Source organism: Atractosteus spatula, chromosome 18, assembly GCF_055471065.1.
Source record: "Atractosteus spatula isolate fAtrSpa1 chromosome 18, fAtrSpa1.hap1, whole genome shotgun sequence".
In the NCBI taxonomy this organism is placed as follows: Eukaryota; Metazoa; Chordata; class Actinopteri; order Semionotiformes; family Lepisosteidae; genus Atractosteus; species Atractosteus spatula.
The window spans coordinates 18,985,202-19,108,747 of record NC_142723.1 but is presented as its reverse complement, the minus strand read 5'-3'; the positions used below and the strand labels follow the sequence as shown (position 1 = coordinate 19,108,747).

General features: G+C 41.8%; 6 protein-coding genes across 11 annotated transcripts; 3 read left to right on the top strand and 3 right to left on the bottom strand.

The window, feature by feature from the left end:
• Positions 1-21,580: 21,580 nt before the first annotated feature.
• Positions 21,581-26,704, top strand: snn (stannin). Its single transcript, XM_088936874.1, has 2 exons — positions 21,581-21,965; positions 24,792-26,704. Exon 2 carries the CDS (start codon positions 24,905-24,907, stop codon positions 25,166-25,168), a length of 264 nt encoding a protein of 87 aa, XP_088793000.1. The 5' UTR covers positions 21,581-21,965; positions 24,792-24,904; the 3' UTR covers positions 25,169-26,704.
• A 252-nt stretch (positions 26,705-26,956) lies between these two features.
• txndc11 (thioredoxin domain containing 11) lies at positions 26,957-47,587 on the bottom strand. Its single transcript, XM_088936872.1, has 12 exons — positions 47,251-47,587; positions 45,881-46,097; positions 44,855-44,952; positions 42,919-43,048; positions 41,576-41,669; positions 40,199-40,311; positions 39,144-39,344; positions 35,796-36,549; positions 33,593-33,735; positions 30,205-30,317; positions 29,292-29,372; positions 26,957-27,551 (listed from the first exon to the last, which is right to left on the bottom strand). The coding sequence occupies exons 1-12, from the start codon at positions 47,373-47,375 to the stop codon at positions 27,173-27,175; spliced, it is 2,448 nt and encodes an 815-aa protein (XP_088792998.1). The 5' UTR covers positions 47,376-47,587; the 3' UTR covers positions 26,957-27,172.
• A 1,514-nt stretch (positions 47,588-49,101) lies between these two features.
• Positions 49,102-71,041, bottom strand: zc3h7a (zinc finger CCCH-type containing 7A). 5 transcript variants are annotated; one of them, XR_016094441.1, is made up of 23 exons: positions 70,934-71,037; positions 69,562-69,656; positions 67,715-67,754; positions 65,130-65,327; positions 63,120-63,278; positions 62,757-62,837; positions 62,514-62,567; positions 60,935-60,974; positions 60,495-60,793; positions 58,565-58,793; positions 56,273-56,331; positions 55,943-56,093; positions 55,497-55,658; positions 54,842-55,047; positions 54,450-54,550; positions 53,763-53,944; positions 51,757-51,833; positions 51,538-51,663; positions 51,277-51,382; positions 50,805-50,913; positions 50,490-50,623; positions 50,057-50,220; positions 49,102-49,899 (listed from the first exon to the last, which is right to left on the bottom strand). XR_016094441.1 is itself a non-coding variant. In XM_088936869.1 (23 exons), exons 2-23 carry the CDS (start codon positions 69,627-69,629, stop codon positions 49,710-49,712), a joined length of 2,946 nt encoding a protein of 981 aa, XP_088792995.1. In that variant the 5' UTR covers positions 69,630-69,656; positions 70,934-71,041; the 3' UTR covers positions 49,102-49,709. The 5 variants fall into 5 exon arrangements, 3 of the variants coding, with proteins under 3 accessions (XP_088792995.1, XP_088792996.1, XP_088792997.1); XR_016094440.1 differs by having other exon boundaries at positions 51,355-51,382; XM_088936869.1 differs by having other exon boundaries at positions 51,527-51,663; positions 70,934-71,041.
• Positions 71,042-75,892: 4,851 nt separating this feature from the next.
• On the top strand, positions 75,893-82,526 carry pla2g10 (phospholipase A2 group X). Its single transcript, XM_088936868.1, has 4 exons — positions 75,893-75,980; positions 78,866-79,037; positions 81,592-81,698; positions 82,288-82,526. The coding sequence occupies exons 1-4, from the start codon at positions 75,944-75,946 to the stop codon at positions 82,431-82,433; spliced, it is 462 nt and encodes a 153-aa protein (XP_088792994.1). The 5' UTR covers positions 75,893-75,943; the 3' UTR covers positions 82,434-82,526.
• Positions 82,527-82,996: 470 nt separating this feature from the next.
• LOC148818767 (bifunctional apoptosis regulator-like) lies at positions 82,997-91,792 on the bottom strand. Of its 2 annotated transcripts, none has more exons than XM_088936867.1 (8): positions 91,692-91,792; positions 90,444-90,779; positions 89,884-90,085; positions 89,329-89,498; positions 87,248-87,392; positions 85,352-85,528; positions 84,784-84,983; positions 82,997-84,280 (listed from the first exon to the last, which is right to left on the bottom strand). In XM_088936867.1, the coding sequence occupies exons 2-8, from the start codon at positions 90,713-90,715 to the stop codon at positions 84,097-84,099; spliced, it is 1,350 nt and encodes a 449-aa protein (XP_088792993.1). In that variant the 5' UTR covers positions 90,716-90,779; positions 91,692-91,792; the 3' UTR covers positions 82,997-84,096. The 2 variants fall into 2 exon arrangements, with proteins under 2 accessions (XP_088792993.1, XP_088792992.1); XM_088936866.1 differs by having other exon boundaries at positions 91,356-91,740.
• A 692-nt stretch (positions 91,793-92,484) lies between these two features.
• parn (poly(A)-specific ribonuclease (deadenylation nuclease)) lies at positions 92,485-122,724 on the top strand. The gene is made up of 26 exons (XM_088936385.1): positions 92,485-92,560; positions 92,753-92,830; positions 92,976-93,055; positions 93,343-93,410; positions 93,502-93,583; positions 94,084-94,144; positions 95,218-95,383; positions 96,327-96,392; positions 96,847-96,885; positions 97,165-97,207; positions 98,378-98,458; positions 98,531-98,587; positions 98,759-98,836; positions 99,200-99,243; positions 99,717-99,759; positions 100,838-100,913; positions 101,261-101,371; positions 101,543-101,612; positions 103,170-103,225; positions 103,342-103,428; positions 103,514-103,588; positions 113,103-113,274; positions 115,518-115,687; positions 116,126-116,258; positions 118,300-118,469; positions 121,868-122,724. Exons 1-26 carry the CDS (start codon positions 92,542-92,544, stop codon positions 121,918-121,920), a joined length of 2,178 nt encoding a protein of 725 aa, XP_088792511.1. The 5' UTR covers positions 92,485-92,541; the 3' UTR covers positions 121,921-122,724.
• Positions 122,725-123,546: the final 822 nt, after the last annotated feature.

The window sequence follows — 123,546 nt, the reverse complement described above, 5'->3', positions numbered from 1 at the left end:
GTGCAATAATAGAAATCCTTTACGATGCACGCAAGACTACATTACTGATCACCGGAGTACATTATACAGGCAAATAAAGATAAGGGACGCACAGCTTTCATGTTGTGATATTTAGACATGGTTTGGAGACGTTCCCTCGTGTGTATTTTGAATTATTCAAATGCGAGTCGCTTCAATTTGGAAGCGCATAATTTCAGTGCATGAGCTTACCTGTTATATTGGGCGAGATTTCACACGGATAATCAAACAAGAACGAGTTTGCCCTGGACTCCATTCCACTGCCGAACCTGAAAGTCAGAGCATGAGAACGGACGTATTGTATGGCGATTGTGGTGTTGCTCGACCACATAAATTAGGCGAGAAGTACAATCTGCTTTTACGACATTCGGTCTAATTATTAAATGTTCGATTAGTTCTTATCTTTAGGCTATTTATACATATAATAACGAGCAAGTATAATGATTAAGTCAATGATAAATTATATTTTATATTCGGTTCAGCAGTATTGAGCAGTAAAATAACATCTATTTCTCACCGATAAATGTCAGAATTAGAAACCTTCTTTACACAATTGTGCCGATCAGTTCAGAGTGTTTTAAAAACAGGACAAAACAAAAACAAACATAAGGTTTCTGGGCTGCTTCGAAAAAGACAGTTATCATCTATATTACTTTTAAATCTATGCACACTATGTATCTTTACCGGGTCAATTCAATGTACAATTGTGTAATGATGCCACCTTAACCTTAACCTTCATACAATATTTGTTTGACAGTAGTCATGTTTTTTTCCAGTTATTTAGTTTCCCCAAAGAGGTGCTCCAAAATAGTTTGACAAGATATTGTGAGATTGCAAGAGGGATCTTAAATATCTATTAGTACAAGTGAAACTAAATCTGTTTCCTTGTAGTCTAATAAAGGTTGTAAATTCTTCCATAGTTTCTTAAAAGCATCGCTACCTCTCTAGGGGTAGCCTTGGTTACGAGGTATTGTTATCAGACTTAACACAAACATTATATCTAATCACAAAATCTGCTTAATTAAACGGCTTTTTTAATTCACTGAAACATGACCATTGCTACCAAAGCACATTCTCCACAAACCCACATCCGCGTGGTTCATCATGACGTCCCTTAACTGCGACGGATCCGGATCTGATGCGTGATTTGCGCGACAGCCGGTCCGTCGCTGAGATCGGTCTGGAGCCGCGGCCCAGGATGCTGTGGTTCCGCTCTCTGCTCGTCAAGCACTGCGGACTCCTGAAAAACCGCATTGCAGGGCAGAGAGTTATTGAACTCCAGACGTCGCTGGAGAGTTACTTTACTGGCGAGTCACCTCACGTTGTTGATTAATTCGACCTTATTGTGTTTTCTCTTCTTTAACATTTATATTGCAATAGTAAAAATGCTATTCAGTGCACACAAGAGTACATTACAGATCACCGGGGTACATTATACAGGCCGATAAAGATGAGGTACGCACAGCTTTCATGTTGGGACATTTAGAAATAGTTTGGAGACGTGCCCTCATGTGTTTCAGATGTGACTTCTTTCCATTTGGAAGCGCCTTACTTCTACCAAGGAAAGAAAAGGCTTCGAAAATGAGATCGTAATGAAGAGATAGTAACGATCATTTCAGTGCATGAGCTTACCTGTTATATTAGGCGAGATTTCACACGGATAATCAAACAAGAACGAGTTTGCCCTGGAATCCATTCCACTGCCGAACCTGAAAGTCAGAGCATGACTGCCGTCAGTCCGGATCCAGTGGAAGGCTGATCCACTCCGGGTTTTCCTATGCCGTCAGTCCGGATCCAGTGGAAGGCTGATCCACTCCGGGTTTTCTGCTGCCGTCAGTCCGGATCCAGTGGAAGGCTGATCCACTCCGGGTTTTCCTATGCCGACAGTCCGGATCCAGTGGAAGGCTGATCCACTCCGGGTTTTCTGCTGCCGACAGTCCGGATCCAGTGGAAGGCTGATCCACTCCGGGTTTTCCTATGCCGACAGTCCGGATCCAGTGGAAGGCTGATCCACTCCGGGTTTTCCTATGCCGACAGTCCGGATCCAGTGGAAGGCTGATCCACTGCGGGTTTTCCTATGCCGACAGTCCGGATCCAGTGGAAGGCTGATCCACTCCGGGTTTTCTGCTGCCGACAGTCCGGATCCAGTGGAAGGCTGATCCACTCCGGGTTTTCTGCTGCCGTCAGTCCGCATCCAGTGGAAGGCTGATCCACTCCGGGTTTTCTGCTGCCGTCAATCCGGATCCAGTGGAAGGCTGATCCACTCCGGGTTTTCCTATGCCGACACTCTATACTCTTCTCCAGAAGCTTAAGGAGAAATTATGAAAAAAAGTTTATGAAAACGTTTTATGAAAAGATCACGGCGCTGGGGTCAATGTGGGACGCCGGATCTACGCGGAAGCAGCCGGAAGTCAGAACAACGCGTCACTTTTAAATTGTTTTTTTTTTACATTTTTTAAAGTAAGCATTAACAAGAACAAAGAATACAATACAAATACAAGTACCCGTCTGTCGCTGAGCTCGGTGTGGTTCCGCTCTCTGCTCGTCAAGCACTGCGTTATTAGTGAACTCCAGACACCGCTGGAGAGTGTATTTACCGGCGAGTCGGCTCACGCTGCTGATAAATTCGACCTCATTGTGTTTTCTTCTTTCTTTATCGTGCAATAATAGAAATCCTTTACGATGCACGCAAGACTACATTACTGATCACCGGAGTACATTATACAGGCAAATAAAGATAAGGGACGCACAGCTTTCATGTTGTGATATTTAGACATGGTTTGGAGACGTTCCCTCGTGTGTATTTTGAATTATTCAAATGCGAGTCGCTTCAATTTGGAAGCGCATAATTTCAGTGCATGAGCTTACCTGTTATATTGGGCGAGATTTCACACGGATAATCAAACAAGAACGAGTTTGCCCTGGACTCCATTCCACTGCCGAACCTGAAAGTCAGAGCATGAGAACGGACGTATTGTATGGCGATTGTGGTGTTGCTCGACCACATAAATTAGGCGAGAAGTACAATCTGCTTTTACGACATTCGGTCTAATTATTAAATGTTCGATTAGTTCTTATCTTTAGGCTATTTATACATATAATAACGAGCAAGTGTAATGATTAAGTCAATGATAAATTATATTTTATATTCGGTTCAGCAGTATTGAGCAGTAAAATAACATCTATTTCTCACCAATAAATGTCAGAATTAGAAACCTTCTTTACACAATTGTGCCGATCAGTTCAGAGTGTTTTAAAAACAGGACAAAACAAAAACAAACATAAGGTTTCTGGGCTGCTTCGAAAAAGACAGTTATCATCTATATTACTTTTAAATCTATGCACACTATGTATCTTTACCGGGTCAATTCAATGTACAATTGTGTAATGATGCCACCTTAACCTTAACCTTCATACAATATTTGTTTGACAGTAGTCATGTTTTTTTCCAGTTATTTAGTTTCCCCAAAGAGGTGCTCCAAAATAGTTTGACAAGATATTGTGAGATTGCAAGAGGGATCTTAAATATCTATTAGTACAAGTGAAACTAAATCTGTTTCCTTGTAGTCTAATAAAGGTTGTAAATTCTTCCATAGTTTCTTAAAAGCATCGCTACCTCTCTAGGGGTAGCCTTGGTTACGAGGTATTGTTATCAGACTTAACACAAACATTATATCTAATCACAAAATCTGCTTAATTCTACATTTCGTCATCCACATCAGTTAATTTCTTGACCCCAATTATACTAGTTTAAACCCAGTTTTCAAAGCACGGGTTTATGTCTCAAAGTTATTTCTCTGTATTCTAGATGATGCATCTATGGGGGGTATGTTTATCCGTAAGAGACCACGTGAGAACTTCATGGAAGCTGGCAAGTTTGGGGGGGGGTCCTAGCATCCAAATGACATTCAAGTAAAACTCTATGCCCTCTACTTCCTGAAAGATTAAATTAGGGGAAACATACACCACCTACACTGCTCAATTTTGTAAATAATTCTCTATCGGTATCAATACTAGATGCTCTACAACCTGAAGCATTTAGGCCTCCTTCTGTCTGTGTTTGACAAATAACAACCATGAATAAAGTTTTTTTTTTTATTTTACTAAGGTAGAGAACATCAAATCACAAATCACATTTTTGAAAATCTTAATACCAAGAAATGTAATCGCATCTTTTACATGGTTATTACATGTGGAGCAGACACTTTCCAACAGCCACCAATTCACTTTTCTGATATGTAAAGAAAGACCAGATACAGAGGAAATGACTTGTAAACACACTTAATTGCTTTGTCCACCTCTGTGCGCTTTCTCAGAGAGACAGTTGTATCCTCAGCCAATTGGGAACACCTGTAATCTCTTTATCCTGTACTTGAACACCCTGAAACTATTTGTTGTAGGAGTGTAGGCAGTGGGAAGAGGAATGGGCTCGTGTCGAATTGCCTTACCCATTCCCAATCTGCAGGAGGTCCCACGACGGCAGGTAGCTGCTCCAGTCGCTGGAGCTCAGTTCGCTGTCGAGGGAGGACGAGGGCTCTGGCTCGGGGGAATCACGGCTCCACAGCTCCTACCTGTTGCAGAGTGTTTCTGCCCTCCTGATGGCCTCTGTGTTTTAGAAGGATCTGTCTCTTTTCGCTTGCTTACACCACAGGTTTCATCGACGATAGTGTGCATCCTGGAGCAGTGAGTTATCGGTCTTATTTCTACTGAGAAACAGTTCAAGCCCTCACAAAACAATAACCAGGAGACGGTATATGAAAAAGTATCGTAAGACTTGCAGAGTAGATTTGAATAGACAGTGGACGTCACACTGCGTGCTTGAATATCAGAGATTCAATTCATTCTTTCCTGCAGTTTAACCTCCTGGTTGACATTGTACCGCTGTCACTTCTTCACAAACTCATAACTCGCCGTGTTCAATTTTGTGTTGAGTTACAGGAACCTCAGCATCAGATGAAATACTCTTCAGCGCCCCAGGGAGACTGGAGGACTGGCCAGATTTTCAGCTTTATTACCGGGTCCTTCGGCTCGGGGCTGTTGAGCAAAGTGCTCCCCTCTGCTGGAGAGCCACAGGGGCACTACAGAGCGGCCTCGTCTTCCCTGCTCCTGCCCGTGCTTGTGGTCGGCCAGCGTGACCGCGCGCAAGACAAGGTAGCGCATTCGTGGTGTAAATACAGAATGTTCACTAGCTGACTGAGGAAAGTTACAGAGACGGGAGTATACGTTCTGAAATAATGTGAACCACTGTTACTACACACAGACAGACTACTCAAAAATCACGTGGCTTTTTAAGGTCATTTTGTCTGCCTAAAGTATGTTAGATTTGTCACAGCAAAGAGTTTGAATACTTACAGAATGCAGCAGCTAGAATTGTTACTTGGAGCAGAAAGTATGACCACATAACCCCCATACTTATCTCTCTTCATTGGCTTCCTATCAGGTACAGGGCGGACTTCAAAATCCTTCTACTTACTTACAAGGCTCTCAGAGGTCAGGCACCTCTCCTGCCTCGCAGGGATGCTGCAGAGGAGAAATACTGTACACAGCATGGTTTCAGAGGCCTGTCTGTCATGGGCTGGGCACCATGTGACTTGAATGCTGCATCAGTGCCATGGATGCCAGAGGGGCATCGTGGATACAGCTATCGTTTAGGAGGATTCTGCTGGTCTGCAGAGACCTGCATGGGGTACTGACATACAGACGACGTGATGGATGGATGGATTAATACCCGCATTCATTTATTTTATTTTTTTTAATGATCTAATGTTAGCATGCCCAAAGGGGTTGGGCAGCCAGTTGACCTTTGACCCCTAGAGGATTTTATTCTCCTTACTGAGGAGTCTTTGGTTCCTTTCCTCCATTGTCTTCAGTTCTGTATCCACAAAATGTATATTTACTTGCATTGTTAAGCGCCTTGGGGCAACCTTGTTGTGAAAGGCGCTATATGAAAATAAATTGAATTGAATGACAGAGTCACGGCTTTTCCAGTTTCCTCTCCTATTATCTTCTTTATCTGCACTCTCAAACGCAGTGAAACCTTGAACCTTTCAACGGGACCACTGTCGTTCTACATCAAAATGACTAACTAGGACGGAGACTTGAATGGGATGAAAAAGGAAAAGGCGTTACTTGCAGGAAGAAATTAAACTGTTACACGTGATCACTTGCTAAACAAAGTGATTCATTGGAGTGGAGGCGGTGAAAACTTTGTGAATCAACTTACAAAAGGATACATGTAAGAAACGTAGCTCCCCTTGAAAAATCTATGAGTGTTATGTGGAGGTGATAGTATTGTTCAATTATTGTAATAAAGCTCACTCAATTAAGACCCATGTTGGAAAAGTACCAGAGTATTCTCATCCAAGAGGAAATACTAACAAGTAGGATGTTAAAATGAAAAGCATTAAAAACCGAATGATCTTCAGTAGCTAAATGATTATTGAGCTCTGGGTCACAGTGCTCCTGAAAAAAAATCAAATTTCAGCAGAGACACCCACGGACAGCAGGTGAGCACCAAGCTGAGCCAGTGTATAAGTGTACGAATCACAGTTTCAAGGAGCTTTTTTCAGTTTCGTTCCACTGATCGGCCAACACGGGGGGCACTTCAGTCTCACTCGCCCTATTGCATTAAGAAACTGTACAACATTCTCCAATAAGAACTTGCGACCTCACCTAACGAAAAGCAATTTGCGTAGCAGGGAAAGACTGGACTCCCACTGGGGATTTTTGTTTTTCATCCCGATGGTGATGTGCACTATATAGAACGTTGCTGGACCCATGTGCAATTGGTGTCATTTCTAATCTAGAGGTCGAAGCTGTGAAACTTTCAAAGAGATGGAAGATCTCTTGCGAGACACCGATTCACAGAAGGGGCTAATGAGATCTTTGCTTGAAGTCTCATTGTGCTGCACTATTTCATTTTTCAGGGGGCACGACTCACAGGCATCTAAAATCATTTCAGTGACGGACTAAACAGGCCTCTAGCAAAGACTCGGGAACGGACACAGACCTTATCATCTCTGCTCCCCGGGAAGCGTACAGAGATCACATTAGACGTGTTGCTCAAGCTCTTTATTGTCACGTACAGTAAGCCCAGCAGTCTGGTCAGTGCGGGATGTGTTCTGTCCTGACGGCAGGGTCAGCAGCCAGAGGAGACCTGAAACACAAGACGGAGAGGTAAGACATTGATTCCGACAGAGAGAGCTTTCACACCGGATTACTGACAAGAGGAGCAATAAGAGAAGAGTTATAAAGACACGCCGAAGAGAATATTCTCATCTAAGAGGAAATATCAACAAGTGGGATGTTAAAATGAAAAGCATTAAAAACTGAATGATCTTCAGTAGCGAAATGATTACTGAGCTCTGGGTCACGGTGCTCTTGAAAAAAAATCAAATTTGAGCAGAGACGCCCACGGACAGCAGGTGAGTGAAAGAGTTGTTTATTTTGTTTCCTGTGAATTGTGTAGAATTCACAACGTTTTCCATTTGTACAGGAAAACCACTGAGAGCAGATTCACTTCTTCTGCACTAGAATGAATGATTTCCATCTTCACTCTAGGGTACTGTACTTTATAGCACTGTATTGTATTCTGCATATATGTCTGTTATTTATACATTTTCTTTCTCACTTTGTCTCTCTGTCCATTTGTATCAGTTTTTTGGAGAGCACCATCACACCAACATCACAACAACATTTATTCTACTGCCTTATTAAGCAAATGTCTCTACTGAATTCTTTTTATATATAAAACATATTTTTTGACATGATATACACAAATGGCTAATTATACTTTCCGATTATATTTCCATCTTAGAAATGAAGCATTTCTCTCCTGCAGTTTGAGGGCTGAATCCTCTCTCTCTCTTACACACTTTGTTCACGAATGATTACAAGAGCAAACACATAGACTGACTTCTCACAAAAAAATGTGTCGATGACACAGTCCTGGTCAGCTTACTAAAGGACCCAGAAAATCACCACGGGCCATTCTGAACAGTTTCACGGAATGGTCTGTTGACTTCTCTTTGATGGTTCATGTTACAAGAGCAAAACAATACTCACCGATTTGAGGATAATTGCGCCATCCCTCCAGCCTACTGAAATGAACCGTCAGACTGCAGAAGCTGTCAGTGACTACAGGTCCTTGGGACTGGTCAGAGAAACCTGAGATGAGACAAACGTTGTGAGACCATTTATAAGCTTGTGACCTCAAATTAAACAGAAGTCAGACATTTTCAAAGGGGGCAACACCGCGGCACAGTGGTTAGCATCGCTGCCTCATAGCACCGGGGCCCTGGGTTTGATTCCGGGGGTGCTGTCTGTGTGGAGTCTGCGTGTTTGTTCGCGCTGCAGGGGATACCTCACCCCCACAGGGCACACAGACACAAACTCACACCACAGCCCATTTTTCCACAACACAATCAACCCGCCAGTATCGGTTTGTGTTCAGTGCTGGGGAGGTGCCTTGTCCTTGCAGAACAAAAACAAGGTGATCAGGACTGACGGCAAGATTCAGGTATTCAAGTACCCAGTAAATCCAGGGCTCAAATGGGGGAACTGTTTCACGAGCTACACAATATCCTCACACATGATGACAGAGCCTCGGAAAGCCGTGTGGAGAGTGAGGTGCTCGTACCCAGCCGGAGTTAAAAGACCACGCATTGAGCACTATCGATCTATCCAACCCAGAAAAGCACACATCTCTGTGATACAGAGGCTAAAGCAACATGTGAGTAAAGGATTTTGAATCAGCAATTGTGCTGATGAGCCAGTCAGCAATTTTTCAGAAACAGCAAAAATGTCAGCCTCCAGGAGCTGCAGAAGATTGTGAGATATAAAGGAGTGAAACCAGGGCAGGAGAAACCGATTCCTCGTGCAGGAAGCTGAGGAGAAAGATGCACACCCTGCAGACTGAAAGGAAGACGGCACAAACTATCGGTAATGTCAGCCTCGAAGAAAGTGTAGTGCAGTGTGAGTTGCAACTAAGTTTTTGTTCAATATTTTTTTGGTCTGAAAGAGACTATTTTGATTAGATGCATGCAATACTATTTCTTTCTCATTCTCTGTCTTTTTATGTCTTATTTGGATCACACCATAAAGTTCATAACCCAGCCAGTTGCTTTGGCTCGGAAAGCATCGCTCAGCAGGGACAGCCCTGATCCCCAAACACAGGGCTGCCCTTCCCACTGCCCGTCTGCTCTCTGCCCAGTGGAAGTAGTGCTTCTGCCCCGCAGCTGTGTGAGAGAAGATGAGCTGAGAACACTAACCCACCTCTGGAGAGGGAAGAGTCTCAGCTGGAGGGGAGGAGGAGCTGCCGGGCTGCCGCAGACAAGGCGCCGCTGAAATGATATAGAAATCTTTTAGAATCAAACGTCACCTGGCTCAGTGTTTAAGCTGTAGTACATGATCACATTAGATTATTAAAACATGCAGACTGCCATCTCCATTCTGTACAAACAAAGGGTTTTCCATTGTAGAAAACACCACCGCATATCCAAAGCGGAGTGCACTGGGACTGCAGTCCAGAGAAACCCATCATGTTACAAGAACTGGAGGCCATTTCACACCGAAACTGTAGAATAGGATTCTTTCTGCACACCCAGTACTTGGGGCTGTGTCAGAGGCTCCTCACCGGAAGAGACGTGCATTCCTGTTTGGCTCCTCTGGTTCTGCGATGATTTTAGACGTCGAATCGGGCAGGAGGCAGGCGCTCCTCGGAAGCTCTCGTCCCGTGCTATAACTGGGACCACGCGATGGCACAACTGCTTCCTCCATACAAACAGAAACTTCAAACAACAAAACCCAACAAGAAATCTGTGCACACCTGGACTCCTGCTGCAGCTGAGGAGCTGTCACGCACACACCTCCTGTTGCTCACAGAGAGAAACGGGCCCAGGGTCCCAGCACTGCCACCCACTGCGCCGCGGTCTCTCACCTTTTCACCTCCACATGCAGATCATGACGCGACCGGAGACTCGCCGATTAGATTAAAAAAGCCGGCTGTTTACCTCCTGGAGGTCAGATCGCAACAACGTTTACAGCTCCGTTGCCACGGCAACCACGTTTTATTGACAAAGTAAAATAAACACCGGAGAAAAGTTTGCAAACAAGACGGGAGCTAAGAAACACGAGGACAGTGGGTTTGCTTTATGTGCCGGGTCGATAAACCAGCGCTGCAGACACGTGAAATACAAGAAAACATACACACAAGGGAACACATAAGAGAGACATAGAAATACAAGACACGATAAATACGCTGAAATTGTATGAATATAATTAATTCTAACGTTCAATCAAATCAGCGAAACACGTGGGCAGGGCAGCCCGGTGAACTAGACTACATTACCCACAAGCCATGTGGGCGACAACATTGTGACGTCATCGACTCGCATCTCTTGTATTTTTTATGAGACCAAAAACTACAAGAAAACAACGCAGCAATCGTATTGTCAGGGGTACGTGCAATAATACATGTACATTTTATGGAAAAAAAGATTAAACAAGGTAAATGCAGATAAGGTCCGTCCATGCTTCAACGTTCTTACAACTAGACACAGTACGTCTCATCTATATTGATGATCAATCTCCACATAAGTCTTTTTTTTAAAGAATTTTTTATTAAATGTAAAAAGAATTTACAAATACAAATACAACCAGAGGATCAAAATAGGTACAAGAGAACAAACACAAACAGAAAAATAAACAATTAACCACCAGAGGTAATAAGTAAGTTATATATCATATGTCTTCCGTGCTTTATTATTTCTCACATTTTTAATAGAATTCAAATAGTGTTTCAGCTCCACCTCAAAAGAACTAAAAAGGGGAGTATTATTAGACCATTTGGATTTATGGATGTGAAATTTACCAAGAATGATTAATAAATTGACTATAAATAAATGCTCTTTTTCCAAATTTTCTACTGAACAGTACAATAAAATGTCAAAATCCTTCAATCTAACAAACACCTTTAACTGCCTGCAAACAAAACTCTGTAAATCCGTCCAAAACAGCTCAACAAACCTACACCTAACAAAGAAATGCACCAAAGATTCCTTTTCCCGCAGAACAAGTCTTTCCGATAGCGCTTTGAGACTCACCTCCGTGGACTCGTGTATCTCTGTCGCCACCCAGTGGACATTTCTCGGAAGTGTCACCGCCCGCCGTAATTCAGTAAAGTCCCGGAATTGAAATTGTGATTGGACGAGAGCCGTATCCATCCCGCCTCCTGCCGAAATCTCGGCGCTGAATGGTTCAGAGCCGAGTCACTCAAGGCGAGGGCGGTATTTCCGTGGAAGAACACGGAAGTCCGCGGTGACTGGCTAGGAGCGCTGTCACTCACCCAAAGTAAGAGGAAGTCCCGCCTCTTGCCAGCCAACGGCGGTGATTGGACACGCCGTGCGTCACTCTTATGACGTCCCTTAACTGCGACGGATCCGGATCTGATGCGTGATTTGCGCGACAGCCGGTCCGTCGCTGAGATCGGTCTGGAGCCGCGGCCCAGGATGCTGTGGTTCCGCTCTCTGCTCGTCAAGCACTGCGGACTCCTGGAAAACCGCATTGCAGGGCAGAGAGTTATTGAACTCCAGACGTCGCTGGAGAGTTACTTTACTGGCGAGTCACCTCACGTTGTTGATTAATTCGACCTTATTGTGTTTTCTCTTCTTTAACATTTATATTGCAATAGTAAAAATGCTATTCAGTGCACACCAGAGTACATTACAGATCACCGGGGTACATTATACAGGCCGATAAAGATAAGGTACGCACAGCTTTCATGTTGGGACATTTAGAAATAGTTTGGAGACGTGCCCTCATGTGTTTCAGATGTGACTTCTTTCCATTTGGAAGCGCCTTACTTCTACCAAGGAAAGAAAAGGCTTCGAAAATGAGATCGTAATGAAGAGATAGTAACGATCATTTCAGTGCATGAGCTTACCTGTTATATTAGGCGAGATTTCACACGGATAATCAAACAAGAACGAGTTTGCCCTGGAATCCATTCCACTGCCGAACCTGAAAGTCAGAGCATGACTGCCGTCAGTCCGGATCCAGTGGAAGGCTGATCCACTCCGGGTTTTCCTATGCCGTCAGTCCGGATCCAGTGGAAGGCTGATCCACTCAGGGTTTTCTGCTGCCGTCAGTCCGGATCCAGTGGAAGGCTGATCCACTCCGGGTTTTCCTATGCCGACAGTCCGGATCCAGTGGAAGGCTGATCCACTCCGGGTTTTCTGCTGCCGACAGTCCGGATCCAGTGGAAGGCTGATCCACTCCGGGTTTTCTGCTGCCGACAGTCCGGATCCAGTGGAAGGCTGATCCACTCCGGGTTTTCCTATGCCGACAGTCCGGATCCAGTGGAAGGCTGATCCAATCCGGGTTTTCCTATGCCGACAGTCCGGATCCAGTGGAAGGCTGATCCACTGCGGGTTTTCCTATGCCGACAGTCCGGATCCAGTGGAAGGCTGATCCACTCCGGGTTTTCTGCTGCCGTCAGTCCGCATCCAGTGGAAGGCTGATCCACTCCGGGTTTTCTGCTGCCGACAGTCCGGATCCAGTGGAAGGCTGATCCACTCCGGGTTTTCTGCTGCCGTCAGTCCGGATCCAGTGGAAGGCTGATCCACTCCGGGTTTTCCTATGCCGACACTCTATACTCTTCTCCAGAAGCTTAAGGAGAAATTATGAAAAAAAGTTTATGAAAACGTTTTATGAAAAGATCACGGCGCTGGGGTCAATGTGGGACGCCGGATCTACGCGGAAGCAGCCGGAAGTCAGAACAACGCGTCACTTTTGAATTGTTTTTTTTTTACATTTTTTAAAGTAAGCATTAACAAGAACAAAGAATACAATACAAATACAAGTACCCGTCTGTCGCTGAGCTCGGTGTGGTTCCGCTCTCTGCTCGTCAAGCACTGCGTTATTAGTGAACTCCAGACACCGCTGGAGAGTGTATTTACCGGCGAGTCGGCTCACGCTGCTGATAAATTCGACCTCATTGTGTTTTCTTCTTTCTTTATCGTGCAATAATAGAAATCCTTTACGATGCACGCAAGACTACATTACTGATCACCGGAGTACATTATACAGGCAAATAAAGATAAGGGACGCACAGCTTTCATGTTGTGATATTTAGACATGGTTTGGAGACGTTCCCTCGTGTGTATTTTGAATTATTCAAATGCGAGTCGCTTCAATTTGGAAGCGCATAATTTCAGTGCATGAGCTTACCTGTTATATTGGGCGAGATTTCACACGGATAATCAAACAAGAACGAGTTTGCCCTGGACTCCATTCCACTGCCGAACCTGAAAGTCAGAGCATGAGAACGGACGTATTGTATGGCGATTGTGGTGTTGCTCGACCACATAAATTAGGCGAGAAGTACAATCTGCTTTTACGACATTCGGTCTAATTATTAAATGTTCGATTAGTTCTTATCTTTAGGCTATTTATACATATAATAACGAGCAAGTGTAATGATTAAGTCAATGATAAATTATATTTTATATTCGGTTCAGCAGTATTGAGCAGTAAAATAACATCTATTTCTCACCAATAAATGTCAGAATTAGAAACCTTCTTTACACAATTGTGCCGATCAGTTCAGAGTGTTTTAAAAACAGGACAAAACAAAAACAAACATAAGGTTTCTGGGCTGCTTCGAAAAAGACAGTTATCATCTATATTACTTTTAAATCTATGCACACTATGTATCTTTACCGGGTCAATTCAATGTACAATTGTGTAATGATGCCACCTTAACCTTAACCTTCATACAATATTTGTTTGACAGTAGTCATGTTTTTTTCCAGTTATTTAGTTTCCCCAAAGAGGTGCTCCAAAATAGTTTGACAAGATATTGTGAGATTGCAAGAGGGATCTTAAATATCTATTAGTACAAGTGAAACTAAATCTGTTTCCTTGTAGTCTAATAAAGGTTGTAAATTCTTCCATAGTTTCTTAAAAGCATCGCTACCTCTCTAGGGGTAGCCTTGGTTACGAGGTATTGTTATCAGACTTAACACAAACATTATATCTAATCACAAAATCTGCTTAATTCTACATTTCGTCATCCACATCAGTTAATTTCTTGACCCCAATTATACTAGTTTAAACCCAGTTTTCAAAGCACGGGTTTATGTCTCAAAGTTATTTCTCTGTATTCTAGATGATGCATCTATGGGGGGTATGTTTATCCGTAAGAGACCACGTGAGAACTTCATGGAAGCTGGCAAGTTTGGGGGGGGGGTCCTAGCATCCAAATGACATTCAAGTAAAACTCTATGCCCTCTACTTCCTGAAAGATTAAATTAGGGGAAACATACACCACCTACACTGCTCAATTTTGTAAATAATTCTCTATCGGTATCAATACTAGATGCTCTACAACCTGAAGCATTTAGGCCTCCTTCTGTCTGTGTTTGACAAATAACAACCATGAATAAAGTTTTTTTTTTATTTTACTAAGGTAGAGAACATCAAATCACAAATCACATTTTTGAAAATCTTAATACCAAGAAATGTAATCGCATCTTTTACATGGTTATTACATGTGGAGCAGACACTTTCCAACAGCCACCAATTCACTTTTCTGATATGTAAAGAAAGACCAGATACAGAGGAAATGACTTGTAAACACACTTAATTGCTTTGTCCACCTCTGTGCGCTTTCTCAGAGAGACAGTTGTATCCTCAGCCAATTGGGAACACCTGTAATCTCTTTATCCTGTACTTGAACACCCTGAAACTATTTGTTGTAGGAGTGTAGGCAGTGGGAAGAGGAATGGGCTCGTGTCGAATTGCCTTACCCATTCCCAATCTGCAGGAGGTCCCACGACGGCAGGTAGCTGCTCCAATCGCTGGAGCTCAGTTCGCTGTCGAGGGAGGACGAGGGCTCTGGCTCGGGGGAATCACGGCTCCACAGCTCCTACCTGTTGCAGAGCGTTTCTGCCCTCCTGATGGCCTCTGTGTTTTAGAAGGATCTGTCTCTTTTCGCTTGCTTACACCACAGGTTTCATCGACGATAGCGTGCATCCTGGAGCAGTGAGTTATCGGTCTTATTTCTACTGAGAAACAGTTCAAGCCCTCACAAAACAATAACCAGGAGACGGTATATGAAAAAGTATTGTAAGACTTGCAGAGTAGATTTGAATAGACAGTGGACGTCACACTGCGTGCTTGAATATCAGAGATTCAATTCATTCTTTCCTGCAGGTTAACCTCCTGGTTGACATTGTACCGCTGTCACTTCTTCACAAACTCATAACTCGCCGTGTTCAATTTTGTGTTGATTTACAGGAACCTCAGCATCAGATGAAATACTCTTCAGCGCCCCAGGGAGACTGGAGGACTGGCCAGATTTTCAGCTTTATTACCGGGTCCTTCGGCTCGGGGCTGTTGAGCAAAGTGCTCCCCTCTGCTGGAGAGCCACAGGGGCACTACAGAGCGGCCTCGTCTTCCCTGCTCCTGCCCGTGCTTGTGGTCGGCCAGCGTGACCGCGCGCAAGACAAGGTAGCGCATTCGTGGTGTAAATACAGAATGTTCACTAGCTGACTGAGGAAAGTTACAGAGACGGGAGTATACGTTCTGAAATAATGTGAACCACTGTTACTACACACAGACTACTCAAAAATCACGTGGCTTTTTAAGGTCATTTTGTCTGCCTAAAGTATGTTAGATTTGTCACAGCAAAGAGTTTGAATACTTACAGAATGCAGCAGCTAGAATTGTTACTTGGGAGCAGAAAGTATGACCACATAACCCCCATACTTATCTCTCTTCATTGGCTTCCTATCAGGTACAGGGCAGACTTCAAAATCCTTCTACTTACAAGGCTCAGGCACCTGTCTATCTAATGGAACTTATTAATGTTTACCATATTCGGGATGCCGAGTCAATCTCAGTATTCAAATCCAGACTGAAGACCTATTACTTCAGCCTAGCCTACTCACACCTTACATTATAGCCTGCTGGTGCTGCTGTACATGCCATTGTGTGTCTCTATGTTGGCCATCCAGGTAGATACATCTGTTCTGACCAAACTATCCTATTCTCCTCCCCACATGTCTGGATGGTGCCCAGGCTGGGCACCATGTGAGTTGAATGCTGCATCAGTGCCATGGATCCCAGAGGGGCATCGTGGATACAGCTATCATTTAGGAGGATTCTGCTGGTCTGCAGAGACCTGCATGGGGTACTGACATACAGACGACCTGATGGATGGATGGATTAATACCCGCATTCATTTATTTCTTTTTTTTTTAATGATCTAATGTTGGACCCCAAGAGGTTTTTTTCCATTAGATATTTCCATTGTATGTGTTGCCTTTTGATTCTTTAAATCTCTAATAGAATTTAAATAAAAAAGGAATTCAACTTTAAAAGCATGAATAGATGGAGCAGTTTTAGACCAGTTACATTTGTGGATAAAGTATTTTGCCAAAATAATTAACATTAATAAAAAAACATATCCTTTATCCAAATCATATCTAACAAAATATAAATTAATGTCAAAATCTTTCAATTTAACATTTACCTTTACATGTTGAGCAATAACATTTTGCAGATCTATCCAAAACAGTTTTGTAAATATGCAGTTAACAAACAAATGTAACAAAAATTCCTTCTCATTATTACAAAATACACCTACAGTAAGTCATCTTGTTCATGTTTAAATCTAGAAAGTGTCAATTTAACAGGATAAAATCTGTGAACGATCTTAAATGAAATTTCTTTAACTTTATTTTTAAGACAATATTTACCAGCAATTGACCAAACTAATTTCCCATTTATATTCCTAAACATAGCATTCCAAAAGGAGATACAAGAAGGTATAACATGACTTGCACAAGTTCCTAATATAATTATTATTGCATTTTTTATCTTTTATATCTATTCCATCCAACAATAAATTATCAGAGAAATCAGAAAAAACTCTATTTGCAAGGCCAAGACTACCTCTAAACAGCCTCACCACTTTCATAGGAATTGCATCAAAGACTATGGCATATTCACGGGGAGAGATAGGAATCTTAACTTTTTCCAAAAATTCTGTATATGTGAACAATCTACCCTCTTCTTGTAACGATTGGGCCACAGGCCAGATTTTCTTATCATACCAAGTCGGAAAAAATATGCCTTTATTTTTATACCTTATATCGTTATTATTCCAAATATAATATGTATGTGGTGAAAAGTTATGCTTATACATTAAATTCCAACATAATAAAACTTGTTTATGAAAGTTAGATAAGTTATGAGGAATTCTATTAATATCAAAATGACATTTTAACAGAAATTCGAGATCACCTATATATTTAAAAAACGACTTGGGAATCAAATTCCATATACTATTTTTGTTTATAGTATAATTTCTAATCCAATTGCTTTTAAAGATATTATTAGCAGTATAAAAATAAAAAAGACATTCAAACCACCACAATTCCTAGGTTAAATTAGAAGAGATTTTCTTATATAACGAGGTTTGTTTTTCCAATTGAAGTTATAAAATACTTTATCAAAATCATTAATATACTTAGGGACATCCAAGGAGAGAGAAGCATATACAAAGTGAGAAAGGCCTTCTGCTTTTGATAATAAAACCCGACTTGTCAGAGACAAATCTCTTTGTTTTGTCTAAAATAGTCTAAAATTTAATCTACATCTTTCTTCCTGATCTTTAGAAATTATAATCCCTAAGTAAGTCACCACCTTTTTTACAGGTATATTGTCAGCAATAATTAAATCCGAGTCCTTTAGGGAGCATAATTCACATTTATTAAAATTTAGATATAATCCTGACACCAAAGAAAATGTACCCGTCTTCTATTGCCTTAGCCAATTTTCTACTATCTTTAAGAAATATAGTAGTATCATCTGCAAGCTGACAAATTTTTATTTCTCTACCTGAGTTATTAATACCTTTCATAGCACTATTATTAATATAAAAAGCTAAAGTTTGAGTTACTAATAAAAACAAAATGGAGAAATAGGGCATCCTTGTCTAATACCTCTACCAATATCAAATCTTGGAGAAGTCCCACTGTGTAACTTAACTGAACTATTACAACTATTATAAATAGTTTTAATAACATTCTGAAAATACTGACCAAAACCAAATAATTCCAAATATTAAAACTAAAATTATGTTCTATCGTATCAAAAGCCTTATAAAACTCAAGAAAAAGTATAGAACTGTTGTCTTCTATAAGATCACTATAGTCTATCAAATCCAAGATCAGACGAATATTGTTGCATATGTCTACCTCGGCTACACACGCAACTCCTGCATCGATTGATAAAAACCCCGAATACTCACGCCTTTAGTGTGAGTGTCTCGTCACAGAGCTGCGACGGAGATGACGTATAATTAAAGCGACAGTGCACGAGGCCGTCCGTCTCTGCTGTCGGTGTGGAGCTGCGACCCAGGATACTTTGGTTCCGCCCGTTCCTTGAAAACGGCATTTTTTTATTTCAGGGAAGGGAGTTTATTTTTTTAAACTTCCACCGGCCCTGGAGAGTTTGTCTACTGTCGAGTCAGCTCACGCTGTTGATAAATTCGACCTTATTTAGTTCAGGCACCATCTGTTTTTCTTTTTGAACGTTTTCGTAAGAAACGAGAAAATGTTATGCAATGCTCTCAGAAGTACGTATACGCATCCTGGTACATTATAGAGGCGTGTGTCACAAAAGACTAAACGTGGCCAAGAACTATAAGGAACATACATCTTTCGTGAGATTTAGTAGTATTTCAGAGATATACCCTCACGTTTCTTTTCTATTGCTGTAGTTCTTGCTTTTCATTTTATGCATATAATAAATGAGCACCTATAATGTTTAATTGATAGATAAATGGCATTGAAACCACTCTAAAATATTAAAAAGTAACCTTTATTTAATTTTGAAGATCAACTCCTACTGTTTTAACTGGACATAACAAACGTAACGTTTCTGAGCTGTTTTCAAAAAAGAAACCGTTATCTGCACTTTTAAACCTATGAAAAAATGCAATTCTGTGCAGCCTCTCCTTAAACTTCTTGGTTATTTAATGTTTGTTTCACATCACCCTTGTTTTACCCCATTCCATTCATTTCCCCAAACGAGGTGTTCAAACATCCTTCAGCTGACAAAATAGGTTTTAAGAGGGCCTAAATATTCAGTAGTGCAAAAATAAACTTCATATATTATTTTCTTGTCATTTAATAGATGGTAAATTCCTCCATTGTTTCTGATGGTCTACTGTTACACTCTTAAAAGTGTCAGTACCTCTCTCTGGAGAGCATCTGTTACAATACAGTATTGATTAACCTTAACAGAGTCATTTTATTTGTTCAGAGTGTTAGTGTAGGGATACATTTCACTATCAGACAATGAACCCAGATTATTCCATTTCTAGCCCACATCTCAAAAAGTTTTATTTTTATATTTTCCCCATTTAGTATTCCAGGTGCTGTGTCTATACCCCAGAGAGCATTTTTTGCAGCAGTCACGTAGAATATGCATGAATGATGAAGTTTTTCCATATGTTTGGGATCCGTTACTTTTAAGTTCAAACTATGTCCCCTACTTCTTAAAAGAAGATAACACATACTTTGCTCCCCCCCACCAACACTTCTGTATCAGTTTTACCTCTAAAACTAGAGGTTATAAAATCTGACGCATTTGTGCCTCCTGCAGTGTTCAAGAAATGCTATTTAAGGGGTTTATTCCTCCCATTTTCCTAAAAGTGAAGGTGGCACAACCAAGACAAGTGAGCCAAGAGCTAACCTAGATAAGCCAGGAGATTGAGATGGACGTGGTCTTATTCCACAGCACATCAGAGAGATACACAAGAATCAGTGCATTTGGGTTGCTTTATAAACATACTGTTTTTAAATTCCAGTGTATGAAACGCATCGTATCAAAGCAGCTATATTTCAGAGAAACTCTGACCGTTGAGGAATATTAAACCTTTACTGACCACAGTGGTGTTTGAAGCTCCATTCATGTCTGTCAGGAGCTCGCAGCACCTCAGCTGTAGATATTGGCCCGGAGACAGAGATCTTTCTTGGATTACTTTAAACCTGAAGGGTGATGAACAGAAATGGTTTATATTCAATTGTAACCATCTCTGGAGTGCCAGACTGGATGGCAGTGCTGCCTCGCAGCGCCACGGCCCTGGGTTTGATTCCTGAGGTGCTACCGAGTGTGTGTACACGTTTGTGGACTCCCCACGTCGGCATCTCCCCTCTTCATGAGGGAATCCCAAGTCACTTCCACAAACACCAGCACTCCTGCTGCAGTTTGGCAGAACTGGGGGGGATCATGTTTTGATCTCTCACTATCCCACATCTCAGTCAGGAAAACCTTCACTTATTGCTCCTACACCTACTACAACCCAAGACAGACTGACCAGTGATTTCTAGGCTGCCATGTTATAAAAGTCATAATTACCTCAGGGGTGTGGCTAATTCACCAGGAGCCAATCCCAACTCTCCTCAAGGTGTCCTACCTCAAAACCCCCACTGCTTCTAAAACAACACACACCTGCTTCCAATGACCAAACAAGCATTAGCCAGCTCCCCTATAGATCTGCTCACCCCTAAACATTTGGAGAAGTAATATCCAAGTTACAAACAGGAACAATTATAGAGTACCATGCCACTCCTGTTAATCCACTTCTCAGCGATTGCTTTTTCCAAGTAAAACCAATTCATTAACCCTTTTATTTTTGTCTATAAAATGTGAAATGTGGCTTTAATATAAGAAGTTTCTTTATCCCCTTTGGTCAGTAGTCCTATAAGAACATGTGACAGACCCAAAGTAATCAGACTCTTCTCTGACTCACAGCGATATCCCTAAATTCCCTCTGCACAGGGATGGCTGTACAAAAAGAGAGGCAGGGGCCTGGAACTGCTGTCCACTAGATTATTGCCTTTAGGAATACAGGGGCAGAGAGGCAGCTAGCAGTAGCAGAAAAGGGCACGGAGCGGAGAATCGGGAAGAGGGGAAAGGGGGAGAGAGTCCGGGAGAGGTCAAGTCCTCAGGCTTGTGTTCCTATATTACACGTCCACTGTAATAATGACGTGGATTTCAACACACTTCCAATACATGGAATGTACTACCCATTTTCTGTGTTCATGTAATACTGGCATCAGATCACGGCGCAAAACACTCGTGACCTGCGCGAAGCCCCCGGTTAGGACATTCATGAAACGTTGTTTTGTACTCAGGGTTAAAGATCATCACAGAGCTTTAAAGCCACTCCTCCTGAACGTGCTCTTTTGTTAGTTTCGGGTTCATTCAGTCCACATTAGTCGGGCTTTGTACTTATTTAATTATCATTCAATCGTTCAAAGTAGTTAAATTTGAAAAAATGCGTTACATGCGTCGGGTCGCAAAAGTGTATTGCTTTTAATGAAACACACTGTAAATATCAAGCGGACCATGGAAGCACTTTCATTAAACTCTAATCAGCCCACTTTTAAATTCTAGGCTGAGAAGCTAAAATGGCACTTTTGGGTTTTGCTGTATTTCAGAGAATGATGCCACGATACGTGTGCTCTCGGGGTAGGCGGCGCATCTTGTATCCGGAGCCGCTTTCCGCTGCTACATTTCTCTGCTGACAGCGGCCCCAGACCTTACTGACTGATCTCTTCGCTCAGCGTCTTGCTGCTCGCGGTTTTCTTCCATTCTATTGGCCTGCAGGCTTGCCACTACATCACTGAGCTCATTTCCTGCCTTCTGCAACTGGCCCTGTTGCGTTAATAAGCAGAGGTGCTGCTCGGGCACCGACAGGAAGAGAAGGCAGGCCGGGGTGTTAAACTGCGCTGTCCTTTGGAGTCTGGAACCAAACGATTAATATGGATTATTACCCCAATAGAAGATTCCACGATGCCTCAGATTTCTGCAGTTTGTTTAGATAAGGGATGCCACATAAATAATACATTGTCTTCTGTTCCAAAAGCATGGTGAGCATTTGATTTTTATTACTGCACTGGATTGCTCTTTCGGTTGTCCTGGTCACTGTGCTTTATTCCGTTTCGTCGTACACAATCCTACCCTCAATGAGATGTATGGATTGTAAAATAAATTTCTGTGCCCGTCTCTGTAATCGGTATAATGTATCCATGCAACCATTTTCTTTTTCGGATCCCCGAAAAACAGCTGAAGATGTCTTGTTGAGGGCAAGGAAGAGATCTGTTCGTTCGGTTATAACGCGTGTGGATTTCTAATTTCACATAACATTTTTGTTTTCCATTGTAAATTCATGTCTGAAGGCAGCCGAGCTTGTATCTATAGCTGAAGACTATAGCGGTCAGTGTAGCAAAGGTAAAATACTCTATGAAAGAATATCAAATAGGTTTACTGAGGGATTTACGAGTTAAACATAAAAATAGATGGCCCCTAGTAATCGTGCGGTACAAAGTAATAACTTAGAATTTTGTTTTCTTCATGTATATAAATTAGTCTGATTTTGTTTCCGTAAATGGCTGAACATCAGTGAATGTTCATGTATGTGATATATTAACACCCATGTCAAAGTTGTCTAAATTCCAGTAAGTTTATCAATAAAAAAATAATATTACTTTCAGTATGTATCAGAACGATTTATTGTCTTTAAAATCCATCTTTATTAGCCTGGCCTGAACGCAATGGAAGAAGTGCTGTAGTTATTCGGTTAATGAGACTGAGGCACAGACCGTAAGAGACATTTTTTCGTGTTTGTTGTGTCTTCGCCTTGTGGTTAAAATCATTTATGTGTATTTAAAACATATCTTTAGGAGATACGTCAATAGTACACAAACTAAATTAGGGGCGTTATCCACCACATTGGAGTTTGTATATTTTAAAACTGGCAGGGTGTAACTTTTTTTGCAAGGCAGTCCTGTGACAGTATAGTTTCGATTTAAATATAGCTACCAGCCGTTAGCAGACGGAATTGTTGAGTGATTTTTTTATGTATGTATACGGGACACATTGGGTAAACTGTCTCAGTCATCTTTCAAAATGTAATTAGCCAGTCAATGCAGATATCACAAGTTCAAATTTGATAATTTAGTTTTCATACTGGTCTTGCCCTTGGATTATTCTCTTTTATTATCATCAACATATGTTTTAGCATGGATATTTAAGGATATTTTACGTTGTGCGAAACTACAGTTGCTGACGATTGCTACAACCTGTAATTTTAGGGAATTGTTGGTGTTTCATTTAGGTTTTTCCACTGGTGAACAACTGTGTCTGATACTTTGTGTAAGAGGTCCTTGTGGTGTCAGTGAAGCATGTCTGTAAACAAGAAGGACTGAGTTGGAGTGGACTTCCTGATGTCCTGTAAATTACCTGTTTCCAGCATTCTTGCAAAACATGTTCTGTTGGAGAAAAGGGCGCATTAGGTAACCCCCCCAGAGTTAAAAATAAAAACCGAAAAACAAACATGAAGCATAAGAACCGGAAAACAACAACACAAAATGACTGCACTTGCACCACTAACAATACTTGACAAAACCTTTAAAAATCTTTTCATTTAAAAAAAATGTAACTGCCCATTTTATTTCTTCTTCACTGCAAACAAAGGTCGCCTATTGGTCAGGTATGGACGATTAGAACACACCTCACAGCTAGAAAGAAGAAGCACCACATTTGTATGGAAAATTTTCATGAAATGTTATTTGAGATCACAAGTTCCATTTACGCAGGGTGCAGTAAATACTCAGTTGTATCAACGTACGATACCTTAGCTGTATTTGACAATACAGCTCATCCTGTCTCTTTTGCAATTGTTTTAATTATAATTTGATAATTGCAAACACTAATATTGTTCAGAATCAGAAATGGGAGTATATTTCTGCTTTGGAGTTCAGCACATCATGTAGATTGCAGAGAAACCCGAGTCGGCTGGCTGGAAAGCGACGGAAAACACTGGACTGGCAGCCCGTGAACGAGTTGGAATATTCTCTGTCAACGGGAGTTACGAAAGGGGCAGTTTTAACTATCTCAATTCACAGGATCCCAATTTAATAGTGGGAGTGTACCAATGTGTACAGAAGAAATGTAGAAACAAATGAAGCACATCATAACCTCAGTTTAGATTTTAAGGTGATCTTGTTTTATACAGCTAAACTTGCAGTTTGTTCAGATTTGAACACCGAATGAAAAACGAGTCAGCTAGAACCATCAAAAGTCAGCACTGGCAAGTGCAAGTCAAGTTACAAAGAGCGCATGTAACAGCAGCGTAAAACCACTGAAAAGGTGCAGAATTAAGTGTGAAGAGGTTGCACAGTTGCTCGATAAACCAGAAGAGCACAGAGCACCAACAGTAAGTGACTGTTAGGCCCCTAGGTTAGGTACTGTATGCCCTGAAAAGATGAGTTTTCAGTTTATTCGGGAAGATGGCAAGTGAGTCCGAGATTCAGACTGGCAGGTCGGTCACTCTATTAGGGAGCCTAAGACTTGGATCCTCTCCATAACAGCATTGCCAGCTGGCGTTAGAAACAGGCTGAGGGACACCTGCAAGTTAGCTGCAGCAGTCCTGTAGAATATGCTTGAATCATGAAGTCTTTGTATATGTTGGGGATCTGTTTTAGAACATTGAAAGTTAATAAAGAAATTCCTGTTCACGCTGCAGGTTTGAGATCATGATATTTCCTTGAGGGGAGTTAAAGGAATTCTTTCTGAACAATATTGTTGTAAGATTTAAATGATGTATAATAAAGGAAAAGAAGGCATGGTTTTGTATCGTTTCTATTTTACTGCAGTGCTATGCTGAACTGACGTGGTGTTCTGGTGTGCTTTAGGTCTGCCTGGCGCATCTCTAGCCACTGACAAGAAGTTGTACCTGGGAAAACCTTCGTTTTCAGCTGAGCCTCCAAAAGCCTCCTTCCAGCTGCAGATCAGTCCCTGTCCAGCCATGTCCATCATGGACCACAGCCCCACCACTGGGGTGGTGACAGTCATCGTGATCCTCATCGCCATCGCTGCCCTGGGCGCTCTGATCCTTGGCTGCTGGTGCTACCTGCGCCTGCAGCGCAGCGGCCAGTCCGAAGACGAGGAGAGCATCGTGGGTGAAGGTGAGACGAAGGAGCCCTTTCTTCTGGTGCAGTACTCAGCCAGGGGCCCACGGGTGGAGAAGAAAACCAAGCTCACGCCCAATGGCACTGAAAGTCACAGCTAACTCAACTCCTTCTTCAGAATGCCCTCGTCAAGACCGAAGCTCTTTCTTCTTCCAGGTCACACCAGTCCAATCAATCTAGGTCCATCTGTGAAGATGTGTACTGTGAACAATATTAATAAGCTGGGGTTTTTGTCTGAGATTCTGGCTTTCCCCCTTGTCCAGGATGAATTGACATACTCTCGAGGCACACAGCGCCTCTCAGCTTTGCCGTAAAGAGTGACGTTTTAAGCCAATGCATGCACTGAATGTTTTTTATAATTAACTTTTTTTATTCAACTTTTTTTGTCTAATTTAAATATGTAGCTGAGCCTACCCTTAAATGAAGCTATAACTACTACAGTAATCTCATCCTATGTTATTTAACCTGTAAATTACACATACGCATCAGTACTGACCAGATGAAAGGCCGTGCAGACCTGCCGTGCAACGTCACGTAGCATGTCCAGCTTCACCGTGCACGATGTGCTTCAGAGAGCAGAACAGAACCATGCAGTGGTTCACAAGGCCACCACAGAGGAAGACTGGCACTCACTTCTCAAACAATCTCATACTTGTGGTTTGTGTAGCACAATGTAGGCTAGGGGGTGCCTGTCTGAATTGCACCTTGTTCATTCAGAACATTTTCACTTTTCAAAGAAATGTTTCCGAGAACAGTATTTGAACAAGATAAGTGTTTTCACTCAAGAATAGCTGCTACCTTTTTGTGCGGTTCCATACTTACTGCTAGGATGCTGCCAGCAAAGTCTTGACCCAATGATGGATTTTAAAGGTTTAATTATAACCTCGAAAAATCTGGATGGTCCTCCCCAGTTTATTTTGATGGTGGCTGAGCAGTGTAACAAAGTAATTCCGAAACTGCATTAACTGGAAATGTATAGTTTTATAATGTCATTTCTGCCACTATAATATGTGGAAATGAACAGCACTTTGATTTACTGTCGTTGTTTTACACAATACTTTCACTCCTTTAATTCCCCTGATCCTGATTCAACACCACAGTGTACATGTTCTGTGGTCATGTCCATTCTTTAGATGAACAAAATGCAGAAATAACTTTTTCACGTTACTATGAAATTACAAATTCTGCTCTCAACAGGGAATGTGTCGAGCAAGGGATGAAGAGTAAAGAATGGTACATCTTGTCATTGAATTCACCCACCCCATGTGAGAAGCATTCAGATGACCCTGTATGACTCCTGGCATGACACCAGCAAGTACATCTGAACATTACTGCTGTGCTGTGTTATGCCAATAGGGCTGTTAGGAGCTCCAGGTGTGGTGGTGGTTAAGTTCATGGTACATCACTCACTGAAGTCTGCATGACAGATATATTGTTTTTATGCTGGCAATAACATTTTTTCAGTTGATTAAATCTTGTAGCACCAAAGTTTGCTTTTATGTGCGATATGTAACGTTTTACTGCAAGAAAGTATATGTACAATGTTGATGTGGTCACTGGTATCTGCTGTTTTTCTTGTACCTAGTACAACCTAATAAATTGTTTAGGAATGCTTTCTAGTTGTTCCTGAAACAAAATTGAAAGTTTGTTTTTTCAAGAAAAAATTACAAACTACATTATAAACATTTAAAAAAGGAAAGTTTAGTTTAAGAAACTTTTGATTACTCAACTGGTATAAAACTTTGATCCAAACTGCACCAGCATCCGTTATGTATCAGCTCATTTCCACTGGCATTCCTGGATTAAATAATCCTAACAGGATTAGTAGATCCACCATTTTAAAGCCTAATAAAGACATAACTGTGAAGAAATATAATAAATGCTTCAAATGCAGTGTAAACTAACCAGTTTAATTAGTACAAATGTGCAATATCAAAGTGTAAACAAATGCAGCATTTTTTCTTCATACCTGAATACTTAAATCAGAACACATTAAGTGATTGCTAAGGATTCTTGTAAAAATAGATCATATTAAATATTTCTCAGACATTCAAAAGGGACCATCAAATACTTTCCGAATAGACACGGATCTGGCCAGGGCCTGCTCAGCTCTCGGCCTGGGCGCTGCCCGGCGGTCCGGCGGGGCCGGGCTGCTGGGAGTCTGGAGCCTGCGTCTGCTTGGCGGGAGCCGGCAGGAGGCTCTCGGAGGCGCCAGCCAGGGCCTGCAGTTTCTGCAGGGTGTCCTGCAGCTGCCGGCTCTTCTCCCGGTACAGCCCCTCCAGGGCCCGGGCGCGCGCGTGCCGGGACAGCTGCCGCTTCTCCCGCGCGAGGCGGGCCAGCTGCCGCGCGAGCCGGGCGCGGGCCAGGCGCAGGCGGCCCACTGTCCCCCCTGCCGGACCCCCCGGGCCCGAGTGCCGCAGGACGAAACGCACGAGGTTGGGCAGGGTGAAGGGAAGATCGGGGAATTTCACACTTGCGTGCTTCCTTCAGGAAATAATGAAGAAAGCAGGCGATCAGTGCTCATCGTTTATGAAATGAAACTGTCATGTACTGTTTTTCTTTACTTGAAAGCTTACTTGGTCCAAGCAGCGAGTCAGTCTGGAGAGGGTCGGGTGTTATGTGGATGAGAGCTTGTGTTGGTGCCTCCTCTGACCAGCCCAGAGTGGGTGCTGCTCAGGAGAGGCGGATAGCTAATGATTTACCATCCTGCATCTCAAGGAACTAGCTCACAATCACAAGCAGCGAAAATGTTCATTTTTATGCCTGCAGCATGACCCCACCACTCCAGCAAAAAAACTTAGCCAATTAACTCCAAACTTCACAGATTTGACCAACAGGCTTGACTTATGAAATTACTTTTTGTAAAAATGCAGAAACCTGTGTAATCCCATAGGGTTGCAAGACCTTTGTCAATGACTAGTTCGCAACATTAACTCCTACCAATTCAAAGTTGTTTAGCCACTTAACTCCAAAATGTCAGTGTAGTGATTGCACCATTATCACACAAGCGGTCATTCCTGCAGAGAGCCAGTTCCCTCCTGTCTCAGGCAGCTGCTGTTTGAGCGGCTGTTAAGACACCTGAATCAAAACCTGGCTGACCATGAATAACTGAAGTTGCTTCCAATTTATACCTCAAGTTGTTCAAATACTTTTTCCCATCCACAGTGAATCATCTGGCCAGACAAAGGCTGCCTCTTGTGCAAAATTCTCCTGTTTAAGGAATGTTTGATCATTTAACACCAAACCTGCTGTGTATCATTCCAAGGACAATGCAACAATATGGCAACACAGGGATCTTGCTTCAAATAGGATGGTCAAATGACTGCATAACCCTCATAGAGCAAAAGCAGTTAATGAAAAATGTGGCACGTATCCTGCAGCGATGAAGTCAACACATGACAAAGTGTGGGGAACCTGACTGACACCCCCCCTTTTCTAACCGCTTTCTCCAACACAGGTCAGAACGTATCCCAGCAGGAAATGGGCAGAAGGCATGATCCACCCTGGATGGGACACGAGTCCTTTTCAGGGCACACAGCCAGGCCAGCACGGGAAGAGCATACAAACTCCACCGAGACAGCGCCCCAGGTCTGGTACCGAACCTATGGTCGAGCTCTGCGAGGCAGCGATGCTGACCAATGTCAGTAGTGAAGAAAGGTGACCATTAGAACTTTGTAAGTTGGGCAAATTTAACGTTCTCTTGTTTGTGGACACTGGTCCACATGGATTCTGTTCCACTCCCTTCATAAAGCATACGGAAGTCATGGACTAACGACCTTGAGGTCAGTGCTATCCAAAACGGCAGAAGCTGAAGGGAGGGACGCGTCCATAGTACGGGACTCCGGGCCAGAGTCGGAGAGCCGAGGGCCCCGAGGTAGCCGAGAGCGTAAGAGCTCAGGACGAAACGCCTCGTGTCCCGCCGCAGCACAGAGCACCTCTCAGAGAAGAGCGTCTGCGAGTTGGGAAAGAGTGGGAAAATCCCTCAGGAGGCTGAGATGGTCACGTCACTGACATCAGACACTGAGCACACGCACGCTTTGTGCCCTGAAGTGAAGGCCGAGCCACTTAGCATCACAATATCCAAGAAATAAAAGCTACACTCACTCTTTCAGAATCGTAAGTAGTCTATGTCAAATCTGCTATGTTTAGACACCAGAAGACGGCAAAGCACAAGCACAGCACACTGTGCTACAATTAAATGACCGTGACTAGGTGGATTCTTACCTGTCTCTTGGGAAGAACAGTAGTGCTGGAAATCGGTCTACCATATATTCCCATGGAAGGTCGTTTTTGGCAGCATTAATTCTAAAAAAAGTAAACAAGTACAGACAAGAAGGTTATTATCCCAAAATCCAGTGTTGCCAATTATAATAACGGCTGACTTATCAGGACATGGAAAAAAGGTGCCAGGACAATTCCAAGTCCATCACAAGACACACACACACACACACACACACACACACACACACACACACACTCTCACCAGGGCCAGTCCATCACAGGAGACACACACACACACTCTCACCAGGGCCAGTCCATCACAGGAGAGACACACACACACACTCTCACCAGGGCCAGTCCATCACAGGAGAGACACACACACACTCACCAGGGCCAGTCCATCATAGGAGACACACACACACACACACTCACCAGGGCCAGTCCATCATAGGAGACACACACACACACACACACACACTCACCAGGGCCAGTCCATCACAGGAGACACACACACACACACACACACTCACCAGGGCCAGTCCATCACAGGAGACACACACACACTCTCACCAGGGCCAGTCCATCACAGGAGACACACACACACTCTCACCAGGGCCAGTCCATCACAGGAGAGACACACACACTCTCACCAGGGCCAGTCCATCACAGGAGACACACACACACTCACACCAGGGCCAAAATTCCCCAAAGACCAATGAGGCGGAGGAAACCCACATGGACATGGTGAGAACATGCCAACTCCACGGAGACAGCACCCCAGGTCTGGAATTGCACCCAGCAGCTCCAGCAATGCTGACCAATGTGCCCCTGGGCTGCGGCCCACAAACCTGCTCACTTGCACAATTTAAAAACTTGATTAATCTGAGACAGCGATTGAACGGCCCAAAGCTCTCACCTGCAGACAGCAATCTTCTGATTTCCCTGGAAGAAACGGGCAAGCTGAATAATGACGTGGTTGAGAACAGTGCAAAATCCACACCACTGCGTGTAATAAAACAGCAGTACATCCTGGAAAAAATAAACCAGAAACCACATGTGACAACGAAAAATTCTGCAAAATATCATTGGTTTAATGAGGTTTTGGCTTTAGGGTTTAAGACCCATTCACAATTTTTCATTTAGATGACCACAAAGTCTGCCTGTTTTCATCCCAAATAAATCTGGATTTCAAAGAGCCGTTTAATGTATCTTTAAATTAGTGTTCCTACTTAGAGAGCTCATTTGGAAAGACTGCCAGCAGACACTAGAGTCAAAAAGATCAGGACTCAGAAGCCCTAGTCCAAGAGAAAGTACTTAAGATAATAATAAATATAATCCAAAATTGAATTGTTATTCTGTATGAAACTTGTATTAAAGAAATAGCATCATGAGGTACAGAAAGAAATATAGACCCTTCTCCTCACAATATATAATTTTACATCTATAGAATTGCAAAGTGTAACAAAAAAGCAAAACAAAAGAGCAAAACAGGAGAACAGAACCACTACTACAGGCTTCCTGATTACAGAGATAGCTGTGGGCGTCAGTTGGCAGACATCAGAGATGTTCATAGTAACAATGGTACTAGAGATACTGACTTTCAACCTGCTTATTTTATAAGTAACTGTAAAAGGCAGGCAATTTTTTTCTTAGTTTTAAAGCCAACAACAGAATGCTGATCATGACTTACTGTAGGTCTCCTAGAAACCAGGTAAGCAATACAGTGTACAGATAGTTGTTACACACAGAAGTTTAAAAACAATACTGAGCAAAATCTATATTCATATAGATGTATTTCCATTTTTAAGTCCAATAAAATGGTTTTACAGTAGAACATCATATACAGTATTTAACCCATCTTCAATTTGCAGTCTTCAATAGGTGCGATACAACCAGATCTTAATGATCTGGACAGTGGATCAGTAGTTTTTAGTATTTTGCGTCACTAGGCTTCAAGGTTTGATATTTGGGTGTATAATTTAAAGATACAAACTACATTGTTCATTTTTCCCATATTAGATCTGATTGAAACTGCAGGTATTGACAGAGGAAAACCAACTGTTAACACTGTGACAGACAACACTAATAATTCCTTACTCCTACTCATTCATTAAAGATTCGCCGTCAAAAACAATTGGAAAAAATAAGAATTGCAAGACTCTAAAAGTGATGTAGAATTTAACTGATCTTGCACAGAGGAAAGGAAAATACCAAGAGAGAGTATTGAACAGCCTCCACAAGTCCGAGTAAAGGCACTGCTTCTTTAATAACACGGGTATGGTGCTGCAGTGCAGAGAAATGAATCACTCCTGGCTTGTGAAAAACCATGAACAAGGAGGCTCCTGAGACTGCGGTCACGCCATCATTAGCATTATGTGATTCAATCATCTGCCATCTGAGAACAGTAAGAAGGTACAGGTGTGACAGAGAGAAGATGACAACCCTCTTCGTGCACTCAAATGGCATAAAGCAATCCAAGGGGGCCTAGAGGCCATTTTCCTCATCAACACTTGTACGCTATATAGCACCTTTCCTATATATCTTAATTATTATTAGTGCATAAATTCAGTTTTAAGACTAGATTTAAAAGTGCATACTGAGTTGCAATAGACTGGGAGGTCATTTCACAGCATTAAACCAACAGTCTCTGAAAATAACCTGGACTTCTGATGGGACTCTCTATCTGACAAGCTGCAGGTGAAACACATTCACTCTAACGTACAGTCCCTAAACCAACTCTATTCCAATAATTCCTTTGGGAAAAGCCTCCCCAACGTTTACGCTTTCACAGTCTTGAACCATGTGGGCGGTGAAACCACATGCAGAAAGTTCTGTTGAAAATAATAACAGCCATCAAATTAAGAGTCTTCTTTTTAACAGTGCAAAACAAGTGGCACTGAGAGAGAAAGAGCAAAACAGCTCCATGGCCATTGTAATCGAGGTGTAAATATGTGCTGCACACAATTATATCCTGTATAGTTATTTCAAGTGCACCCCCCATAGCAGGCAGTGTCTTTCAGGTGATGGAAATGATCTTGTCGTTTAATCCAGAAAGAAATCTAAAACCCTGGGCTGGAGCACCACAGCTGGCCATCATTCCAGCTCTAATAGAAATTGTTCGTCCTGGCTATTAACATCATGTTTAATATTCTTGCGTCACTTGTTGCTATATCTTACATCACGCATGCCACTTCCAACAAATTCAGGATATTAATCTTTCTCACCTTTCTTCAAAACGTGCTGACCTTTACTGAGCAGTTTAGTCGCATCCTGATCTGAGTGATTTCAGCTGGTGTATATTAGGACCTTAACTCTCCTGCTTAAAGAGAATGCCAGCCTGTCTCAGTATCACAGATGATAAAGGCTCAACACCTTCACTTTGTAAAAGATCAAACACCTAATTAGGTAAGGCATTAATACTAATATCATTACTGTAAACCAGCTTCAATGTATTCTTAATTCTGGAGTTCATGAGGTTAGTAATGTTTATCATCTCATAAATCCTGCCCAATCTAACTTTCACTGGATCCCTGTGAAATGCAGAATGGATTTCAAGGTTGCCTTGTTCTGGCACTGAGCGATTTAGGGACTTGTTGTGGCAGTACAGTCCAGCTCTAACCCTCCCGATCTGGACTTTCTGTTCAGCACAACGTCTGTGGACCGTTAGATTCTAGAGACACTGCAGCTGTTGATATTTTCAGAACAAAGAGGTATCTTTTCACCTGGGTTTTAATGTTTGACTTAGTAATACTCGGGTTCATTTATTTTGCTTTTGATATGTACAAAGTTGTGCATTTCTTTAAATGCACTTACCATTTTATTGATTTGATGAAGCACGGATATGGTTATAGTTGATACTACATTACCATTCAATCATTTAAGACCTAAAAGTAAATCTAAAACATAAGCTAAAAAACTGAAATCGATCAGAATGAGATACACCTGAAGAAGGCTCCACGGCCAAAACGTTTTCTTTCTCCTTTTTTCAGCATGGAATAAACCTATTACTTGTTCCTTTGCAGCCTACGCGTGCTGACGCAGCTCCCCGCCTGAACTACTATCTCAGAATGGCTGCATTAGGAGACACATGGTCCTCATGCATACTGCACTGCAACACACTCCAGCTCCACCGCGCACAATTAACATGTCCCACTGTCCGTATTACACATGAGGATGTTAAGGCATTGGAAATCAATCTCCACTTCAGATTTATAAAGAACTCCATGTACAGATTTACAAAACAACTTGCTGACTAGCATCCTCCTGGTAGTTCTTTTACTGCAGGATAAAGAATTATAAATTACCTTTTCAGGATCCATTACTTGGCTGTAGAAGCTCTGGGTCGTTACTTCATTAATTAAAGAATTTGAAGATCTTGGTACAGAATCCCCAACCAGATACCTCTTCAATGGACTGTATAGGACGCTGTAGTTTCTTATGAAGTTTTCTGAAATACAAAACAAGCACTTTCAGCTGTTTCACCCTGACAGCTGAGATTCACATTAATCAAAAATATTGCTTTACAGCAAAGACAGGGACACTTTATAGACAGATGAAATGTCAAAATAATTTCAAAAGCTACATTTTTTATCTTCAATAGAAAATATTTTAAAACAAAGACTACCCATTGATTTGGAAACGATTATTTAGATAATCTTAATGTACAGTACTGCATTCAGTACTCAATGACAAAATGTCTCATTCCTAAACCTAAAGTTCTAAATTTAGGTTCCTAAATTCAGTAAGTTCTTTACTGACAGTTTCACAGACGTTTCAAGTCAGCTTAATATATATATTAAATGGAATAAAATTGCTCTGTACAAAGTACATTAAACCGGTGGTCAGGTAACCTATTATTTTAAGAGAACCAGTTACAGTACTTTTATTACCTCAGCTGCAAAACCACAGTATTAAGGTAAGAGCTATTAAGTACATCAAACGTGCTCCATTAAGAAATGTCTCACAACACATCCACCGTCAGTGGTGGTTATACATTTTTGATAGAAAGAGATAACAGAAACAATCTCCAATGACATTATCTTTGACAAAATATGAAATCATAAAATAGTTAAATGCACTTGCGAACAAGTAACCAACAACGAAAAACCTAGGTAAGATGAGTTGAAGCGATGCAATATTTCGTGCATGTTGTATGCAGAATTCGTTGCGGCTGTAGAAACGTGACATCCATGGTTATTACACCACAGGCACGTCAAGCTAGTCGTCCTGTAGCCTCATCCTGGCTGAGCTGCAGTGCCACCACTGCCACAAGCCGGATCTGAACAGCCCACTGGGAAGCCGAGGCCAGGAATTTCCACCAGACACCCTGGTGTGCCTCAGTTAACTATATCTGTAGCCAGAGGCCTGGAGAGCCACAGATAAGACTGGTTTATCCCAGCAAGGCATCTCTGGGACTGGCTCTGCTCCGCAGCCTGTGGTGATCCAGGATGAAGAGCTCGCCACGCCCGCCGGCCCGCGGGTCACACGCGCAGCAACAGTAAGTAGGGAGAGAACAGGCAGTATGCATTGACTGCAGACCACGTTCTCACCCCGCCCACTCCTCCTAGCTTTGTGCCACACTGTAGGTGTGACGCACTGGCCACGGGTGCACGCTGAGATTAGTGACCTCTCGCACAGCACAGATCGAGGAGCACAACACGACTCCTCGAGACGGATAGACGCTCGTGCAAACTCGGATCCGAGCACTGCTAGGACGTGAAACAGTTACTCATGCACTGATTAAATCTGACTCCTTTGGCCCACTGTTTGATTAGATAACCTATTTGAGCGTTAATGTTTTACATGCCACTGCACTGCGTGTCATTTTTTCTATGTGAAAAATCAAACAGGATTCTGTGTGCTAGTTTAGTAAAATTTGATTTTATTGCATTTCTAATTCCTCTCAGGACGTTACGACTGAGAAAGCTGCACACATCACCTTACTTCATCTGACCCAATGCAGGCTTATGACAGTCTTCTTCTACTTATAAACCAGTAAACCTTAGAAGCAGTTTTTGGGACGGTGTTGTTAGGTTACTAAATGTATCCATTTTGAATGTATGCAGGTTTGTAGACACTGTATACAACTAACTCTTTTCTTTAGGGTTTTGACATTTTATAGTGGCGTGGATGAAGAGAACAACTTTACAACATTGCTACTGAAGGCATGCCATGCCTGTCCAGACCCCTAGAGACTTTAAGAATCAATGGAGGGCTGCCTAAGACAAATAGTAAATATCGGAAGAAAAGTCAATGGACACGTCACTGGGAACAAGAGAAGAAGGCATTCCCAGTCTTGAAGATGTCAAAAGCACAAAAATGGAGCTGAATGAATGTGATTCTACAGTGTTCTGTTTTCCAGCAGCTGCTTGCCAGCAATGGTGGTGCACAACACATTCAACAAAACATGCTACACCACAGACAAACTTTTTGTAACAGGGGTGGTCACTGATTTAAGCTTTAGAAGTCTAATGACAAAGCAGCAAAGCTAGAGAATTGTATACTTACCTAGTGCATCTTTAAAAAATTCACTGTGATCCAGGACATAGTGCACCTCATCCAAGACGTTTACAATTGTGGTGAACACTTTTGTGGTCCCATTTTCAGGTGCACCCAGCCTGACCGCGAACTTCCAGTGCAAATGAGAATCCAACATGTAAAACCCAAGCGTTTTATTAGTCCTGCACTTAAGCCCTGTGATGTTTCCATTGAGGAAATGGTGGTTCACAGCAGAACTGCTGCTCTCCGCATGAGCAAACATGTTCTGCAGAGTCCTGGGTTCGTCCTGCAGCTGTGTTGAGGATGTGAAACTGGAGGAAGAGAAGGAAGGTGGCTCAGAGAGGTTATCCAAATCAGCACGGCTTTCACTTAATGTTTTACAGCAGGCAGTGTAGTAACTAAAAGGACTGTATGTGCTCTGGATGTTGCTACACTCAGTGTTCCTGGAGACCAAATGCACAAAGGTGCGCTCTTTGAGGTAGAAGGAGTCCATGGCAGCCTCCATCTCATGGAAGCTGCAGCGAGGGGCCTGGACTTCGCTGGGCTCGACCCCAGCGGACTGGTTGATACAGAGCTCGCAGACGTTGTGAGTCCTGGAGATCGAGTGCGACTGCGGAAGGACCACAGTGTTGCAGCAGAGGTGCTCAAAGAGTGGCGTCCTCTTGCTCCACGGCCACTGCTCGTTCAAAAAACCCGTCTGCTCGGCCCTCTCCGCCTGCTGACTCCTCTCACAGCTGTGGTATCGGGTAGCAACGTCTGCTACCTGACAAAGAGAAACAAAGCAACAATCCATAAACCTCACTTCAACTCTTACTGATACACATCACTTCGAATTAAGTGATAAGCTTAATAAATTTGATACATTCCGTAATATTCAGCACACTACAAGCTACAGATTTATTAAGATTCTTTCAATTTCCATTTCTAATCTTTCAATATCCCCCCCATTTCCCACATCCAGAGAGCCGAACCCTAATGGAGCTGGTGCAGGGCGCAGGGTGGGAGAGCACGCAGGCCAGCTCGTCAGTCCGGTGAAGGCACACTGACACAAGGGCGCAAAGCTGGCCATTCAGAGAGGCCAACTAACCTGGACAGCGTTCTCCCACCAGTGTAGCTGGAGACCCAATGTGCACGGTGAACACTCACGCTCCATATGAAGGCTGAGCCCAGAACACAAGACCTGACACACCGGCAGATCTGTACCGGGCTCTTTAACACACCGAGTACTGCTGTGTAGTTCAGGGTTGCAATCACATTTACATTACCTAAATGTTTTAATCTGACTGTAGCAAAACCCTGCATGTATTATAATGATGATTACGATGATGAGCAGCACTGTCCGAGGAGCACTTTGGAGATGCCAGGGTTAAAATTCCCCAGAGCAGAAAAACTTCATTTCTTAATCATTAAGGAGCAGCAGATTAATCATTTCTTTGGTTTTCCAGTTCCATCTGTAAAAACATGAATGACATGAAACTCGACGCCAAGGCCATGGCTTAAGAGCTCTGGCCAAACATGAAATGGCTTCAGCTGTCTGGATACAGTGTTTCCATTCTCTCTTTGATAGTACACAAGGTTTTTCAGATTGTTACAGCATGTGATGTCACTTCGGCCTTCACATTTAATAAGAATAAGTTCTCAGTCCCCTAGGAACCATCACCACAGACATCATGTGTTCAGATTCGGGTATTGATTACGTTAGCTGGACCCCTGAGCTGATTTATCAGAGGTCATTTACCATTTAGCCGTTTAACCGTTTGGAACAAGTTACTACCAGTCCCAGGAACTGTAGGTAATCTAAATAGTTTGTGTGTTTGCAGGGACACAGTAATCTAACTGCAGATGTATTTTACTGTAAGAGTTTAGAAATATAAATGACAACATCTTACTATTCAACCTCACTGCTGCTCAGTTCTCAAGTACAAACTACAAATTGCATGTCTGTGACCACATCTGCAATGCAGGTAAATAATATTCCATTATAATTCAATATTATTATATGGTATAATAATTTTTTTTCCAAAAAATGGTCCTGTCTGATGTCAACATTTTCCATCCCTTTACTAAGGCTTAATAAACAAGTGGGAAATGCTTACTGCAATTACTATACACCAGCCATAAAAAGTGACAATAAAAGTGATGATTAAAGCTGCAATATAACCACTAAGGCAGGTAACCAGATTCATTTATACCTTCTCCTTGTGGATGTCAAGACCATGACCTTCACATACAAACGTCAAGCCATAACTACGCATCTGTGCCTGAAGGAAACATGGCTAGAAATTCCACAGTAACATCCCGGGTGTATTGCTGCACGTGAAGGGAGAGGTGAAGTGCCCATTCTTGCACAGCACAGCTGCTGAGGTCAAACGTCTCTCAACAGAAGCACAACAATGAACAAACTGCACCCAGAACAGGAAGTCTGAACTTTGTCCATCGAGGGAAATTATTTTTAGAACAGCAGAATGTCAAATGTAGGCAGGAGATTCATTTGAAAATATCTATCCTAAAGAAAACGCCTTCATTTTGTTACCTTAATTTTAAGAATTAATTTTCAGCACTCTTTCTCAGTGTTTGTGAAGACATTCATCTGCATTCTCTCACCCTCAAGGGCAGAGGTCTAGCCAGAAGCACATGAAAATGAGGGCTGAAACACGAGCAAGTGAACGAAGAGCCTTGTGACATGCACACTAGCTTGCCCCGACTGGTAACAAATGACAAATATAGCGAGTCGTGTTTACATCATGTTTTGCCAGAATGGAGCCTAGATAAGGTTTTGTCATCAATCATGGGAAACTGCTTCATTTTCATATCTTTCTCCTGCCCAAGCAGAAACTGTGACTTCTACATGTGATAAAAGAAAAATGTACTGTGGTTTGGAGGTTAGTTATCATAAAGACAATGCAAGCAAATCATTCCATGCCCAGTTTATCCATTTGATCAAAGTGGTAGATGTGGAATGAAAGCTTAAACATGTCCATATCGCAGGTTAAAAAAAACTATTCTACTGAAACACAGAAAACTGTGAAATGAACTTAATGCTATGGAAATTAAGAAGAAACCAGAAATGTCTATTGACATCTGCAATAATTTAACTGTTTCAAAATGTCTACAAAATTCCATGTTTATGCACAATCTAATTAAAAGATCAAATGTCACCATGTAATTAGGTGAAAAATAACTCTGCAGGGTGCAGATCCTCAACTACATGATGTTAAGATGCTACAGTAGAAATTCCATTACAAAGCAAGGGTCTTCCTTCCCAGAATCCGTAGAACCATCTGGGCTAACACAGAGGCACTGAACAGCAGGTTTCCCTCAAGGGCTCCCAGGACAGATCTCCCTGCCCGCGCTCACCTCGCGGACCAGCGGCTGCGCCCCGGCCAGCGGGTCGAAGGGCAGGAAGACCAGCAGCGCCGCGCCCCTCCGCAGCTCCGCGTCCAGCAGGCGGCTCTTCCCCCCGTGAGGCCGCAGCCACCGCAGGAGGCCCTCGCGGTGCTCGAAGACCCACTGGCAAACGTTCTCCGAGGTGAAGTTCAGCTTGTGACGCGGAAATATCTAGACACAACCAGGCGATTAGACCCCACGAATTACAGTCAGGAGTTCTGCCCACAACACCATGTTGGTCAGTTTCATGTTGGGGTGGATTTATCCAGAGAAAATTCAGACACTATCACTTGGACATTTATGTCTTTGCACTTGTTTGAACACACCTGTTTTTAGGCACAGCCTAACACCGGCACATTTTTAAACATCCCACCTACTGCTATGTGGCAAAGAACTAGTAATTAGAGAGGTAAGAACATCACAAACATTCACCGGCGAACAAGAAGCAGAGACCTGGACGACACAAACATACCTGTACAGTACCTACATAAAACTAGCACAGCGCTCTACAGGATATAGTTATATTGGTTATTACAAGAGAAATCTGTAAGAATTTTTCTTTGAAATGGCTATTTTTATTCTTCTCATTTTAGAAGGAATTCTGCATCCAGAGGATTTATTAGCAGGGGATTTTTATGTCCAGGTAACAGGTAAAAAAACATTACGTAAGGACAGGTCGATGTATAGGTGGGATACTCAAACTGTATTGAACCTAAAACAGAACCCAAAATATTATCCTATTGTGTAAAATACACAAGTACACATGGCTTTTCACACAGCCCTCATACAGTCCACGAACGGGTGATGATCTTGGGTCGCCCTGTCATTTTAAATACAGGTCAGTTTAACTCAATATGACAGGAAATGCTAGTTAAGTTAAGGCAGCTCTTCCTGTGATAGTGTATCCAAATCAGACCCCAGTGCTTAAAGGACTGGGCCACATTGTTCAGAGAGAATTATTCTGAGACGTGAGCGGTTCTGATGCAGCTTAATGCCGAGTCTATTGTGGGCTCACCGGGACCTACCAGAGAAGTGTTCGAGTGCCGGCGCATGTAGACTGCTCCAAAGTCTTGCAGAGGAATGGCTTCCGCCACCTGCCTGTTAGTTATCACAGCAAAGCGCACAGCAGCCTGGAAATCTGCAGAGAGTCTGCCGTCAGAAAGCACTTCCCAAAACACCAGCTCCGGCCCAGCCTCACGCTGCAAACATTCCCTCCGGTTTAACTACAATTGAATGACTTAAGAGATCTGTCTGATACAAAGTTTGAACACGCTTACACCCTTCCTAATGCAATGAAGAGTTCATCGGATTGTTTCACTCCCCTCACTGCTGCGCGACTCGGCCAACAGCCTGCACTCTGATCAGACGAGCAACTGACAAAACTGGAAGATCAACCATCCAGAAAACACAGGAACCCCGACGAATACGAGAGCATAAACTGTACTGGAAGGTCCTCGTTCTGTCACTAAATGCTGCAGCGACAGTGTTTAACTCTTTATTGTGAGACATTCTGGAATTTGGAAGGTAATTTCCACTCTCTGGTAAAGTTGGAGTCGATTTTGCCCAAATTCTTACTGACAGATTACCAATTTTCATGCTACCTTTCCATGTTGAACTGGAAAAAAAAAAATTTTAATCCAAATACAAACTGGAGTTCCTATCACTATTATCATGTATTATATTGAAGATGTAAACATAATTAAAACATTCTTTGAGAAACACAAAAAAACACCTATTTTATGTTTTTAAAAGTGACAAATGCATAAGACCAAAGTAATAATTTCCACTGAATGAATTTGAACTTCTTAAATATTAAAATAGAGAGGTTATAAATTTATCTTTCCGAAGCCTGAATTCACTCTTGTTAAGTGCTCAGAGTCTGCCTCAACTGAAATTTAAGATGAAGGAAAGCAAATGTTTTACAGAATTAATTCAGGGTAGAACATGTATTTTTAATTATTACATTCAACACCACCATTGTCACAACTAAGCTGCTCTCCAAGGTAGTTTTCACATTCACATGCCATACGTCAGGTATACTTTGAAAACGGCTCAGTCCTTTGCAACTGTATATGGTATTCCCCACAAAGACATAATATTTGGCATCACAGCCGATAATAATCTCTTTCATTAGGAAGAACTGAGTTACAAGAACATGAAGCTGGCCAAGATTTTTTACAGGAACCTGCATGATAAATGACACTCAGTTTAAGAAAGTCAAATTCCAGTTTCATGTGTAAAATGACAGATTATTTCAGGTGAAGGATTTTATTTTCATAGGTCATCATGCATTGTAAGTACTGGCTTACATTCCTGTCCATTAAACATACCAAGTGTGTTTCCAGATTTGTGTGTGAAAAACAGTGCTCTTTTTTATAGGTATTTTCCATACATTAACTCACCCCTTTTCAGCGCCTGCAAAGCTGATGCAAGAAATACCATATATCCCGGAGGCTGAGGTGAAGAGTTGAACTCAAAATAACCAACAACTCCAGGCTGGGGAAAGAAGAGAGATAATCATCACGATTAGATTTTGAGCTGTACCCTAGTTTCAGCCACCTTCAAACATAGGAATATTTCCAAGATTATAAACAGACCAAACAGAATTCTTTAGAATAAGGTGTTCCATGTTGAAATGTATTGTTACAGTTATAGGTGACTAGGAAGTGTCTGTAAGAGTTTAGATAAAGTGCATGACACCCGGCACAGTACAAACTGCCAGCTTCAAGCAGAGGGGATGTTTGCCAAGATGAGGGGAGTCCAGAGTCTGTGATCAAAGCACATCGTAAAGCTCAACTTGGTTTACCTTTGTGAAGTTGTGGGTAGATGACGAAGTGTCAATCAACAGGCCAGAAACACACCATATAAGATCAGATAAGAAGGTAAGAGAGGAGAAGAAGAGAATAAGGAGAGAGAGGAGGTCTGACCACAAGACAGGAGGAGCTGGAACTTGAAGCCTGCGCCAGGCGAGAGCCCCAACTTCATGATCATCCAGACAGAACCCGACTGAAGCAAAGTATCTGTACCCTACTAGAGAGTGCTTGCTATTCTGTGTTTTAGGGAACTTACATTTCTGAGTAAGATACCTCAGTTAAAGATGGCCTTTTCCTGCTTGAGGGTGTGTTTTTAGAATAGGGAAATAGGCTCTCAATTATTCTGTTGCATCCAGATTTGCAGAGAGATTAAACTGCACGTTGTATCGCTTTCCTTCATTTGAAGGGGGTGAATAGTTTTACATCGCACTAGATGAGCTCACATTGAAACCTAATTTCAATTTCAATCAAACCTAATTCACAGATTATTGAATCTAGAACAAAACACAGCCAGCTATTTCACAGGAAAAAAATCTTGCTTCACTTCACAAAAATTAATACAAAAAACATATTATCAAGTATTATAAATCACTCAGCCTATTAAGAACTCCAGGCCTCTACGAATACTCTTGTATGAATGTTTCGCTAATGAATGTGACATCCGAGTACAGGACTTCTCACCACCCCCATTTTCTGTACAGAAAAATTCCTGACACCAGCATGTTGAGGGTTCAATAAGGTATAGAAACAAAAGTGAAGTGGAAACAACAAAATGGCTTTTTCGTTGAATTCAGTGCACCAAAACCTGCCCATCTGTAAATTCTGAAAAGGAAAAGCACATACAACTCATGCATTGACCGCCAACCACATAAAAACCCCAGGTGTTGCAGTAACCCACCCTTAGGAAGCAAAAGTAATTCAAGACAAAAGACCTCATGATAGGAGAAGAAATCCTGCAGCCGGTCTCGCGAAGGGAGGTACTCGAGAGGCGCCATCACCCTGCGTGTGAACTGCTCCAGGTAGGCTGCTGTAAGCGGGCCCCTGTACTCGATCGGCCCAAACCTGAACAGAGAGAAGAACGCATGCAAAATAACCAATCACACCGTGGAAACATCCCAGGCATTCTACCCGCAGAACAACAGCCCCCTCTCCTGGTCGTTTCAAGGTATTGTGAGTCACTAACAGCTCTGAGTAGACAGCACGTCTTGCAAAACAATCTACAGCAGCAGACGGGCCTGGCTCACACCTGCTGAGCTCCAGTGGGCTGGTTGTGAGCCGCAGGCTGATCGAGTACTGGCAAAAAAAACTTATCCCAGGCACTTAATGGCCAGGCATTTCACTTAACAGGCAAGACTTCTTCCACTGAACCACCCATGCCTCACACATATTGTGATCTCTAATTCCCTTGAATGGGAAATGGATATCGCCAGTATCACAGAGAAAGCACAGCAGAAAATGTACTTCTTGTGCCAACTGAACAACCTTGGAGTCTCTCGGCCAATTCCGATAGGGTTTTACAGAGCCATTATTAAGAGCATGCCGACTCCTCTAGAACCGGCTGATTTGGCAACAGGTCTGCCTGCTCCAGAGGCCAGCTGCAGTGTGCTGTTTGCACAGCAGAGAGGGCTGCTGGCTGTCACCTCTCCTCCACTGATGACGTGTACAATTCCAGAGCAAAGCAGCAGGCAAGACACTACCGGCCTCTTAAACCAGAACCAACCGGTGTTTGAACAGCATCTTTCCTAGGGCTGTCTTTTTGTTTAACCAGAAACCCTAGTTCTATGTGCACAGTCATACTGACGTCTAGTCTCTCGTTTGTATATGGCATACGTAGAATGATTTTTCAGCACCAAGTACACCCGAGTAAGTTCCTCCTACATACTTGACCAATAAAGGTGATTCTGATTACTACGAAGCAATCCAGATTCTTTTATCCCATTCACCTGTGTGAATCTTTGCCTTTTATTCTGTGTGTTTTAAATGTCAGGGTATTGTTATCTTTTGAGTGTGGTGCAATGATAAATTGTGAAGAAGTTAAATCTGCACCAGGTGGATATTATTGCATATATAGAACTCATTACAATTAGTTTTTATGCATTATGTACATCCATTAGTGTTCTTAATTATGCCAATATATTCATTTAAATCTATATACTCATTATATTTAACTTCTAATTGTAGGATTATTTTGTTTATACAGCTACCTAATGGTTGTTGAGATCAGATTACAAGGATGCCCTGAGGTGAGGAGCAAATATCACATGGATAAATTCTCACCAATCACACGAGGATTGTGCAATATTTCACACTGAGTGAAACTCAGTTCATACCTTAAAACAGTATCAGCTGCCCTCCAGTGATGTCCCATTTTATGCATACACATTGAATATTGAATATTATTAATCAGAATTAAGTCAAGATTAGAATCAGAAAGGTTAGAATTAAGGCCAGATTAGAATCTGACGGAGCTTCATCGAGTTTGCAAAGAAGAATAAGAGAAAACTGCACTGCACTGTCAAAGTTGTAGTTTCCTGTGGGTTTAATGCCTGAACTTCCTGGTTTACATTTTTCTCTTCACAAAACTAAAAGTTCAAGAAATTCTAGATTTACAACTTCTTACACATTACTCCACGGTGACTGCAACATTTTCCACGGTTAATTTAATCATTTATGCACCAGCCACCTCTACAGTTTTAAAAGAAAACTACTTACTGACATACGAAACGTTGGAAAGAAGGTGACTGAACCCATTAAGCTCACTTGGTCCCCTCAAGTGCTGACCCAAGAATCTCATTCTGCTATTTCTTCGTGTCGAAAACACACACAAGCTGAGGCACCCAGGCTGGACCAGCTCCACTGTCCTCTTACCGTTGGTAGTACAGGTGTATCACGGGGTACTGATAGAAGTTGTGCTGCTTCCGACACCTGCCCTGGTTCCACCAGCAGTTGACGGCCACAAACTGCACCTGCAATGGCCAAACCACAGAGTCTCAGCTGCGAGCACGGCTTCAGACCTCCAGCCTCGCGGGCTCCAAACTTCCCTTCGACAACCATCTGCAAACGTCTACAAGAGTAAGACACTAGTGTGGAAAATATCTTACACTCCAGCAGCTTAGGAACCCGTGCCGATTGTTGGCAGAAAGAAAGCAATGGTGTGACTAAACACCACGTGTTTGTGGTCAACAGTGCTTCAACAGGTCAGCCTCCGGGCCTCCTTGCTTGACCATCTATGGCCTGTTCTCAACCTGGCATTCACACTGCATCTCCTGGGCTCCTCCGGTCTGGCATAAAGAGCTACAAGGGCTGCTGCAGCTTCGAGGCAGAACCCTAATCAAACCCTTTATATTTATTTATATTATATATATCTATCACAGTCACGGCCTGAATCCACAGAAACCCTATGGCCAGACTTGGGGCCAGTCGAGGAGATTCACTTTCTTATCTTCGGGGTTACTTCGGCCTTGTGCTGTGGGTCGCTGTCCTGCTGCCAGGATCATTTTCATCCCCGTTTCAGATTTGCAGCAGACTGCAGCAGGCTTTCTTCTGCGATTGGCCTGTACTCATCTTCCCAGCTCCCATACCCCAGGCTGTGGAGAGGGATGGCCTCAATGGCCTCCGTCTCCCCCCTCCCCACGGGCAGCGCTCGGGCGCTCCGAGAACCCTTCTCCTGACCTGCTCCTGCCTACAACACCACCCCCAAGCTGCTCTGCAAGCGCTTTGGTCTGGAGGGTGGAATGGCTGAACTGCCTGACAGGCTGACCTCACGCAGACCAGAACACTCATCCTGAAGCCAGGGGTGCCACACAGATCCTTCAGCCAGTGACTGTCAACAGTACACCACTGCTCCAATAAGGGAGACGAATGCATACGAAACCGTCCCGGCAGTCCTCGCACCTGTCCGGCGAGCCTCCGGGCCACGCGCTCCAGCTCGGCGCGCGCCGACACGCTCCGGCCGCACCAGGGCGCGTAGTAGCACACGAGCGAGACCTCGGCCGCCGCGCGCAGCCGCTCCGCCTGCGCCAGCTGCCCCAGGAACAGGTCCGCCACGGGCGCGTCGGCCGAGAAGAAGCGGGCGGGCGGCGGCGCGGGCGCCACCACGGCTCTCGCGCGACTGGAAGGGAAGCACACGGGGGGACAGGGGACATGAGAGTGAATGCATTGCAGAGAAGGGCTCTCCTGCAGGCGAGCTGGACACCGGCAGCCAGTTGAAGGACTTGTATCCTGACGACTGCAGCCAGCCAGCCGGTCCCACAAGCAAGCCCTCAGTTCCGAGGGAACTGCTCACTGGCGTGACCCGGTCACGACCAGTGTCGTGTCCCTACCAATAGTTTCACTCGTGTCTTCCTTCGCCTACAGGTCCGCCTCGGGAAACTCGCTCGGACTAGGAGCAGGGTCTGAGGCGAGATCCAGACTTCGACTTTCTACTGCCGCATGTGCAAATTACAGTAGAAAAAGTTCAGTTCAAAACCTTTTGAAGATTTTCATTATTTGTATCAGTTCAGGGTTATCTTAATTTTCATCTTATGTTTTAGTATAAAACGCACTCAGGACTGTAAACAGTCCGCTGGAGTACACCTGCTCGACTAAACCAGCAAAATATACTTTTCCGTCAAAAAACAACTTAATTCACATATGGCCTGCAAATGTTTTAAGCAAGTTGACGCTTTAACAAGATCATTCACACATTTTGCGTTTATCACTTACGCCCCCAAATTAAAATCAACGTTGATCAAAATAAGTCCAAGAAATGCAGCATAGATCAAGCAAGTAAACTACTCGAGTTCGCGAACGACACGTCCGCCCCGAAGAGCGGAGCTCAGGTGCGCTGCAGGCTGCACCACCAGCGGTCTGATCGACTGATCGATCACACGGGTCGATCTGTTCACAAGCGTTTCCTTGGGACACAGACCTCGCCCTGCTCGAGAGCCCCGCCGGTGGTTCAGGTGGCTCTCTAAACAAAAAAAGCTCAACCGAAACTGGGAGAAACCCAAGTGAAACCTTTGCTAAGGACACGTCAGCTAGACTTAAAAAAAAACAAAACACACGGCGAAACTGTTGCCCCGGAGCCGGACTAAAAGTACTTCGACTCGAGCATTAAATATAATTCCACCCCCCGACATGACGCTGGACTGGAGATCATAAAGTGCCAGAGGTGCTGTTCGTGGACGGGGGTGACAGCGAAGTACTTGCATCACACTCGCTCCGGAGACACGGTGCTCCTCTCGGCCCGCAACCCCCCAGCCTGCTGTGGGCGGAGAAGTTACCTGCAGCTGAGCCTGATGGCGAGGACCAGGGTGCAGCTCAGCACGACGGCGCCGCACAGCACAGCGGGTCTGCGGGCCATCTGAGTCAGCGCCTGCCGGAGAGAGTCCCGCACCCGCCGCGGCATGCCGTGCTACCCCGGCCCTCGCATTTATACACTCGGCTCGGCTCCGCTCACGGGCACCGGCCCACGGGGGAGGGGAGGACTCTCGCACAGCCCCTCGGGGAACCCGGCGCCTCAGTCGCCCTGCTGCTGCTGCCAGGTAAGTCCTGCAACCGCTCGCCGCCACGTCCGCCCTGCGCTTCCGCTCCGGCCGCCGGCCCGGGGAGCGTCGCCCAACTGCGCGCCGCGCTCAGGGGCGCAGGCCGCCCGAACCGCCCGACAAAATCGACTGCAGCCGTGCAGGTGGTCGCACTGACTCCTCAAGCAACTGCGTTTGACTCCTGCCCCCGTCCTGTCACACAGTCCGAAAACCAACGAAGATACACGAGGAATATACTCTTGAACGTCGGGGGGTTGAAAATATATGTATATATGTTATCAAATGTGGACGCAGCTGCTTTTATATAAAAAATAAACCTCTCTTGGTAATGGTGTTACACAAGAGGGCATCTAAATAATTTCACTTGTGCAAGTCCAACAAGCGAAGGCCCGGCCGTGCACACGCGTGTGTTGCGCGATGATCCCCGACGTGGTGCTGCTCGGGTATTGGGCAGCGCGGCTGTCGCAAAGCAGGATGGGGAACAAGGGCAGAGCGCTGTCAGCAGGCTGTTCTCCACAGCAGGGCGGCGGAGTGTTAAAACGCAAAGCTCATTTGAATTCAACTAACAGACATCTGAGAAGATACTATTGGGCACACCGTCCTTGCATTAACAAAGGAAGGTGTGGGGTTGGTGTCCCTGTTCAAACGTTGGTTTGCACTACTCCAGTCGTGTCGGCTAAACCCACATTAATCTAAAGAATCACCTTTCTTAATCATTAAGGATTGTTTCCCGAACTCCTCCTAGTCCTCGGTACCGGTGTCACGCTAAATCGTGAGGCTTAGAATCTTTTTCCGCCCCCTGCATGGGGGGGATGTCGGTCGTACGTACAGCAAGTGTAGCCTTCGTTCAAATCGTAAACAGGTGATGCTGCTGTAAGTGGGCAAGACCTTGCCTTCACACCTTGACCATTTTAATGTAAAGAAAAGGTGTAATCTAATTGAGCTTTCCTCAAAATGTAATTCTTGAATAGTGAAATGGAGCTGGAAATAAGTGTTCCCACTGCTGAGCTCTCCTGAAGGAGAGGAAAGGTCAGAGCAGGCGAGAAACAAAATGCACAGGGAGAGGCATGTAAAGCTACAATCTGTAAATAGAGGGATATCAAAAGAAGGAAATCAGTCTGTTATTGAGAGAAATGTGAACGTGTGACACAAATTTCAGGGTAATTTCTGCTTCTGATGTTTTTCATGATAAGGAATCCCAAAATGCCTGTAAATGGATGCAGTTTTTTGAATAGTGTGATGATTTGTTAGAGCTCGTGTCTGAGGAAGTCTTAAGGTTGCCCGCTGGCAGCTGGAGTCGTCTGCTTTCTAGTTGAGAGCTCACCAATAAAAGTGAACCGTACAGGTCTTTTTTCCCATTTGTACTACCACAAGCATTGGGTGGGTTTCCACACTTTGCTGTGTAGCAGGTTACAGGTTGACGGAAGAGGTGTTAGAAAACCTTTTTGCCTTTTGTTTCCCGTGAGCGATGCTCTTCCAAGGAAGACATGTCAGCCGATGGATTTGCGTTTTCAGACCTTTCGTGCTCATGTAGTACATTCTTCTTCAATGGGCAGACATGCTGATGATGGCACAAACCACACAAGCAGATCTTATCATGATATTTTTATTTTAACACCGTGGGCTCACACGTATCAGTGCTAACCAGGAAAAATCTTCTATTATGAAAAAAATCCACATGTAATTAGCAGGCAAAATAAAATACTATAAAGACTTTTTTGTTTTTCAATTTTCCCCAATTTGAACTAAAACCATAAATCAGTCCCATATAACTGCAGAGTGTTCTCATTTTAAAAGAATTTTAGAGAAGAAATGACATGGGAAAGCTGTCCTCACAGCCTTCTCTCCTCTTTGGTCTCTTTAATCCTTTCCTGACTCCACCTTCTAACCTTCTAAGTCATCAGAATTTACAGTTACTTTACATTTTCTGTTTTTCTGCATTTTCATGCATTTTCTGTTTAAATGGCGAGAGCAATAAAGCCATGATCACTCCAAGCACCACAGTCTATGAGTCGGCCTGTAATGGTGTCTTTTACTGCATCTCAGCTGTCTTTAACACAGACATACAGTGCAATAACCCCTTCTAGGGTTGTCCAGATGCCCTTGTCTTCCATGTTCCTTCAAATGCACTATTTATCCACTTCACTCCTTCAGTTTGCTTTTGTACCACAGAACACATCATTATACATTATGAAACATTAATTTATATCTTTAAGCAAAAAACTATATTTCCCAAAATCGTTATCATTTGGTGCAATCAGGCTGTCTTTTCTGGCTTTGGCAAGTTTCATCAAGAGGAACTCCCTTCGTTCCTTCCACTCCTTTAATTCCGCACTTCCATGGGCCAGTTTGCAGTTGTCTCCTTCTATGCATGTGCTCTTCAGAAACCTGCGGACATCGGATGCATTTTTATCCACACTGAAGACCATCACTGCCATTAATAAGCAAGTATTTTAACATGAATTCCCAGGCTTTCTACTTGTAAAAGTTAGGGGGATTCATTTTAGAGCATATATGTATGAAGTGTTCATCCGCCAACACGTACCTCTCACAGACTCTGAAACAGCCAGTGGGAAAGCGGTGCTGCCAGCAGTTCTGATCATCCTCAGAATTGAACACTTTCTCTTTGTGCTTCTCAGAAGTGATGTGCTGCTGCCACTGTTTATCACTGTTGCAGTTCTTCCCACAGAGCCAGCAGTGGTTGCCTGCCTGTTGACACATTAAAGAACTTCAAACAACAAGACCGTTTTCCTTAACGGCTGGGTTCATGCTATAATCCTTCTTTGAATATCAGTATATTACTTCATGATCTTTTTGGAAGAATGAAAAAAAAAATAAAAACTTTACAAACAGTGAATGTAACCAAATGTTGGTGCATACATGCTGACATGACAATGCCTCATGTCTCATTCAATCCTGTTGTTTTATTCAAGCACAATATCAACACTACGATCTAAAACAAAGTATACAACACTTACAACATCTTCAGCATAATCTGTAGGCATGTGAATCTGTTTCCCATTCTCTCTTATCATGTTGTTTCCCATCTCCTCACTCCAATCTGGCTTCTGAGCCTTCAGCCAGTGCTCATAAAGCTGCTCCATATCTAGAACTTTATTAAAAAAAATAAATTAGTCAACTTGAGGTAGTGTTTTACAAAGGTTTCATATGGCACATGTGATAGATACACATGAGAGATACATGAGATTTATTATAGTATTTTCAAATGAATTCTTTGATTCACGGATTATCCAGAATGTGCTCTCTTCGAATTCCATGATGCATCTACTCACTATTGCTGTCCTTCATGAATGTCCACATGTCTTTTTCTTCTGGGCTGTGAGCAAAAGTACAGTTCCCAATGTACTGGCATTTCTTGCCCGATGAAACATGGATACAAAGCTGTCAGCACAAAAAAGGCATTCAGACATACAGCATATTTTGGTTTTCCTCTTTAAACATGATGCATTTGGGAAATAATATAAGCAAAGGCGTAGAACAATAGTGTCCGATTGCTGATTTGCAAAACCACCTCATAAGGATCCCCAATGAGAAAAGGGGTAGTGTTGTACTTTGTGAATTTATGCTGTGTTTAGACAGGCATTTATCTCCGGCCTTCATTGAGGTTTTGTACAGTTAGTAAACACAAAACACACCGTGTTACTTGAAAGCTCCTTCAAGATTTGGCCCAATAAAAAAGGAGTCAGCAGCTGTACTCAAAGCAAGGCAAGGATGTGGCTTGGTTACAACCATTCATACACATACATCAAACTGAGAAGGTATGGGTTTCTTCGTCGGAAGAGGACGAATTGTTGTCCACTTCTTGCGTTCAATAGAGCTCACCAGTACAACACGGCGCTCTTTTGACCATCTGTGTAAAGAAAGACATCATCATTTGAAAGATAATTAAGCACAGACCCGTCTCCTTAGCAATGATAAAAACATTTACCATATGTACCATACATGTATGTCATGTATGTATAAAACAAGGTTCGAAATGTTTAAACGTTCTTACGGGTGTCTCGCCTTAGCATTGCAATACTTCTTGTTCTTGTCTGGCTCGCTAACTTGGCCATTTCTCCAACACTGTCCACAGACAAACTGAATCTTCAGGTGTGGGGGTCCGAACCTCCTGCTCACCCCTGGGGCCTGCTTTAAAAAAACACGCACACACTGTTGCTGGAAACAGTCTGACTATAATGAATTGGGGATTTAAGGATGTAAAATTTGAGATTCAGTATTTACCTGCACTCCTTGGGCACTGGCTTCCATGCTTGCCCAATACTTCCTTGACTCCTGGGAAATTGTATCATGTGAGATACCTTGTAAAGAAACACAGCGGAAGCATTACAAGCCGGGTGCTGCACACTGAAACTCCAGCCATATACTCTTTAACTACAGATCACAAGCTCGCTCGTCAATAGCTATCAACTTCTGTCATGCTCAGTAATAACGGGGAATGAAAGTATAAGCAGTGAATAAGTATCTTTAGATAAAGTGCTGGAGAAACAGGGTCAGCCAGCCTGCTCCAAAGTACTGACAACTCAGTTTAACGCCATACCCAGCAAGCACGGGTAAGGTGAATGGGTTTTATTATAGCATTTGTGTTGTTCTCAGTCAAAACTACAGAATTATGTACCTCACACCAGAACACCAACTGCACATTTGAATCAAGTTAAAAAGTATAAGTGCAAGTGTTAAGTTCAAATATTTATTAGGGTTTTAATTTTGAAAAAGCAGAGATGGAACTCTGAAGCAGTGAAGTGCGAACAGATGATCACAGAGTCAAACTAAACTAACAAACTAAACCCTAAATCTATTAAATACAGGCTTAAGAAATACAACTTAAATGGTTTAAGGGAGATTCAAAAAATGAGAGGGAAGACACTCTACAGACACACAGACACAGACTGACCAGTGTGCAGCTAAAATGATGCCATTAAAATTGCAAAAAGGCAAACAGAAAGGAATAGTGCAATAAAGACACAAAATATTTTTACTGTTTTAGTGTGAACTTTCTAGTACTGCAACAATGCAACAACCATAAAATGGCAGTTTACAAGATAACACAGTGTTATGTACATAGAATAGCACCGGGTGACTACAGCATACTGTAAATAACACCAAGGGTTTACAGGGGCTAAGGACATCTGAGAACCTCTAAATCACCAGCCCCTGATCGTATTTGTCCTAGTTACATTTAGACACATGATGGAAGTCAGTCTTCTATCCCTAGCTGTGATATTTCACTCTCCCACAGAACTGGAACAATATCAATGGCTGAAAACCCTACAATTATACTGTAATGTTTTATTTTCCCAATGTTTTAATATTTTATGTTAGTAAATGTCTAATAATGCTTGTACTGTAAACGGCTATAGATGTTGAATTAATTGTATCAGTGTTGGCGACACTAATTTGTCAGTCATGCCAATAAAGCCCTTTGAATTTAATTTTGAAAGAGCAAAGAGACAAAAGACAAGAGAAAGAAAGAAACAGGAAAACATCGTCCACCACCCTCATCTATCTCAAAGTTCGAGCCATAACAGAGGACCTTGTTCTGATCATTCCTGGAAACCACATTCAGTGAATTCATTAAACTGAAAACTACTACAGACAGTTTGCCATCGTATTTGAGGAAGTTCTGATTTCCTGTTTTGTGTAATATAAGTCCACAGGCCAAAAACTAGTTTAGTGATACATTTTTAGTAGGCCTCATTTTGTTCCGGTTGTAAAAATCCATATTAAGCATAACTGGTGTACATAATGTAATTTGTCTTAACAAGTCTTAGGCTTCATTAATTACTCAAAAATCACCACAGCTATGCCAAAGAATAAAAATAACTCATATTTTACATATCACTCAACTATTTCGTAACGATATGGTTGTGCGTTTCCATGACCATATATTTATCAGAAGAACACAGATTAACGTAACTAATGCACAATTATAATTAAGGCATTTTAAATAACTGTGGTAAAAGCTAAAAACATGGTATTCCAAGCAATGAGCATGTTTTGTTAAACTGGTATCTAGTGAAGACACAATGACTGTTCGTACCGTTCTGAAGGGAGATAAAGAGCTGCAACACACACCCAAAATGTAAAAGATGAAAAATTATGCCGTGAAATCTTTATGCCTAGTACTGTATGTACAGCCAGCTTAAAGTACTTTCTGCTCAAACCTGGCCTGCCTTAACACCTGCTGTGAACAAGCTGTACGCTCGTCACTGCGGAGAGCACTTCCTCACCTGTTTCTCTCTGCATCGTCCACACCTTCAGCTCTATCAGGCTGTGAGCGTAGAAGCAGGCGTCTTCACGTACGCAGCCATAGCGCAGCTCGTGGCGGCACAGGTCCAGCTGGCGCTGTGGCTGGTACGGGCGAACCTTCGAATACTTGACCGTAGTCTCCCGGAAAATGTGTACAAGGCACCTGGAATTCAATCAGTGCAGTCAGCCCGCGTGAGCACACCGCGGCCATGTAATGTCTGTATTCCTTTACATGAGAAGGTAAGACAATCGAGAACAAATTTAGATTTGCAACGCGGAAACTTTTAACTGAAAAAATAAAATGACAATGTATATCTGGTTAATCAACTCAGAGGTGGAAAACTAGAAAAAATAACTTTGTGCAATGAGTATACAAAGACTAATGAATCAAAAACAGTAGTCATGCAAATTTCTCATTAATGACAATTTCACTATTTAGTTTCACATTCACCTTGAATGTGATAGGGAAGGATGCAATGTCAAAAGGGTGGTTTCTAAATTCATTTTGTCCACAAGATCAAAAGAAATAACCGCTGTGTTAAAAAGCTCACAATTTATTTGTATCAGGCAATTTCATTCATTTTCATAATACCATGAAAATATACTGTAGGTATTTATTATAACTAAGGATTTTTAATCAATGAATAAAGAAACTTCTCCAGCCTTACTTGTTCTCTTCAAAGTCGTGCTTTGTAACAGGGTGTGAGCACACTGAAGGACTATCTTTATTTCTTTTGCTGATAATTCTAGGTTTATGGTCAAAACATACCTGAAATTTAAAAGGCAAAGAAAATCGCATAGTGATTCAGAAAAAGTAAGTCACACTTGTATATGCTGTGTCAGGAACTGAAGGTCAAAAAAGGATATTATAACTACAGATGCAAGCCACACTTTTAATTCAAAATAATTAATCGATTCTGTAATTAAACCCACGTCAGCAATTACGCATTCGTGTCAACTTGTATACTGGGAATAATTCACACAAGTATAAACATAAAACTCTTGCTGGAACAGGTAAATTCAGATTCATGTTTAACACACTGAACAATCCAGCTCTTACCTCGCAGAGGAACATAAATATCCCGTGGTGTTCTTGCAAGAGCTTGGGTACGGTTAAATTAACCTTTCCATTTCCCCAAAGAGGATCAAACAACATTTCCCGGGCAATCGCCCCCTTCCGCTCCAGAGTCCAGACATCGATCTCCTCCTGGCAGTAGGCGAACGTGCAGTGACCTGGGTACCGGCACTCGTCTCCTGCAGCAACATCTTACAAGCAAAGACACGCGTGTCACTGCAGTCAGGAACACAGAGTGTGCTCAGTCCCGGGCAGGATCAATCTGGGAGTCCTTTATGAGAAAACACTGCCAGGGTTCTTCTGAAACTACTTAAAACACAAATGTACAACTCTGGAGGGCTAATCGTATTATCATTTCATATAACTTTTAAAGAAGATGCTGTTCCAGAAAAGCTACCAAGAACATTATCCATAACAATTGCTGTTAATGTACAAGGTGTTTATGACAACGCTATTCCATACTCTAGAAACTAGAAAGGTTAGAGGACAAAGTCTGGTCATGACTTCTTCATCATAACCCCTGCTTTGTAGATATTAAAAGTTAACGATCTCCTCTTTCGTCAAGATCAACACTGAGCCTTTCCAGACATTTGAAAGGTCATGTGGGTTTGACATGAGTGAGTTTTTCAGAATTCCTTACCTTTGCAGATGTAATATGGGCCAACATATTGATTTTTCGTTGGTCTAGGTCGAATTCTTTTCCAAGCCGAGTCTTCAGGAATCTTTATCCTCCCAAGTAAGATGTCATTCTTGCACGTGTGATCAAGATCAGCACTGAACGTGTAATCCAACAAGCTAGGTCCTAAGGAAAAAAAATACATAAACCAGCAAAAATCAAAATGTTTTCATTTCAATTATTTGCAAAGCAGAAACTCAGCTCCAGCCCAAGACAGACCTGGTATTGTAATCTGCTACCAAAACAAGTGGAGATGATAACATTTTCAAGCACAAAGGAAAATTCGAAATATATACTTTCTTAATATTTTATTATATTTAAATCTTTTTAATAATAATCTTTAATTTCCACTTATGTCTCTAAGTGCAAATGATCTGTGTTGCATGTGCTGTAAAAAAAGACATTCTCACCTGTTTTCACATAGCAAAGATTGCAAGCTGGTTTGAATTCATGGGTGTCAGACAAAGGGTTTTTACTCAAGTCTGATCCACCAGAAAAGACATCACTTTGATCTATATTGCTTGAGCCACACTGAGACCCCAAAAGATTATCTTTGTTAAGCTGCAAAAAGCATAATTTACAATTATGAGAATATTATCATGAAACCACAGTTTTTAACAATATAAATAAAAAATACTCAAACTACCAAGATGGGAAACAAACCAATCTTCAAAATAATTCTGAAGATTATTTTTCAAAACAAACAATTGTACCTAAAGTAGAAATTAATTTGAACTTACAGGCATAAATGGCTGCTGACCATAACCTTGACTTCCAGATGCAAGAACAGAAGAACAATCTTGATTTAAAATAGAAAGAAACAAAAACTAAATGCTTCAGAAATGTTATCAAAGTACTTGGTCAATGATCAGTGTGAGAGAAGCAGATTTGCCGCTTTTCAAAATGTAATAATTCAATATTATTTTAAAAATAATATAATGCATTTTTTCACCTGACTTTTTTAAGAATACAAGATGTGCATTACATAAATGATACTATACTGAAATAAAAACCAGGCAGTATGATGAGTAACTTTCAAAGTGTGGAAATGTACAACATTTTTAGAAGGCAAGACCAAAATATATTGCTACCTTCTCCCCAGCTGTCCTCTACAGACAATCAACCATATTTCTAGGAAAAAAAATGATTTCATCTTCAAAATAATGATTTCTTCTTAAAAGATGTAAATTGTACAATACTGATATAGGGACTAAAATAAAACAATAACTTCATTCAGTGATAGACCATTATAACAAAACAAAGGATGAATTAAAATTAGTCTGGGACCGTAATAGGAAACTTCTAGACAATGAAAGGGAAATGGCTAATATGTGACATGTGTATTAATTTCAGGTGTACAACAATTACACTGAAATCAACACATGCCTCAGGAAAAGGAAAATACGTTTCTGAATTAAATACACAGCAGTGATTCAGGTACTAGAATCACTTAAGATGAATACATTTAAAAGGTTTGACAATATCCCACCACTTGTACTTAAGGAAATGTGGGAGATGACCCATACACTACTGATGTAACTCTTCCCCAGTCACTCTAGACAGCAGTAACACCCACAGAGCAATACAGATCAGTACAGATCAATACTTCTTATCAATAATACAGATCAATAAATGCCCCAATTGCCTTCTGCTGAAAGACAAATGTATCCACTTTATTCAAGTGAATATTATTAATAAAAACACTTCATGGGTAAAGGAAGTGCAATGTTCTGTGACAGTCCCCAGCTATGCTCTGGGAGTGACCTGAGAGAAGCCAGCTATGGGTCCTGATGACAGGCCTCCTGTCTACTGCAGCGTGTGCTCTCTCTTCACAGGTGTGACAGGCAAGACACTGCATACCGGGGCTGAGCAGGAGACTCCCTACCTGAGGAACCTGAGCTGACCTAATGGATGGACCAACAGCCCGAGACTGAGAGCCAGCCAAGCAGCTGACGGCAACAGCCCCAGCGACGTCCCGAGGGGCAGAGCCACTGATGCCAGGGGCAGATTGAAACAGAGACCAGACAACGAGATAAAGGTAACCCAGACAGCGGCTAAGCAGCTGAAGACTTTAAAGTTTACATTATAAACATTTTTAATCCTTTTTGTTAAGAGAATAAAGGGCACGAACACGCTATAACTAACCCAACCCCTCACTCACTGTATTTTCATTGTTACACACTGTAAAAGTAACACAAAAAATCAAACACTAAAATGACGATTACAGAAGTATTTACCACCATCTCCTTTGCAATGCTAAACCTAATTTAGTTTAGGGGCACAAAATTACATTTTGTAAAAAAGACACACCAAACTGAAATACACGCCACTGAAACGTCCCTCAGTCGGTTACTGAATTTCAAACATGAAGACCAAGGAGTTTTCAAAACAATTAATCAGGGATAAAGTTGTAGGAAGGGACAGATCAGGACAAGGGTACAAAAAAACCCGAAGACACTGAATGCTTTTGCAAGGCACTGTGTAGTTAAATCAAGGGATGATATGATCACACAAAGCATTATGCACTGACCTCATTTAGAGTATCGTGTACAATTTCAGACACCACATGCTGCTCAGAATCAATCTAGAGGAGTTAAGAGCAACCAAATACTTCATATTGCTCAAGGGAGGGAATGTCTTACACTCACAGAATGAACTGAACTGTTTTGTTTGTTGTTTTTTTCCCCAACAGAGAGGGTTCTTGATCATCAAAGGCATTCACAAAGTCAACCCAGTGACCTCTTCCCAATAAACAGTGCTGCAAGTGGGAACTACACCGAAGAGAACTTAAAACCGGGAGCAGGAGGCACCGATTTACAAAGGGTTGGGAGTTTATGGACCTGCAACCCATGTTGTTGACACGGACACCCTGGATTTTTCCAAGAAATGGCTGGAGGAGATCCTGGTAAAAAACCAATTAGTCACAAACTACCAAAAGGGCTTGAACTGTCTCTACTCTTTTCAATTATAACGGACTTAGACACGCACAATTAAATAGCAAAGAACAGATCTTCAAGAAACAAAAGCCCTACCTGTCTGAGTTTCCGAGACTGACAGTGCATCCAGGGAATTCATGCAAGAAAAGGTGTCCAGGCTGTGCAGCACGGAGGTCAAGGGCAGCTGGTAGAGGGAGGACAAGGCCACCGGCGGCGCAAAGGGATTGGAAACGGCCATGCTCGGCACAAGCAGGGGACTGGACATCGGGACGTCTGGGGGAACACTTGCTGGTAAAGGAATGGGCCCCTTTACTGCAGGAATGGCCTGAAATAAAATCGCACATATATTTATCCCATTAGAGAAATGTTTCAAAGTAACCCCACTGCTCATTAAAAGAGTTTTCAAATGATATATCCTACAGGAACATGGCTTTTGGGGCACTGTTCAGGTATGACTGCATGACTGTGCTTATGAAATGTCGATTGATTAGCAGTTTAACATACTGTACATTTTAGAATACCAAAAGGTGTTGGGAGACATACTGGGTTGTACAAAAGGACGTGCAAGCCAGGGAGTGAAAATTAACATAAACATACACTGATAAATACATTGTGGAGACAATCATGGTAAAACTTGCACGTAAACCTGGTCTTCCCAAAACAAACTGCACACAAACATTCTGCTACATACATTCTTTTAAAAGCCGCCCCTTCATAGGTGATCGCAGCTGGAAATACTCCAAAGCACCACCAGTGTTGTGCTGGACCCTTACCAGTGCGATTACACTCGACCTCTTTATCCTCAATTACATAATTATGGTCCAGTTGGAACAATATTCCAAAATGTACTTAAACAGGATTGGTAGCTCTCCTCAACACCCAATACTTTTGTATTTAAATAAGACTTTATCCAGCGATACATTTATAAGTATTACCAAGCAGAAAAACAAAACCTTTAAGTTGCCTTTCAGCGTTGTGCAACTTTTTGAAATCATCTGGTAAACATTCTCAGGGAGCATCTACATAGGATCCCTCTTATACCACTGGTCTACTTCTCTGGCTTCAGTAAGTAAAGGAAACCCTAATTCTAGTGTCAGTTCTCAACTGTTACGATTTCAAACTTTCAGCTCCTAGAATTATTTTGTTTAATTTTGATGACTTTCAAATATTATACATTTTATATAAAACCAAATTCACAGTGTATTGGGTCTCTGATCTGTTGGTATTATTTTGTATGGTAATTACCACCTGCTTTATATATCATCTCTCTACACATGGCAGACGTCATAAAATAAGAAGTTGAGATGAAAGCTAGAATGCTGAAATAGACAAAACATTCCCTGCCCATATAAAGCCATCTAAACATAATTCCAGTATTTCCTCTGAAGTCAGTGTAGCTCTGGTGTTCACCTTTAGATTTATACAGCACCCCCCCAGTGGCTCTGTGCCAACGTGAACATCTCCCAGGCTGGTTATTCTGCTCGCTGATTGTTCTCTATGAAAGAGGTTGTCACCCACTAGAGGTTGTGGGCCGGGTTACAGTCACAGGGTCGACCGGTGAAGTCTCACGGCGAGACAGAATTGAAACCGCAAGCTGGGTCTCGAGGCGAGACGTTCAAGACGAGATCGAACAGGCCCTGCTGTGTCAGAACCACGTCAGGGCCAAACCAGACCAGCCAAAGACAGAAGGGAGAGAAGAATACGGGTCTTGCCATGACTGGAAAGGTTACAACATCTACCTGCTACCCCCACATTTCTTTGAAAGCAGTCTGAAATCCATTGCGCCTTCTTAAATGCATCACGCAACCAGTTAAAATAAAGGACAGAAAAAATGTTTAAAAAGATGGCATGAAATTGCATCATAACTTCTCTAACAAGCAGGACTGAACAGTGTGATATATATATACTAAATGCATTGTTCCTAACATCCCTGACACACACCTTTAAAAAAAGACAAAACATTTAGGTGAGGTAAGTGAGCTGTGAGTTCCCAGTGCCGCCTCATTTCTATAATAAAGGGATTTACCATCGAGGTGTCACTAGGAGCGGCTCTGTCCAGTAGCTCGTCCAGCTCGTCCCCAATGATATCCCCATCGTAGTCCAGCCGAGAGGATTCGGGCACCGGATACGGTTCGTCGGCGCAATGCACTGACCGCGATGCCGGGGCAGCGCTCCTCTCGGGACTGAGAGCTTCGATGGGGGAAACGGAGGAAACCGCGCAGACAGGGGCCGATTCGCTCTCGGCCCGTTCCAACGCCAAAGAGCTGGTCGCGATACCCGGGACAGCGAGCGCAGCGCTCGTCGCTGGGCCAGGCTGCGGTAATTCTGCGAAGAGCGAGAAAGGGTCTTCAGTTCTGTGACTGAATCTGAGACGCGGTGACAGGCGGTGCTGTGTGAAAACGGGGAGGGACAGAAAGAAGTCCAGTTACATTAACGACTGAAACGGAGATCACAGGAAAATCATACCCAACTCGATATCCTCAACGGAAGCAGATCCTTTAGAGCACTAGAAAAAACGAAAAATAATTATTGATTTTAATAAACTGCCATTTAAAACAGGACACCACAATATATGTCAATCTTAACATCGTAAATGTACATACTGCACAGACATCTACACAGAACAAAAGATGCAAGTGTAAAAGATCCAAGATTGAGTACTAGTTTATGAGTGTATTAAATCCACAGATTCAATACAAGATTTAAACATGTCTGCCAGTGCAGCCCAATATTAAACTTACACAGTGTGCAATATTCAATCAATGCATCTTAGACTCAAAGTATCAAATTAAAGACCAAAAGGTCGAGTCCACTTGTATTTCTAATCACTCCCATGTAATCATTGCAACACCGAGGTGCCTCATGGCCTCCAGACAGGTGCTGTTTTGGAACCAAGCAGGACATCTGAAGCTTTGAACCCTCCTCCCTGAAAGGAGAGGTTTAGAAAAGGAGCTGGGATGGAAGGGGTCTGTGGACACCCTCTAGTTTTCCATTTGATGTGTCTGTTGTAAACAGAGGCAACTTTGGGCAAGATCTTCCCTCTGATCTTGGACGCTTTGCATACGACTCTTCCAGCTGTTCCCTGTCCTGGGCAGCTGTGTTGCCGAGAAGGTCAACCACAGCTCTCCAGAAGTGTGTCACTGCTGCCTGACGAACTCTGGACTTTCTCAGCTGTCATGGGAGATGACTTCCTCTCCACCAGCTCTTGGAGAGCGTCAAATAATTAATGTCGCTTTGCCTGGCCAGTGCACTGACCTCCCTTCTACGTGCTGTTAGTAATCAAAACCATCAGTGTCGCTTCATCTGCACATTTCATCTTTCTCACAGAATCCGAAAAATTCGTGTGGGAACAGTGCTCAGCCTCGAGGGGCTCGAGGGACTCGACGAGTCGTAGACTTAGAGAGCATGCGACCCACCACCCCCTGCTTCCTAGCAGACAGGAAATCTGGCATCCAGTGGCACTGGGACCGGCTGATGCCCAGCGCTTGAAGTTTATCAAACGGCTTTAAAGACACTCCTGGCACTAAAAGCCGAGTTGTGTTGGGTAAACAGGAGCTCTTGGCCCTGTAGGTGAACTGGTAAGGGTCCAGCACAACACTGGGCAGATGGTTACAAACCCGTCACTCAAACGCTTTCATGATAACTGAGGTCAGGGCCACAGGCCTCTAATTATTCAGACAGCTGACATTAGCTTTCTCAGGCCCTAGAATAATCACTGCAGACTTGAAACATGCAGGAACTTTATACGGCTTTACAGAAGAATTGAAAATATCAGTAAAATCGGGCACGCTGGTAAACACAGCGCTGAAAAGTAGCCGTGGACAGAAGATCAGGCCCTGCTGCCTTCCTGCTGTAATGCTTGTGTAACAGGTTCCTGACCTCATAAGAGTGGTTTGTCTAATTCCCCAAGACTGCACATCAAACTCATTGCAATCCAAGAGAATTTTAAAATACTTTAAATAATACAGGTTGGAAAAGGCAAGAGTAGAAAGTCATCCAAACAAAACCGTATGTAGCAGAAAGAGTACGCATGTATATACATTACCTTATCATTTACTAGACTTGAACTGCTGGAACCCAGTAAAGGGTTTAAAGCAGGCTGGAAAGACAAAATGAGACATGATCAGAAGGGACTATCACCCACCAGTCTGTACCTGTCAAAGTTTCATGCCAGCTTCAATAGCAAAATTCTTAAATAATAATAATATTGCAGAAACCATAAACTGGCAATAAAACTGATTAGTTTACATTAAAAATAATGCTAAGAAGAAACACGAAAAGTACTTGCCTTAGTTCTAACATATGCCTTACGAATTTTCAATCCCAGAATTTTAGCTAGTTCCTGGGTCAGTGTTATCACGCTTTCATCCTGCAACACATACAAAAATAAGCAATCATATACCAGTCACGGAGAAGTATATAAATATATATATTAATAACGAAGATATTTAAGGTTTAATTTAAGGTACTCTTCTGGGTCAGTTTTGATCAGTGATTAAATCATGTTTTAGTCTTTATTCTTATGAAGACAGACAAGGTATCACTAAAACCTTACAATCTGAAAGACAAAACAGGGTGCTTCACACTTATCCTTAACAATGATGAAATCAAGAGCAGAGGATTCATTTTGAAAGATAAATCAGGTTCTTACTTGCGGCACTGCTAAGGAACACTTTGCTACTGCATCGTATGCTTCTTTGTTTCTGCCCAGCTCCTTGAGAGATCTTGATTTCCGGTACAGAGCTCTGAAGTTATTTTCGTTGTGCTGCAAAGCCTTTTCACAGTCTTCCAACACCTGGTCATGCAGCCCCTGAAATTACAATCCATCTAATTTACAAGAAAGCAATCTGACATTAGTCTTAATTTGTGCAGTATGATTTAAACAGATTTTAATTCCACTTACAAATGTATGAAAACCAAATCTCTCAAGTGTTTAGTATAAAAAATTCCAACTTACCTAGTAAAACACCTTTTCTGCATTCAGCCTAACCAATAGTTTCTCTTTTGTCTTTCTTTTGATTTTTCAGACAACAATATTACTCATAATATGAAGAGTAGGTTTGATTCTCTGTTTGATCTACAGTTACTCACTTAGGTATAATCTTCTTTTATTTTGGCTATGATCCAGATTTTACAGTTCACGTAAGGCAAAAGATACGCATTTATTGGTCATTTTCCTTCCTTTGGGTTAATTAAAGAATAATTTCCAGGAGGACAACAAATTTCCTTCCCTTATTTAATTACAGGTGGACATAAGCAGTGAAGCAAACTACTCTCTGTTTATCTTACGAAATTCACCTGGAAAACCATATGTCTCTGGAGATGTGTTGGACTGCATTGCTTAGTACCCTAGTCAGCACTGTTTTCTTCTGTGTTCTAGGGCAGTTAGTCTAATAAAGGCATGTTTATTCTGAATTCCAGATTGCGAGTATACATTGCAATTAATTTGCAATTCAATAGGTCAGTTATCTCATCAGGATTTTATAGATGTTTATAATTCTTGCAAGTATATTAGTTTTGGTTCATGGAAGTTTTAAAGTTGACTTTAATTTTTGTAGTCATTTTGCTTTCCACTTCAATGCTTCACAAATTCTCTCTGTCTTAATCCTTCTGATATCTAGTGAGCAGCTGTTTTTATGCTCTCGTTCTATGTATTTAATACAGATGGTAATTCCTTCAGTTTGGCTTGTTTTACTTTTTTCCTTATGGTAAAAAAAATGAATTCACTCTAGATACTGCTTCATCTGTATCCCACAATACTGCTAGAGGAACTTCTCCTGTATCACTGTTTTGTAAAAACCAATTCAAATGCAAATGTCATTAAAAACAGCAAGGTTCACCCTCCATAAATTGTACCGTTTGACTGCACATGGTGAGATAAATCAGTCACTGAAATTTTGCTTTATTCCGGTTCTGTCTAATCTGTACAAAAGTAAGTCGTCTGTTCTTTCTAGTCTGCTAAATGAGTGAAGATGGGCAGAGAAACACACGGAGTCAACTGCTAGTGACAGAGAGAAAAAAGAAAATAAAAACTTGGCAATTTTGTTCAGTTCAGTATGTTACATACTGAAAATGCAGATTATTTACAAGGACACCAAAAAAGGCCTTTTGTTTTTTAAATTACCACTCTCTAAAAAAAGTCACCTATATACAACGCCCGCCACCAGTTTGTGACACATCAGAATGAAGTCCGTACTGGCATGAAAGAGCTCACCGGCACTAGAGTCGTGAACAGGGAAAAGCTCATGGAAACTCACTGATCCTGCAGCTGGCCAGCTCCATCCATTCCTCAGCCCCTCTCCCTCTCACTTTGCAATGAAGAACAAGCTACTTCATCACGCAGTCAGGAAGCTGTTCCATACTCCACACACAGACACATTACTCAATCGCCACCTCTACCAGTAATATGGATGTGCTTCAGAATTGCTGGCGACACTAATATAGCTATTGGCAAACTGTGCACCATAAGGTTAAAACTATAAAGAAATTTAAATTTAGTGACCTCAACTTTACTTTCTGGTTTTATCAGTTACTGAGGCATAAGCCATAAATAAGCACAAGCAATCATTTTACTAACAGAATCACAATATATAGTATTTGTATAAGAATATAGAACAATAATTATTACATCTACTATTATTAGATTTCTGGAGACACTTACCATATTTAAGTTCACAGCAGCCCGATTAGCGTACAGCTTTTCCAATGTTTCACTGGGAACATGGATGTCTTCGGAATCGGCGTATTCAGCTATGCTCAAGGCCTCTGTATACATCTCCAAAGCTCTGGCCCAGTCCCCTTCTTTATAGACATCATTGCCTTCGCCAAAGAGCTTTCTCACGAGGTCTTGAATGAAAACCTTCAGATTGAAAGAAGAGCCATCAAGAGAAAGCTAACAAGCTTCTGCAATTAAAGCTGATGTTACGATTTGCGCAACTCATAAATAAAAGTGGGAAATAGGGTAACTAATAGAACGGTTTTCCTTTACTTTCTCTTACTTGCGTGCTGAACATTTGGCAGATGCAATCCCAAGTACAGGCAGCGGACAAGAAAGGGAAAGGCCAGATACGTGCGGGACATCAAGTACACTGGAAGCAAGGGCTTCACACAAGCACAAGCAGATAACATCCCAGCGTGCTCTGGGCCAGGCCGGGTTGCCTGTAATGCTGGCTACAAGGCTGCAGGAGGAGCTGTGCCAGCTGTCACTGAGGGGCAGGAGGTGAGTCTGAGTGAGAGCCAATTCATCTAGTTCCAGATATTTACTTCTGGGTTTGCTTTAAAGGTTTGTTGTTGTTTTTTTGCACCTGAGCCCTCTGGGGTTAGAAGGTGGGAGGTATTTTTTTGTTTTTCCTGCAGGTTCTTCTCCTAAAGGGGGATGAGATGGGATAAGGCTGTGATGCTTTAAAGTATTTTAGATGGATAAGACTTTATTGATCCCGAAGGGAAACTGAGGTGTTACAGCAGCCCAGCCCAAGACAAGCAGAAACAGACATCAGAATAGACGAAAATTAAAATAATACAGCAATACAAATTAAAATATACAGAGTTAGGTGTGTGCAAAATATGCTAATTGTCACTGTAAAACAATAAAATGTGCATGGGTATAAACGGATTAAAAGTACCACAGTATAAACAGTATATTAATGTAGTGTCCAAAAAGTACAATAGTGCAACAGGCTGTGCATAGATGAGCAGATGAAGAGGATTTTTAGAGGATTTGAGTTTACAGGATTCCTTTAAAATGGTGTGACCAATGGAGAAATGGTTTAACCAAGTAAAACACAACAGGGAAATGAGCTACCAGAATGTATTTTATTTTTAGTAAATTCTTGGAATGTACAGGAAATAGATGATGTTTCAGATCACCTCCTGAGAAAGGATTTGAAGCCAAGATTGAATGCAGATGTTGGAAGCTAAACACAGAGCTTTTCCGGGATGAGGTGGCAACTGTTTTAGGGAAACACAGATGGACAGGAAAATGCTCAACTATTTTGCTGCGTCACAAGTCTTACAGTGGGAAGGGGTACAGATGCAGGAGAGATGAGGATCACATAGCTGCAAAGAGACGTCCCCAGGTGAAGGACCCATCTTTCCCTGTCAGAGCCGTTTGTGGACGTGTTCCAGGAGGGAGAGGGCTGTCAGCGAGACTCCCGCTAGCTCTGAGCTGACCGCCACAATGGCACTGCCACAAGCAAGGTCACCTCTGGGACGACGGCGTACTCTCCCTTCGACAGCCAGACTGGCACAGGCAGCACTGGCAACTCTTGTACAGAGGCACTTTAAACCAGCCTGGACAAGGAGCGCCCAACTGTTGTCTTTAATGGTTTGATTCAGTGAAACAATATAGATTGTTTTGTAAGGACACATCTGTTTATGGGGAAAAAATGGGTCTTTGGCTATGTAGTGATTCATGGACTGCTGAATATGGAGCATTCGAAATGGTTCTAGTTTACAGCTTTTGCTGATGTTATTTTTAATAGTTCTTGAGCATTTAAATACTTTTCAAAATACAGACGTAGAGGGTGTATCTACGGAGCTCCACAGAGTGGAAAACTAGAGCCCACAAACTGCTCACTGCACCTGGCAAAGCACTTGTGAGAAGTCAGTGGTGCAAGGAGCGTGGGCCGCGGACACCCAGCACTGGAAACTCTTCTTGACTAACAAGCGCCAGTGTTGGGCCAACCAGAAGACCTCCAGTGCCATGAGCTCTTGGGTCCACTGGTGTAGGATTCTAGTGGCGCCATAACGTGCCCCCCAACATTTACTGGGCATTGTTTAGATGAATTAATTCCCTTTGAAGGAAAGGTCAATGCTAATCATAACGTATGAGTACTGAGTGACCATATTCACCCCATGTTGCAGCAGTTGTTTCCTTGCAGGCAGACAATGTCTCGACGCAAAGGGCATGTGTAGTCGCCCAGGGGTGTGATGAGCACGACACTACTGTCACACACGTGTCCGGGCCTTCTCAGTCACCTGACATGGACCTGGCTGAGTTTTTATAGAATTTTGCAGAATAATGCCCAAGCTGCGTCTTCCACCTCCTTCAGCCAGGGTTAAGTTGATTGCTGGAAAAATGTGGCCACGTCCCTCCTGCAGAATTCCAGACACCAGTGGACTCCGTGCCAGAGCACATACAGGCTACACTACCCCACACGTGGCTCAACACCCTGCTAACTGTGCTTCCATTTTCTGCTCCACTACCTGCGTGAGGTGTTCACTCTTAAAGGAATCTTAGATTGTTACCTCATAGTCTTCTTGTGTTCCAGGAAAGGGCAAAGTAGACCTACAAAAATAAAATCACATAATCAACATTCAGACTCTCACAAAATCACCCATATTTTGAGAGTATTTGATCTTTGTTAAAATCCACAGCAACATAAAACACAAAAAGTCCTCAAGAAAGCAGAGCTTATAATGATTTCTTCACAGTACCCACGTTTCATTAAAAGAACTGGCAAAAATTAATTTCCATGAAAACGCTTCAAATTTGGTTTTGTGAATTTTACAGAAAGTACTCAAGCCTTCGATACAAGAATAAACTGCTAAACAGTAGAGGATCATAAGCAGAAACATTAGTGAACTACTGTTTTCAAAGGTAATATTCTAATACAATTCTATAACACATAAGTATAATATCAATCAATTTTTGAAGGGGGGAAAAATTTTCAAAACACCAAACAACCATGACAGCACGGAGCTCTGTTAAAATCTGAAGAAGCTGTTCTCCAATTAACAGACACCTCAGCGTTCGCCATGATTCTACCTGCGGAGCTTTCTTAACGTACCCAAGACTCACAACAGACTCGGAAGGAAACAGGATCAGCACATATTAGTCTTCAGATCTCCCAAACTACAATCTCTCTCAAAACATCTTCAGCCACTTACAATGATGACCCATTTTACTGAACTACTTTTAAAGCTTGAATGCTCAAACTGAACCCTATTATAATCAAAAGCATTTAAATGTTATTAAAAAGTTGCTAAGAAAAATAAAAAACTTAAACATTGTGTTGTTTGCATAATTATTCATCTCTATGAGTCAATACTTTGTCGAATCACCTATGGCTACAAACGATGAGTTCCTGAATAGTCAAAAATAAATTCCTATAATACAATACAATTTTACATAAATACATAATTCTGCATAATAATACATAATTTGGTGCAAAGCAAAATATTTTTACCAAGATGCAGAAAAAAAGTGTTTATCTCCCCATTCTTTATAAGAATTATGTATATTAAAAATAACCTCACTGGTAATTCCCCATTTGAAACCAAAATTACCCTTTTGAGAAAATATCCAGTCATATGGGTGACAGTGCATACAATTATGGCATTCCCATGTTAAACTGAAATTACCCTCATACTCCCACAAGACAAGCAACTCATTCAATTAGTGTAAACAAGAGCTTAGCGCCATTTCCCACAGAGAAAAGAAATGTGCTGCATTCACCCTCATAGTACACTGAGCCTGCTGAACACAATTACCCACACCTTTGAGAAATGCTCAATGCTGAAGAACTAATAATCACTGAATTATACAATTCATACTGCATAATAACAAGAAAGATCTTTTTTCCTGTCTACTGAAATACATGCGAGTTTAGAGGAAGAGACTTTTGTACATGGGTTTGGTCTATATGCAGAGAATACTAATTGAGATATTGTACAATCCTACACTTGATACATTTTTCTAAAATACATGTACATTGCTGTGCATACACAGGATACAGGAACTATGATTCTTACTATGCACTCTTCAGAGTGTAACAAAGCTTTCTTTTTTCAATTTAAGCAATGCTGATATGCCAACTATTCAGTTGTTTTCTGAATCTGCAGCACTAGAGCCCAGGCTTCACCGCACATACAGTCGTTTTAAATCACTCAGGTGTACCAGGACAATAATCCCATCTGTCCAGTAGTAAGAGAAAGTAGTGCATATTTAAAAAGGAGAGGAGCAAAGCATTAAGGTAAAAGTGAGGCTAATGATAATGAACAGAAATGAGTTGTTTTTCTGGTGTGTGAGTGGAATGCAGCACTGACGCCTAGCACATCACACACCGCCTGCTCCCAGCCCAGAACACACTTACTGGATGAACTGTAGTCCCCTCTGGATTTCCTGCCAGCGGCTGTTTCGGTCTTGAAAAGCCATGGACATCTTATCACTGACATTCAGGCTTGGACACTATCGGTACACAAAGAAAACAAACATTAGAAGCTGTATGTGCAACAGGCAGTAAGAAAACACTGGCCTATGACAAACAGTACTACAATTCAAAGAGGTACACTACTTAATTAGGCCTATAAAACCATTTATCTGTTAACACCCTTGTATTATTTTATAGGTCTTGCTGGAAAACTGAACATTATTATTTCCAAGACCATCTTATATTTCTGAGACAATGTTTAACATCAGAAGTGACAACAATTGTGAACGGTAGGCCTAGTCCATAGATGAAAAGGAAGAACAAAATATGACCAAATCCATTTCTCAAACATCTCTGCTAATTAACACCAGTTACAGGGCTTAATAGGTTCCTCATACAAAACTGAGAACCTTTACAGCAAGGATCTGGGAGTTTGGAAGATGCTACCGAACCACGTTGTTGGTTGTTAAAGCTAACAACGACTTAGCCTTCTTGAAGAAACAGCTGGATGAAACAGCTCCTCAGTCACCTGTTACTACAAGCTACAGGAGCAGAATGGCCTTCTCCAGTCTGTAACCTTTCTTGTGTTCTTACACAGCTTTACTGATCCTGAATCAGCAATGGGCTACAATCATCAGTGTACATTCAGATTTAGGTTTACAAGACAAAGACAAATTCAATTTGTAGAGACTTTAAGGAGATACGGTTTCTAAACATACGTTAACGTGTGCAAAAACCCCTACAATTTTGTGCTTGGCGTAAAAACTTCATATTTAAGTTTTGATGCGGAAAGCACTGGGTCTCAAAGATACCCTATTTCCCCACTGCTTGGGAAAAGTAAATACAACCAGAAGATCGGAGGACCGCATCTGACACAATACCAAGGAGCATCAGAGCCAGCGATTCCCAGCGGTTAGACATAACTACACGAGACAATTCCCCCAAATCTAACTCTGTAGGTCACTTTATCTTTTAACAGAAATTCTCTGTTTGTCCCAGCAGCAGGGAGAAGACAACGCTGTCTGTCTGTTAGAGAAAAGGTTTTCGTTTTTCTTTGCAAAACAAACGGAAACACTGTCCCGGGCATCAGCATCAATCAGCTGGGCTTCAGCATACGGAGCCATTTAAAGGACGCGCACTGACAAAAGCCCAGGAGCAGAGGAGCAGGCCCGGACAGTGACGGCAGAAATCCCACACCAGCCTGGAAGTTTTGTGCTCCAGAAGCACTGTTTCACTCCCCCGATAACACACAACCACTCCACCGGCTTCTGAATAAGCATGACGTTGACAGAAAAGGAAAACCGTATTGACCTACCTTTCTTCTTCAGACCTCGACAATAACCTATTTTTAGAAAACCCCAGCTTTTTTTTTCAGCCTCCGTCGATTTACAACGCGATTCTTTCTCACCTCTTTCATGTGCCACAGCGCAACATTGTTGCGATTCCTGGTCACAACAGAAATGAAGGCTGCCCTCTGGTGAGCACCGCCAAGCACTGCTCGATCTCTCCTCTGGCGGAGCTGTAACACACCTTTGACCGTCTGCAAGATTTGAATTGGAATTGTTGTTTTTTTGTATTTTTATCTCAATCTCACCATCACAAAGCCTGCAGGTGAAATCATGGTTAAAGACCATCCCGATCATTGCTATCCCTGTCAAGGATGACAGCCGAGAAGGTGAAACTAAAGGACTGTACAGCAGATGGCGACATTTTGCCAATTGTGTGCTAATAGCAATAATATCTGACAGAACAAAGCTAGTGAGGCAGTCAGAAGAGCCACACATAAGAAACTGGGAAAGAGTAGAAACGAAGGCAGGCCGTTTGCCTTTCTGTGCTCATAGGGTTGCTCCCATCTAATGGATGCAAGCACCAGGGGCTAGAGATTTTCTGAAAGAACAGAAACAGGTTTTCAGCTTCAACAACACTGCGAGCTTGTTTCAGGCTCTCACAAGCCATTATATGATCAAAGGACCAAGTAAAGGTTTATTCCATGCTGAAAGAGAAGAAAAGAAACACAACATTTTGGCTGTGGAGCCTTCTTCAGGTGACAAGACGAAGGCTCCACACCTGAAGAAGACCACCACTACTCGTTTCGCCCTCCCGGTAGTACTGGAAGTATTTCTGGTTGAGGTCAGTGTTCGAGAGTTTGGACCAGCGATCGAGTTTCCCGAGAGCTGCCGTCTTGAGCTCCTGCATGTGTTTCCCGGTCCTGAATAGAGCACACGTGTTTGGTGATGTGATGTTTGGTGGTACTGTTTGGATGAGTTGTTGAAATTTATTTATTTTGTACAGCAGACACAGATGCCCACCTTTTTGCACCACAAAAGCGATGCATTTGACAAGAGGCTGTTGATTCTGACGGTGGTTTCCCACTGACCGGTATCAAATCTCGAGAGCCAGTCGAGCGCAAACAGTTCCCTTCCCCACAGTTTCACTGCCTCTTATACTCCTTTCTACCCTCTGTTGCCACGTCCTCCCAGTAACTGACCCCTTCAGTCATTATTAGTGTGCTTCTCCTCTGTGAGTCAAGGCCAAGAGTCCAGTCTGGACCGCCCAGTCCTTTCAGCTCCTGGTGACGGCCCAGGCAGGATACCTGCGCCCTCCTCACACATCAGCAGAGCCTGTCGACGCCCCTGCTCTGACGATCTGGGTAATTCACTCTCCTTGTACAGCCCCTGGTGGAAGGGCCTGAGCCTGGGAGTTTGTTGGGGTCGGATCCTGTTTCCTGAACCCTGTTCTAGCGCTGGTGGTATAGGCGAGGGGTTCCCGGAAAAACCCTACTTCCTTTTCCCGAGCTAAACTGACGAAATATTTTAATTGCAATCACACTTCTATAACAGGTGACAAAGCTAATGACAGGAGTTAGCTCTGAGGCCACTGGCTAGCTTTCTCAGTAAGAGTGCCATGTGGTGTACACACCAAACACCATCGAGTCTGCCAACCTCATCACCGCTCCTCCTTCCAGACTGACTTTTACTTTCCTCTTCCTGAATATTTGTCCTGCCGGAATAATTGCTGGCCATCGCCTGGTGCTCCAGCCAGCTCTGCTCTCCGCCAGGGCTCAACCCCCTATAGTGAAGGAGTCTGACATTCAGGGGCAGAATCTAATGAGCAGAATCAGTGCAGTTCTCATGGCGACAGCCTGACTGAATTATTCAGCATACACAGCCCCTGCTATGTGGTTCCCCCTAAAAGCCAATGCATTAAGACTTTGACTATCATATAAGGGAAGGTTACTTGCCTCAGTCTTTTCACCACACAAGTTCGGATCTAAGTTCTTCCCTAGACCACAATAACAACATACAGACTCACACAGCTCTTGTGGGCTGTGAAAACAAACTGACTGCACCGCGTTCCAGCCCTTGGACTGGGTCAGCGCTGTCCACTGTGCAGCTCCAGGACGTCTGACCTCTTGATTCCCAGTACCAGCACTTCCAGATGAGTCCTGGCAGCTTTCAGCGCTTCACAGAATTAAATCCATCCCATTCGTAACGGTGGTGTTTACAGCTTTCTCATGCTGGATTCTGAATATCTCTCATTATGATCTGTAATAATGATTTTTTAAAATCGTGTCTGTAAACTCGCAGTCCTATGCACACTACAGTTCAGAGAACAGAACACGCTCATATGCAGCTGGTGCTGCAAAATTCACATCATGGTTTGTACAATAAATGATGTAGATATTTTCACTTTCTTAATTATTACTACATTTGATCCAAAAAAGTAGTCATAAGAATTTTTTCTTTCATTTGAGATTCTAATGCCTGATTCCTATCCAGTTATTTTACCATACCAAAGGCAGACTTTAAAGCCCTTCTCTGACTGAACACAGAAATCCGTTCTTCCTAAATTAACAAACCTATCCACAATCCACAACCTATTCACCCTTCTATCTCCATTATAGGAAACTAAACAAGTTTATTTCACTTTACTTCAGTATTATTATATTTTGTCTTCAATATTCTAGCCTTACTATTGTTGGCTTATGCCCCAATGATAAACCCTGAGAACTTTTCTAGTTGACACATCTCAATTTACTTTAGTCTCATTTAGCCAGTCCAGCTGGCTAAACACACGTGCATGTCGTCTTCTGAAATACCTACAGCTCTTCTGTCTCCTGCGTGTGTGCAGTCCAGTCCCACTAGATGACTTTTACTGAGAGACTGACACACAGGCCCGCTCTGACGTGTCAGAGAATTCCCGTCTGAGCTCACCCCTCTCCCCTGCCTGGTCCAGGGGCAAGCTCCTCACAGGCAGCCTGGTGACGTGCCCTGGGCCCTGGGCCCTGTGCCGGGTGGTAAATACAGTGAGACTCGGGAATCCTGCCGACCTCGCCTGACCAGGAGTCAGAGACCTGAGAGTGGAACAGAGCCGGCTTTACCCACTGTCCAGAGAGGAAGAATCTCGGGGACGGTGTCTGCTGTTACACCAACAGTTCTCACAGCAGACACACCTGCTTACACCCACCTTTTTGCACCACAAAAGCGATGTATTTGACAAGAGGCTGTTGATTCTGACGGTGGTTTCCCACTGACTGGTATCACATCTCGAGAGCCAGTCGAGCGCAAACAGTTCCCTTCCCCACAGTTTCACTGCCTCTTTTACTACTTTCTACCCTCTGTTTGCCACGTCCTCCCAGTAACTGACCCCTTCAGTCATTATTAGTGTGCTTCTCCTCTGTGAGTCAAGGCCAAGAGTCCAGTCTGGACCGCCCAGTCATCCTTCCTGCAGTGATGACCTTCTCAGCTCCTCCTGCAGCACTTTGACTTGCAAACCAGTCTACATCCAATAACTGCTGTCTGGCAAAAAAAACTAGTACCCTGGTAGAAAAAGGATTTGACCTGACTTTTTGGTTTGGTTTCCCAGAATGTAGTGTGAACCTGCCATTGCTTTGCTCATGGTATTCTGATGGTGTTTTGTTTTGTGCGAGTGTTAAGATCTTAAGTGTCCTGGCCAAATGTCTCATTGGCCTTTACCAATCTTAGAAGTCTTGCTGGTCAGAAGAAATGCATAGACAAAACTGTAGCTAAATGACCCCTACATCTCTTCTGGTACTACATCATATTTAGAACATTTTGTTCTGCGTTACTTGATGTGATTACTGTGACACGTGCCTTCTTCCTTTTACATTGAGCTTTTCCGTAGGCTTCATAAATAGTTTAAAAACATCATTCTTGGTTATGGCGTCTGTATACAGTACGTTAAAAACATGGTAGCATAAATACGCTGATTTATTTTAAAAAATCGGATACCTTCTGTTCTCTGCCTATGTGAATTCAATGAAAACCTTTTTGTAAAGCAAATGAAAACCAGTTTCAGTCTCTCTAGTCATGAGCAAGAGCTCAATTAATGTCCATGCAATGAGAACACTGAGATGCACCATCCCGCTGATATCTAGTAAAAAGATCTCCCACTCCTGGTCCTGGATTGGTCCTGGAGAGCCCCAGTCTACTTATTTTTCTATGTCACCCAACATTGCATCTTCCTTAAATACTCGGAACACTTGTTTAAGCTATTGATCAACTACAGAAGTGATGTTTTAATGAAGAGAACGCTGGTTCTTGAGGACAGAATATTCAGATATATTTTCCACATCCAGCAGCCCATTTTCTCACGGCCTCAACCGCTTCAGGGTCGCGGGGAGCCGGAGCCGATCTCTGTGCAGGGTGCACCCGGGATGGGATAGCTGTCCATCACAGGGCTTTTTGTTCCAAATGATCTCTGCACCATTTGTCTAATGCATCCCCTGTTTAAATGACCACAGTTAAATTGTTCGAGTCCTCCAGAAATGGATGATTTAAGGCCTTTTGGTGTGGTGCTCTCCCAAGACAAAGGCTGAAGTCCCCTGCTGCAGTTAGACATTAATTAAACCTACCTGCGTTCATGACAACCTAATTACTTCAAACGTAAATCACCAAATTAGGTTCTATCACTTTAGACTAGAAGGTAAATGTGCGTGAAAATAAAATGTTTACACGCACTGCTTACGAAAAAGTTATAAAGGCAATTGAATGAGAATTAAAATATGATAACAGTAACACGCCACAGCGCGAGAGTGCCGCACACGTCCCCCGTTTGCGCGTGTAATTCCTGATCTTCGCTTTAGCTGGCGGGCGGTGAAGGAACCGTCCTTGTTAAAGTCGAGGAGGCTGAGCGAGCTGGGATTATGTCAGCCGTGAGGAAGTGATGCTTGGGAGGCTTATGCACGACATTATTTAAATACCCTCTGAGCGGAGCATGCTTGTCAGTTGGCGTATAAAAGAGGGTTGCTTTCTCTCCGACCGGCTTTTCTACTGTGTCTTCGAATAAGCTGGACTTATTTATCATGTCCACGTTTTATCTTCTTCTGATCCTCCTCTCTGGTACGTATTCAAGACAAAACTGTGATCATTGATGCGTTTTTACTGTTTTACTTTTTCGTGTAAACAGATTTTCAACACCTCAACACCGCCGTACAACAGGACTGGAAGTACTCAATCAAACAAGGTGTTATGTCACACGGTATCCAGTCCGGGTGAACATAGTGATGCATCTTGACACTTTAACTACTGTGCGTGTTTAGCAATTCTTAAGGTGGACTTATTTTCATTTACATTATTGCAGGCAAGTTAGGGAGAACATTAATGCTCAGCGCAATGGTCGCGTCTTTACACTTACAAGTTTCTTGGTGGCGCGTTCTTCTGAACTACATGCTACTGTATGTGGAGCAAATTTCAGCAATATTGTAAAGCATCGTTTTCCTAAGTGACAGGATATGGGGAAGAATAACAAACTAAAGCAGTGTATTGTGCTAGTTTTATACGGGAATTTGATTTTAATTGCTCAGTGACGTTTTCTCCACTGCTAATTTGCAGTTTTCCTGTGTGGTTGTTTGAATGGTAATTGGCAGGAATAAGGCGGTGGTGTGATTTGTCTGCCCACTGAATGTGTGACTAACGTTTAACACCGAGATTTTAATATCCAGGATACTTAACGTAAAGTCATTGCGAGGAGACTATTTTTTGGTTTATACCGTATCTTTAGCCTGTTTGTTTTTTTAGTTTTGCATCTTTTTGAACTCTTCTCCCTACAACTTTTTTTTCTAAAAGTAAACGAGAGTTCTTTCTTAATAGTGAGCCGAAAGCTATTTTAAACATCAGATTTATGTCGTTGTTTACTTATTACATATGGAATGCTTTATTTTTGCAATGCGTGTTTTAATTTTATAATTTTATGTTTGACATTCCTCTTTTTGTAATTATGCATTTCCTGTAATTGACACCTCTTTCTTTCGAAACCTACTGTATTGACTAGATGTTTAACTGGTGTAAATCTAAACGCACGTCTAAGGTGAACTTGACCAAGGTGATCAACTGAAATGTTGGGCTTTGAAATGAACAATCAATGGCGCTGCGAGAATCCTTCTAGTTAATAACAGGCTGTCTCTCAGAGTCTCGGCGTCCGAGAGGTAAACGTGTTCCAGGCGGATTCCCGGCCAAGCAGGAGTTGACCCAGACAGTGCCAGCCTTCTTCGTGCATGGACAACGCCCTTCATATTTCAAAATGTTTTTACTGGTGGTGAAGGAGGGAAGCGTTGAACTCTGAAAACAATTTCCTAGTCAATTAAAAGAAATCCAGAGAAAAAGTGCATTCACTTCTGTGTCTCTGACGCTGAGATTGCAGTCATTACTGTGCAGCAGGGAGACTTTGGATTTGGACCTGTGGGTTGATGAATATCCTACTGGACTCTCTTAAACAGAACTCTCAAATTAAACCCGGACTTGCACATACAGTATGATAAATAATGTCTTGACATCACAGGGCTCTTAAAAAAGCAACTTTTCTAACACTACCTAAAGTGGCATATTGCTTGACTTTGTCATTTTTATCAGTAAACACTGCCTGAAGACAGGAATTGCTGCAGGTGCTGAGGGTTGAAGCAGAAGGAGGGAGCTGATGGGTTTGTTGTGCCTGAAACAAACACCGAGTTTGAATACTCTGCAATCCCTTTTCATCAGGTAGTGGACAGGGATAAAGGTTGAGACAGAGGTTTGATGTATTATAATGACATCAACGAATGTACTTGTTATAAACATTGAATATGGAAATGTATCCAATCTGGTGGCACAACCCCACTCATGCATTAATGGTTTAATGTACATTTCAGGCACTGTGGTATTTTCTGTCAACAGTTCATTTGATTTTGATTTCTACAGGTAGAATATCTAAATCCCGATGCTCAAGGAGGTGAATGAATGCACTGCTTTACCTTTCGAACAAGATGTGATCCGTCAATACTGTAGTAAAAGTACGGCTCAGACGTCCGTACCTAGAAAACAATCTAATTGCTGCTCTGTGCAGTCTTTTTTATCTAAACAGGTGTTTACGCTCAAGCTTTTCTGAGTCTTACGTTATGGGTGGTGGTTATATGGAGCAGTTTTCTACAGGACTAACAGCCCTAAATGGTGGGTTTTAGTATTTATTCATTAACCCACCTCAGAACACGGTGCATTAGATGAACACTTTGATCAGATGTTCTGACGTTTCCTTGGTCTGTTTTACTCCATGACTTCGGTCTTGGTCCAGTTTGGAAATCTGCCCCAGCGACAGCAGTTTTTGAACTTTCATTTCTCTGACTTTTTCCTTTTTCACCTTATATTTCCCATGGTGTATGAAGCATTTTTCCCAACCATCTGTGACGGGTGTCTTCTAACTTTTCCACCTTGGCTGCGGTGACTGGGGAGTCTCCACTCAACATAGCAGTGTGATTGCAGTTCCATCTGAGCTGGTTCTGGTATTGGTGCTGCAGCCTTTATTTTTCCATGAGTTGTCCAAGTTCGTAAATGCAGTGTTCGATTTCTCCATCACAGCTGCTGTTGGTCTCTTTGCCGCCTGCTGTCATGCAGAGTGCTTTCTTCCCCTGTCCCAACTTTCACAGTTTCTCCTTCACAATGATGCAGGAACCTGTCTTTCACAGGAGTCGCTCTATTCCAGCAACGGGTCATTCACTGTTTACTCTTACAAAGTAGATATAAAGTTCACTTCATAGCCATACTCATCCCTCAGTCAATTACAGCACTATATCACTGGTTAAAACGCACATCTTGTCTCCCTTCTGTGTCGATTTTGAGCCTGTCTTCCATTTGTCCTCCATATATGCGCATGGATATGACCTTAGTGGATCTTGTAGCATACTGTATCTGATTCTCTTTACATCTCATTGCTCATTACAGTTGTACCACAGTCTGCACCTCTGTTCTCCCCCCAGTGTGTAGCGTTTGGCCCTCTCCTGGCGCCTCCCACAGCATTCGGAAGAGAGGACTGCTGGAGCTCGCTGGGATAATCAAGTGCAGCACCGGGAGGTCGGCTATCGCCTACATCATGTACGGCTGTTACTGCGGCCTGGGAGGCCAAGGCTGGCCCAGGGACAAAGCCGACTGGTAAGCCTCCAGACTCGGACCTCTGCATACAGAGACAGTCTCCCCGTGTTCCTCAACACAGACACGTCGGGGCCCTGGGCTAGAATCAGCTCTGGATTTTGGTATCCAATTAGTAAGATGTGCTTATGTGTCTATAGCCAAATACATATACCTGCATGTATATCCTGACAAGCTCCTTGTTCTAATCAAAATCAATTTTCAAGTTACCAGTTAGTGGTTCAGAAAATGACTGATTTTTCTTAAGCAAGGTCAATTGCTGACACGCACAGACCAATTCAAAACCTCAGTCCACCTGCAATGGCAAGTCACAAAACCATGACTTGATGAGGTTTTCTGTGTGCAGGAGATCTTTTCTTTCTTTGCAAAGCAAACCATCAGTTGATAGGTATATAATTAGTTTTTCCTTCGTGGTCCAAAATTTACTCTCAGCCATATTCTGAGTAAATACTAGATGGAAGAAGCTTTTATTATAGAAAATCAACATGATAATGAGAGACTAGGATGGAAAAAATGCTTCAGAAATGAGAATGGTATCCATCTACACATACTGTAGCTGCAATATTTTCTCACTTAGAATGGAAACTTTTAGACTCCTTTTGCTACCAAACAAGTAAGATGTACTGAAAGGCCTCCTCTTATTGCCATCGTTTCATGTTCTTAATCATAGAAAAACCACCCATTTGCTTGCATTTTAAATATGTATGTTGCAATTACTGAAGCTCAAGTTTTGGGTTTTGTGTGACTTCTATTTTAATAAGTATTTTACACTTTTGCACCAACATACAAAACACTGCATATTACACATCTGTTCATTTCATACTTTATAAAATAAAGTGCAGCTCAGTATACAGGCATGAAGAACCTATCCAGCAGGCCCTGCGTTGTGGCCAGGATCTAGTGAGGCCGAGACAGAAGGCGAGCTGTGGATTACACACACGGTATAATATCTCACAGGCATGCTGAGGCCTTTGTTGGGCTGAGGCAAGGTGAAACCACCCAAGAGCTTTTACAGTAATGACTGCTTTGGTAATATTAATCTTTGGTGTGAATATGATTGCAGTGTAGTGACTTGATTGTGAGGTTTGCTTGCTGCCTCCTTTTAAGTTCAGTATAACCTGCTTATATGGTGCATCTAACCTGGCTGGGGTAAAATTGATGTCTCTTGTTCACATGTGATATAGTTGGCTATTTCTCTTAGGGCTTATATGATAATTTACATTTTAAAACTACAGCTTCTGTGAAGTGTGTATTTAATTAGTAAACAGTAGCTCTTCATAAATGTAGTTTTCTTCAAATTACTGCTTAACTGGGATTTTCTCTATCTTCACTAGAATATCCTTGCTTACCTCTTTGATTAAGAGTATAGTATTCCAGTATAGTATACAATTCCAGTATAGCTATCATAAATTTCAGCTATATTTCTAGTTCCACACATAAACGAAAATAGCAATTTGTGGTTTGTGTGGGCGAACTGAAAAGCTATTTTTTCTGAAGTAAAAAAGCTTTTTTTTTAATCAGGCTTCCTGTGTTTAAAGATTCCTCTGCAAAATGTTTTAAGACCTGGCATAAAGCAAAAGAATAAAAGATCTGTGTTTGAGAAAAGGCATTTCTGAGATTAAGCCCAATTCTCAATGCGCTGCACTGAAGTCTTGCTTGCAAGATCCTTGTTTGAGACTTATGAAATATTTTTCTACTAAAATATTTCAAAATGTTTACTTGAAGGGGAAGACACTGTAAAATCAGGAAGACTAATATACGTTTCTTTACGAAATCACGTTGCTTTAAAGCTTGTACTTACACTTTTGAAGTAGCAATGTTACATACACAACCTACACAACATACACAACCTGCTCCACAAATAGAAAGCAGTCAATATGAAAGAAAAATTTAAAATGATTGATTGCATAAATATTCACTTTGCTGTAGCAAATCTGAATGAATTTTAATGCCCATTTAGATTTAAGGTGCTACAGAATTGATGAAAGCTCAGTAAATCATGTAAGAGTGATTCACATGATTTCAGAATAAGCACAAATTCTTCAATGAAGACCAAGGGGCTTTCAGAACAACTCATGAAAAAAGCTGTATTAAGGCACAGTTTAGCCGAAAGCATTTCAAAGTTCCTAATATGTTTTTGAGCAAACATTGGACTTAGTCATTAAGATGCCACTTCTGAACATCATAGAAAATCTGTTCCATCATGATGGTAATCATCAATGCCAAGTGTGGCTAACTGACCAGGAGATTAATCAGAAACAGTTATTCCTTACATTTCTTCATGATGAATAGTTTATTTGAATAATTCTCACACCTGAAGAATGCTCCAAGGCCGAAACGTTGTGTTTTCTTTCTTCTTTTTTTTTAGCATGGAATAAACCCATTACTTGTTCCTTTGCAGCCTACGCATGCTGACGCAGCTCCCCACCGGAACTACTAAAGTATTAGAAAGCCTATGGTTTACATAAAGCTAATGTGACACCTGTCTTTTTAAGTCAAATAGCTTTAAACTCTTCCAGGTAATAACTGCATGACATGTTTTTCCGTTTGTGTCGAGGTGCTGCCACAAACATGACTGTTGCTATGATAAAGCTGAAAAAGCTGGCTGTCAGTCAAAGACAGACAAGTACCAGTGGACCTGTGAGAACAGGGCTGCTGACTGTGGTACGTAGTTTCTGGATAAGGTATCGAGTTATTTTGCATTTGATGCATTACAGCACAGTGCATTATTTTTTAAATACTCTTTCTGGTGGTAAGATGCATACAGTAATCAAGATTGGCTCATAACTACAAATATATTCTGAGTTGCAGATGCATTATGCATACATCTTCTATTACCAACATTAATGTCTAGGACAGCATGTATTATTTCTCAAAATAATAGTGCATTATAGTATTTTGCTACCAGCATAGCATATCCAGTCACTTGAAAATACTAAATATACTATAGTGACAGTGTTTGTAATATAGTACAAGCTGTGGATATTAAGACCACAATTAACATTTTTACATTGAAACCCACTTAAAGCTCTAATCAAAGTCTCGAAACAAAAACTTTTGGAAAAGCCACACTAGCACTTTAAACACGGAATGTTGCCACAGCCAAGGTTAGTCATGTTTTGACAGCCTGTTGTCTTAACTTCTTTACATGCTAGATTTTGTATGGCATCCTTAAATCGCAAACATTCATCAAACGCCTTGTCACTTACGGGAGTGTAATGAAACGTCGTATTGCCTTTCCCTGCCATTTCAGAATCTTTGAAGAACAAATGTGAAAGAACACTGTGCAGGTGTGACAGAGAAGCTGCCGAGTGCTTACGCAAAGCTCCCTACATACCAAAGTATGCCGTGTGGCCCGATTTCCTCTGTGGATTTGAACACCCAACATGCAGTTATTAATAGTTTCAGTCTGCAAGGATGGTAGATGCTGTTGAGATATGGGGAAAAAACTGAACAGAACTTTATTTTGTAATAAAATATTTGCATTATGATTATTTTTCTTTTCTGTATAACATGCTATTAATTAGTGGTAAAAGAATTTCTTACACTACATACAGTATACTGTATAAATGTCCTGCTGAAAGAGTGTGAGCTGATGCCCAATTTGCTGATAAAATTAATTGCATATTTGCTGTTAATTCTGACTTCTTTTTAAAACCGATCTCCTTAAATATCTAAATTCAGTTACAGTTTGCACATGTAACTTTTGTTCATAAGTTTAAATACAGTAATTGTTTGAGCTGCTACATGCTGCATGATTCAGCAATTCACTAAAGAATAATTTATTAAATAAACAGGAATTGTTTTGCGTTTACTAAAGTACATCCCACACGTTCACCTTGTTGAACGACTACTTCTTACAGGTTACATCTGTGCTATGATAGGGTTTCTAGTGTCTGGATTTTTGTTCTGACTTATCTCTTGCTTATTTCATTTGAGCTTCTAATTGACTAAATTACCAATTACGCTTTTGAATTGTTTTTATTGGTGCAAGTACTGGACTTTTACATAATTATTTTACATAAAAAACCACTAAAGACAAAAACAACTTGAGCTGAATTAGCTGAAAGTCCAGCTGCAGTGAATCCCAGAAGACACTGGGGTCACCAGAAGCAGGACTGTACAAGCCTTATAAAACAAAGGGTTACAGAGGTTCAGGATTCTTTTTGGGGTTGTACTTTACAAACTTCAATCATTTTCAAAACAAAATATTAATTGAAATATTAATCTGCACAGTTTTAACAAAAATCAAATATTTATTTTCTGAAATTAATTTCATAGACTGAAAAGGTATACATGCATAAGTCACAGTTCTATCAGTACTTAAGTGCAAATATAATCAAATGTAAAAATAAAGACATGTATTCCCCTCAAAGGAACTGAAAAGAAGATCACAACATTTACAACTTGTATGTTAAAAGTCCAGCCGATCAAATGCATACAATGACAGCCCTTAATACTGAATCATAAAAAATTGCTATTAGAGCTTAAAGACATGAATGAAACACTGCATTGAAAATCTGGTACTTAAAAACAAAAATCATTAGGGATGATCCCTTTAGATAAATGGTATTCAACTGAAAGTGCTAAAATGCTATACCTTCTTTCAATAGTCAAACTCAAAGGCCATCTGTGAATAAATATTTTAACTCTAAAATTAACAGTAACGTTTTCTAAACATTTATTTGCTTATAATGTGAAAGATGATCATTTATTCACAGAAGATTTAAATTAATTGGTCTCCCTGTGTATATGATATTGAGTCCCTTAAAATGAGACCAGATCCAAGAGGTCAGCATCTACACTTCATCTGAACTGCGATTCACTTTGCCAAGAACTGCAGTCTTTACTTGTTTAGTTTCACAGGAGTCCTAACAGCTGCCATTAGAACAGTCTGAAGCACATGAAGAATACCCTTTTCTCTTCATAAAGAGACGCTCTAAGCACGTTAGCTGATAAAGTGGCAAAGAAACCAGAAACAGGTTTCCACATATAAATATTGTATTTTGAAACTCTATTACACTCCTTCAACCATAAGGATTTTAAGCTCGGCTGGTGGCACTTATGTCTCCCGATGTAGTACGTGTTGTACCACAAGATCAATGTTTATGATTGGGCTGAAGTACAAGGCCCAGTAAAACAAGCAGTTGCAGACAAACTGTGGAATCATGGGCCAGAAAATAGCAACAACAAATCCCTGTGTAGACACTTTCCAGAAGTGGCTCCACATTTTCTGAGGAAGAGTCCTAGCATGAAAGAAAAAAAAACGTAATCATGATATTTTCTTCACATATTTGCCAAATATGCTACATATCCATCGAATGCGTCGCCAGCTGTCTGCACCTTGTAACATCTCGGCCTGCTTTACTTTTTTGGAACCGCCGTGGTCTGAGTTTGGAATAGGCCAGAAACGTGTTTTGCCCACCTCGCAGCGGGCACGAGAAGGTGGAGTGGGCTCCCCTGCGGTGTGCCAGCTGTGCGCTTGGAGAGCGCAGTGACATGGCCCAGACTCAAACCCATAATGACTCACGGCACCAGTCCAGAGGATCCTGGCTCCTGCCGCGGCTTTTTTTTAACACCGCCAGCTCCTGGAGCTTTAGGGCCCCTGTGTCCCGACAGGAATAATCCCGCTCGAGCCTGGTGCTGCTCTGCAGAACACCCTTACAGCCACCGGCAAGCCCCCCCACCTCATTTAAAAATAATCATCACAGGCCTCAACTACGCCAGAGTCACAACGGGACGGCATTACCTGAACTCTGCTCGGGACCACAGCCGCCACAGCGCGAAAGCCTCCAGCACTGACAACAGCATGGCGTTCACAATGACGAAGCGGGACGTCCAGTAGTGAACAGAAAGCCAGTCCCATGCAAACCCGACTATCAGCTGGTACGGCAGCACTGAGTATTTCACTACGAATTCTGTCCACTGCTTCCAGCTAGGATCTCCCAGCTGCGGGGAGGAAGAGAAAAACACACCAAGATCTTTGGCATTAAGGTACATCAACCACTGATTATTTTTAAACTCTGCATGTACTATATACAGTATATACATTTCTAGTGCATGGGGTGGAGAGTATTTTTTGCTATTGGAGTCTGTAGTTGGTTTGCCACACATCTGATTGACATGATCAACAGACAAAGTGTGCTCTAACACCAAAAAATCTGCCCATGCCCATGCCCACTCGCAACATGGATAAGCAGAACTTTAGCAGAATTCAATTCATTATTCCTTTCACAATCAGCAATCCTGGAAAGACATCTGCACAGTTGAAAGATGAGTAGTTTACTTTAATCCCACTTCCCACTGCCCTGCCTTACCAAAGGTTTGGTCAAAATGTCGTCTCCCTCAGTATTTTCCTTACCACCAGGGCAGCAGGTATGCATGAAGGGCAGGAAAGTTTCAGTGTAATCAAACAGGTACAGGTACAGCATTGTGAGACGAGGGGAGCTCTTCAATGCATACAACAAGAACAATGACTTGCCAACATTCACTGCCTGAAAGAAAAGATCAACAGTATTCAGCACAAGCAGCATCTATGCCTTTAAGAAAAAATAATTTCCGTTTTGGGCAATACTTTAAATCTCTAAAACTGGAGTCTAAAAGTAGTTTATAATTACAGAAAAAAGGAGACTAGGAAGGAATGAGGTAGAGCTTACAAGAGGAAACCTCGTCATCAAAAACTATGCTCAAAAATGATAATTACCAGGACGTCTGCTCCTGCTAATTTATATTGATGCTAATTTATATACTAGTGTCTAGTATACATAGTATTATAGTATTTTTATTATCACCTGGGCTAGTTGATCAAAATAGGAGGTTTAGCAAAAACTGCAGAAGGGGAAAATAAAGTTCAAAGAGATTGAGATCAAATTCAAGACTGGGTAACACCTGGGGTAATATTGCTTAATGCTGGATCTTTTTCCTCCTGGACAGAGCAGAGTAACAGGGGCCTGATCCAGGTATTCTGAATCCTATTGTTCAAAGGCCTTGACAGAGCCAAACTAGTCCGTTCTTCAGGATGAACAGTGACACATCAACTGCAGGACATAATGGAAACTACAGGGAAGTATAGGCACACATAGAACAGGAATCAGGGTGCGGAATATGCTATTCAGCCTGTTGTTGAAGCTGACACTTTGGCATCCTTCAAGAAACTGCTGGATGAGATATTTCGATCGATTTGTTACTGTTGATCCCACTGGGAGGGGGGACAGCTGAGCTTTAGTAAAGTAAGCAGTGTTTGTGCTTTTCATCTTGAATGCCTTACTCAGAAGGTTGGGAACAGTGGATATTTTTTTGCTGTACTTACCTATCTGTCCTTGGGCTAGGACGCACATAAACGTGTAGCAAGACATCACTGAGACTACTCAGGTTAATTAACTTTACAACAGACAAAACTAAAGTGCATGAAATGATGTAGTTTGAGTTCCAGAAACCTTTTGAAACGGTGCTTCATCTAAGTTTCCCAACTGAAGTCCTGAGAATCTAAGGTAATGCATGCACATGGGTCCAGAACCAGCTAACAGGGGACAGTGCATCAGCTTAATGTCTGACGGTTGATCCAAAGCTGCACAGAATTGTGAATTCTGACACAACAGTGATCAGGTTATGTTCAATGTCCCCATCAAGACAAAGAGGGGAAAAAATAAAAAGCAAATGTTGTAATAGTATGGAATTTAACGAAATGGCTTCATAAAACCTCAGATGTACCTAACTACTACACTGCCAAATGAACAAGATGGGCTGATGGGTTGCAAATGAAAGGAAGCCATTCTTGCAGTTCCTGACATCACCCGTCTATACTCGAGGGGTGACAGGGTTTCTCCCGCTGCGCCCCAGAACTCTGGAACTCTATCCCTAAGGATATCAGAGTCTCCTTCCCTTTCAAATCAGGACTCAAACTTTATTTTCTAGAAGGGCTTTCACTTAACTGGTCCTATGTCTGTCCTTTGCTTTCCTACTGGATTCCAAACTCCCATCTATTATCTCTTCTCACTGTGTTTTTTTGCTCTGTAAAGCGCTTTGAGAAGTTTTTTTTAAGGTTTCTTAAGATAAGTGCTGTGTTTTGTTTTCGATGGTAAAATTGACCTTATTTAAACTAACGGCATGGTGTGGTGTGCCTCAGTAAGGCCAGCACATTAAAGATCAGCGGTCGCAAAATTAAAGGCTGGCACCTACAGTAATCAATATGCAGGCGATGTGAAAATCCATACCTTGTATTCCCAGAGGTTCTGTGGAGGTTTAACTCCCAGTGCTTTCACACGGTCCAGCTCAGCTAGCACAGCCTTTCGATGCGTGTGGTTCTCAATATTATAAGGAGGCTTAGAAATCTCTTCATCTCCCAGCATAATCAAAAGTCTAAAAATGAAAAAGATATAACACTGCAGTGGTAGCAGTGGTTCAGGTTAAGCCTCACAATTCAAATAAATGTGACTCTTATATGCCCTAAACGTCTTCCACAGTGAATTTTATTATATTAAGGAGGACATTAAGTTATAAGAGAGATAGAATAGGTTTAATCCTAGTCAGGCCTGTCATTACCTTGAGCAGAAAAAAAAATCATACTGAAGACCTCCACTTGTCAGTTAAGAACAAGCAAAATCACAAATAATTCATAAAACATTTGGTGGTAGAAAGATAAGTTGATAATAGTTTCATGACACAGAAATTTGTATTACAAAAAAACTGCAGACAAAACAAAAATATAATATTTACAGTGTTATAAATCCAACCAACTTCATGCAACGTTCCACATGAGGAGTTCAGTTGCAACAGACTTCAGGATTTAGTTCAGAGGCACTAGCAGGTACAGTGCTACTCTGCACCATCCCCAGCTGCCCACTCAATTGCAAGACAAAACCTGTGGAGCTCAACTGAAAATAAACTAATCCAATGCTTAGTACGCTACTGAGGATTAAAGAGCTGCAAGGCTATTTTTATATTTTGGGTTTAGAAAGAATCAGAGTTGATGAGTGCATTTCAAACTGCAATAAAAGTTAAATGTGCACAGTAACTTGTCAAACCTCCCATTTACACCACAAAATAGAAGAAACTTCCAGGTGTGCGCAGCGCCATGTTCTGTGATTCAGAAAGAGGTAACAACATTTCCGGTGAGGTGATGCGGCCCTATTATAATGCAAACAAGCAGGCTTGTGAAGACATCACTTTTAATCCAATAGAAATATTGATCTCGACTTTGATACAGCTGTCCTGATAAATGGAACTTACTTGTTAACTCTCAATGCAGATCACACTGGAACATTTCTGCAACGAAATCTGCGATGTACAATGTACCTATTCGCTCGTACATTGCATTACATCAGTCATTACAGTGACCTGCGAGCAGTGTTACCGAGATTTAATGACCAGTCTGAGAAACTGGAAATGCAGTTCCTCTTTGAGCACTGCTGTTGTTTTTATGAGATACAAACTGATGGGGGCTCTAAGGTTCAGTAAGATAATATCGATATATTAATATCGAACTACATTATTACTCTGTCTGTTGTGCTGGCGTCCACACACATACTGTATAGCTGAAAGCTTCCAGTAATTATATTGAAATAGTGTTGCAGTTCCCCTTTAATTTACTGGCTCTGTGTGCATCAGTAGCTGTAATACTGATGACACCTTTCTTTACTATTCCTGCTACTTCAGTCCAGCAAAGGATGCTTACAATCCTTACACACTGAGAATACTAGTTCATTATTATAATAATATGATGTTATTATATTCAGTAATAACTAACCATGGGATCATCCCCAGTTAGTGCTTTTTTAGGTCACTGCCATTGGCTCTAGATTGCCATCACTACACATATAGAAATAATGCAGCCAAACAAACAACAGGGACAATCTCTGCTTGCTGGATTTCTAAAGAAAACTTTCCCCCCCATTAACACAGTAAAACACTGGTTCTTTCAGTTTTCTAAAAGCTGTTAGATTTCTGTTAATCAACAAAGAATCTAAAGACTGGGGGCAACACCAGAACTTTCAGTCTTTTTTCCTCTCCTCTCTCGGTACTGTATATTTTCCATTTTCTGACTTCCTGCACATAACCTAAATACAGTGTCTACCAAAGGGTAAACACTACTTAGCTGGAAAATTCCAGACTGGGGAAGTTATCCTGGTGACCTGGTAGTCACTTAGTTAATGTTCGTCTCTGACCTAATCACAGTTGAGATATTCAGATTATTCAGACAGCTGTAATTTCTTGCCTGTCTAAGATAATGGGCAACAATCAGTTGACATCCCAGCAGCTCTCCCCTGTGGGTGAGGAATACCTGTATATGTCTTACCTTCCATTAACTTGTTCTTTTACAAACCCTTCCTGATAAAGAGAAGCCCAGGGTCCCAACTGTTCCAGCCAAAAGAGGACCTCTTCGGCAGCCCACTTTGTAACGGGTTTATGAACCAGAAGATCGTGCTCTTCTTCTCTGCTCCTCCAGTGATACACCAGCAGCACCACCTGAAATAATAAAAAGACGACTCTTACTGCCAACAGAAGGGTAGATAGACCTTCATGAAAAACCATTTAGAAATGTAAAAGCTTACTTTTTAGCTAATAAAAAGTATTGTCTCACCAAAGGTCCACCTGCACATCTGTATTTACAATGCAGCTTGGAACTGTGGCACGTAGACAATCATTACAAAAGTGAAATTGTTTTTAAAAGTTCCTGATGATTAAATCTAAAATGACACCTACTGCCGAAGCCACCTGTCAGGCACCCCGAAGGGGCTCAGAAACGCAGCTTTAGATCACATCTTGCTCATATCCTAGTTCTGCAGGCGGTTTCTCTTTATTGACCGTGCTCACATGAAGACGATCCTGGTCAACAAGGGAGAATACTCACTGCCACGCAGGTGAGAGCGGTGAGGACCCCAGAGAAGAAGCCCCCTCCCTGTGGCCGAGACCCACTCATTGCCACGCCTCTGGCGGCCTGTTCATCCCCATATCTCTGGAAAGCAAGGAGAGCGTGACTGACTCTGGGATTGACCTGAATCTCCTCTCGCCGCTTAAGCACCACTTCGGGAAACAGCTTCTCAACTGCACCCCTACAGGAAAAGGAATTACATTATCATCGCTGCCGTTCACTTATCCAGAGATCTTCTTCACCTAAGACACCTTCAGCTGCCCAGTCTGAAAACCCCAGTCCTTATTTCCCTCACGTCACAGTTCTCTTTTCATAGCCCACATAGAGAAGAAACGATTTACAATCGAGTCTGCTAACACGGGAAAGCTCTCGTCTGACAGTTGTAAAAGTAAGAAATCAGTGACCCGCAAAATTAATGAAGACAGGTGTCTACTGAAAATCAAAAGCTATGTCATCGCAAGTGCCACCTCTAATCAGCGACCGTGAATAGTTCCCTGTCTCCTGTCATCACTGGCGGAATATTTTCTGGAATCTCTTACCTTAACACTATATTGACCTTGGGAAAACCCTCCCATTTCTCCCTGCATTCTGGACATTCATTTTTTCTGGAGGACTCCCACCACAGTGCCAGGCAGTGTCTACAGAAACTGTGTCCGCAGTTCAGTGTTGTGGGATTGACCAGAATGTCATAGCAGCAGTGGCAGGAGAATTCAGTCTCAGAGATCACATGGCCAGATACTTTAGAGGGATGGTCTGAATGAACTGAAAATGCTCCGGTATCGACACCTCCTGTCATTGGGACATCTGTCATTAGGTCTTCTGGCTGATAAATTCTTTATTCATAAACAAGTAACATTTTTGGACATTTAATCAGTCTGCAAAAAAAGCACAAGATATAGATGTCTTACATTTCAATAGAAAGGAAAGGAGTATTATACATAATATGCAGAGTACTGTTCTATTAAAAACAACATTTCAGAATCAAGTCACAGGTTCCTGAACACCTACATAATTCTTCTAATTCAGCTTCTTGTTAGCAATACACTTCACAGCACCCACATTCCACATATCTCTAATATAGAATCCTGCTATTACCCAGATAATTCCCTAGAATGCAGTTCCTTTAGGCAAAGGGATCTTATTTAGACATTTGTAGAAAGATCCGTTAACAGCTACAAGGCACTTAAATTTTGATCTGATGCATGTCATGATATCTCAACATCGAGGATACCTTATCTGCATTTTAAATGTCAAGGACAATACCAAGAAACAGCATTCATCCTCAACAAAAATCACATGCAAACCTCTAGAAAAAACAGACGTAACACAATAAGAAATCATGTGTAGCTATTACGTGAAAGTACTCCCTTTTCATGTCTAACCTGCCCTTAACAATGCTTAACAATGTCCTTAATTAAGATTTTAAATGTTCTCAAATAAACAGAACTGACCGTAAGACACGTGCAAAAATTAGATCCATTAAAAAATACACAATTTACTGCAACCAATCATTAAGCACAATTATCGGTTGCATTCGCAGTTCGAAGGCTGAAGAAATGCTCGTGTCCCACATTTTAAAACTAATCCTAAAGTAAAATTCTTCCTTCAAAACTAAAGACATTCTTCATAATATTCACCAGACAGCAGCCTAAAACACTACGATGGCCTTTAATGGTTATGCGTCAAGTGTCAGGTGAACATTACGTGTAATCGCTCAGCCTTTTTATAAAACCGCAAAATGTGAGGAGCCTCTAAGATACATCAATGTTGTTTTAAAGGCACGATACCATCACATGAAGACACAATATTTACGCATCTTCTTCAGCTGGGTCCCACCCTTTGCTTCCGGGCAGCCGAGAGGCCTGTCACATCAACACACTTCCTCTTTCCGGCGTGAGGCCCGCCCATTCGCCCTGCCCTCTCTCCGCCCATTAGTCCGCGGGCAGGCTCGCAAGCCGCCTATTGGCTAGCCGAGCCGTCAGTCGCTCGGTGGGGACGAGAGTTCCACATGTGCCGGACGGAGCTGGTGTCACACGGCCCGGGGTAGTGCGATGTGTGGCACCGTTCGCGTTAATAAGACCGAGGTTATAGCTTCACAATTCTCATAATAAGCCTAATAAAAAACTAAATGTACTTCCTTCAATTTGTTTCCGTCATTCTCTTCTAGGTATGTTTTAGATTATACATCCTAATTAAACTAGTTTTTACCTGTCCTTAGCTTAAGGACCTACAAAAATATTGACTTTGATACCTCGCAACACAAAGCTCCCGGTTTCTAACCAAAGATACAAAGAAAGCTTCATAATAGGACAACCCTGTTCGCTTCCACACTGTACAAAACCCATGAACGTCCCGACTTTCTCTTTCAGTCTTTCCTATGGCAGAATTGTAACAAGTGGACCTATCCGGCCTTACAGTAAGGATTAGAGAACAGAAAGAGACTCCTGGTGGGTTTTAATTTCGGTGAATAGTAGCTAATCAGACTTTGGCAGGAGATTTGGTGACCAATTCTTCTCGAACAGGTCATTTTGGGGGAAACCCACGTGATTTAAACTCGTGCCCCGGAAGTGCTTGTGAGAAAAAGGTTAAAGGGCGCTTTTTGGAGACGCCTGTTCGGCTGTTTGTGGTTCTGCAGGAATGGAGATAACAAGGAAAAGTAAGTCTTGCACAGTGTAAACGGTCTCGATGTGAAAATATGCCACCAGAAATACGCGTTTTAAAAAACTACTTGCTGTTATTCAATGTTAAGGAGAGAAAACGTACTGTTTGCTTTGTTTTCAGACATGAGTAAAATGATGGTAAAGAGCGTGCATGCATGCCTACCTAATATTGCTGCCTGTTATTGCAGATTTTAAAGAGCGCTTGAACGCGATATACAGTGCAATCGAAGAAGCGGATTTTCTTGCCATCGATGGAGAGTTTTCAGGTACGTTTTATTTATTTTTCAGATTATCAGTTAAGACACGTGAGAGTTTCGTGTGGGTAGTACTGGTTCTATGCATTTTATTTCTTGCTGGTATAGCTCAGTAACGTATTCAGGAATTTTTAACTCGTATTTTAATTCACTGAAGGGATCAGCGACGGACCTTCTGTAAGTGCGTTAACTAACGGGTTGGATACGCCAGAAGAGAGGTATCGTAAACTGAAAAAGGTACACCACATTGCTTTATTACTAAGAGTATCATTGTGTTTTTTAATTTATAATCTTTTTAAAAAGTAAGCTGTTAATATTCTCACGCCATGCTTTTTACGGGACCTGCGCATCATTTTAAAATGGTCGTTCTTGCATTTTTTCCTGCGCTTGTTGGAAAATATTCCACTTTCTCTTTATTTCAATGGGAATATAGTTTTTGTCGGTTTTAATTGCCATGTTTGCAGTTGTTTTGTGTTCATTTCACCTTCCACTAATCCTGTGATCCATTTGGTTTCTCCTTCAAGCATTCCATGGACTTTCTGCTTTTTCAGTTTGGTCTATGTACATTTAAATATGACCACTCGGAGTCCAAGTGAGTTCTTCTTAACTTGCTTATAAATTAAAGTGGATTTTTTGTCATCCTGTCTTTTATGTTAATGCTTTTCCTCTTCTTGTTTCCGCAGGTATGTCATGAAGGCTTTTAACTTTTATATCTTTCCAAAGCCCTTTAATAGAAATTCACCAGATATTAAGTTTGTCTGTCAAGTAAGTTATTTTCTTTAAAGTTACTTTTTTTACATAACCTATTCCTTAAAAGATAAAGGTTTCCATGACTTTCAAAGTCTTATCCTTAGCCTTTGTGGGGGGTAAATGGACATTCTCTTTCAGCGGGAAATAGTCTGGCTGTTGGTTATATCGCTGATGGGCCTCAGACCTATGAAAGTCATTAAATTGGAACAAAAATGCAACTCATACTTTTGAAAAGCTAGAATATGCTAAGATAGCTACTTGTAACATTTGTAACTCCAATGTACAGAACCCACATCTGTACAGAAACCTAATTGAATTGTATTACTTGCTGAGCTGAAAGTCTGGTCTCGTCTGCTTTAACACCAGTGTCATCTTTTTGTTTGGGGTCCATAGTAATAGTTTTTAACTGTCATAAAGATTGCCTCTGTTTCTTATTCATGAACTGTTTTGAATGAGCACTTGAAATGTTCTTTTCTTTTCTCAATATACTGAACATGGGTTTCATTTTATTTCAGAGTTCCAGTATAGATTTTCTAGCAAATCAGGGATTTGACTTCAACAAAGTATTTTGCAATGGTAAGTGGAGGTCCAATAACACGTTATTGCTCTGTATACAGTGCGGTCCGTAAGTATTTGGAGAGTGACATGAAATGGGGGGACCATGCGTAAAAGGGCTGCAATTCCTAAATGGTTCACCGAGTATAGACGTAAATACCCTCGAATTAAAGCTGACATTCTGCACTTTAACCTCGTAGTCATTGTTTTCTTTCAAATTCAATATGCTGGAGTACAGAGCCAAAACAGCAGAAATTCACTGTCCAAATATTTATGGACTGCACTATATATCCTCCATATATATTTGGATATTCAGTACTTTTTTCTTATTTTGTTTTGATCGTTGATTAGCCACAGTGCACTCAAGTGACTGTGTTGCATGTCACCTCATCGCTGATTTAATCAATCACAGGTGTTGAGGACCTTTTACACATCCAGCTTGGTGAAAATCAAGAAAGGCACAGTAGCTTCTCTCAAGGGAACAGAGAAACGGCTGTGCCTTTGGTGTTTTAGAGCCTGGGCTGGGCTGTGATGGGTCAGGGGAGCTGCCAACAATCCTCTTGAGCAGTGAATCAAGGTTTTGAGTACAGGGCTCTGATGGGTGGTGCAGGATGGGCATAAGGATGTGCTAATGGCTGTTAAAAACGGGTGTTTTGTACAGATGCTGTAGTTTAAGACTTGGGAGTCCTAGTGTGCTGGTTTTTGCAGCTGCCCGTTTGCTGCAAACCAGTGTTTCTAATGGTTATGATAGTCCATCTGCTTTACAACTGCACTGATCAAGGCCCGACACCTCACCTGCCACCCTTCCTGCGGGCTCATCCTTTCATGACCCTGTCAGTCCCCGTGGTTTTCTTGAGAAGAAGATTTGACTTATGCCATGAAATGCCCTTCTCACCAGATGTGAGTCCCACTGAACATTTGTGGGGTGAGTTTATAGGAAGTGTAGCTTCTCATGCTCTTAGGCTCATATACCTAATGATCAGGCACATGCTTGTCCTGACTCGACAAGAGGAATAGGACAGACTCCCACATGGAGGCACCTACAGTCTGACATTTCTGGAAATCTACTTCAACCAGGCTGCCCTTTTCTGTAGGGATACCATATCTGAATCAAGAAGAGGAGAGTCAGCTAAGGGAACAGTATGAGGAGAAGCGATCACAGTCCAATGGTGCTGGAACACCGTCCTTCATCTCCCCAAACTCCTCTAAGGGACCGTTCAACGTACCAGAGGAGCACAAGGATTTCATCAACAAAGTTGTGTAAGTATCCAGTTTTTCAGAGTGAGGATCTCTGAGTTTCTGTTAACGCTCTAGAAAATAGACATGCTTAGAGATCTAGTTGCAGGTGGATTTACTGTTTTGGATGTGTCAAAGACCTTGTGTGATAAAGACCAGTTTCCTGCCTTTGTAGACGTACAAATAAAGCTTTGCATCCCTCCAGCTCTCAGCTTTCTGTGGCAGATTTCATGTCAAGGAGTGCCCAAGTATTTGAAATTAGTGGCCAGACTGTTTTGAGTCACAACTGCATGTAAATGGTGGCTCCGTGTTGATTCAAAGTTTGAAATGCAGGTTGAAACCCTCCAGGTGTTGAAGTTTGGGTCTACTGTGTTAATTGACTGTTCCAAGTTGGAGCACAGAGCAATGTCCATATGTAGACTATGAAGGAACAAGACATTAATTCCACTTTGAATCATGGAAATAAAGCCAAAATGTTTTATTATTGAAGCTTCTTGAGGTGCCAGGTTTGACTGTGTAGTTATGACTGAACATAGCTGGGCTTGGGTCTAGACTGTGGCTTACTTGTGCAGTCAGTGGATGTCTGACTGATGTCCTCCAGCTGATGTGTGTTTTACTGTGTCAAATATAAACTCTGGTTGGTGTACTGGATGCTTGTATGTATTCACTTTCTCCTTGTTACTTGTAAAAGTAACCCAAGGTGACTAGATAGTTTTCAGGCAGTATACTATTGATTCACATAAACAACTTAATGCTTTAAAATAACTTTAATCAGAAATGTGTAACTTTCAGGATTTTTCTTAGGCTTCAAGTGATATTAGGACATGTTTTTTTTTAAACTCTTGTTGGAAGTTAAGCAGAAAATGTTTCTCATTAATGCCTTTATTTGCCAGTTTATGAACTTTTTGTGCAGGGTGTGATTCCTCTTGGGGCCTGTGACAGAATTTCTTATCTGGATTTGTTTCAGCGAAGAAGTAGAAGGCTTGTTGAATACTGCAGGAAAGACCAGCGTGGAGTTGCCTCCGTGCACTGGGTAAGAGCTATGTCAAGAGTTACTTGACACGTGGGCTTTTTGCTGGTAACTTTTCCTTTTTTTTAAATGGAATGCCAAGTTGTTGCACAATATCTAATTGGGGTGTATGTTTTTACCCTGACTTAAATCCCAGAGCTGTCTCTCTACATCTCACTCTATAGACGTTGCTTCGGATTAACACATTATAGCCAAGGTAGAATCTGTGTTCACAGTTTGAAGAAGGTCTTGCTGTTGCATAGCCTGCTCTCTAGCACCTGCTGGGGAGTGAATATGGTGCTGCAGCTGTGATTACAGCACCAGTGATGAAAGTGGTGCACCTGTTGCTTTTTCTTGAATGCTAAAGTGTTCTTTACCTGGTTCGGTTGTTTTCTGCTACCATGACTGGTAAGTCACTGTTTCTCAAAGCTTTTTAATCTGGGCCAGATCTGCAGAGTACTCTTTTTTTTGTTTTTAGGTATCAGAGGAAGTTAATTTATCAAACCTTAAACTGGAAGTAAGTATTTGCTTTTTTTATTTACAATATATGGCTCTTTACTTTCGAGATGCTGAAATCAAAATTACAAATGACTTTCAAATGATGAGTACACGTCGTGATAAAGATTTAATGCAAAAAATTGAAATGCATAGTGTAATGGAACAGTTATTGGTAGTGGTGAGAAGTGAAATTGTTTTTTTTCTTAACTCAGTCTAGAAATATTGTGCCATTGCAAACTTACTGAGCAGTGGCTTCAAAAAATTCCCTAGTAAAGTCAGTCCATTTTTCCTTTTGCAGATACCCTAAGGGTGTTCATGTAGAAACAATTGAAACGGAGAAGGTAAGGTCGTGTAGTCACTGTATTTGCTTATCGCTTGAAAGGGCTTATATCAAACACCCCGAAGAACTAGAGTGTTAGATTTGAGTCAGTATTAAGTGCATTTAGAAAATGCAAAGTACAGCAGTTCCTGTATTTAAACAATGGTACAGCTGCAGGGTGTTGTGGTGTATTACAACTTCACGGTTCATGAAGAAGTGGAAGTTCTTGCTCTTCAATGATCAATTTGTCTGATCAAGTTCCAGTATTACAGTGCTTTTTTATACAAAATACATTTCAAAAAGCCCAAGTGTTTTTATTCTATAACTGGAGAGACTGCAGAAAATGGTTAATTGCAGTTTTTCTCATTTTTTCAGTAAAATGCTGAAAAGGTGCTCTTACCTGACTAGGTTATCGAGTCGTACAATTTGTCTGCCAGTTGTATTAACTTCATTAAATGGACATTCTTGCTTTAGTGGTGTCTGGCATCTGTGTTCTGTGGTTTTATAGAATCGCAGACTTTGCTTATTTCTCCTTTGCTGAGTAATCAGTTACTCAGTTACGTGGCACAGGAGTGGTAGCAATATTTAGCACGTGCTGGGCAATGCCAGGTTGGGAAAGCAGGGTGTCTTCACCAATGCCATGTTCTGAGCATTCTGAGCATGTCCTCCCCCCTGTGCAGCTTGGTGATCAGCTGTTTGAGTTGAGGCCCTCAAGGATACTCCTGTAGGGTCTTCTGTACTTTCCTAATGGGTGGCACATCATAGATGGGTTTTAGTGCAGTCCTCACTCGGCGAGTAGACTCCTTGTGCTTTTCACATCCATCATATTTGGAGGGATTCCTGTAAATTTTCTTTCCACAACAGCTAAGCAAATATTAAAAACAAAAGTTTGTTTGAAAACTCCAAATATGTTGGCTTTTCTTCATTTTCAGGTGTAGTTTAAGAATCTTGTTCCTGGTGGTAAAAATTGTGGTGAGAAGATGGGTGTGTGAAGGCTGGTCTTAATTTTGTATTTTAAGCACTGTAATAACTGTAAAGTGGTTAAATTCGTTATCGGTCTCGGTTGTGATTTTCCCTCTAATGCACTCTGCAGTGCCCAAAATATTTAATTCTCAGCTCCATTCGGTGAGGCTTGTGGTACAGGGGATTGTTGGCTTTTGCTTAAGTTTCTACTGTTCTTCATGTCTCTTAGAAAGAGAGATGTATTTTAATCAGCAAGGTGGATGAAGAAGAGCGAAAACGGAGAGAACAATATAAGCAAGAAAAAGAGCAGGTATGCCATTTAATGTTTTGATTTTTTTTACCTTAAGTTGTGCCACAAATTATAACATTTTTCTCTTTACAGGAGGAGCTGAATGATGCTGTGGGTTTCTCCAGAGTCATTCATGCCATTTCAAAGTCGGCAAGTATTCCAATAGTATTCCAAAATTGAGTAAATGTTAAATTATCCTTTATGATGAAGGAAGACGTAAAATCTAGTGCCGAGGGGTTCACTGTCTGTAAATGATAGAAGGGTAGTCGGGGTTACTGTTGACTGGTCACAAATCCGTCTCTTATTCTTTTTCACTTGCAGGGAAAACTTGTGGTTGGTCATAACATGCTGTTAGATGTAATGCATACAATTCATCAGTTCTACTGCCCGCTGCCAGAGGTAGGTGTTTTATTACCGTGGTGAAGGGGTTCAGGGCAAGGGAATGAGCTGATCTGCAGAACTGCTTATAAGGATTAAAAAAGTTGTAAAAATTTTTGACTGAGTTTTTGGGATATGTGATGAATCGATTCAAAATGACTTCTCTTGTATTGCTTTTAATATTAATAGCTATGTGAAATTAATTTTATCTTAAGTAGTTTGAAAACCACTTTAGATTTCTTCTGAACTAATTTCTTAAGTGGCTGTTTTGATCTTTTGAGCACCATGTGTAGGAGATGGGAAATCTTGAGGTCAGGTCCTGGCTGTGTTTGATTTTAAATCTGATGGGAACATAAACATGAATACTTCTCCCTCTTGTTCTAGGCCCTGAATGAATTTAAAGAGGTTACAATGTGCGTCTTCCCTAGGTAAGCTTATTACTACTTCCTACATTTACAATTTCAATGCTTACAAATAGTACGTTTTGTGACTTGTCGTATTGGTAACGTTTGTTACATGTACAGTTATGAAATTGTAAAGATTTAGATTGAATACCTAATACTGTTCAACTTGTGAATCTCCATTTTTCTAAGATGCAGGAAACCGGATACATTAGGGTTTCTTACTCCAGGACAACACCTGCAGGCTTTTGTTCCAGCTGAGCTTAAAACCGCGTTTCTTAGTGGGAATATCTGGAGCTGGAGTAGATGGTTGAGAGGAAAACGCAGTAGTTTAAAAGGAAACGGGCAATCATGATTAAGAGATTAAAGCCATTTAACGCATTTAAGTTTTCAGTTGTGAATATAGAGGTTGGATAGAACAAACCCCAGTCCCGGTCCTGTGGACCACACACCTGCTGAACTTCTTCCCTGTATCGCTCATCCTCTGACTTGTTTTTTAGGCTGTTGGACACCAAGCTTATGGCCTCTACGCAGCCTTTTAAGGTATGGTCCTTGTAGCCTGCTGGAGCAGTAGTTCCCCACAGCCCAGGCTGGGGACCAGTTCCAGCTGAGCTCTAAATTCCCAGCGCTGGCTAAGCGAGGAAGGAGGTTACTCAGAACCGACAATCGCATAACTGTATTTTAAGGGTCTGGTTTCCAGTGGCTTCAGCATGAATATTCAGCAGCTTTCTCTGTTTGCTTACCCATGTATCTGACTAATCATTCTTAATAGGTGGTCAGTTTACAATCAACAGATGGGTAGGAAGGAGAAGTGAGCTTTATTTTCCTGCAGCAGTTGTTTGAGTTGGTTGGTTTTACAAATCACATTTTTACCTTAAGAGCTAAAAGCAGATTTTATAATGTGCCACCAAAAAGTGAAATCAGTGAGCCTGTGATTAAGATCTCAGCTGGATAAAAAGGCACCACAGCGCCCCCACATTACAGGGGCTGGGGGCACTACTGCATGATGTGATTTGGTGAGCAAAGTGAAATGAGAATCTGTTGTCCTCTAGGTGGCAGCATGGCTGAGGTTTTTGCCATTTGCATGCTGTGTTTTTGTTACAGGATAGCTTATGCACACTTCAGGACTGGACCTGGTGAACTAAGTCGAGATAAGCACAGTATTGCTTGCAAGTAACCATAGTAACCATTTGTTACTAATTTCCAAGCAATGTGGGGGGGGGAGCATAAGTGATAGACTGCGTGATGAAATATGATATAACAATTATCAATAATGTGTCGATAAGACATCTTTTAGAAAATTGTGTGGATTTCTGGTCACCTTGGTGTGTAAATATTAGTGGGAAGAGTTCCAATGAGAATGGCCAGGATAATTTCTGGTCACAAAGGAATGTTACACATAGAGGAATGTGATACAAGTATGCAGAATTCCAAAAGGCCGTTCTAAGAGGCTTGTTGGAGTCGGGGACAGACTGTTCAGCCATGTTCTTGAAACACTTAAGGTATTCAGATCAGATTGTTAATGGCTTAGCAACCAGAAAAGACGTTGTTTGTACTGAACTGTTGCCATTTTCTTATTGTATAAGCCAAGTTAACATGCTTTATTTCTGGTTGTTGTTAGGAGCTTATTAACAACACTTCATTGGCAGAATTGGAAAAGCAATTAAAAGAAACACCTTTCAAACCCCCAAAAGTTGGTAAGAAATCTTTGCAGTTGTCAGACCTCAGTTCCTGATCTTCAACACAGAGACTAAACTGAGACTGAAGAGCTGGAAATGAATTTTGATGTAAAACTTCCAGTTACAATGCTTGTGTTCTTAATGTGAACATCATGTTTCACTGTATTGTCTGACTTTGTAACCTCAAACATTTTAGACGGTTGTATAGATGGCGCAAAATGTAATATATACTAATCGGCAAAATATGTAAAACATAACCAACCATGCTGGTTCAGTGGCAATTTCAGACACCCTGTTTTAGCTTTTAATGAGTATTGTCCCATGCAGTTTTCTAGAATTTTAAGTTGCTTGGTTTCTTGTTTCAGAAAGTGCGGATGGATTCCCTAGCTATGACACTGCATCGGAACAGCTCCATGAAGCTGGCTATGATGCTTATATCACAGGCCTCTGCTTCATCTCCATGGCAAACTATTTTGGTATGGATTTTGTGGTTGCTTGAGAATTGCATTAACTTTTTTTATAACACATTGACTGACCTTCCCTGCAAATATGATACCATGCGAGTCTGAAACGATCACCTGGATTGCTAATTTTAAATAATAATCTGTGACATTACAGCAGTAAGTCTTTGCTTTTATTTTTCTTAGGAACATTTCTTACTCCCCCAAAACAACACATCTCTGCCAGATCCAAGCTCATTGAACCCTTCTTCAACAAGTAAGTACTGGGTGGGATCAGTTTTTTTTTTTTAGATTAGCAAAACCTTGAATGCTTCCTATTGCTCTTCATGGATAAAATAAGCATTTTACAGGTACTGCAAACACTGCATTATTTTTAAGTGAAGGGGTGGCAGGTATCCAGATAAGGTTTGGTATTTTTGAGGAACACGGATCCTGAAAAGAACTTAAGGTGTGCTTGCAGAAAACGTCCCGTGTTCCTGAAAGTAGCCGTGTTGCATCTGTTGCTACCCTGAAGTTATCGCTACAGCCCCCTTTAACTACTCGGTAACTGAATCCTTTACTGTGTGCTCTAAACAAATTCCAAATTAATCATAAAATGCTTTGAACATATGTGCGAGAGTTGGGTTACTGACACTTGCCAATAGGGCAAAAATCCAATAATAGGAAGTAGGTCAAATTCTTACTTTTTTTAATGTGGTTGACCACAGAGGAAGAGGTTATTTTTAAAAGAATACGTCTGTATTTTAGCAAATCAGAATTTTCATCCAACTTGAGAACTACTTATTAAAGAGTTTTCAGCCAAATCAGATATCATTGTGTTATATCTGGTGGTTGGGTAGTGCATGTTCAAAATAACATCTGAATTAACTAATTTTTTGCTAAATGGTTTTAGGCCTGAAGCTACTCCAGCCTTGCATTACCTTTATCAGGAGAGACTTTGTAGCTTTTGCATTACTCAATCTTTATTTAGATTGAACAGCCCACTAGTGACTGAGAAACCTCCACTTTTTTGAGTGAAAGATTAAAAAGTAAGATCTAAGATACATTGGTTAACTTTTTTTTTACTGTTGGACTTTTCCATGTTTTGAAGGTGAACAAGTTTATGTAATTGTGGTAAATTTAAACGTGAAACAGAATGCAGCAGAAAAGCTCTGGGTGGTTTTCATGTTACCTTCACACTTAGTACATACTGTAGTCTGTCCATTTTGCGTAGGACTGCCAGCTGGGACAACTCTTATGTGGGCCAGTCCATTGACTCCAAGAGCAGTCGTACTGTTCTTGCTTCTACAAACTCATGATCAGTGTCGCGTTGATTTTAAGTAGCTCATTTAAACTTGTAGACTGTGGGAAGTTTTAAATATCCTTCGATGAGGTAATTGAGTAAATGTGAATTGTATAGCATCCATCTTCGTCTTTAGCAGTGAGGAAAAGATAAAATTTTAAAAACATGACGGAGCCCTGTAACCTTCCATGCAAAAAACATGTTGAGTAAAAAGAAGCTGGGGGGGTAAAATCAAAGTAAATGTCCTTGCAAATTGTTAGTCTGATTTAGCTTATTTGTGATCACATTCTGTATGTACAGTCTTACATTTTTAATATGCATGACTAATAAAACTAAGTTTGAAGGAGTTGTGGGGTGTGCATTCGACAATCTAATTTGTACCAGAAAATAGTTTCTTTTAACCCTCCACTTCTGGAAAGTCTATCAACATACTGTATTTGTGACTAAACGGTGTGGAAGTGATGTTATCTTGTGAATGTCTTGAGGCAAGCACACCTCCTGAATTTTTAAAGTAAAAGTTTTTTCTTCTAGGCTTTTCCTTATGAGGGTAATAGACATTCCGTACCTCAATATAAGTGGACCCGACTGTGAGTAATTTCAGTTCTGGACTCTTTTCAGTCCGTTTTGAGATCATTAATGTTAAGTCACCTCTCCTGTCATAGTGGCCGTCCCCTTGCTTAACCTTCCTACTTTTTGCCCTCAGTGCAGCCCAAGAGAGACCATGTTCTTTACGTCACCTTTCCAAAAGAGTGGAAAACGAGCGATCTGTACCAGCTCTTCAGTGCCTTTGGTAAGACTTGATGGTAGATGAAAACCTTTAGTTCATGGCACAGAAAGGAAGGACCATTTATCTGACTATCTTTCTATACTTGCAGGTAACATTCAGGTGTCCTGGATTGACGACACGTCGGCATTTGTGTGTTTGAGTCAGACTGACCAAGTTCAAATTGGTAAGGATTCCAGATTTTTGCACTGTTCCTAATATTTGTGCATATTAAGTATAACTCAGTATTCAAGCCATATGCAAATTAATTTTAATTGGAAGGCCTGCTCACTTTTTACTTTTTAAAACTGGTTTTAATTTTGGAACCTTTAAAATATTCTAGTGCAGATATTACTGAATTTTACGCTATTCCATAAAACTAAATATGTGGATAATGCTTCCCATTCTCGAGTATAATTGAAACGGTGACATTAATCACTGCTGGTTTTGTAATGTTGAGCTTTCTAGAAGCTGTCAAACTGGCTTTGGAATCTGGTTTGAAAGAAATCGTTGTTAAAAATTGAAATGAATTAATTGGCTAAAGGTTAGTTCAATGCTGAATAACAAACTAGACCTACACCCTGATGGGAACCACACAAACCTGCCGTTTTCTTAGGAAGGTTATTCTGTGATGCTGTTTTGGTTTCCACCTGTGAACTAACTTTATCAGCAAGTTCTGTTAAAGTTAACTGACATTTTTTAATAAAATGTGCAACTGGGTGGGGAGGGTGTTTTCATATTTATACTACATTCTGAAGTCCTAGACATGGGTTTACTTCAGTCTCTGAATTTCGGGAACCCTTGGACTAGTCTGTAGGTACAGGTCCTTGAGCTGAAAGGATGCGTTGGTTTTGGGTGGACATGACGTCCAGGTGTGCGGACAGTATGCTGTCCTCTGTCTGAAAGAGGGTGTATTCAACTGTTCCGGCATTTGCAACAGTGCCTTTATGGGCCATGTGATAACCATTTTAAGTGTGACTTAGAATCACGGGCTTCTTGCACTTGTGATAGTCATTCTACCAATTCATCTGGAATAAACAAACTAAGTTATTTGCATCAGTCATCCCTTGAAGCGTGATTTATGTGCATGATATCCTCAGGCTGTGAGCTTTTCTGCTTCAGCAGTTTCTCAGCCATCTTTTGAGAATTAGGATTCATGCTCCTTAGTGTCCTAATGCTGTTTTCTTGTTGGCAAGACTCGTATTTCTCTCCATACCCCACCCCATAGCTACAATGCATTTTTAACTTGATTATGTGCAGATAATCAGTTGTGAAAAAAATCAAGACTTTGTTCCTTCTGTTTAGATTAAATTAAATACCAGACTCATTAAATTTTCTAAATAAGGGTATAAGCATGAGAGAAACAGAAGTTTCTAGAGTAAAAAGTTTGTGGTAGTTTCTTAGAGTGCTTGAGAATTACTGTGGTGTACAGTTATTAATTTATAAAGCACCCTTCCAAACACTGCACATAGTGATAAAGGAAAAAGTACAATAAAAGGAAAAAAAATAAAGCATACAGGCTTATCTAGATTGTAGGATAATCAGATGTAGACCCTGGTAAAGTTTGGGTTTAAAAAGTCCATTTCTCTCCAAGGGTGAGAGGAAGGGCATGCCGTCACAGTGGAGCAGTGACAGGAACGTCAGGGTGACTGAAACTCTGAGACTTAGTGAGCAGCGCACTGGCCTCGGCTGAGCAGAGCCTGCAGGAGGGAGTGTAGACATGGAGGAGCTCAGACATGGAGAGCTTGGACGTCTGCGGCACGAGATCTACATTGAATACATGACTATAATGTGGAATTGGGATGAACTCTGGCCACCAGGTGGAGTGAGATGCACATGTGTTTTCCAAGAAAACTAGGGGCCAGAAATCCTTCCAAGTGAGAGACTGACAAATTCTTACAGGAAATGTTGAATTCCAGTTATTGTTGCCAAAGTGGGTCCTACAAGTTACTAAATCGAGGAGTACACTTTTTTGCAACTAGGTTGAATGCCGTCTGATTTAAAAAGTCAATTTTGTCAAATGTGGTTTTGGTAATTATTACGACTAGGTGAATGTCCTGTTTGTATGCACGCTTGCATGTAATTTGTGTACACAATCAGGAGCTATAAAAAGATAGGTCTGTTGGCTGTCCACAGTGGTACAAGAGTTCTTTAACTTGAAATGTCACATTTAAAACCTAAAGTGGTGCTCACCGCGTACCTCCGTTTTGAATGCTGGCTATGCAAGATGCCATATCTGAGGGGCAAGTTTTCCTTTGTTGTTTATGGCCCCCTTTAAGTGAGCTTTCGATATGGCCTCCACCAGGAAAAGGGAAAAGGCCTTTAATGGTGCAAGATGGTTGTGGTGTTCATTTTTTTCCCCAATAACCTCCTTACTCTGATCTTTTAATTTAAATTTCTCCCTTCACACCACTGCTGAACTTTAAATTTGTGACTGTTACAAAATGCCCTGGCCTGTTCTTTGGGTGCACAGCATGGTGTCCACTTATTTTACATAGTGATCATGTGGAGGACCCCAGAGGAATTCCAGTTTGGAGAATGCTGAGCCATGGTCTGACCACTGGGGAGACCTGGAATTGGGACATGCTGCAGAAACACATGCTCGATTGTGTGCAGGGTAATGAGCGTGGAAGTTATGAAAGTCATATGCTGCGAATGTCACATGGCTTCAGAGGAGAAGTTTATCTTAGTCTTGTTTACTTTGTCTCCCGTCTGCAGTTGTGCCGTTATGTTCACTAGTACCACCCATGGTTAACGAAGTGAGAGTGGACGGGACAAATACATGGCCCCTCTGATGCCTCGTTATGGATGATTGAATAAAAATGGGATCCAGGAGATTTTCATTCACTTGTCCCTGGTAGTGTCTACTTTTAAAGGATGTGAAAAGTTTGGAACTTAATGTCCATATTAAATAACTGAGTTTGCACAGCAAGGTAGAGTGAGGCTTTCCATTAATTATCCTTATGTTCTTATAGGTCAGCCAAGGCACTCGCTGGGAGCGGTTTTCCAATTACAGCTCTCGGTGCTTCACCCCCATTCTGGTCTTGGCCTGTGGTCTTGCTGTGTAATAAGCAGAGATGAGTGATTCAAAAGCAGGCGATGTGAAACAGATGCCACTGGAGGTGGTGACTAACTTCTGCGAATATACTCCATTACTTTTCATATTGACATGATCGCTTATGAGAAGCAAATTTAATAAAATGTTGTATCAAAACATGAAAGTGGAAAAAATGTTTTTACGTCTGGTAGCTGGAAGGCGGTCAGCTGAAACTTGGCTATTTTTTAGCTTTAGAATAAAATGATACACTGCACTAAACTGTGATCGCAAGCACTTTGAATCTGGACGGGCAGAAGCCAATTCCAGAGCTGCCGATTTCGGGCAAGTGGACTGCAAAGGAACTGGAGACTTTAGTGCGAGGGCCTGGCAGCAATTTGAGATGCTGCATAAAGCAGTTTTCACAAAAATCAAAAGCTGGAAAGCAGCGGCTTGTATTTGCTCAAGTAGTATGAGGGGAAGAAGTGCTTTATAAAACGGTTTTAGGAGAATGCTACCCAGTTACAACAGTGGAATAGCATAGAGGATGGAAGATGGAACAGAGCAGTGGTGTAATAAAAACACCTTTCATTATTCCAACAGACCTTTCTAAAGGGCTTAAAGCTTTTTGGACACCGTAGTTTGGACTGGTGCTAGTGTTCTTCCACCCATCCGTTTCCTAAACATGTCATCCAGTTCAGGGTCATGGGGAGCCAGAGCCCATCCCAGCAGGCAGTGGGCACAAGCAGGGTGGGCCCGGGATGAGGCAGCAGTCCAGCACAGGGCGCACGGACGTGCTCACACCCGGGCAAGCTTTCCGCATGTCTCCGTGTCGGACGCAGTGTGTGAAGGGTAGTCCCCAAACTGTGGCATGGTGTTCATTACATTTTCAAGAATGTTATTTTGATATTGTTAGACAAATCCGGTTTACGAAACTGGAAATGGAGAAAGACGAGTACTGGATATACTGCAGAAATTGTTTAGGTTGTCCATAATCGGTACAGGCTGACTTCTGTAGCACTAGATGCTTTCACCCAGGCCATCAGTCTAGTCCTCCCCATTAATGGGTCTGGAAACATGCGCTGCTGTTTGCACCACACTTCCTACCTGTATTCGGTTCTCTGTATATCACCTCTGGCTCATCGCAGTGAAGCCAAGAGGACATGGCTCCACTGCTGGGGAATCAATCCAGATTCCAACACGATTGTCACAAAGACAATGTTCTCTTTTTGCGTTTTTCGATTTATACTTGTTTGATATTCAACAGGCTTAATTGCCTGATCACTAATAAAAACTCCAGTGAGAAGTTTTGTGCAGCTGTTATTCAAGTCACAATCAAGAAGAATCAGTTAATCTAAATAACCCCAAAACAGTTTGTAAATGCTTATTCTAAGCATGTTTTTAGAGAAGCTTTTGCTCAGTAATAGTTGCTGAGATGTATGCATACCGATTCTAATTCATGTCTTCATTGCAAGTTGGAAATTACACATTAAGAAGATAAATCTAAGGGGAAGAAGATTTTCTTGTGCAAGACTGTCTGGTAAAGTACTGAAGATAACTTTATTTCATATCCTGCTGAACAAAGGGGTTTAATGTGCGTTGGTGTGAAGCTGAATGTGTTGCACTCATCCTGAGGGACGTGCTGCAGTCGCTGTGGACCGCGCCCAGTGAGGGAAGGATGACGCATTAAAATGAGGGCAGCTGGATGGACAGGTGTGATAAGTGCTATCAGACCTGAGCAGATGATGGCCGCCCTCGCCAAAACGTGGCCAAAAAGAGGCAGTTGCTAGACGTGCTTTTGACATTACTGGAATGCCGAAGCCAAGGTCGGACCACATCAGGAAGACGGGAAGTAATCCGAGTTCAGACTTGAGAGCAGCTCCCCTCCCCCTCAATTTTTTCCTGCTGGTGGGGGGTGCTGACCTTTTCACCTTGCAGCTGCTGCAGCAAAGCCTGCATCATCATGAACGATTCTACATCCCACACCGTCCTGCTAGGGGGTTAGTCAAATTTACAGCTGTTCTGACCGGTTGTGGCTTATTAATCACTTTGGTGCTGGCTTCAGTGATGAGTAAGTAAAGTAAACTAAGGATGGTGAATGCAGAAGTCACGACTTGCAGAGTGTGGCATTAATTCAAGCTGAGTAACACTTTGATGTACCACCCCACACAAGCGCATGTCTTAACCTGTCTCCTGGGGATTCATCTTCGTTGAAATGATATTGCTTTTTTGTGAGGGCATGTGAAACTAATGTAAGACGAACATAACCTCTTCATAGCGATTTTATGTAGTTTAAATTGGCACTCTTCCCATAAAATTGTAGAACTTGAAATTTTGGGGTCGAATATTTTCACTATAGTTAGCCATTTTCCAAAATCTTGAGTGTTTATTTTGCCTAGCATGTTTAAATACTAATGAATTGCAATATGAGTCAAAAGTTAAACTCTGCAAAATGAAAGCCATCTGTACTGCCCCCTTTTTAATTGACGGCTTCCTTTGCTACAGTTTAAGGACGGGACTCCTAGTCCGTGGGCTGTAGTGTTCTGAGAGTAAATCGCTATTGTACTGGGCGGGCTGGTGACCAGAGCAGTTTGAAAAGGTCAAATTGATCATGGAAACTAACCATCATGTAGCAGTGTGCAGGGATCTTAGTAATTGTTCGCCGCTAAGATGGAAGAGAGAGAGAGAGAGAGAGAGATCGCCATTTCTTTTGTGGTGCCCTCCCGATTTGAAGTTTTCACAGTTGGCCTCGCAGCCCTCTGGCAGACTGTTCTGACCCACCCACCTTTTGCTCAGTCCTTTAACACGCTGTACAGGAGGTTCAGCACAGAGGGGCGAAGCACTGCAGGAGTGCAGGAAGCCGTGAGGGTCACTGGGACACCAGAGTCCCGGCTCGCTAATCCCAGCTCTGCTTGGCAGCACCTGCCCCATCGCAGGAGAAGTTCTAGTCGCATTCAGATGTGAACCTGGCTCACGTCACTTGGAGGCATACCTGCATCACAAAGCTCACTCTGCTCTCTGGTGAGGGCCTTTGTCTAAAACCACTCAGGTCTTATTGTGGGCTCCCATCAATTAAATTATCCACGATCTTCAAATGTTTCAGAAGTGACTTTTTAATCCCTTTTTTTGATTGGCAAAATTGACAAATTTTGCATGTGCGTACTGACCCGATCTGTGCTTTACAAAAATGGACATTCGTTTGTTTTCTTTGGCTGCAACTCTGCTCCATGTGTTTTTAATCAGCTTGGTTGCAGCCATCTCGAGCGGAGTCGGGCTGTAGCTCTGCCCAGTGCCTGCCTCGTTCAGTACGGTTGAGATTGAGAGCTCTGAGAACTGGCAGTCTTAGGTCAAGTCTCCCCTCTTTCTGGGTCATTGTAGGAGGTAAAGAGCTTTCTTGCTACTGGGGTACGTGGTGTACTCGGACGATACAAAAAAGTGTTATGGCTAGATGGGTGCAACTAGGATGACTGAAAGGAAAATAAACTACTCGCTGAAATTAATTAAATGTATAGAAACCTGCAACATTAGACACTTTGTTTTGTAAAGGATTTACTTGCCTTCACCTGACCACTTTCTCGCAACTCGGACTTGCCTTTCATCAGTTTCATCACACTGACTTTCTATGCGCTTGTACCACAAGCGAGATCACATGCCTCATGGCAATGCTGCACCACACAGTACTGTCCATTGACGGTGTGGTTATTTTAAATGCTAAACATGGTGACGTTTATTCTGCTCATATAATGCATTTTCTGTATTAAAACGGACTTCAAAAAGTCTCTGATTCACAGACACCCATTAATATAAAGTGTTACAGATTCCATCCTAAGTAAAAACTGTTTGAACTGGCCGAACATGGTAATTGTTTTCCCTAAAATTCTAACTTGTTGAAACAAGGTTACTGAAATCTGGTTTAAACCAACATGTTTCCTGTGCCACAGACTGCCGTTGTCCGAAACCTGTTTGGATGATTTAATTCCCGGTGTACGTTTGCGTATTGCAGCATTCTTTGTGTGCAGTGCCTGTTTACAGAGTTTGAGTTCCTGTATATCCCAGCACAGCCGTCTTGCCACTTTCCCTTTTAAAGTCACACTGTCTCCATCTTGGAGAACTGCACTTGATGCACGAGCACTTCTGGCCCTTGTATGCCGCTGTGGTATTTTCTCACAATGATCAGGTGTGAGCAGAAGCTCAATATGCTTGTCAGTTCCCAGTTCTGGGGGGGTGGCATGCCTGCTGGTTTTCTGTGCAACAGAGCTCTTGCTTTAATGGGTGCAACTGGGGGTTTATTAGTTCCTTTGCTTGAACCTCTGCAAGTTGTTCAAATTAGCATGTAGAGATTTTAAGTTAAAAGCACTAATGAAAAGGTATTTTCCTACATGTTTAAGAAAACCAAGTTCAAACCCTATTACTTCCAATGAAGTTTTTTCAGTGCTCAGGGCAAGAAAAACCAGCAGGTGTGTGGGTCCCCAGTCCTGTGGCTAGAGAACTCCTGGTCTAGCCGTTTTACTTTTTACACTTGTACTTTTTAATATGAGTGTTCTGACAAACTGTAAGAACATTAGGCATACAATTTACCTCGAGTCTACATGTAGCTTCTTGCCCACTTTCAACAGCTTTCTCTAGTTGGGACTCTGACAGTGCTGCAAGCTAAGGCTTTTTTCTTTATGAACGACATACTTCATAATGAGTCCCGCTGCCACTTTTCCTCTGCGGATATCTGTTTAAATTTAAGGTTTAACATTTCTGGAGCTTTTGTGAAGCCTTTTTTTTTTTTAGACCATTGCTTAGGGGCATCGCTTTGCTTGTTGAGACCTGAGACGTCTTTACGATGCAGTAGATTAGGTTTCACTGGCCATGCAGTATATCTCCTGTACAGGGAGTCTAGAATTACGAGTTGCCAGGATTTCCATAAACTGTTGTCCAGGTTATGGGCATAACACTTCTGATGCCACGGTGGTCCTGGACACGTTTGTCTTGCCAAGTGAAAAAGGCTCGTTCAGAAATGCTTAGTCATGTAAAGCATCTTTCACCCTACATTAGGCTTGACGTTTCCACTAGTTTACTTCTAATAGGCAGCAGATGTTAAATATATAGGTTTTCAGTATCCCAGAGACATGAAGAATGACATTAAGGGAAACCCACAAGATAGCCTGTGTTTCAGACCTAAACCCATGAGCTAAAGCATTTACAGAAAGTGGTTCTTTAGTTTATAACCTAGAATGCATTTGATTTCCACATATTTAAATGTGAAGCAGAAATCAACCAAGCATTGATATTTACCACAAAAAAGTTTAGTGCTCACACAGCATGCTATATTTAAGTAATGAATAATTTAGGCAACAGTGCTCTATTTATACCATTCTGTTTGTCTTCAGCAGTTAATCTTTTATCAGACTGTGCATGTTTTGTCCCATCCCAGCATTTGTTGCAGTGAGAATTATTGTACGCTTGAGCAGTTTCTCTTGCCATTCATTTTCAGCCAATTCCTTTGTCCGCCAACAATTTGTTGCATGCTGTAGATTTTATGATCTCTGAACTGTTCTTAAAAATGAATCTATAAGCTAGTTCATAATTGTTTTCTTGATTTTTTTTTTTCTTTAGTTAGTTGCTTTTCTTACACAAAAGCCTCTGTAGACAGTTGAACTAGAAAAGCAGAGGAATCCACTGACTGCCAATTCATTGTGCTGATTCATCTGTTGGAGCAGGGGCAGTTCTACAGGGCTTGGCAGTGACACAAAAGGCAGAGCGCTACAGAGCTTTGGCCTGATGGGATGTCTGTAAATGATTGTATTGTAAATGTGGCCAATACCTACATGCCCCACAGACATGACTGGTTCAGTCCTGAGTTGTCTGTTTTATAAAACTAAGACTTGTAATGGATTCTGTTGGGTGGGGCAGTTGAGTCATTGTAAAACGTGTACTTTACGTTTGTTTCTTCAAGTAGAAGAGCAACATTGGCCCCTGTACTGGCGGGAGGCTTCTACCACGTCCTCTCAATTGTCCAGCAGCAGCGGGACCTGCACTCATTCCCATATACACTTCTCTCCACAGACGATCGTGTTCTAGTTAATGAGGTAATCTGCGAATAGTCACTCCTAGCCCTGGAGTACCCCAGCAGATTTTCCAGCTGCCTTGTCCTCCGAGAGTGAAGATGTGGTAGTCCCAGTTTCTGACTGGCTGTTAAATCTCGGTAACAAACTCATTGGCGGTGTAGAAAAAACGTGTGAATTTCAGATTAAGCAATGCTTGCTATAGTTGGAAATGAGTGGCATACAGTAAAACTCCAAAGTACTGCAACAGAAGTGAAATTTGTTGTTGAAAGTGTTCTGATAAAAATGAGGCAGAAGGACAGAACATTACCTTTTATTTCTGGATATTTCTGTGCGTATATATTAAGCTTGGTAAATTTTAGATCCGGTTAAGATATTCCCTCTGCAAGTTAATACCAACTACGTTAGGTTTACCTTTCCAGTTTCAAATACCAAGATGTTTTTGGTTAAAGGAAAGTCTTCCACGATAGCCGGATCACTCAAACTGGCCATTCCTCTAGATGAACTCCGTGTGTCTGTTACACTTGCACCTTGTCCACATTTCCTTTCCCTTGGGAACGCTGTGTGGGGGTCCTGCAATCTAGCGCCGGGTTTAATCCTTCCCTCCCCTGCAGCCGTGAACACCAGCAGGTATGCGGAGAGCTACAGGATCCAGACCTATGCGGAGTATGTGGAGAACAAGCAGGAGGAAAAGCCAGATAAAAAGAAGTGGCCCGACGACGGCTGGTTAAGGTCCCAGTACAACGCGGTCTCCGCTGCTGCCCCCCCTTACGGCTATACGAACACGTAAGAGCTGCGCCACTCGCTCGCTGCTCACGGGCAGGACCTCGACGTCCTGCAGATCTGGGGGCCCACTTGGCTCCCCTGCCGGGCTGCTGGTTCGGTCCGCCTGTTGACATCGCTGTTGCCTGCGACTATGTAACGTGAATGCCTAGCTCCGTCACAATTAGCCCCCTCCTGGGGGGACAAATCCATTGGAGTGCCCTTGTCTTGTGTGGCAACTGTAGGGGAAAACCAAGGGGTTTCTGTGGAACAGAACTGCTTTTTAAAGGGGAAATGGAAAAGAGGTGCTACACAGCAGTACGCGTAAGTCTAGAGCTCCCAGGGGTAATCAGGTCCACATGAGACTGTTCTTTGTAGAAACCCATCACCAGGTAGGTGTGCATTACAAAACTGAATTTGACATTTGTTCGCTATGTCGTGGCGATACGATCTGCTTGCCACACTATTGCAGACAGCACAAACTGCACCCCTCAAGACGTGCGAGGCATCTCTTAAATACAAAAATACAAAAACGGTGTAGGAGTTTAAAGCAGTATCTAATTAGTTTTTTCTATCCAGTTTTTTAACACCCCCCCCACATTTATTAGTACTATTTTCTGCTTTTAATGCATTGCTAGGAAACTTCAGTTTAATTATCTAGATTAACTTAAAGGTAAGCTAACATTTGGAAAGACCTTATTTAAATGCATGTGAATTACTTGCCAGTCCCATGGACATTGCTAGCCTGTTTAGTTTTACTCGATTGTACATGAAAGGCAGCGGTTTGGATTTGTGATTTTATGCTCATTATGGCACTATTTCTTTGCACAGCTATAGTGTTCAAAACATAAGTTGAATGTGAGTTGCTTGCATCAACTCTATTTTTATATAAAATGTGTAATTGTATATGTTTTTCTCTGATCTGGCCACAAATGTCATTATCAGTGCAATTAACTACTCTATTTATCATATACAGTGCCTTGCAAATGTTTTCAGACCCCTCCAATGGTGTCTTTTTCTGTGAAATTGCAAAATGCGTGCACTTCTTTAAACCTATTCAAAACCTGACTGCTCAAACTCAAGACTTCTAAGAGCATTGTTGGGCAGTGCGTTTGTTGAAGTTACGCATCGAACACCTTTTGGTTAGTTCTTTAGCATTGGCTGACATTAACTGTATGTAGTACTCCGTATTTGGTAGAAGCACATTTGGCAGCAATTTGACTAAGTCTCAACCAGCTCTGTATACTGACTTGGTACATTTTCTTCCCCTTTAGTGCAGTGCTGGAGGATTATCTTAAGCTTTAAGGTGCTTGTAAATTGCTTTACTGCAGTTTCAAGTCTTTCTCTGTAGGATCCAAGTCTGGGCTTTGACTGGGCTGCTCAGGGATATTTACTTTTTTATTCTTAAGCCACTGCAGTGTAGCTTTGGATCTTGCTGAAAGGTGAGGTTTGTGTCAGATATGACACTTTGCTCCCAGCCACTCTAACTTTCAGAGTCGCCAATGGTCTCAAGGTGCCGTCGCGAACTCGTTTCTAACCTGGCTGCTCCGTCTGAAGGGACGGCCTGATCTAGGCAGTGTCAGGGGTCTTTCCGCCTCTTCATAACCGGCCTGACCATGCTCAAAGAGAATTTAGGGGGGCTTTGGAACGATTGCCATTGTTTGGATCTACGCCTACATGTAACTTTATCCCCCAAGGTGGTTTTAAAAGCTCCTTGGTCTTCATGGTTGAGTTTTTGCTTGACCTTCCCTGCCTCACGGAGGAACTTCTACAGTGATAGGAGCTCGCGCTAAATCAGAACCAATCTTCCAGACAGGTGGACACTCGGTGTGGTTTAGGGTAAAGTGCTCCTCTCTTAATTTGCCACAGCAAAGGCTTTTAATGCTTATGCATAAGAGAAAATGATTTTTTTTTTGCTTTGAATAAAGTATGTGGATTGGGTACTACTGGAATGACTTCAGCTTTGCATTATGAAAACACTGCAAGAGTCTGATTTCTTTTGCAGGGCTCTGTAAATCTCTTTGCAAAACTGCTACAATGAAGCTATGAAAGGTTTGTCCTTTGCGATCCTTGGTTATTTCCAAGTTTTCCATTATTTATAGATCTCTTTAGCTTCTTTGCACAAATCAAACCACTTGCATTTTATTCCCCCATGGGAACACAATCTGAATGGGATGGCTGAGTTTTTTTTGATAGATCTTTGATCTTACTGCTCACAAAACTTTAGTGTCCAAACATGCCTCAGCTGAGAAATGTATTAATTTCAGAGTGTTTATGGGGAAGAGAAGCATAAGTCCAATTCGGGAGGAGCAAGGCTCAGATGAGACCGAGGAAGGGGAGAATTCGAACGAGGCCACTAATGACAGCAGTGGTGCCTGGAGCTGCCCTACAGCCCAGGGCAAGAAGGCCAGGAAACACAAGAAAATTAAAACCGAAGGTAAGAACTCCTTATTTTTAGGTAACATTTATGGCTCGTGTGAATTTGCCTTTTGAGTATCATTGTGTATATTCAGTTCATAACATAGGTTTGATCTTGCCAACAACTGCATAGTCTTCTGAAATAAGGATAATTGTGCATTATAATACAAAATCTAGTGCTTTGGTGGAGCATTTCTATTGAAATCTAAGGCAATGATCTGACCAGCGTATTTTTTCTACTTCACTAAATTTGAAAGGCTGAATTTAGGTAAGAATCTAGTTTGATCTATGTCCTACTATGACTCTTAGTAAGTGGTTAGGTGTCCAACTATATTAGTCATCTACATTAGAAAGTATAACAATTTTTTAATTTTAATACCTTTCACACGGGATATCTGGCCATATTCAGTTTTTTTGCTAATTCACAAAATTCTAACCTGTGGCATTAACAACACAGGCACGACCACAGAAACTCCCAGTATCCAGACATATGCAGATGTTGCAGAGAGAAGGCCAGACAACGTCTGGTTAATGACGCAGAGCGGCGCTTCAACCAACACTGCACCAGCCTATGGATTCAACAACAGCAAGTAAAAACTGTTCTGATGGTAACTGGTTGCATGAACCAGAGATCTGGAAAACGAAGTTCTTGCATAATCTAGCCTCTCCCCTTGAGTTTAAAGACCTCTAAACTGACATTGATTAATGTGCTTTTGGAGTATTGGGTGTGTAAGAGAAACCTCTGAATAGCATCATGGTTTTCAGTTTCAGAGAAAGTATGTGAATGTTCCCTGGGGCTTAGCCTATCTCTTAAACCTAACTCCTTGATGCTAGCTTTGAGGGTGCTTTCCATTTGTGACCCGTTTCATGCCAGGACATTTAAAATTCCATTACAAGCGCTGTGTGCATTTAACATGTGTTCAGCCACTAATCGGGAGAGTTTGCTAGATCTGTTATAAAAAGGTGGTGATTGCTTGCGTGAAATTAGAGCGACCCACGGTCTCAAATGTTGGTTATGTAGGAAACTCTGGCGTTTTCATAGATTGTTGTAACAACACTTTTTTTCCCCCAAATGTAATGTAGAAAAGACTAATGTATTTTACAAAGCATTATTTAATTTTTAATTGACTGTTTATAAGGTGGTTTTTAGCATTCCCATAAACATGGATATAGGTTTGCTAAACTATACTTTAGAATTCAGTTTTTTCCCCCCACCAGTGGGAACCAGCCCACGTTAACTACCATTCCTCAACAACAATGATTCCGTGTTTGTGACGTACTGAGATGCTCCATATGTAGTTCCTATCTTGCCTGTATAAAGGCTCTATTTACTGATCTTCAGCTATTTTCATTTTGCCTGGAGATTGTAACAGTAGTTAAGCAGGACCATTGTTCTGGTTCCGTCTTTCAGCAATTTTCAACATTGCTGAAATCTGTTTTTTTATATATTTTTATTTTTAGTTATGGATACTTAAATACGTCAATTTCCCTTTTCCCTTATGTGCTGAAACCTTTTAGTTTGCTTGGGTATGACGTGTTTGGTAGGTAGAGGAGGTGAAATTTTGGATGCATCTAGCCTGCGTTATAAACAAGTGTATTAGTCAAGTAACAAGATGAACTTGCCTTTTCATGTAATAAAGCCGATTCTAGATAAAATACATCAAATGTTGAAGCATAAAAAGACTAGTTGGTTTTACGTACAAAATCCTGAGTGTATCACTGTGGTATACAAGTAGTGGGGGTGGGGAACACTGAAAGTTTTTGGAACCAAGTACTCAGGGCTGTGGAGTTTTTGAAGTGGGTGTCAATGATGGAGGATTAAAACTCAGCATCTGACTAAAACATTTTACAGAGGCCGAAAGGGCTTCCCATTCATGTGTACTGCTTGGCAGAGCTGGGAGGTTGACATCACTGGCCTTGTGAACATGACGTGCAGACGGTTACCCCGCTCTGTGGAGTTCTGGGCAGCTGTAAACACTGCCTGCTCTTGCCTCGGGTTGCAAGTGAAAGAGATCTGCCGTCGCTCTTTGGCCCTGCACCTTGAATGCATATCGCACTCCTGACCTCTTGCCTTCTGGTCAAACCTGTGGAATTCCTGCCGACATCACCGTATACAGCGTTTCTCATGAAGCCTCAGGAAGTGGAGCTATCGTGGTCACTGAAGCCCCTGCCCAGTGTGCCCCATCTCCCTTCCCCCCCTGTTGCAATGTAAGCTGTCATCATAGGCAACCAGGCCTACTTAACATTTTTCTACACAGCCCTAGGAATGCCAGGAGGTTTTTCACTTAATTGATCCTGGAGCCACATCTGTGTAGAAGCTCCCGCTTTCAATGTGTGTGGTACCTCACGTACCCAAATCTGGGCGTTTTTCATGTTTTGAGAAAAGCAGACCACTTTGAGCAGAATTCCAATTTTAGACTTTAAAAGTGTTGTGTTGTAGAATTTGGGAGTCTTCCAATACTTGAAATCATGAGTGCTTCCTCCAGCACTTACTATTTTGATATGGCTGGGAGTCAAACTCCATTGCAAGCATGCAGTGGGTTTAGATAATTGCACCTGTAAGGACCTGTATCCCCGGGAAGCATTTTGAGCTCTTAAAAGTTCCGATCATGCATCTTGTGCCATTTGTAGGGCGGCTTCAGAGAAGAGGAGCATGAGTCCAATCCAGGAGGAGCAGGGCTCTGACGAGACAGAGGGGGACATCCAGGACAGCGTGATGGATGAAGAAGGCAGCAGCTGGCCTCCTGCTTCATCCACCCACAGCAAGAAAAGCAGGAAACACAAAAAGAGGAAAACTGAAGGTAAGAATTGCACAGCTTGTGTGTGCGTGTATTGGAATCTATAGCATTTCACCTGATAAAACATTTTAATTGATGTGGTTTAGGTTTCTCAGATCTGTGCTTTTTTCTCCTGTATGGAAGTTAAAACAAAAATCCAAGGTATATCAGTCAATATGCTTTGAGAGTGGGTGTTTAGTATAGGTAAGAAATTAATATTTCTGTCAAAAACCATTTGGATGCTTTTAAATATTCAAAATTAAATGCAGTGCAGCATATGGCTTGCAGAAATATCAGTTACTGTATCAAAATGGGTAATGTAGTCCACTTGTATCAAGCTCGTACTTGGCTAGGTAGTTATTGGCAATATTGTAGGTTTATATATTTTCAACTGGCATTTTTAGATTTGAATGGTGAAGGATACTGATGACTTGGTATATGTAGCAAATAACCACGGGGAAGACTAATAAAATTATCCCTTTAAAATGTTGGCTTTACTTTTCTAACTTGGAATCCCTTTAAGTAGGTGGGAAATTTCTCTCTATATGCCTACTGCTGGAGTGAAAGTTGAGTATTTTGTATGAAGAGATCACTTCTGCTGTTGTAAAAATTACATAACAGATCTTTATGTAACTCACATGAGATAACAGGCAAGATCAAGATCGTTACGTTTAGAAACTGACCTTTTGAGAAAATCAATTCCTAAACTTAGAGTATCAAATGTTATGGGGAAAAATTTAAAGGACAGTTATTTCTTGGGTCTGAAATCTCAATCTTCAGCAGCAGAAAATGATTCATTTTTAAATGCTCAAGCCCTGCCAACACCTTAGCAGAACAGGCTGGCAGTACAGTCTGTTTTCAGCCTGGTTAACTATACCAATGGAGTGTGTAGGAGCGTGTTTCATTGATAGTATTTACTAATGGTAAGGCTGTATCAATTTAAAATCTGGTTTTCAGTAATATTCAGATCTAAGGAATGCTCTTTTTTGGTGGTTGGGTTTCTCCGAGCACACTAAGTCTTTAAGACATTCGTGTAGCCTCTGTAGCTCACTGCTGAGCTTATTTAGAGGAAGATCCGCTGTGTGCAGTGCAGGAGCCGTTTCCAAGCCGGCTCAAATCGGATCAACTCCACAGTAGGCTACAGCACCATATGAGCAGCTGTCTGCAGCCCTAAGTAGTGTTACTGAGAGTGCTCACAGCTGGGACTGGCCTCACGGATGAGGGGCATTTCCCCAGAACGAACCCAAGTACTCGTGAGATAGCAAGACAAATTAGCCAGTTAGTTTTTCACAGCTTGCAGCAGTGAACCCTTCACTGTACACAGGAGACTGAAAAAGTGGTTTAAGACTCCCCTGAGCCGCCCAGCTTTTTACACAGCCCTTCCCCAGTTCAGCGCTGGTGGGGGAGGCGTGTTCCTGAGAGGGCACAGGGGTTACCCAGAGCCCGGGCCAATCAGTCCCACCCCACCCTTGCTGGCACTCGGCTAATGGACATGGTCAATCTTTGATCATTGCGCTCAGTCAAAACTGGGCTGATCACTTTGCAAACTTCACCATCTTCTAAACGAGACGAAGGGTATAGAATTTAACCGCATTTTAGTAGTCGGTATGCTATGTAATCTCTTTGGTACCGAAGACAAAAATCTGTATTTGACCTACCTGTGTTAACAAAACTGAACTTTTTAGTTTTGATAATTTTATTCCTTTTTTTCCCATGTTCTTTGCCCTTGTTTGCACTAGGAAAATTTGTATAAATGATCACAGTCCCATGTGATTTATTTGTGATTTGAATTGTTTGCCCACAGAAATGTTTTTTAATGGATTTCTTCTCACATATAGAAAACATTCCCCAAGTTGGGTATAGCAAGTTGCACAAACATTTCCTTATTCAATATTTTGCCAGTTTCAATTGAAGACCTGAGGTTTTGTGCAGAAGTTGCATTAATGACTAACTTTACAAACAATTTGCGTCATGGTGTAACAACACTTCTGCCATTTACTTGAAGAATGCTTAGAGCACCTGGAGTACCTAACCACATCTAAGCAGAAACTACAGGAGAAAACCAAGCTGTACTTGATCACAATAGGCATTTAAAAAAGTAATGCAAATGAGTTTTAGGTTTCTGAGTGTAACTGCAAGTGCAGAAATGAAATTAATCACCCTTCATGGCTTATGAACGGCATGTCACGTGAGGCTTTCAGCGAATTCAGTCCACACCCATGTGGACTGTTCAGTAAACAGCCCATGTTTAGACAGATAATTAACCCAGTTTACAAAGCTGAATACCAAAATTCAAAATGTTCATTCCATCACTAGCTCTAGTTTAGTCCAAAAAATGGAAACAGCTGGGTAAATGGACACCAAGGGTGTTGAAAGCAAGAGTGTCCACAGATGTGGCTCATATTACAGATAATGCACAAATGACCCTAAGCACATTATGGGATGTTTTGCATAAGAAAGCTATTATGAAGAGAGGCATGGCTGCAGGTAAAGACATCTGTGACTATGGAAAAGGCAAGTGGGGCTTCAGTGACTTCTTGAAGTGTTGTTGGTGGCATCTGTATGTTAGATTTCGATTAAGTCAACAGTGGAGCCATGTCTAGCTGGAGTAAGTCAGGACATGGTGTCTTGCTGTCTGTTTAAGGCCAGTACTAATATGGCAAAAATGACATCCAAACAGTATGTTTGTAACTTTATACTGTAGTTGTAGTCCTGCAACATTACTGCTAATCTGTAGGCTTATCCTTTAGTGACAATATTCCAGCAGGATAAAGTACATTGGGGTGACACAATGTTTAGAGCCTACTGAAAAGGCAATTAAACTACCTTGACAGACAAGAGAAAGGAGGCAGAATCCCATATCGCAATCTTGCTCCCTAGTGCAAAGCAATCTCCCACTTTTATTGATTCCAACAAGGCCAAGTGCTGTCAACACCGACAGCAGAGTTACTGACAGCTTAATGACTTTATATTTGTCAATGAACCTGTGTGATCAATTAGCACACCTGAAAAAGTGTGACCTTCCAGTTAACTTTTGTGGACAATCTTCTGTAAGATTCATGGTAGTGTTTTAAACAGCCTAACTTACATTCTCCTGATGTTAGTATCTGGTCTAGAGGGTTAGACATTTGGAAATGTTCTTGCTCTAGCCGAAAGGCCAAAGACACTGGCAATAGCTGTTTTTTATAACTTGCCTCATTAAGATCTGAGCTGATTTATTAGATCTGCCTGGATGTGGGTGAGTACATTTAAATGTTTTATTGTACTTTGTTTAATCATTTCATTCTTTTTCCATTGAGGACATATGACTAACGCAATGAAAATTCAAAAGCTTCTTTTCTGAAGCTTACTAGTTCAATCTTATTTAACACTGGGTTTCTAGTACTGATGCAGAAAAAATGTTTTGTTGGAATCTCTTGTAGGTGACAGTGCAGTTGCCTCTTCTGAGCTGTTTGAAGTCCCGCAGGTCTGGTAATACATGAGCCCTGGCTGAGGTTCCTGGCCTGTCAAAGCCAAGATATCCAAGGCAGCAGCAGCAGCAGCCCTTAGACCATTTTAAAGCCATAAGAACACATCCATCTCGATGAAATTTAGCTTCAGATATGGGAGTTTGTTTTTTTCTTCTCAATGTCATCTAAAATCCCTGAGGTTCCATGTTGTGACTCCCTGAATTTTTTTAAAATCTGATGTCAAATGAATACCCATTTGGGTCTTCACATACCTTTTGCATGTGGTGTATTGGATCCTGAATTTTCACTGTTCTGTCTTTTTTTTTTAATAGATGTGTGTTGTCTGGTGTAATTGGTTGATTTTAGTTTTAATTTTCAGTGTTTCACACTCTTTGAGGCTTCTTCTCCAGAGAACTACTGAAGGATTATCAGAAGCGTCTTTGAGCTTGACAAGTGAATGGCTAAAAGAAATACACAGGGGAAAATGGTTCCATTGGATTTTTTAAAAATCGGTTATTTTTAAAAATGCATGTATAGGTCAAACAATGCTTCCTGTTTTTAGCTTAAAGCAAAGTTTCATACCCAAAGGGGCAGATGGAAAAGGTTGTTCCCTGGAGTTATTAGATGTTTAATTGTAGAAGCTTCTAATTTGTGTCAAATTTTGTTCTAATGTAAACAGTCCTTGTTGTGCTACTTATTCTGCAGATCACTGCAACTTTGTCTATTAATGTTTTGCAGGTTAACCATTATTATGTAAGCATTTTTGTATCATGATGCAAATTAAAAAAACGTATTTCCTTACAGAGGAAGAATTAAAGAATGTTTCTTAGTACAATGGGTTTGTGTACTCATTTCTGTTCCAGCATTTAAGAACATTTGCTTTGTCTTCATGAAACTCCTCGTTACACAACTTTTATGTTCCACACAACCCTTTGCAAGCTGAAATTTGTGTCAATTGGAGTACTCGTAGGGTATACTTGCTCTTACACCTGTGATTACAGTACCAAGCTGAACTTGCAGTAGAGCATGATGAACTGCAGGGACATCTTAAGCTGTCCTGTCATTTTTTTATAGGTGGTGAGGGGGATGGTAAAATGAGAAGGTTGCTTTCACTTCATGGGTGTTGGTGAATGCTCTCACCCCCCCTCGGTGCCTTCCATGTGCATCTTCATGAAAAATCTTCTACAAAAAGGGAGGACTGCTACAGTACTTTAAAACTGCAACTGTGCAAAGACCATTGCAAAATAAAATGATGGAACGAGTTCACAAGGCTGGAAATTATCCTAGCGACGTGAAGAGCCAGCCCATGCTAGGAATTAAGCTAGATCTGAAGGAATAGCACTGTTGCATTGGGAGGTATTCCAGACAATGGGGGACAAGATGGAGTCTACATAGCTCTTTGTCAAGTTGGATTCTTGCAAGATCAGGTGTACTTGTAGGGTGTTGTAGTTTTATAAACTACACAGATTTTTGGAGTTGTTTTTTTAAAGTTCTTGGCATAATTACACTGTTTAATCAAAAGATACAGTGCAGAGTTTGTGAACTTCCTTCAGTGGTCCGTTTTCTTACGTTTTGAGCTAAAGCAATTATACCATGAAAATCTTTACTTGATTAAATGTGAAGCACAAAGACATGCGATATATTTGGATTTC

What these genes read in the sequence shown, in the direction of transcription:
- snn (XM_088936874.1), top strand. Translation starts at nt 24,905, where the DNA reads ATGTCCATCATGGACCACAGCCCCACCACTGGGGTGGTGACAGTCATC.
- txndc11 (XM_088936872.1), bottom strand. Translation starts at nt 47,375, where the DNA reads ATGCCGCGGCGGGTGCGGGACTCTCTCCGGCAGGCGCTGACTCAGATG. An exon ending in TTTGCAGGCGCTGAAAAGGG is followed by an intron (nt 40,312 to 41,575) that starts GTGAGTTAATGT and finishes GACTCTCTGCAG; the next exon opens with ATTTCCAGGCTGCTGTGCGC. An exon ending in ATTTTTTAAAGATGCACTAG is followed by an intron (nt 33,736 to 35,795) that starts GTAAGTATACAA and finishes TTTGTATTTCAG; the next exon opens with AAAACTTCATAAGAAACTAC.
- zc3h7a (XM_088936869.1), bottom strand. Translation starts at nt 69,629, where the DNA reads ATGTCCATGGCTTTTCAAGACCGAAACAGCCGCTGGCAGGAAATCCAG. An exon ending in AGGGGACTACAGTTCATCCA is followed by an intron (nt 67,755 to 69,561) that starts GTAAGTGTGTTC and finishes TTATTTTTGTAG; the next exon opens with GTCTACTTTGCCCTTTCCTG. An exon ending in AGTCTCGGAAACTCAGACAG is followed by an intron (nt 56,332 to 58,564) that starts GTAGGGCTTTTG and finishes TTTTAAATCAAG; the next exon opens with ATTGTTCTTCTGTTCTTGCA.
- pla2g10 (XM_088936868.1), top strand. Translation starts at nt 75,944, where the DNA reads ATGTCCACGTTTTATCTTCTTCTGATCCTCCTCTCTG. An exon ending in TCTTCTGATCCTCCTCTCTG is followed by an intron (nt 75,981 to 78,865) that starts GTACGTATTCAA and finishes TTCTCCCCCCAG; the next exon opens with TGTGTAGCGTTTGGCCCTCT. An exon ending in CCCAGGGACAAAGCCGACTG is followed by an intron (nt 79,038 to 81,591) that starts GTAAGCCTCCAG and finishes GTTTGTGTCGAG; the next exon opens with GTGCTGCCACAAACATGACT.
- LOC148818767 (XM_088936867.1), bottom strand. Translation starts at nt 90,715, where the DNA reads ATGACAGATGTCCCAATGACAGGAGGTGTCGATACCGGAGCATTTTCA. An exon ending in AAGGTCAATATAGTGTTAAG is followed by an intron (nt 90,086 to 90,443) that starts GTAAGAGATTCC and finishes CTTTTCCTGTAG; the next exon opens with GGGTGCAGTTGAGAAGCTGT. An exon ending in AGAACCTCTGGGAATACAAG is followed by an intron (nt 85,529 to 87,247) that starts GTATGGATTTTC and finishes CTTTTCTTTCAG; the next exon opens with GCAGTGAATGTTGGCAAGTC.
- parn (XM_088936385.1), top strand. An exon ending in CCAGCTCTTCAGTGCCTTTG is followed by an intron (nt 103,429 to 103,513) that starts GTAAGACTTGAT and finishes CTATACTTGCAG; the next exon opens with GTAACATTCAGGTGTCCTGG. An exon ending in CCTTACGGCTATACGAACAC is followed by an intron (nt 113,275 to 115,517) that starts GTAAGAGCTGCG and finishes TATTAATTTCAG; the next exon opens with AGTGTTTATGGGGAAGAGAA.